The sequence below is a fragment of the Equus asinus genome, chromosome 7 (genome assembly GCF_041296235.1).
Source record: "Equus asinus isolate D_3611 breed Donkey chromosome 7, EquAss-T2T_v2, whole genome shotgun sequence".
Classification (NCBI taxonomy): domain Eukaryota; kingdom Metazoa; phylum Chordata; class Mammalia; order Perissodactyla; family Equidae; genus Equus; species Equus asinus.
In genome coordinates this window covers 85,897,528-86,041,706 of record NC_091796.1, presented here as the reverse complement: position 1 = coordinate 86,041,706, position 144,179 = coordinate 85,897,528, and the positions used below count along the sequence as shown (strand labels likewise).

General features: G+C 48.4%; 1 protein-coding gene across 3 annotated transcripts; it reads right to left on the bottom strand.

The window, feature by feature from the left end:
- Window positions 1–29,164: 29,164 nt before the first annotated feature.
- ADCK1 (aarF domain containing kinase 1) lies at window positions 29,165–141,167 on the bottom strand. Of its 3 annotated transcripts, XM_014846732.3 has the most exons (11): window positions 141,047–141,167; window positions 132,898–133,043; window positions 130,764–130,847; window positions 98,222–98,425; window positions 69,405–69,563; window positions 59,026–59,184; window positions 52,242–52,358; window positions 40,865–41,014; window positions 39,457–39,654; window positions 33,915–34,108; window positions 29,165–32,622 (listed from the first exon to the last, which is right to left on the bottom strand). In XM_014846732.3, exons 2-11 carry the CDS (start codon window positions 133,030–133,032, stop codon window positions 32,451–32,453), a joined length of 1,572 nt encoding a protein of 523 aa, XP_014702218.2. In that variant the 5' UTR covers window positions 133,033–133,043; window positions 141,047–141,167; the 3' UTR covers window positions 29,165–32,450. The 3 variants fall into 3 exon arrangements, with proteins under 3 accessions (XP_014702218.2, XP_070370227.1, XP_070370226.1); XM_070514126.1 differs by lacking the exons at window positions 130,764–130,847; window positions 132,898–133,043; window positions 141,047–141,167 and adding an exon at window positions 123,700–123,819; XM_070514125.1 differs by lacking the exons at window positions 98,222–98,425; window positions 130,764–130,847; window positions 132,898–133,043; window positions 141,047–141,167 and adding an exon at window positions 85,489–85,708.
- Between the last annotated feature and the right edge of the window lie 3,012 nt (window positions 141,168–144,179).

The following is a 144,179-nucleotide window of genomic DNA, read 5'->3' as shown; positions in this document are numbered from 1 at the left end:
TGGTGTCCCAAGCAATGTATTTTTATACCTGGTCTTCAGTGTTTCAGAAGAATGAGCAAACATATAGAAAAAATAATAGTTCATATTTATTGAAGGCTTATTATGTGCCAAGACGTATGCGAAACACTATATTGGTTTTAACACCACAATCCTATGAGATAGAAACTTTTATTGTCAACCCCATTTACTTATGAAGAAACTGAGGCTTAGTGAGGTCAAGTGACTTGCCCAAGGCCATGCAGCTAGTAAGTGTTAGAACTAGAAGTCAAGCCCAGGTGCCCAAGCTCTCAACTGCCTCCCACCACCAAACCAGTCACTCTTTCTTAGAGATCAACCAGGACCTGGACACCAAAAAGGAGGCCAAGTGTACATCAGGCATCAATGTTTCTTCAGAAGATGGTGCCCCAGTGCCAATCAGTCATCAAAGGACAATATGGCCTGATGATACACAGGTAAGGAGAAATGGTGACCACTGCCACATACAACACAGAATCACCCCATCACAGATGACCCCATGCCTGCTCCGAGTCTTGTCCTGGGGCCCAAAGCAAAATTGTAAAGCTATAGAGCACTCAGCCCCACTTCTATGCCCCATCCCTTTTCTAGAAGCCCTACCCCACATCCCTCTCTCTCTCTCTCTCTCTCTCACACACACACACACACACACACACACACAAGGAACTCTACATCACAACTGGCGCCACTCCATCGTTATGTAAAGAAGTGGCTAGGGAGTTTGTGATATGTTATTCTTTAAGAGTATCTACAGTTTTAAAGTGGATGTTGAAGGAGGCAACACCAAAACAAAGGAGTAGTTGGTTCTCTACCTTAGAGTGTCTCAATGAGTTATAAGATCACTGGTTACTATCAACACTAAAATTTGTGAATTAGCTGCTTTTTGGAAAACTAGGGTAAATTCAAGGTCTTCCCTAAAACAACACCAGTCACTTGAATTTGATATGCATTCTTGAGTGGAAGAGAGAGGATGGCATGACAGCTAGTTCACTAGTAACTACGTAACTCACAACCCATTGTGAACACGGCACAATCCAAGAGCATAATTAGGACTGGTGTAGGATTAGTAATTGTGGCATTTAGGAATTATTATAGCACTTTACTTTCTCCCGGTTTTTTCAGACTTTATCAAAACCTGAGTATCCCCAGGGGAGTGTGTTCCCCGGTGTGGGAACGTGATCCATCACAAATGCAACAGCCGGGATGAGATGCTCTAAAGAAACTGCAGGCACAGAAAAGCGCGTTACCAAGACACACAGGGAGCTCTGACAGCTTCATTCAAGAAGGTCTTCATTCAAGGTCTCCAAACCCCCCTCCTCCCTGAACCAGTGTGAGATAACTCTCCCGTCCTATGCTAGGGCCAGGTAGACCACCTGTCTTAGTCAGCTTGGCTGCCATAGAAAATACCATAGACCGCATGGCTTAAACAACAGAAATTTATTTCTCACAGTTCTAGAGGCTGAGAAGTCCAAGATCAAGGTGTCAGCAGATTGGGTCCCTAGTGAGGACTCTCTACCTGGCTTGCAGATGGCCACCTTCTTGCTATGCCCTCACATGGCCTTCCCTTGGTGTGAGCAAGTAGAGAGAGAGTGAGAGAATCTCTCTTCCTCTTCTTATAAGGCCACCAATCCCATCATGAGGGCCCTACCCTCATGACCTAATCTAACCCTAATTACCTCCTAAAGGCTCCATCTCCAAGGACCATCACACTGGGGACTAAGGCTACAATATATGAATTTGGGAGGGACACAGACATTCAGTACATAACACCAGTGGTGGGAACGATCAGTATAAGAGATTGGTCCTCAGGTGGTTGAGACAAAAACTGAATCATTCATTCATTCATTCCTATATTCATCAAACTGATATTTGTTAGTACTCACTATATTCCAGGCATATACTGATAAACTTACTAACGCTAACTACATCCCAATGTGCTGTGTTGGAGTTCCAGTGTTGATTCAATTAAGTCTTGTTCCTACCTTCATAAAGATTACACTCTTCAAGATATGATAACCAGAATCCGTGGAGAAGAGAGTAGCAGATGCCAGCGTAGGTCTCCACAGAGTTCATTCATTCATGCAATAAACATTTAGTGAGTTTGACTGTGTGCCAAGACACCGGGAAAAATCAGACATAGTCCCTGCCTTCAAAGAGCTCACAGCTCAGGACTTAGAGGCAGATTGCAAATACAACGTGGTAAGTTCTACAGAGTTGAGTCATGACATATGTCATCCAAACCAAGACACTGTTGAGAGTGAAGTGACACGATATTGATAATTACACCAGAACACAAGGCATAAACTGAGGCGGTCCTGGGCGAGCCAGGCATAGAGCATGTCTACTTATGGGTGACTTAAGAGGTTTTATTTTAATCTGAAAGGAGTTTAAAAAAAAAAACAAATAATACGTTTTGTTATACAAGTATTAAATGTAAGAATGTTTTCTAATTTTCACTTTAATTTTATATATTTTAAAACAGATTAAAAGTTCACATGATTATTCGAAAGGGACACAGTGAAAGGTTTCCCTCCCACTCCTGTCCTCGGCCACTTAGTTGCCCCCAGAGGCAACCAATGGCATGTAGATAGATAGATAGATAGATAGATAGATAGATAGATAGATAATAGATCATTTACACAAAGAATAACACAATATTCACACTGTTCTGCACTTATTTTTTTCTCTTCACAATATACCTTAGAGATAACTCCATATCAATATGGCAGGCTTCCTCCTAACGTACAATGCTTACTAGTCCCCTGTGTGGATGTACGTAATTTACTTAACCAGTCTCCACTGATAATCATATAGATTGTTTCCCATCTTTTGCTGCAATGAGTGACCCTAACCATACATCATTTTGTGTATGTGCTGGTATATCTCTAGGACAAATTCCTGGAAGTGGAACTGCTGAGTCAAAGGGCATATGAGTTAAGATTCTGTTTGGCTGCTCATAACAGAAAAGCCAAAATAACAGTCACTTAAACAAGATAGAGATTTATTTCTCCCTCAAATAAAAGGAGTCTGGAGGTGGGCCATCCAGAGCTGCCCTGGGCTTCCAAGTGTCATGAGGGATCAAGATTCTTTCTGCTCTGCCATCCTCTGTCTAAAGCTTATACAATTGTGAAGACCTTCTTTCAGTAAAAGAATACAAAATTACAAATACCTATTTAGAATAAGAAAAAAATCATAATATAATGTAAATTTTTAAAGGCTGACATAGTATAAACATCACAACATCCTGGAAAATAATATTAGAATTATTCAACAGCCAACACATCTTTATAATAGGTTGTTTTCCCTACCTTTTTTTGGCTGTATGATCTCTGATCACTTTTCCATAGGACAAAATTTTGTGATATCTTTTGGAGAACAAATAAAAAGATAATTGAATTTTTCCTTCAGCATGGCTTGTTAAAATTTATTTTTATTGTTGATAGTTGATATGCATAAAACATATGAGACATGCTATTTGTAGTACTACTACAGGTTTGCCCTACAAATATGAGAATTCTGATAAAACTCTATGATTCATAATGCCCATCAAAAAAGTATTTGCTGTGTTTATAAGTGTATAAGCTACATTATTGAGCATGTTCCTGATAGGAGAGAGCTTCCATTTTACTAGGCATCAGTGAGTACCAAATCCTCTACTTAGAATTTTATACATCTCAAAAATAAATGGAAGAATATTACACGGACTAGCTTCTGGGTCTGTGCATTTTAACCTTTCTTCTATTCCACTACCAACGTACGTCTGACGCTGGGCACAGGACACGTTCACATCATGATATGTTCACATCGTGATATGACCTCTGTCCCTGCCCCTTGGTCTCATAAAGCGGGGGCAGCTGGCCCAGTGAGCAGGAGGGGTATTCACGGAAGCCATTCCTACAACAGGAAAACTAGCAAAGGACTGCAAGCCACAGAAGCATATCCCTCTAGACACCAACTAAATGCATCCTCAGCTCAACTTCTAAGCTGGATCCCAAAAATTCCCATGGCCATTACAATACCATCTAATACAAGGGAAAGTGTGACACAAGGAAAATCAGAGTAGAAATAGATGGGTAGTTTTAACTATCTGTAGTTGAAATGTCTTACTTTGACCACGTGGACACATTGCTGGGGCCCTCCCAGGGCCTTGGAAGATGGGTGTGCACGTGAGGGGCTCTGAAGCTTAAGCTCCATTACCTGCATGATCAAATGCCCTGGCCAGCAGGGTTCGGGATTCGGCTGGTCAATCACACACACGTGATTTAGAATGTGGAAGGGAGGGAGAAGCCCTTCTTCCTCTGCCAGTGACAGTTGCTGAGGCGGCATTTCCAGCAGACATGAGTTTCTGCAGTGGCCATTAGGCTCCATATTCTTCAGCCCATCACCCACTTTGGGTCTCCAGGCTGTATAGGGCAGCTATGTGGGTCCACTAACAGCTTTCTCCTGGTGTTTGTTTGTTTGTTTCAATACAATTTCAATTCCAATCTCAAACATGCAGGAAACAAAAGAATACAATGAACACCCATGTATCATCCATCTAGTTTCAACCATCATTAATATTTTGCCATTTTTTGCCTCATGACTGAATCATTTCATATTAAATTAAATACAGCATGACACTTCACCCCCAAATATTTCAGCATGTATCTCCAAAGAGGAGGGACATTTTTCCAATTAACAATAATACCAATATTATACCTACCAAAAATAGCAAAAATTCCTTAATATCACCTAAAACTCACTTCATATTCAAATTTCTAAATTGTCCTAAAAACATATTTTATAGCTGTTTCTCTGAAAGCAGGATCCAATAAGTTTCATGCAATGCATTTGTTTATTATGCCTCTTAAATCTTTTCTTATCTAGGACAATCTCCCTTCATGACATTGACTCTGAAGAGATCAGGCCAGCTGTCATGTAGAATGTCCCATATTTTAAATATATCGATTTCCTTATGCTGTCATTCAATTATTCCTAGTATTTCCCGGAAAAGGAGATATATCCAAAGGCTTATTTTTTTTAAGCCAGGTTTACTGAGGTATAATTTGTATATAGAGAACATCAAACTTTTTACTTGACAGTTCTATGCGTTTTGACAAATGCAAGCAGTCATGTAATCTAAAAGATGATTTGATTCCAATTTAACATGATTGGTCAAACTAGTTTAGAGTGACACTGTGAACTTCCTGTTGCACTTCTATCACAGCCACAGGCACATGACGTCTAGTTGTCCCACTATTAATAATACCAATTTTGAACATTGGGTTCATATAGCTTTCTGATCTCTGAATGTGCATTAGTTTTCTTTTGCTGTGCAACAAATTACTACAAACTTGGGGGCTTAAAGCAACATCTACTAATTAGCTCACCGTTCTGTAGGCCTGAAGTCTGGCATGGCGTTGCTAGGTTCTCTGGTCAGGATATCACGAGGCGAAAGTCAAGGTGTCGGCAGCCTACATTCTCATCTGGATCCCGAGATCCTCTTCAACCTCGTTAAAGTTCTTGGCAGAATTCAGTTCTGACTGATCTTGATTGTCAAGGGAGAATAAGACAGATGCTAGTCCGTGGTGACCTGAGAGGAATATGTCTGGAACCCAGAGGGTTCATTCAGATGCCTACTAGTGCCTCCATGTCCATTAGTAAGTGTTAATGGAAGACAACAGTAACCCAGCACAGGCAGGACCACCAAGAGCACATCCTTCAGGAAGGAAGGATTGGGTCATTCCACCAGAGAGAGAACCCTGAACAGCTGAACCCCGGCGGAGGGCAAGGAATGAGGGATAATGCAGAAGAAGGAAGTTTAATAGCCAACAAAGGCTGGTTGCAAAAATGTAGTATATATGCATATATTCTTCCTTGCTTTGTTAGGTATTTTATTCCTCTATCTTTCTTGTATTATTTTATACAAAGAGTGTTAGTGGCGCTAATCTTATAATTTAGTCTTCAGAATATTAAATGGAATTATGACTGAACTAGAAGGGAAAAGAACATCAGCCAGAGATGGATGCAATGACAAATGAGACTTTGGGTCCCTCCCTTTCAGGGAGAGAGTGGCTACCTTCTCATCTGCTTTATTTTATGTAACCATGCTTTTTTAGATGGAAGCATGTTGTTGTTCTTATTGTAGCTGCTGGAAATTTAAATATGGACAAGGGGGATGTATGGATGCTGAGAAGCCCAAGGGCTGGACAGAATTAGGTGCTATATACTGGCACTCAGCACTGCCGTTAGTCCCTTTCTATACTCTCCCACAGGGAGATGATATGAATCATGCGGGCTAGAAGCTTGGGAGCTACATTTCCCAGGCTTCCTTCCCAACTGGGATATGAATACAGTTAGTTTCTGCCAACATGGGATGCAAAAGACTGAAGTGGGTAGAAGCCATTCTTAGTCTGGTTCTGATGGCAGCTGACACCCAGACTTTGGCCACTGTGAGTTTTTCCAGTAGCCAGCTAATCACTGACGTCCGAGCTGCAAGGCAGCTGTGACTTCAGCTGTGATTTCCTAGTCTCTGGGCAGCAGCAACAGCTTTCCAGACCTCTTGATCAAAGCTTGGGGCAGTGTGATCAAAAAAGAAAAAAGAATAGCGGTATAACCCTATAATCCTAACTTTAACTCTTCCCGTCCTGCCAGTGCTTTTTACCATCACCTAAGTCCCCACATTAAATCCCTTTCTGCTTGAAATACCTAAGATGGTTTCTGATTCCCTGAATTTAACTCTGATACACTCTTCCACAGAGTTTGTACCAATTTGCATTCCCATTGGCAAAGTTGGAAAGTGCCTGTTTCCCTCATGCCCCAAGCAACACAGTGTAGTATTAAATTTTTTGTCTTTTGACTAACCTGATAGGTGTAAAAGTATCTTAGTGTCGTTTTAGTTTGCATTTCATCCTTTATCAGTGAGGGCAAACATCTTTTCATATGTTTAGAAGTCATGTGGATTTCTTTTTCTGTGCCTTGTGCCACTAGTTTGCTATGTCACACAGCTGCAACCACAAGGCTTCAACCCCAGGCCCCTAATCAGGCTAGGTCACCAAAGACCTCTACATTGCCGAATCCAATGATCAATCTTTCTTTTATTTATACTATTAGCAACGTTTAACAAAGATGGTCATGCCTCTTCTTTGAGATGCTTGTTGTACTTGGCTTCCAGGATCTAGTTTTCTTCCTAGCTCACCGTTCCTTACGTATGTTCCATCTCATCTCCCCAACTCTACAGCATCGGGCCTCAGGCAATCAGTCCTCAGACCTTCTCTATTGACACTCATTCACACAAGATCTTGTCCAGTCTCATGGCTTTCAAGCATTTCTACACTGAGCGTCCCAAAATGATATCTCCAGGTTCAACCTCTCCCCTACTCAAAATCCCCACTTGGATGTTTAAAAGTCATTTCAAACTAACCATGTCCAAATCAAACTCGACTCCTCCCTTCCAAAAAAATGAAACCTTCTCCTCCCGCATCTTCTCTACCTTGGTTAATAACACAACACCGTCTTTCCAGTTGCCCAGGCCACAACCCGGCAGTCGTCCTTGACTCCTCTCTCTATCTCAACACCCCCTCATCCTATCCTCAGCAACCTATCAGCTCTACTTTAAAACTTCATCAAGGGGCTGGCCCCATGGCTGAGTGGTTAAGTTCACGTGCTCTGCTTCAGCAGCCCAGGGTTTCACTGGTTCAGATCCTGGGCGAGGACATGGCACCACTCATCAGGCTATGTTGAGGCAGCATCCCACATGCCACAACTAGAAGGACCCACAACTAAAAAATATATATATAAACAACTGTATACTGGGGGGATATGGGGGAAAAAAAGCAGAAAAAAAAAATTCATCCAGAACATGATGTCCACAGTCCCATCATGGTCCTGGCTTATTGTAGTGGCCTCCAAATGGTCTCCCTGTGTCCACTCTTGCTCCCTACAATCTCCTCGTAGCATGCCTGCCAGAAAGATTCCATTAAAACATAAGTCATATCAAGTCACTCTAATCAAAACGCTCCATTGGGTTCCCATATTACTCTAAGTAATACCCAGCCCTTACAATAGTCTACAAAGCCCTTCTTGATCTGCCCTCCTGGCCAACACTTCTCCGACCTCATCTCTACTATTTTCCCTTTCACACACTCTACTCCAGCCAGAGAGGCCTCCTTGGGCCTCAAACATACGAAGCACATCCCAGCCTTAGGCTTTTCATTGCTGTTGTCTCTGCCTGGAATGATTTCCTAGATAGCCAAGCTGCTGGCTCCCTCCTCTTCTTGGTGTTCAAATGCCATCCTATCAAGGAGGCATTTCTTACTTAAAATAGTAACTTCTACCTTCCCTCCAGAACTCCCTATGCCCTTTTCCTGCTTTCTTGTCACAGCACTGATCACAGTTTGAGATTCTGTCCACCCCCAACCCCACTAGGATTGTAAGCTCTGTGTGGACAAGGATTTGAGGCAGTTGTAGTCATTGCTAAATCCCAGCACCTAGAACAGAGCTTGGCACATAATAGACACTCATATTGAGTGCACTCATAATAGGCACTCATATAATGCCATGATAGGCACTATATGAATAAATGACTGAATGTAAATTCACGTAAATGGGGTAAGGAGCTGTAAATTTGGGGAGCCATGGGAGTGAATGAAATTACCTTGAAGGGAGGAGGTAAAGCTATAGATGGGAAATATTAAGTCACAAGCCATATTAAGAGTTCAGTGTCTAGCGGCCGGCCCGGTGGCATAGTGATTAAATTTGCGTGCTCTGCTTTGTCGGCCCAGGGTTCGTGGGTTCGGATCCTGGGCACCAACCTGTACACCACTTGTCAAGCCATGCTGTGGTGACATCCCACATAGAAAATGGAGGAAGATGGGTACAGATGCTAGCTCAGGGCCAATCTTCCTCGGCGAAAAAAAAAAAGAGTTCAATGTCTAAAATGGAGATGAAGAGTTTAGTGGGGACAAGATGAAAATGCTGTAGGGCAGATGAGGGTTAACGGTAATAGTCAACACATCAAATACATCAGGCACCTTATATGTATTAATTACTGCAACCCTATAAGCTCAACACTATTACTATTCCTAATTTACAGGCAACTACATGAGTACAGAGGGCTTAAGAACTTGTCCAGGGCTATTTGGCAAAGCTGGGGTCAGAAGCTGGGCTTTCATCTTCATGTTTTCACCCCTGCCCTATAACTGCTTTGACAAGAGCTGGTCAGGCCTGGAGCAAGGTTATAGAGGATCTCATCCCCAATCCCCATCTCTGTGCTCACCGAGATATACAGGCAGAGCATACTTGGAGTGAGGCGAAGTGGCCTTCTGTGGAGGCTGAACCACGTTACCAGAAAGAGCTCTGGGTGGAGGACCAGGAGGCACAGGTTCGCGTCCTGGCTTTGCCACTAACACTCAGGAGCCTCGGACTAGTTACTGCCCACTCTGACCATCCCCTTCCCCATTGTGCAAAGAGGGAGCCAGCTCACAGAATCTCACGACTTTCTCCCGGCTTGGAAATTCCAGTCTACAGTCAAGGCACCAACTCCATTAACGAGGGAGATTAGCACATACCATAGACGCACCTTTCCTGTAACACAGGTCCAAGGCGTTAGGGAAAAATTGGCGAATAATTGGTGCCTGCCAGATAGACTTCTTCGGATGAAATCAAAGGTCTGAGAAAGTTATTAGGAACTAGGGACTTGGAAAAGGGGAGCTACAGAGAGGACTGGGCCACTGAGACGCCCTCCTTGTAGGCTGGCTCTGCACGCCATGGAGGTGTAGTGCGAGCAGTGTTCTTCCCTTGAGTATTACAATGGTGAGCAACAAGGGAGACTCCGCTCCATGTCGAGGGAGAGGCCAGGAGTCAAATTTAATTCCTGAAAACCTGGATTGTAGAAGCCACAATCCTTTAAAAAAGGAGTTTTTATTCCTGCGCATAGAGCTATAAATATGTTAAAGCTTGTGTCGATTTCTACACGCGCCTGCCCACACCCTGTGCTTATGTGTACATGCCTGTATATCCGTTCACACGTGCACATCTAAGAGTACATGTGTGAGTCTAGATACCCACAGGAGTGGCCAGATATATATTTATACATTGGAGCCTGGCTCTTTACAATGGGGGATAATGACACTGAAAATTATTCTAAGTTTTTCAAAGACACAAATGACCACACTGCCTCCTGACTCCTGAATTACATTACCCAGAAAGAACTTAATAACATGTTATTATCGCTTCTGCTCACTGACAGGATTTCGGGGCTGAAAAGACGAACAAGAAGCGTGTTCGTAATCACCAGCACCGTGCCCTCCGCCGAGCTGCGACCACTGCTAATTCCAGGTAAGTGTTGTAGGTGGGGAGAAAGCCTGGGGCTGGTAATGGGACTTGGTGCTTGGTAATTGTCACCAGTTCAGCTGGGCTGTCATCATCTGAGAGGGGGCTACAGGGAGCTCATGGAGCCAACAGAGAACCCCACAGGGTGAAGAGCAGAAGAGAGAGACTGCATTACGAGAAGCAAAATAGAATTTCTAAGTTGAACTGATGTAACGTAGGTGAAATTCCCTGTAAACGGTAAAGTGCTCCACAGACGTGACTGTGAATGGAAAGGGGTATCATTAATGGGTCCTGTTTGGGTTATAAGGGTGCCACGTACAGCTGTACAGATTGCACACTGCTCAACTTCTGAGAATGTCATTAGTCTGTGTGAATGATGCCTCCTGGAGTTGTGCACTGTGGCAGCCCTGTTGGTTGAAGTGGGGCCAGTTTGGCTGAGGAAGCGAAGTATGGGCTGATGTCCACCTCCTGGACAATACTTGAGCTGCAATGATGAACCATCCAGAAAGGTGCTCAACAACTCTAACAGCAACTTGCCCATGCTTTGGGAAATTTGCTTCAGGGTGATTAAAAGGCAATTACAAATAAGATCCTTGAGGACAGGAGCCAAGTCTTGTTCACTTAGTATCCTGAGGCTTACAGTATGTTCGGTATATGATAAATGTTCAGAGAGTGTTTGTTGACTATAAGAATGGATGGATAGTGAATGGATGGATGATGCATGGGGTCAGCTCCCGGGGAGAACTGGTTGTCGTAATCGCAAAGAGCATGTTCAGCTCAGCAGGTGCAGCTGTGCCCTCTTCCCCACGTCTCTCTTCCATGACTCGGGTTATGACGAGCCTGTTGTGAAGGGCCATGGGCATGTCATGAGTTCGGCAAGGGTCTGTTCAGGATTTATGATGTGCCTCACCCGATGCGAGGTGCTGGGGGCCTGTGTGGTGGTCACGATCGCTGCCATCGAGGACCTTACAGTTTAGATGGTTAGTCAGATACAAGTTCATGGAGAAATGAAATAATGCTATCAGCTGGGTATGGTATGTGTTATAGGAGTTCAGGGCAGAAAGTGCAGGATTTCTGCTCTGCCACTTGCTGTGTGCTCCTGAGAAATTTACTAACTGCTCTGAGTCTCTTTCCCAGTTGGTAAGACTGAAGGAATCATGCCTACCATGCAAGGTCCTTAAACAAAAGACTAAAACAGATCATGAATTTAAAGTGCATAGCACAGTGGCTGATACATGGTAGAACTTTCCAGAATGTTGGTTCTTGTATAAGGACTTTTAAGTCACAAGTGACAGAATCCCAGCTGATCCCCACTTAAGCAAAAAAACAGGGGAGGGGATTTATTGGTATATACAACCCCAAAGTGCAGCAGTACTAGGTTTCAGGCCTGGTGGGATCCAGGAGCTCAACAGATATGGGTAGGGCTCTGCCTGTATTTCTATTTCTCATACAAACTTTCGCAAGCATAAGAAGAGCTGCCAGCAGCCAGACCCCAGCTTAGCCCACGCAAGGAAGAGCTCCTCTTTCCCAAAATTGGGAGGAAAGTCTCAGGGAGCACTCTGATTGGTACAGCACAGCTCACACAACCATCCCTTAGCTAATGGCTGTGGCCAGAGGAATGAGTGATCTGACTGGTGAGGCCTGAGTCGTGCTCAGAGGCACCGGGAGGAAATAAGGGTTAGCTCTATCCAAACCACGTGGAATGAGTTTCTGAGTGGAAAAGGACTGCCTGTTTTTTAAGTATACTCAGAGAAATAAAAGACAGAGCTGCATGTTTCTAGGAAAAGAAACAGCAGAGCTCATATTTCTTTGCGGAAGCAAAAAAAAAATACATTTCTACTGGCTTTATATGCAAGCACTGTGTGTATGCGTGTAAATTCTCCCCGCGGCTGGACTCAGAAATGGTGCCCCCCTGCCCCGGAGGCGCGCGGGGACTTCGCGACCCCTGGTGAGCAGGCACAGCGCTAGAAAGGGGGAAGTCTCCGCAAAGGGGAAAGCGGGAAAGCCCGTTCCGGTGGTGTCTCGAGAGGCTGCGGGGAGGAGAAGCTGAGCTTTGGTTTGAGGGCAGACAGTGGCATGAAAGAGGAGGGAGGCAGTGACGAGCCCTGTCTGGCTGACCTCCCGGTCCTTTGCGCCCCAGAGTCCGTTTCTGCGGGGACCAGGGAGAGACCCCAGGATTGGCGTTGTTCGGACGCCTATTCTGGACACGCACTGGGGCGGGGACATCCTGACGCCCAGGGAGGAGTTTGGGGCGGACTCTGAGCCGCTGGCCGTCAGAGCAGCCGGCAGCGTCCCCTGGGCGAAAGCAGCCTGGGCTGCAGGAGGTGACGGCGTGGGGTGGCGGGGAGGCCACCCCAGCATCCGCGCAGCCACCGCCTCCGCCGGCCAGCCGCTCCGAGACGCCGCGAAGTCCTTCCCTGCTGTTCTGTTCCATTTTCTCATCTTGAAATCAAAGAGGGAGAGGGGACTGTTGACTTAACATCCTGTAACTATGGCCTTGAGTAACCAAGCGTTTAATATCAGAGAGCAGGAGACAAAGAAATCAAGTGTGGGCATAAAATTTACCATCGGATCGTCATTTTCAATCGTTTATCATGCATTTGTTTGTCTGGTGCATAATATTGTCCTCAATTCTATTCAGGACACAGGAGCTAAGAGAGCAGGCCTCAGAGTCTGTCTGCACAGGTCATATCCCAGCTTTGTCAACTCGGCCAGCAAGGCGCTCATCCTCTCTGTGCCTCAGTTTCCTCCTCTGTAAAAGGCCGTGGCTGTGAGAATTAGGTAACCTAATGGATGTTAAAGGACTGAGCAGCGCCTGGCAGGTCGAAACTATGATTGTCACTGACTTGACGGTGCTGTAATCTGGGACTGCCCTCACCTGGTCCCCACCTTCTTGGAGTTTATACCAACTCAGATATAGAAACACATTGTGGAGTTTCTATTTGTAAAAATATCTTCTGGGTTGACATAGACACGTGGAAAACACATTCTGTGATAGACTGAATTCTAAGATGGCCCCCAAGATTCTCACCCCCTCACCCCCCACATACAACTCAACATACCTTATATAATCTCCTCCCTTTAAATGTGGCTGAGACTGAGAATATGATGGGATGTCACTCCATGCTTTGGTTACGTTACTCAGCAAAGGTGGAAGGATTTTCCAGCACCATTGGAGTTACCCAAAATGGAGTTTTCCTGGGTGGGCCTGGCTTAATCAGGTGAAAGCCCTTAAAAGAGGGACTGGGTCCTTTCTGGGGTCAGAGAGACACTCTCTTGCTGGCCTAGAAGAAGCAGACAGCCATATCACGAACTGCCTGTGGAGACAGACAGCCTTGGGAGCTGAGGGCCTCAGTCCTACCACCGCAAGGAACTGAATTCTGCCAAGAACCTGAATGAACTTGGGAGAGGATTCTGAGCCTCAGAAAAGAACACAGCCAGGCTGACACCATGTTCAGCCTTGACTGCAGCCTTGTGAGACCCAAGCCGAGGACCCAGCTAAGCTGTGGGACTCCTGACCCACAGGAAGTGTGAGGTGAATGTGTGCCATTTTGAGTCACTAAGTTTGCGGCCATTTGTTACACAGCAATAGAAAACCAAAATACATCCTATGTCTGCTTAAAGCCTTGTTGAATTCTGTTTAAAAATGGAGTGTGCCTGAGTGTGTGTTTGTGTGCGTGTGTGTGTGTGTGTGAGAGAGAGAGAGAGAGAGAGAGAATGATTTAAAACATGGCCCCATTATTTTTGGATTGTAATTGAAAATATGGACTATCATTCATCCAACAAGTATTTACTGAGCACCTACTTACTGTATGCAAGGCAACAGACTAGGAATTTAATCAGGATCAGAAGCCAAAACTGGAAACTTGTTACAGCTACTACCTAAGAGACTTAAAGGGGAAACGTTTAATGTCAAAATCTAAGGTCTCCTTAAACCGTTCTTATCAGAGCTTATGCTTGTCAATGATAGGAGTTTCTCTGAGATAGTGAATGGCTAACAATAATAATAGTAATGATAACAATAATAACAGCTAATGTTATTAAGGGCTTAGTTTGTACCAGGCAATGTGCTAAGCTCTCCCTGTGCCTCTTCCATTCAACCCTCACAACAACACTAAGAGGTAGGCAGTCGATATCTTTATTACTTTTATGTTATAGAGGAAGAGACAGAGGAATAAAAAGGTAAATGACTCGCCCAAGGACTCACAGGTGGTAGAAGGCACAGCCAGAATTTTAATCCAGCTCCGTCTGGCAAATTCCATGCAGATAAATTTCTGGTGAACACCTGCTACCTCGTGGGGTCGTAAATGGTCCCTTTTGCTTCTTAGCCCCTTCATCCCCCACCTCCAGAGGACGCCTCTCCCTTCTGTTTTACTGAGCCAGTGGTGGCTGCCCAGGCCTGCGTCTCCCCAGATTTCCTCCAGAAACAATAGCGAACAAGAAAAATTAAAGCCACGTAAAAACCACACCCTCAGCATAACTGGAAGACAGAGAATGCCTAAACTTCAAAATCCCTGTAAGTACAAAAAGAAAACAAAATTCCCCAGCGAGCGATCGTGCACATTCCTGCCTGACCACCACAAGGCTCTGCTGCTAGCGAGGTCAGCCTGCAGGCGTGTCTTCTCGGGGAGAAAAAGGGCCAAAAGGAAGGGAGAGTTCCCCTTTGGCAGCTGGGTGGTCCTGCCAGCCAAAAGAAAACTAAAAAATCAGAAGTAACCCATTATCGATTCGTTAGCAAATGGAAGATTTGGTGTATTTGCAGCAGATGAAGATTTTTGTGCTCTTCAGGGATGAGCTGCCCACCCCCCTATCCCCTGCTCAACTCCCTCTCCACCACCCCACCATCCAGCAGCAAGCAGGCTTCTCTCTGCTCCTTGCCTGGGAAGAGATGAGACTGCAGAAGGGGCCATGGGGGAGTCCCTCATTGGCTTTTGATTTCAAAAAGCTGGCTCTTTGGATCTTCTTTCAGGAAATGGAATAGACTCAAAACTTAAGCAAAGGATTTGGGAAGAAACATTAGGAGTAAGAGCAAGATTGCCTCCGTCCCCTGTGCCCTCCGCCACTTCCCCCAACCCAGCCGCAACTAAAAAAAAAAATTTTCCAGGCTGGTAGAAGAGGGGACAGTCAGGGGGAAACTACAAAAGCTTAGCCATCATAGGTCCTAGCGAAGGAACCCTACACCCTCCTCCTGGCTCCTATTTTAAGTCTCAGGAGTCCAGAGGGGTGCAAGGTCAGAGTACGCCTGTGACCATTTTCCAGGGAGCATTGCCTCTGGACTGGAGGCAAGACTCCAGAAAAGAAATGGTCACATGACATCTCTAGGTTTACAATCTCAGAGCTTCCTCATGCCCCAGTGTGATTTAGGAACAGCACTTCTGTGACTGCTGCGCACAGCAGTCATGACAGAGCTGCCCTCACTGACGGGGTGAAGCAGGGAGGAAGGAGGGTCATCACCCAGGGAAACACAATGTTAGAAGTTTGCAAGATCCGGAAAGTACGCAGTGGCTCAGACTGATCAGGACCAGCCCAGCCCAGTGGATGCCTGCGTGGCCAGACAACATCAAGGGCAAGATGGCCCCTCTGAATACCTTGGCCCCACGGAAACCCTGAGAAGCCCCTCAGGGGAGAAGGGACTATGATGCAACCACTCCCTCATGGCTGAATGGGCTCGAGTCTGAAGTGGGGAGAGCCAATGGCCCCGCTGACCGCAGCCTCCATGTGAGAGTCAGAACATGGCTCTGGATAACAGTTTAGGGAGCCCAGGCAGGGAGGGGACCAGGCAGGGAGGGGCAGGCGGAGGCTGAGATGCACTTCTAGGGCAAAGCACTTCCGGTTGTGCTGCAGAGTCTGAGCAGGAAGGGAGCTGCAGGGAGGAGAAGGGGTCCCCCAGCTCCGGGATGCCCAGCCTGATGAGCCGCATCAGACCTCCTGCGATGACAGTAGACAGGTCTTCCTCTTTCCTCTTTGAGAAACAGCCCAATTGCCTACACCCCTTTCCTTTTCGATTGCCCAGCAGCTATAGTCCTTGGTGTTGCTGGAAGCTGAGGAGGGCAGTGGACAAGAAGGAAAACAGAGGGTGGTTCCAGAGCGCCCTCCGACTCACACTCCCAAGTGGAGCAGCCTGCCTGCATCCCTGGTAGAGTGGACGTACAACCACCACGGCGCCAGGGCCCTGCTGGTGGCTCCACACAGGGTGCTGACCACGTGGTAGTACCATAACTTTGCATGCCTGCCTTTCCCACTCCAGGCATATCTTTGTTTTCCTTTGTCTCGCCTTCTTTGGTGGGACCCAGTGCTTCTAGGTGGAGAGGAAGTCTTCCATGCATAAATCACTTAACAAACGCCGTGGAACCAACCTCTGGGCCATGTCACCTTTGTTACCACATCTGAACTCACGTGGTGGGCTACTTAATACAATCACTTCCAGCAGAAGTAAAAAAAATGGGCCCTGTTCCACAAAAAGAACACAGAGGATAGAGAGGAAGTAACCTCCCCCACTGCAATTCGGCAGTAATTGTCCCACTCTAGGAGAACTGTGACTGCCCACTCTCCTGAAGCAGCTGTTTAATCACTTTGCTTTGGCTTCTCCCTCAACGAATGACAGCACCTGAACGAAGAGTAATCTAATGGCCTTCGTGCCTTGCTACTCAAAGTATGGTCCCTGGACCAGCAGCATCAGCGTCACCTGGGGTCTTGTTGGAGATGCAGAATCTCAGACCCCACCCAGCCCTGCTGAATCAGAGTCAGCATTCAACAAGAATGCATATTCAGGTTTTGGTAGGAAGGCCTTCGATTACAGAGAGAAAGGGAAGGACGCCAAGAGAGGGTTAGGAGGGAAGACCGGCGAGGTGATTAAGAGTATCTTGGGTAGCAGCTGTTCATTGTACCTATTAATTTCTTAACTAATTATTATTTGACAGTCAAAGAAAGAGAAAACCAGAGAGACCTAGAGTACAACGTGTGACATCTGGTGCCAAAACCAGCCTGCCTGATCCCAGAGTGTGGCCCACATGAGATTTTTAGCGGACATATGTTCCTGGGTGAACTAGAAGGCCAGCGGGACTTACCTGCCTGCTACTTCCCCACCAAAGCCTTGACTACTACCCCTTGTCCCCAAGAGGCCTTTCCTAACCACCCTCACTCTCCTCTCTCCTCCCTCCTCAGGAGAAATTGACATTTCCTACTTTATTCCCAGTACAAAGTAGGCGCTCAATAATTGTGTGCCAAATAATGAAAGTGTTGTGTTAGCAAGCTTGGATCAATTAGGGATGGTAATTGAAGCTGAATGTAATTAATTATATAATTTTGGGCTGTTCAAGTTTAATTCTCCTAAAATTACATCTTGAAAACAGGGCATGAGGAAGGATTACAGATAGAAGGAAAAGAGCTGTGAGTAAAGCTTCCATAGCTAGTAGGCACACACTGAGTTGGATCCCTTGCCAACGATAAAAGATTCACTCAGCTACATAACTTAGGAGGTTCTGATCCTGAATCTCATTTGGACATAGACCCCAAAATCAAGGACTTCCCTATGGTACAGGGGCTCTGCAGCAGTGGCACTCTCAGCAGTGAAGTCTACTCAATTTGTTGACTTTCATTTGCTTTCATTTGCTTCCATTGCTGTATGTTTTCCATTCTTCATGCCATATGAGTGTCGTCTAGACTCTCATAGACTCAGAGGATGTTAGGGCTAAAAAAAGGATCTTTGGGGATATTTAGACCCCTGGGTTTTAGCCCTTTGAGACTTAACACATTTTTTACAACAAATGTTTTGTGTTGCCCCCTTACTGTCCTGAAATGAAATCCATATAAACTACCTGCATAATTTTATATATATAAATTTATATAATTTTATATTATATATATCATTTTATGTTATATATATATAATCTACCTACATCATTTTTAAAAGTCACATTGATACAGGTGGTTTGCACAGGCTCTGCAATGCCAGTGTTTATGTGCTTTTCCACAATGGAACGATAATTTCTAAAGAAACAAACCAACCCTCAACTTTCACGGTAATTGCATTCCTGGAAAATTCAACAGGTATTAAAACCATACAGAAAAATGCTTTCCCTTGACCTGTAAAACAGTTAGGTTGTAGATTTGGTTCATAATAAACAGGATTTTCACCAGAAAAATATCCTGTGGGACACCTGGAAATCACACAGGCCACAGGAAAATTCTTTGAGTGAAGCTGTCCTGCCCATAGGAAGGCAGCTGGCGTCACTGACCCCTTACCCACTCGATGCCCGTAGCCATCCCCCAGTCACTTTAACCAAAATGTCCCCATACATTTCTAGAAAGCACCTGGACATAGTAGCACTACTGACTTAGAGAACCACTGATGGAACCCAATCTCCTTAATTTGCAAGAAATCATAGAGTAGGGGAGGAGGAGATTTGTCCTAGGTGACCAGCTTATCAGCACACGCAGGTCTCTGGACTCCCATCAAGGACCCCTCCCAGCTCCATGCTGCAGCTTCCCCCGCTGAACACGGGGGAGGAGAGTGGCTCTTACTCAGAACTCCTTTGGGTTCCAATGCACAGACTCAGGATGGCTCCCCACGCCCCAGAAGATCAAGCTCCCTGCAAAAGGAAACACGGTCCTACAGTATCCATGAAGTCCTCTAAGCTAGGGAATGACATCTCAAGGCCTTTAACCTGCCCAAATGAGCCCAAGATGTCTCCTCCCCATCAGCAGAAAGCTAGGAATGCTCTGTCATTGTGGAGAAGTTAGCTTACTCATCCTCCTCCCTTCATTTATGAGTCCAGAAACTATTCCAGGTAAAGAAAGGATCCTATTTTGAGAGCAAAAACAGCAACTGGGCATCACATGCCAACACTGCTCCATCAATAGCAGTTGACTGGTGTGCTATGTTAGGGAGGATTCTGGAGTCATATCCCAGCTCAACCCAAAAAGATGCAGTGATGGGTTTGTAGAGTTGCTTTCGTCCACAGTAGAACGTGGCAGCACCATGTCAGGTATTTGCCATATCTGTTTTGGAACCCCAGACAAATCCAATCCACTTTCCTAGGTTAAAAGCTCATTAGTTTTGCCAATGACAGCCTATTTCATTCCAATGGATTCTTTGTTTAAAATTTGAGGCAAATGTCTCCTTCCTGTTGGTTGACACAGTTCAATAGTGAGATAAATTGCTTTGCTACAAGTGTTAGTCCTAGGACCTCATTTCAGAATCTCACCCATTCGCTGAGTACACATGAGCCGAGCACGTGCTATATACCAGTCACTGGCAGCGGGGAGATTTAGCAACCCTGTCGCATCACATATAATAATCATCCTTTTTCAAGGTCCCTAATTTATAAAATAATATGCATCACACAAAACTCAACATTAAAACCCACCACTTTCCATCTGAAATTGATGTACCCTTAGTTAAGGGATCAAGATGACACAGTGCATAAGAATTGATTGCAATTAATGCCTCGAATATTTCTTGCTAGGACAATATTTTATCTTCAGACAAAATGGCTAAATATTGGTTATCTTTAAAGTTAATGAAAGTAGGTAATCTAGAAAAAGACATTTATAAGAATATAAAATAATCATTCAAAAAAGCTGCCTGTTTAATAAGTACTTATTAGAAATACAAAATTAAGTCAAATGCTCTTGCATGCATTGGTTGTAAAAATCTTTAAGATGAAAAAAAGGCAAGAAATATTAGGAAGGTCAAATGGATCTGAAAACATTCCAGAATACTTAATTTGAGGTCAACTGGTCTTTGGGAGAATTGATCCTCAGGCAAACAGGTTTTTGGCAATGTGACTGTGGGCAAGTGGGCTTTAGGTGAACTGAACAAGAGGCAGTATGGTGAGACAAGGTGGGCGGCAGGGAGACCAGTGAGGGACCAGATGTGACCCAGGATGGCGGTGGTAGAAGGGTAGAGGAGAATTGGTGGATATAAGACACACAAGGAGGTAGTGTCCATGGGGGGCTGCTATGAAGGTCAAGGATGGGTAAAGACTGACTCCCAGCTTTTGGACCTGGGTGACTGCTGGTGGTGCCATTCACTGAGACAATGAATGCAAGTCCCTTGGTCAAAATGAAATTTAGGGAGACACTGGCCCAAAAGAGACACATAGAGATGGTCTCATGAAATGTCGCTTCCAGGTGGAGCTGCTGACTGGCATCACTGGTCCCCAGGAGTTGTTTAAATCTGTTTTCCTCCTCCGACACCACAGACTCTCAGATCACCACTGCTCCCACCAGCGGCAGTCTCCCTCCTTACCCAAAGCCAGCTCCTTTTGTCAGAGAGACTACAGGTCCTTAAAGGTAGGTATCATGTCTGATTCATCTTGTCTCTCCACTCCCCTCCCCAATAAATGGGCATTGAAGGAATGTACGCTACGTGTATGAATCGATGCATGTGTAAGTGGCCACATGATGACCGCTGAAAGGCCTACTATGGCCTCCACTGTCCTGGTGTCAAGAGCATGCAAGAGACAAATAAGTGTTCCTTGCCTTCCAAGGACTGCGCAGGGCAGGTAGACAATTGAGTGTGGACGGCGGGAGTGGAGAGAAGGGTCAGGAGAACTGAAGGAGGAGGAGGCAGATCAACGAGGGCAGTGGTCTTGGAAGGCTCCGTACAGAAGGCAGGACTTAGAGCTGTCACGCATGTACAGAGCAGAGGGCTTGGATGTAAGGAAAAGCAGAGAGAGGCACAGCGAAGCGGGAGAGACGGCCATGGAGACGGGTGAGCCTGGTGTCTGTAAAACGTCAAGATCAGCCCGTCTAGGAGTCTCACAACCCAGACAGGGAGAGAGGTGACAACCCTCAGAGGAGCTCTCATCTCACTCAACCAGACATGTGAAATCGAGGAGAGCAGAGGCGAGAGAGAAGCTTCCGCATGCACAGTCCGGTCCCCAAACTTGTCCTTGGTCAAACATGGGTTCTGTGAACTGCCAGCCCAGCTCTCAGGCTCTTGGGGAACTCCTGTGTGAGCCTGTCTCTACCTTAGATGCTCCCAGGGATGTCTCTATCAAACTAAGATGGTGATTAAAGAGCGAGCTCCTGCCAGCTCTCTGGGGGTGACCTGTGTGGACAGCAACTGGCAGAATCGATAAGACAAATTAAGCCTATTTCAGGCAAACAGCCAGTTTCTAAGAACCCCATGGGTCATTAGAAAACAGGCTTGACTGTTACAAAAAGCACATCCAGGGGCCGGCCCAGAGGCATAGTGATTAAGTTGGCGCACTCCACTTCAGTGTCCCAGGGTTCGCCAGTTCGGATCCCAGGCGTGGACCTACACACTGCTTATCAAGCCATGCTGTGTCAGGTGTCCCACATGTAAAACAGAGGAAGATGGGCACAGATGTTAGCTCAGGGCCAATCTTCCTCAGCTAAAAAAGGAGAATTGGTGGCAGATGTTAGCTCAGGACTAATCTTCCTCAAAAAAATAAAAGCATATCCATACAACTGGCATCCAGCCAGATGGCACGTGCCTTTGTGTTGATTTTGACCAGAAAATGGCATATAATGTAGCCAACCCAATCGCCTTTACTCTCCTTGTCTCAACAATAGCAATAACAGTAAGAACTTATTATAATTTAGCCCTGCTTGCTCTCGTTCAGCTCTCTGGAGAGTGTCCAGTCTATACTTGTCTCTTTATTTTCCATCCCTGTAGACATCTCTATCATTCTCCTCTAGATTTCCTCTAGGCCCTGCACATCCTCCAAACATGGGTCCAGGGTCTTAAAGTTAATAGCTGCAATGATAATGACTCTCCTGATTAAAAATCAGATACTCGATTTAAAGTAACTTACACAGAAAACGGGGAGGCAGATTAACTGGCTCATGCTGAAAAATGAAAGATGGATCTGGCCTGCAGGAATGACTGCAGAGTGACTTTGAATCCAGGGGTTCAAAGGATGAGGCAGGCAAGATAGCCACTGGAGCTTAGCAACTAGTGGAAAGGCCATCATTCTCCATAGCTCTAGCTGAAAGTCACAGGAAGGTCCTTGGGTCATGAGCCCATACCAGAACAAGGCTCTGTGACCAGAGAGACGGCCTTCTGTCTACTCCCAAAGCCTGTAGGAGATGCTGAATCTGCACACTTCCAAGAACGGGCATCCCTGCAGGAAAAGGCAATTCTGTTAAAGCTGCAAGGGATGCTGGGTAGATAAACTGTCCACTCGCACACTGTGTATCTGTCAGTTCTTAGCGCTGCCTTTCCCTGTCACCTTCCCTGGCACTATCTACTCACATTCACCACAGCCCTCTGAGTAGAGCAACCCATGGACAACCACCCCGTTTCACAGCAGGGGAAGCGGAGGCTCAGAGGCTAAAGCAACTTGCCCAGGGACAGCAGAACTACAGCAACGGGCCTGACCTCTAGCTGCCTGGCCCAGTGTGAGTGGCACTGGCCCCTGGTCGGAGAACCCGGTCCAGGCCAAAGGTAGGAAAAAGCTCAGAGCCTACTCCGGACACATCCTGCCATCAGATTACTATGGACATAAACTGCTACAAGTCAGAACTCACTTCTCATCAGCTCCTTAAAATGTCCTGAGTGTTTGCGGTTTCTCTGCTCAATCTCCTCACAGTCTTGTCATTTCTCCCTGCATCCTTGGGAAAGAGAGAAGGAAAAAAGGCAGAACCTCTTGTATAGTCCTATTTACTAAGGGGCAAAATGGAGTCTCTGCCAATGTTAACTCCACTACAAGGATTTCCCTAGAAGGGGATGTACCCCAGCATCCTCAATGCCCCAAGGGGCTGGATGTCCGAGGCCCCACTGGCCGGGTGAGCTCTGGCCATACAGGCCCACTCTCTGCAGAGAAATGACTGTTCATGGGTGCCCCTGCCCAGCTGCACGCACTGTAGCAGGCACAGAAGCCACCACTGCAGAAGCCCACCAGCTCCAGGCTGAGGAGGCCACAGGGAGGCAGGGAGGGTGCAACCTCCAGAGGGCAGGGTGGCAGCAGTCCATTCTCAGAGGGAAATAAGAAGTCAGGGGTTGAGAGCCCAAGCTCTAGCTGCAGACCACTTTGGTGCAAAGCCTGGCTCCACCATTTACTCCCTCTCTGCCTCCAGCAAGCAACCTAAGCCCTCTGTGCCTCAGTTTACTCACCCATACAAAGGGGATCATAGTGGCCCCTAGACCTCATAAGGTTGTCACGTGAATTAAGTGAAATTGAGTCCATGCAAAGAAGTTAGCACTTGGTCAGTGCTCAGTAAGTATTAGCTGTTCTTCTTTTTGCTATTGTTTTATCATTTATTGACAGCTAATTCTTCTCCCTAGAACAAAGCCTAGCTCAGCATTTCCAAGGCTACCACAGGATTCAGCGGTGTGGTAGATAGACTAGTGCCCCCCCCCCCCCAAAGATGGCCTCTTCCTACTCCCTGGGACCCGCACAGGTTCCCTTACATGGTGGTCAGAAGATTTGTAGGAGGGATAAGTTCAGGCTCTTGAGATGAGGATTATCCAGGCAGGGCCAAAGTAATCGCAGGCGCTCAGAAGAGGTGGGCAGGAGGGTCAGAGTCAGAGAAGGAGCTGCGACGAAGGAAGCGGAGGTAGAAGTGACAGAACCACGAGCCGAGGAAGGTAGGCAGCCTCTAGAACCTGGACAATGATCCTCCTCTAGGGCTTCCAGAAAGAACGCAGCCTGCCTGATACCTTGACATTTGGACTTCTGACCTAAAATAGCAAATTTGTGTTGTGACCCGACATGGGGCTTCGGGCCATGGGCACAGGGAGCATTTGATTAAAGAGCACTCAGAGACAGCCTCAGCATGCTCTAAAGGCACCCCGTCCGCAGTCATTTCTTCAACACATGTTTATCATATGTCTAGTTTTGCAAATAGCCCATGGCTATACTCACCACTCAGCAGGGGGCTCGGCTGAGACACAGGCTCCTTCCATCTTTCTGGTGAGCTATCCCCAGCCTCTTAGATTTTCATGGGTGATAGAGAGTCTGACTGCATTTTTGATGTTGACCGCAGACGGCTTTAAAGCCCCGCCCCTCCCCTTTCCCTTTTGCCCCTAGTCTGGGCAAGCTTACAAGAAAGCCCAAGGGCTCCCTCCCTTGGTGCTGGCAGAGAAGTTCAAACCATGCAAACCCTGGCCCCCACAGGGGAGCCCTCATCTTTGTCCCTACCCCCTAACAGCAATAAAAACCAGAGCCACCCCACAATGCCTTGTTCGTGTTTCACTTCAGACCAAACCTGAGCCCTTCTCCTCGGGGAATCCTTTTGCTAGTTACTATGTAGGCAATAAACTTTACTTCACAGTCATTGCTGCCAGTGTGTCATTCATTCCAACACCCATAAATGCCTAGGAGGGGGGCTACCCAGGATCCAGAAGGGGATGCTACATGCCCAAATAAAACATCATGTTCTACTTATTGCCTCAAAGTCACAAACAGACTGCTATAGTTCCAGACATCCAAAACCACATGCCAGCACCCCCTGCAAGAAGGAAGAAGGAAAGGCAACACTAACAACCTATACTCTTATCAATTTCCAAAGAAAAACTTGCTAGGGGCCGGCCCGGTGACGCAGCGGTTTAGTGCACACGTTCCACTTTGGCGGCCCGGGGTTCACCAGTTCGGATCCTGGGTGGGGACATAGCACCGCTCAGCAAGCGATGCTGTGGCAGGCGTCCCACATATAAAAAGTAGAGGAAGATGGGCACGGATGTTAGCTTAGGGCCAGTCTTCTTCAGCAAAAAGAGAAGGATTGGCAGCAGATGTTAGCTCAGGGCTGATCTTCCTCAAAAAAAAAAAGAAAAGAAAAGAAGAAAAACTTGCCAGAATCCCTCCATAAGCTTCCCCTTCCCCTTTCATGTCATGTGCCACTTCTAGCTGCAAGGAAGGCTGGGAAAGCAAGACCTCACTTTTTCAGCCTTTCAAGTAGAGGGCAGGCAAGAGCTAAGGGGGTTGGGAAGAGTCTGCCATGGGGGCTAATAATAAAAATAAACACCATTTATTGAACACTTACTGTGGTTTCTCTTCTCCAAGCACTTCTATCAGTACACTGCGTATATTATCTAATTTGATCTTCTCAATGACCCTATGAGCTAGGTACTATTATCCCCACTTGTCAAACTGAGGAATTGAGGCCCAGAGAGATTGCATTACTTGTCCAAGATCACACAGAACCCTGAGGGCAACAGGATTTGAACTCAGGCCAACTCTCAAGGCCAGGCCCTTAAATACTCCCCTGCATGGCCTGCCTCAGCAATGGGGGCAGCCACTGTCCATGGACATTTGTGGACACTCTGATGCACACATGCTTACACTGGGCCCAAAAAGGGGCCAGGGAAGGAGACCCCCACACACACACCAACTACACACAGCCCTGGCAGCTCCAAGAGGACAGGGAACAGCCAGAGCCCTTGACCTTTGTCCCTAATTCACCAGCCTGGAAGGACTTCATGTCCCCACCAGCATCAGCCTCGGAAAGAGGAAAGTCCGTGCTGCTGACACTCCATCCTTCAATCCGCCCTCTCCGTTATTACCCACCTAGAGAAAAGGCCACCCCCCACTCCCATCACTCAGGGCTAGGGGTCACGTTTGAAACGGTCAACCACCAGCCTAAGCGAGACTCTGACTTCACCCCTCCGGGCCCTGAGAAGCGGCTGCCCGGTCAGGCTGGTGCAGAGGGCACCAGGTCCACCACTCAGGGGTGACTGACCAGAGGGCTCCCTGCCAACCCTCCAAGGATGATGTCTGTTTCTAGAGTTTCAGATACAGCTGGAAAACACAATCCCTAGTGCCAGACCCGTCTTGGAGGACGGAGCTTAATGTCCATGCTTCTGAAGTTACATCCATTTGTCATGACATTTGTGTGTACACTTAAAAAGTTAATTTGTGTTAAATGTAAACATTAAAACTACACTACACTACCACCTTTATTACCTTGTGTGGGAATATCTGCATTTTTTAGTTTCCTGGGAGCCTTTTAATTTAGAAACAGCCAGGCCTCCTTAAGCTCAAAGAGGCTATGCCTCATGCCCACATGCAGAAGAGTCCCTCAGCTGCACTTCTTCCGTCTCCACAAGACACTGGGAAGCTGTGTGAGCCTAAAGCAGGGATCCCAACCCTGCCTGGGGAACTTGAAAGGACAAAAACAAGTCAGTCATGTTGACATCAGGTTTCCCCGGATACGATGGGATGAGAGGGGCACTTCACCTCTGTGGTAGACTTCCGCAAACCCATAACCCCCGTCGAATCACAAGAAAACCAAACTGAGAGTTGTTCTCATTAGTGCCATCAAAGTGGTTCTGACCCCTAGTGACCCCATGGACAGCAGAGCGGAACCCTGCCCGGTCTTTCTGCGCCATCCGCTCACCTTCCAGTCTCTAGCAGACAGTGCTCTGCTGCTGTTTATAGGGTTTTCATGGCCAGTTTTTTCAGAAGTGGGTGGTCAGGTCCTTCTTCCTAGTCTGTCTCAGTCTAGAAGCTCCGCTGAAACCTGTCCACTGTGGGTGACCCTGCGGGTATTTGTAATACCGACGGCACAGCTTTCAGCATCAAAGCAACACGCAGCCACCACAGTACGACAACTGACAGACAGATAGTGTGGTTCCCTGACAAGGAAATGAACCTGGACCGCAAGGGTGAGAGCACTGAGTCTGAACCACTAGACCACCAAAAACTGAGAGGCATTCTACAAAACACCTGACCAGTACTCTTCCGAAGTGTCAAGGTCATAAAAAACAAGGGAAGTCTGAGGACCTGTCACAGAGCAGAGGAGACGAAGGAGACAGGACAACTGGGTGCAATGTGGTGTCCTGGATTGGATGCTGGAACACAGAGAGGACAGTGGTGGGGAAACTGGTGAAATCTAAATAGTATTGTACTAACGTTAACTCCTTAGTATTAATAAAGATACCACGGTTATATAAGATGTTAACACAAGGGAAAGCTAGGTGACAGGTATATGCAATTGCAATCTTTGCAATTCTACTGTAAATCTAAGGTTGCTTCAAAATAAAAAGTTCAAAATAAAACAAGAAAATTTTTTTAAATGCCTGGCCCACACTCAAACCAATTAAATCAGAATCATGCCTTTCAAAGTTCTCCTGGTGATCCCAATGTGCACGTAGGGCCCAGAACCACCCAGCAGAGATTTCAACTGTGAGCATATACATCAGAATTCCCCGGAGGGCTTATTAAAACAGATTGCTAGGCCGCACCCAGAGTTTCTGATTCAGCAGGTGTGGAGCTGGGTCCGAGACTTTGCTTTTCTAACAAGCTCCCAGCTTATGCTGAGGCTGCCGGTCCCAGGACCACACCCTCAGAACCACCGATCTAGATCCTTGCAGCTCAAAGTGTGGTCCACAGACCAGCAGCAGCAGCATCCCCTGGGAACTTGTCAGAAATGCAGAGTCTCCGGTCCCACCCAGACCCACTGAATCAGAATCTGTGCTTTAACAAGAGCCCAGGTTATTCGCTTATACATGAAAGTTTGAGAAGCACTGCTCTAGAACAAAGTGCAGGCAGAAGGGACGAGGAAATGGAGCCAACCTGGCAGGGGTCAGGGGCTTGACATCCATCACTTCACCAGCCCAGCCTGCCCTCTCACACATGGGAAAGGGAAAAATAGAAAGAAACATCAGAGGAACTATGCAACTAATAAACGAAAGGCAAAACCAAGCAGAAAGAGCGTTTTCTGCCCCGGGCGTGCTGTTCAGGGGCACAGTGACCTGGCTGGGAGGGGAGCTAGCTGCTGGTGGGGGTTAAGGCAGCCTCCAGAGAAACCAGGCCAGGAGGCACTCACCACAGGAAGATGGACATTGCAGCTACCACCCAAGGTTTCATATTTACTCTGCTGAGGGCTGACCTCATCCTTCCTTTAGAAAAGGAGAGAGTCCAGCCAGTCTGTGCAGCTTCATAATAGGCATTACTTCACGGAAAGGAAGCAGGGAGAAAAGGAGGGAGGAAAGGAGGTGAGAGCAGAGCCTTTTTGAACAAACGGGCTTTTACCAAAATGTTTGCAGACTTAAGGCTGGGCCTCCCACAGTCCCCCTTGGCCAGTTACCAGTAGCAGTGGCAGCAGGTCACTTGACATTCGAGGCCTCTCGTTAGGCAAAAGCCCTCCCAATCCAGCCCGACAAACATCATCGCTCCAACAGCCCAGGCTGCAAGGAACACACCACACTCTGTGGCTTTATCAGTCCTGTCCATTAAGAACTGCCCAGGGGCCAGCCCGGTGGTGCAGCAGTTAAGTGCACATATTCCGCTTCAGTGGCCCTGGGTTCGCCGATTCGGATCCCAGGTGAGGACATGGCACCACTTGTCCAGCCATGCCGTAGTAGGCATCCCACATGTAAAGTAGAGAAAGACGGGCACGGATGTAAGCTCAGGGCCAGCCTTCCTCAGCAAAAACAGGAGATTGGCAGCAGTTAGCTCAGGGTTAATCTTCCTCAAAAAAAAAAAAAAAAGAACTGCCCAATCACCAGTTCCCAGCTGAGACCCCAGCTCCTCATGGCTACACCTTGAGACCACTGAAGCCCCAAGCATCACCCTGAGTGGCTCCATTGAACTCTTCTCACATGTGCTTACACTGAGGGTAATTCTAAACTTCCCAACAAGTCCTGCCCCTGAGGACTTGCTTGGGTGCCTCTTGGAGCCACTTTGGTTTTCTGAGATGTCATTAGATGCTCGCATCTTCAGAGCCCTGCAGCTGCGGCAGGAGAGCACTGGGAAGCCTGTGATGCTGAAAGTGACATCTCTGAGCCTGGGAGTGGGCTCAGAGCTGTGCAGAAATTAACCTGACCATCAAACAAGGCAGCATCCCTCACGGAGGCTGAGCGGCATGTGCAGCTTTTTAAATACACAGATGTCAACATCCCTGAAAATAACAAAGTATTCTGAGATTCTAAATATTTGCTTGTTTATTGAGTTTTGACTATAAGCCAGGACATTTGCTCCTACCATGAGCTGGGCATATATCTGAGAGTCTCCCGACCAAATGGAATGTAGAGTTAGAATTCCTCTCTCCTCCACCTGAGAAGAGGAAGATGAAGGGAGGAAAAATAGCCACGTTCCCCAAATCAAAGAAGCCAACACCTGAAATGACTAAGTATCCTGTGTTAAAAGAGAAAACACTCTTCAAAGTAAGCTGGTGGTGGCTTCCTGACACATTGTCACTGCAGGAGCAAAAGTTGCAGGATTTTATTGGGAAGCACCACACCCAAATGAGTTCACGGCAAGTTCCCCAGGACAAAGAAGGGAGCAGGGCGAAGGTCCCACATGGAAGCTCACGCGAGCTATCTCTGAAGCACAGAACAGACACCAGGAGAGAACCTCCTGCTATGGCTCTAGGCTCCAGGGATAGCTCCACCCAGGCTGAGCAGAAGGCACAGGCCAGGGGTCAGTGGATAAAGATGCAGATCAGGCCGAGTGCACAGGATGAGAAGACACAAGAGTGACTGTTACATAATAATTTGTCTTGGTGCCTGGTTCCTGGGAAAGAACCTCTAATTCTTTGGACTTTCTCAGTGATAGGAGCATCTCTGATATCTATGGTATGCCCCTTGGATCACACCTGAGTTTACACTAGGTGACTCAGGATGGAGGTGATAGCAGCCCCATCTCTCTGGGGAGAGGCGAGGGGCTGGAGATTGAGTTCAAGCATGTGGTCAATGGTTCACTCAACGGTGTCTCTGTCATGAAACCCTGATAAAAACTCTGAACACTGAAGCTCAGTGAACACACTGATACGCCGAGAGGGTGCTGTGTCCTGATTCTGTGGGAGAGGACATGGAAGCTCTGCATCCAAGACCCTCCTGGACCTCACCTTATGTGTCTCTTCATTTGGCTGGTCCTGATTTGTATCCTTTATAATAAAACTGTAATCACAAATATAGTGATTTCCTGGGTTCTGTGAGTCATTCTCACAAATTATTGAACCTGAAGGGGTTAGGGGAACCTCTGAATTTGTAGTCAGTTTCTCAGAATTGCAAGTGTTCTTGGGACCCCCAAACCTGCAGCTTGTGTCTGAAGTGAGGGCAGTCTTACGGGGAACGATGCCCTTAAGCCTGTGGAGTCTGCACTAACTCTGTGTGGTCAGTGTCAGAACTGCATTACAGATCATAGTGGTCCAGGTCTGTCCTGTCTTGGGCCCCGGATAAAATGCTGGACTGTCTGAATTTTCCAGGACTTTTTGTCTCCTTTACCCATCCACTCCTCCACCTCCAGTGAAAATCCAATTTCCTCTGAAATCAGGATGTTTGGGACCCAAATTAAGGCACATATGACAGCCCAAAGAGCAAGTATAATCTATATCTACAGCACTATGGAATAAAAAACAAAGCGTGGACCACTACTTAGCAGCTGTGTGACTTCAGGCAAATTGCTAAACCCCTCTGAGCCTTGGGTCCCATCTCTGTAAGATAAGGCTAATGACCCTCCCCCTCATAGAGCTAATGGGACAATTCAATGATATACCTTACTTACAAAGAGCGTAGCGTGTTCTCTTCCACGTGGAAGGCACTCAATAATCATCAGCCTACTCTCTTCCTATTTTCAAACTGCCCTGTACCAAACTCTCCCAGCCTCTCTGTTCTCCCTGGATATCTGTTCTGGGTGCTGGGCCCACTGGCAACATGCTGATGTTTTAGATCCCAGGCCAGCAGGAAGCCAACCATTAAACCAAAAGCGAAAAGCAAGTAACAATTACCTTGAACAAAAAGGACATTTATATTTACTTCAGTGCCTATAAAAGACACCATAAAATATAATATGCAGCATGCATCCCCGTGATTAACAACAGATCTTGCAAATTATTCTCTCAGGTCCCTGGGTGCATCCAACTGGTCACTAAGAACAATTAATTCTTTCAGGAAATAAAGGGATTGCAATCATCTCTGGTCAGCGGAAAATCTGCTTGTTGTATCATGAATAAAGAGAACAGAAAATGAGACTCAAATTCGAGGTTTTTGTGTCCCACGAATGGGGTGAAGTAAGGTCAGAGAGACTCAAATACAATTACTGTCTGTGAGCATGGGTGCTCAGTGGGAGCGAGGACCAGCCAAATCTGAGGTCTTGGGGACCTGAGACCACAGATCAGGAGTTAGAGCAGGAGTCTGGGGCTCCCAGGAACAGAAGCAGATGACTGAGCTGGGCAAGGGGCAGGCTGGCCGCAGGCAATAAGGTGGGAGAACAGAGTCCAGGCAGGGGACAAGCAGGTTTCAGAGTGACTGAGTCACAGTGACGGGTTTAGACTGTAGTCTTCAGGACTGGGGGCTTTGAATGACGAACCAAAGGGTCAAGTCAGGAAGCAATTAGTAGAACAAGACGGGTGCCCAGGTCACAGAGAATGAGGTGAGAACCCACGGGAACCAAAGTCCATGGTTTCAGCTGAGCCTCTGAGTTCCTGGCCTCGGTCTCCTCAACTCTTCCGACCAAGTGCTCAGTCCCGGAAAGGGACAGAATCTACAAGGAGCAGGAAGTGGCCCCACAGTGGAAGGCTGAAGGATACAGGGGCAAGAAGCCAAGCAGACCACAATGGCATGTGGCGTCCAGGTCAACTCTTACCTAATGGCCACAGAGGATTCACTCACAACCTAGAATAAAAATCCCACTGACCAAGCCCTGCCCTGCAACCTGAAGGGGTTTTATTGAAACTCAGCACACAAAACACCAAAGGGGTCACCACGACTCAACAGAGCCTGCCTCAGGTGCCAAGCACCTTGCGAAGGGGTGATCCCTACAGGGAGTGAAGGGCAAGGAGAGGGAACCTGTTCTCTAGCGAGCTCAGAGACCATGCACCCCTCCAACAAAGTCAAACTTCCTACAAGTTAAATATGCTCTCAGTGGGAATCATGGTCCCTCCTGACAATAGGAACGGTTAACGGAAGTGGGGGGCATCCAACCCAATGGCACATACCAGGAGTGGGAGAGTAGACAGAGGTACCTTCTCCCTGGATAAGCAGAGAAACCTATTGCATGGTACAGCATGTGGGCCCAGAGACAAGGGCTACAGTGGGGGAGAGGAATTCCAGAGGTGGAATATACGGGGCCACGGACAGTGACCGTGGGGCTCCAGGCCACCATGTGGCAGAAACGGCGCAACTGAGACATGACGAAAGAGAGGAGTGAGGAAGACCTCTTGCCCACCATAGGGTCACACTGTAAAGGGGAAGAGGGCAGTAAGTCCACTCAGTGTGGAGCAGGCAACAGCCAGCAAAGCAGGGCCAAGACCCAGCTGGCCAGCCTGAGCCCCTTCACACGCAGAACGAGTTCATGAAGGTTGATCTGCCATAAGCTGAGGGTCTCGCTGAAAGAGATCTGGGTCCTTCTGAAGAACGAACAGGTATTCCTCTTCTTGTGCCTACAGGAGGAAGAAGACAACAAGAGAAAAAGAGGCAAGAAACACTCAGTATCCTTTAGAAAAATGGAAGATGGTGCTTTGCCAACTCGCCAGCTCCCTGTCCCAGTGGACGACTCCTGGTTACGTGATCATACCACCGTCCAATCAGGGACCAGCGGAACGCAACTGTACCAAAGGCGTTTTCCAGATAAGCCAGGTAAGCAAATGCTGTAGTTTCACAGGGTATCAAGGGCCTAGTGGATCCACTGAGTAGAACAATCCAATGTTTCTCTTCTTCCAAAAGTATAGTGAATATATGCCAATCCAGAAGCCCCCAGACTCAAATATAAAAGCTTTCTCAAACTTTCTATGGGTAAGAGTCACCTGGAAACTTGGTCAGGTGGTCCTGGGAGGCTGGTCCTGAGACTCAGCCCAGCTCAAGCCCTTCTGCACCAACAAAAGGCCACTATGAGATTGGTGTTACGGTGATAACCTATTCAGGACTTTGCTTCCCGAACCCTCAGAGGAAGAATAAATCACGTTCCGCCCTTTCCTCATACCGTCTATTTTGCTGTAATCTAATTCCATACTTGATAGTGGGTACATGATATATGTGGTCCACTCTCCTTCACCAGTTTCCCAGAATGACCCATTCCTCGCCTAGGATGGATGGGCTCGGAGTTGACCACAGTCCAGGCCTCCCCTCTTGGGTGAGAGCATGCAGCCACAGCATGGGCCTTCCCATGTATTCACCACCCTCAGGTGGAAAGGCCTAGAACCCTTATTCCTCTGCCACTACCTTCCTGAGGAAGCACCATTCCCTTCCTCATCAACACCCCAAGGGTGATGAGGCATCCAAAAAGATCTGAGATCCCGAGAAAGCCTGCTGGTGACACTTTCCTGGAGTCACAGTCACACTGACAGGGAAAAGGATACTGGCCTTGCTGCCTGGCCAATCCTGGGGAGACGGGTCCCAGGACCAGTTAGAGGTGGGATGTGCATCAGGGCATCCTGAATTCAAGCCCAGGGGACACTCGGATGGGACTGAAACTCTCAGAAAACATTTCAAACTTTACTAAGGGTAAAGCTTGACAGGTAGGGTGGGATCCTAGAATCCATTATTTTAACAAGTACAGGTGGCTCTCTGGAGCATCCAAAAGCATCACTCAGTTCACTAACTCCCTGTAGGGAGACGGGGAGATTGGGAAGCTCAGGCAGGGCCCTGGGGACTGCGGGAGGAAGTGGAGGTAAGTGGGACCTCTGGGACAGGCCAGGGAGCCAGAAGGAGAGGAGAAGCTGGAGCCCACACTCACGCGGCCAGCGCTCTGATGCAGCAACGTGACATGTTGAGGAAGGAGCTGGCGCTGGCACGGGTGCCCAGAGCGGCCTCAATGCCGCGCAGCAGGTCGTTGGTCTTGAAGATGAGCAGCATCTGGCGTGGCACGTGACTGAGGAGCTGGCTGATCTGGGGCAGGTAGTTGGCCGCATTGTTGCGGATCTCTGAGTCCTGAAGCAGCAACAGGGAGACAGAAATGGATGGTGGGTGTGGCAAGTGAGGCCCAGGGTGGCAGGTGTCCAGGCAGCCTGTGCCCTGAGGGGATGCAAGGAAGCTCCAGGAGGGAGCTTCAGGAGGGCTGCCTCGGCACCACTAGGAGCCCTCGCCAAAGGGCAGCTTAGCACAGGGGGCTTTGTAGCCTGAAAAACCTAGATGGGATGTCTCACCCCAACTTCTGGCCAATCACAGGACACAGTACAGGAGAACATCGACAGGGGCTGGGCCGCATTTCTGCCGCCTCTGCCATCCCTGGCTCCCCACAGCCACAGTCACCAGTACCCATTGCCCAAGCCCCCAAGCCAGGAGTGACTGAGGCAGGAAGTCTAGCTCCCCATCACCCATTGGACGAGGCTGGAAGTAACCAGCCTCTCAGCCCACGGGTCCACCCTGGCCTTACTCTCCAAGGCTTCTTCCCAGACCGCCAATTTCATACCAGGCCTGGAAAGAGCCCTGGAAGCTGTTACTGGCTGTCTTGTCCCCCACCCCCTCAGCCAAGCCCAGGCTGGTGCAGTTCATAGGTCTGAGCTCCTGACCCCAACCCAGCTCAGAGTCCTGCCCCAGACCCTGCCCGAGCCCCTGCCCCACCAGACCCACCCAGAGCCCCTGCTGCCCACACAACCACCGCCCATCACTGTCTCAGCCCACCCAGTGCCCAAGGTCCTCATACCCTGGAGCGGGATCCAGGGCTAGCCTTCGCGCCATCCTGGTGTGCAAGTTTGGGGTCTGCCTTCCCACCCTTCCCCATCCCTGAGCTCTGCATGGCTCTGGGCAGATAAGTGCCCCTAGCCAGAGTCCTGAGTATGACACTGAGGCTCCAATTCCTTCTCAGTCTCCAGAGAGACAATGATGATGACAACAACAACAATAGCCCACACATACCGAGCATTCACGGAGTACAATGTTTGCACGGATTAACTCATTTAATCTTCACAACAACCCTATCAGGTGAGTGTACTACCCCTATATGAGAGGGGGAAACTGAGGCACTGAGAAGTTAAATAACCTGCCCAAGGGGCACAGCTACTAAGTGGTGAGTCAGGGTTCAAACGCAGGCAGTCCAGCTCCCAAGCCTGCGCCCTCACCACCAGAGTATACTGCCTCTCACCTCACAGTGGATGGTGTGACCCTGGGTAAGTCCTTCCATCTTTTCCGACCCAGTGTCCTCACCTAAAAACAGGAAGGCTAATGCCCTCTGTGCCCACCACCTAGTGGTACAGGGAGGGTCATCAGAAATAAAGTATGGGGAGGTGCAAGCCGCCAACTGAAGTCACAGTGAGGGGCCCAGCGGTGCTGCCAAAGGCTTCCCCACCAGCCACCTCCTCTCAGCCCTGTCAGGCACACCTGTGCACGGCTGATAACTGCGTCGCTGTGCAACTTGAAAGTCCCTCAGGCAGGAGCTATCAGACTGGAACATCTCAACACGGAGCCAGACACCAAGAGGCTGTCTGGCTCCCTGCTGCCTCCCGCCACAGCTGCAGGTCACCCTGCCCGAGGGTAAAGGCCAGATCAAGGCCCTGCTCACCACAGGGACCCCCCCTCTAGCAAGGTCAGACTGGCCTGTTGACAGCCCCTCTCAGCCCAAATATAAAGCACCTGTGCCCAGCCAGGCTGCCTCACAGGGGCATCTGTGAGAGCGGCACCGCCTTCAAGCTTGGACGTCTCCTGATGGCGGGTGTCTGCAGTATACCCCACTGGGTGGCTACCCAACAGCCATCCCCCCAGTCTCCTTTGTTAAATGGACCCCATGTTGGTTCACTTGAGCCCTTGGGGCTGTGCTCTCCAGGGAGCCGGAGCCTCTCCCGAGCCCCATGGGGGAGTCCCGATGATCTCAGCCAACGTCGGCTCTGAGTTCAACAACTCCGCCGAGCGATCAGTTTCAGCACAGACATGTGACACGATTCTGGCCAACAGGACATGAGGCGGAGTCTGTTGGAGGACTTCTGGGAAAAGTTTTCTTGCTCTTAAGAAACGATACATGAGAAGAAACAGCCCCTTATTCCCACCTCAGGACAGCACGGAATAAAGATGTACGGCTTGGAGCTGCCACAGTCATCTTGAACTCACGAGAGGAACGCCAAGAGAATCACGGAGGGGTCAGCCCAGAGCCCCGAGATCTCGAGCTGCTCAATTAACCAACCTGGACACACCCACCTCCAGGTGTCTTGTAACAGAGAGAACAAATCCCTAATTGTTTAAGCCCCACTTAGTTGGGAAAACATCCCCTCTGATACAATGTTGGAGGTTCCCCTAATTTTTAATAAGACTAGGACTCAGAAAAACTGAGGCCTCACAGCTTGGAGGATGGCCTGGAGTGGCTAAGTTCATTCTCTGTCTGGGTTTTTGTACAAAGTGAGGAAATGGGGTCCATGTCCCCAGAACCTACACAAATGCCTCTCTCTAGTGGATCTGGTCCCAGGGCTGCAGGGACATTATAAAAAGATGGACAAGACAGGACTGATGCCCTCCAGGAACTCAGCAACTAGTTAGAGAGCTCACATAAGCATACAAATAACTACCGTGCAAGGGAGAGTGAGGGGCCCGCACATGAGTGATGCAAGTATTAAGGGATCACTTTTGGCAAAGGCGATGAGGAGACGCTTCCCGGACTCATTTATGGACTGAATTGTGTCCCCTACAAATCCCTGTGTTGAAGTCCTAACCCCAGTGTGACAGTATTTGGAGACAGGGTCGTTAAAGAGGTAATGAAAGATAAGTGCATTCATGGGGTAGGGGGTGCTAATCCAACAGGACTGACGTCCTTAGAAGAAGAGGAAGAGACGCCAGGAGTATGCACACACAGAGGAAAGGCCGCGTGAGGACATGGGGAGTAGGCGGCCATCTGCAAGCAGGAAGAGAGGCTTCACCAGAAACCAACCCTGCTGATACCGTGATCTTGGACTTCCAGCCCCTAGAACTGTGAGAAAATAGGTTTCCGCTGTTTAAGCCACCCACTCGATGGTATTCTACATGGCAACCCAAGCAAACTAATACAGTAGGATTTATGCTGAGTCTTTATGAATGAATAAGAATGCAAATACAAAATCCTAACAATAAAAACGAATAGCATTTACTCAGTCCCTATTGTGTGCCACGTGATCTTCTCCATCTTGTGGCTTTACTACCATCTATACGCTGAGGATCCCCAAATTGATATCTCGAGCCTGGATCTCTTACTTTGAGTTCCAGGCTTAACTGCCCTGACACCTCTACCTGAATGCTCAAGAGAACTACTGACGACCCCCACCCAAAATATGTCCTTCCCACAATCTTCCCTATGTCAGGAAGTGGCACCACGCCCACCCTATAACTCACCCCCAAAAGCTATGATGGAACTTTGACTCCTCTGCACACCCAAGCCAACCGAAAGGCCTCTCAATCTCATATCCAAAATCCGCCTCAGCTCCATCTGCTTCTCTGCAGCTCCATTGCCACGAGCATAGTCTGAGCCTCCATCATCTCTCCACCCGGAGTCCTGCCCCAGCCTCCTAATTGCCCTCCTGCTCATCTTGCCCCATTCCAGAGAGATACTTAAAACAGCAAGGCTGAACACGTCCTTCTCCCACTGAAAGCCTTCGCTTTGTACTGAGAATTAATCGGAACTTCTTCCCATGACTTATGAAGGATGCTTTCCCTGCCCAGCACTCCAAATTCTTCTCATTCCACCATCCACCTCTCCACATTCCAGACTGTACTAAACTCTTTCTGTCCCTGGCCTTAGCACATCGTGTACCCTCTGCCTGGAATGCTTTCTCCAAGCTCTTCCTGTGACTGGTGCCTTTCTTGTCCTTCGGGCCTCAGCTTAAATGTCAACTCCTCAGCGAGATGCTCTCAGAGCATCTAATCTACAGCACCCCCCATTACTCACCACCACGGCACCCTGCTTGTTTCCTCCTGGTACCTACAACCTGCAATTATTCCATCTACCTGCTTGTTCACTTGCTTACTGTCTGTCTCCCTCAACCACAGTGCAAATTACATGGAAGGCCTGTCTGTCTGTTCATCATTGGATCTTCAGCACCTAGCCCAGGGTCCAGCAAAAACAAATGTATGCTCAATGAACAAACTTCAGGAACTATAGGGAGGCACTTCACATGCATTATCAATAAAGCCGAAATTATCACCTCCATTCAATAAAGGAAGGAGATTGTCACTCTTCTTCTGAGACGACAGGCTTTAAACTGTAAGCCTGGAGCAACTGCTGGTCATCTTTGCCCCCAACCTTGCTGGGGAATGACATCAACTTGGAGGAAAGCAGAGCCAAGAGATGGCGAGAGGTGGTCCCTTTGGTGACATCATTTGAGATTCTGGATCCAGTCATTCCTCAAGCCCCCTATCATAAGGCAGCCTACAGGGGAGGACCCCGAAGCTCAAAGAGGTGACAAGAACTATCCAAGGTCATGCCACCAGGAAGACCAGGTGCTGGAACTAGAACCCAGGGCTTTCTGACTGCACAAGCAGGACCACGTCCCTTGTGGTGAGCAGGGACCTCGGCTGAGCCCGAGCCCGTCCCCACGTGGATACAGGTAAGTCTGCATGGGTCTTGCAACCTGACAGACTGGGAAGACAGAAGTCAAGTCCACGAGGGATTGAGAAGCCCGGGAGGGAGCTCACGCGGAGCCAGGAAGAATGAGATACCCCATAAATCCCTGTTGTGGGGGCAGAGGTTAGGATGAGTACGAGGAGGAGGTGTCGCTAGGACCAGTCTCAGCTCAGCCTCCATGGGACTCTTGTCTAGATCCAGTGGAAAAATGAGCTACAAAGAAAGACCAAAAAAGCTATTTCACTAAAAACCCCACAGGACAATGGGACAAGCAGCACTGCTTGAGGACGACATGAGGAATTGAAGCTCTCCCCCAAGCAGGGTGCCCTAGAGGGACCACAAGGGGGGAGACAATGCCCACCAGGAGACGGCGGAAGTGGTGCCAGACTTATTTATGAGACAGTCCCCGGGGACTCCCAGAAGTCCTGGGTGCGAACTTGGAGGAAGCCTGAAATCTTATGGGAGCAGGTTGGAGCAAAAACCACAGAAGTCTGGATTATATGGTTAACATGACCTTTTTATACCCCAGGTTGATAAGGCCAGGAGGGATACAGTGGGATAAGGTTCCCTTTCCCTCCTTCCATCCAGGGACACTGTTTCTCGCTGTTTCTCATCCAGTATAACTCCAGTTCCGCCCACCACACATCTCCACAGCCCACCAGTCTAGAACCTTAGACTCTGGGTTGGAAGGGGTCCAAAGGCCATCTCCGACCCTACCCCTTAAATTCAGGAGAGGGTAGGGCCAGGAGGGGACCATTACCTCAGTGGCAGTCACTGGAGCTTGGCCGATGCCCCTGTTGACGGCGTCCCACGACCGGGCGGTCAGCATGCAGGCGAACAAGGGGTAGAGATCGCCGGCTCCCAGGCGCTGGCTGTATTTCTTCACCCTCTTCATGTCCGTCCAGATCAGCGACTGCCAGAGGTGGCAGTAGTCCAGGCGGAACTCTTCCGTGAGCACCTACAGTGGGGGCAGCCGTGGCAGGACCTGAGCCTCCTCACCCCAGGAGAGACCTAGTCCCTGGCTGGTGTGGCCACTGTGAAGGGGGGAGGATGAAGATGGCAGCTCCTGAACAATGCCTGCTTCTCCCCCAAAGTGCAGCCCCCCGAAGGTCCAAGTTCAAATTTACTATTTGGCCTGCCTTGATCCTGAGTGGCAGAGACTGCCAACCACCCACCAAAACCACATTCCCGCCTCCCTCCTAGTTAGATGTGGCCCTGCCTCAGCTTGGACCGATGGAATGTGGCAGAAGCTCCACTTTCAGGCCCGGCCCATGAAAACTTTCCCATGCATGCTCTCCGAACCCTCACCCCTGCTCCTGGCGGATGGTGGGACCAGCCCCAGGGAGGCTGGGAGGCAGGGCCTCGGTCAGCCCCTGCCTTCAGACTCCTCCACACACCCAGCACTGGTCTGTGAGCAAGCAATTAGACGTCTGTTGTGTCCGGGCCATGGTTCGCTTGGGGGCTGTGTGTGACAGTAGCTAGCCGACCTTCCACTAACAATCCCTGAGCCTTTCAAAAGAGGCCAAGATTGTAGGGTATGGGATCAGGGCCCTGAGGGGAGGAGCAGGAGACCATCCAGGAAAACTCCCTGGGACCGTCTGCCTCATGGAATCAAGCCAGGCCCCGGGTACCAGGATTGGCACTGAACTTCCCAACTTCCAGGCAGGAACTCGTGGCTCACCGGAACAAGCTCTGCACCCCAAGTTCCAGAGGACAGAGTGTGGGGCCATCCAGCCCCTCTCAGTTCCCGGCTCCCTTTGCCGCTACATTTGACATCCTCACCGGGGCTGAGTTACCCCTTCCCCTGAAGTGCCAGCTCACCTCCAGGCGGCTCCCTTCCCGGGATCTGGGCTAGCCTGGGCTTCCCTGGGAAGCAGGGCTTTTTATAGCTGTAAAGCATTTTCACACACCCAGGCACATTCCCATGCCCTCCTCACAGCGCCTGTAAAGGAGGCATCATCAACCCATTTTACTGGGGAGGAAGCTGAGGCTGGACTCGTAGGACTGTGACTTGCACGGAATGCCATCTCCAAGGGTATGGCAGGGCCCTCTCCGACAACCTTGTCTATCTGCCTCCCGTTTCTGTAGTCGATAGAGGAGCTCAGCGGGCTCTGAGCCCAGAAAAGAGCAGGCCCTGGGGCTGGCTGGGTGGGAAAGGCCTCTCCTACCTGGTAGAGCCCGTGGTCCAACAGGATAATCTCTGCCTCTCCCGTGCCCGGGCGCTTCCGCACCAGCACGTTGCCCGGGTGGGGGTCGCAGTGCACGAAGCCATTGACAAAGATCATCTCGCTGTACATCTTGCCCAGGTTGCGCGAGATCTGAAAGAGAAGGGAGGCGGGTGGGAGTTGTGTCGCATTAATACCCGTCTCAGAGACTTCTACTCAGGCCCTTCAACCTGGTCACTCTCAAAAGGAAGGCCAGAGGGACCAAGGGGGCCTGAGCAGTCGTGGTGGAAGTGATGGCTTGAGAGTCTGCGTTCTTGAGTTTAAGGTAGAAGCTAAGCTCCAACCCAGTTCTTAACTTTAGGCGCACATTAGGATCACCTGGAGCTCAGAAATGTTGGGGGTGGTACCCAGGCATCAGTATTTTTCTTTAAAGTTCCCACATGATGTTAATGCATAGCAAGGTAGAAGACCCTCTGCTTCTGGTTTTTCCAATGGCTGTAACTCCCACCTCGCACACCCGCCCCTCCACTCTTGCCCCACTTTTCTCTCCTCTAGTCTCTTACGAGACCCTCTTCATTTTTCCCCCAAAGCCGAATGGAGAGCTGGGACGGGGAGGCAGGGAGCAGTCGCTCCACGTGCCCCTTCCCCAAAGAGCAAGACTAGGGGACTGAGCACTAGGAACAGGTGAGCCCACCGCCCTCTGGGGCTGCTCCCCTCCCCTCCCCCCAGCTCCAGGCCAGTCCCAGGCAAACGGGAGTCACAAGCCCTTCTCCCCTTGCCCTGCAGGCCCCTTTCCCTCCTCCCCTCCCCGCCAGAGCCCAATGTTAATCTGATTTATGATGTCTGCCCAGAAGAAATGACACTGGAGAGGCCGTTTAAATCATCCTGTCACTGCTGCTCTCTCTGCCGAGGCGGTCTTCTTATCTCTACTCCCTTTTTATTAGAGCTAAAAGCCGCTTCCCAGCTAGGGAACAGCTGCTGAAAAGAGCCAGACCTGGGCCCACAGATGGTCTGCTGATGGGTTTCCACAGGACAAAGAGATGTTCAACCCAGAAAGATGACACCCCGGGACACACACTGCCCTTGGCATTCTTCTTAGCCTCAGCTGCATCCCATGGTCACTAACAAACATATCCCAGCCAGAGGAGAGGAGCTGGGGTGGGGAACACAGGGTGGGGTATTAGGATAAAGACTCAACTCCTTTCCTTGGCCTACAAAGTCCTGCACGACCAGGCCCAGCCTCCCTCCCTGGTCTCATCTTGTACCACAATGACATTCCAGCCAAATCTGCTCTCTCTCCTCCAATGATCCCTGTGCCTTCCTACCCCAGGGCCTTTGCACATGATATTCCCTCTGCTAAGAGCATTCCTCCCCTCTCCCCTTCACCTGGTTCACTCACTCCTCTCTTCCTTCCCACCCCAGTTCAGCATCACCTCCCTGGGGGAGCCTTCCCTGACCTCCAAGACCAGATGAGGTTCTCCTGCCATAAACTCTCATAGTACACGGTACTTTCCTTTCATGGCCCTAGTACTCTATCTGTGTCATTATTTGATTAATGGCCATCTAGCCCGCAATCATAGGCTCCCAAGATGGCAGGGACTGGCTCTATTTTATTAAACAGCTTTATTGAGGTGTAATTTACATACCATAAAATGGCTCTATTATGCATTCACTCGCCTGTAACAGGCCAAACGTGTGAACAAAGGACTCTGCCTTCAACATGAGACCTTGTCTCTCCGCGTTCTTCTGAGATGTCATGGTTCCTACCTCTGATGCTCATCCTAGCCCCATTAATCTCCTCTGAATCCCAATTGATTATAATTGGCCCCAAAATGCATCATCAAGAATAACCCTATGTTAGCAACAATAACTGACATCCTTATTAACAGCCCTAAAAGTTGGTATAATTATGATCCCCATTTTGCAGAGGAGGGACTGAAACCTGTCAATATTTAACTTACCTGGAGCTACATGACAATAAAGAGGTAGAGACAGGATTCAAACTATGTGTGACAAGCCCCCCCGCCCCCCCGCCTTCTAGTAACTATGATGTTACACTGGCTCACACCGACTGCGGCACTTCTCAAGTGAACCTGGTGACCTTAAACAAGTTGCTTATACCCACAGTTTCAGCAAAAAGGAAATCGTCATAGTGCCACTCTCAAGGGCCACTGCAGGTAAATGAGAATATCACAGGGCTTGGAGCCTAGTGACCTCTCATAGGTGCCCCTGTTCTTACTGATTCCACTTAATGTTCCTGCGAGGGCGGCAGAGTAGGTTTCATTGTACCTTTTTAAGAGATGAAACCGGGGTTAAAGAGGCATCTAAAGTCCTGAGACTTCTCCGATGTCACACTGTGCCCTGCCATGACACCAGCTCTCAGATCCTGACTGGGTTTTCCCCGGGGGAAGATGAATGTCAGCATTCGGAGCAAGACTTTGCCCTGGGTCAAGTTTTCAGACTCAGGCTGAGACGTCAAGTGTCCCAGAGCCACCATTCTCTGTTTCCTCAGAGAGGGGCCCCAGCCAGAGCTGGTCCTGGGTGGGCCAGGTCCCCATGCTGGGCCACTGAGAACCCCTTTTGTCAGGCTCTTTGGAGCTCCAAGGAGCCACGCTCTGAAAGGCGGTATCTGCCAAACCAATTGCATTTATTAAGTAATAATTCATTTTTATTTGTCAAGGATGCATAAAAGGTCCAATCAGGGCTCCTGATCGGCCCAAGATAAGCTGTGCAGCCAGACTGAGCTGATGGAATTCCAGCCAAAAGCGGAGAAATGACATTTCATTTAGTCTGGGCAAAGCTGTCATAGGGAGATGTATGATCTCCCTTACGCCTTCTGAAATATTGCTAATCGTTCTGGGCTCCCTATTACTACATTGAAAGATGGCCCCCAGGGGTCTGGGGACTCGGGATGGGGGAGCCGATGCCCACGAGGAGTGAGCTGCTGCTGCCAGAGGAGGGGGAAGGACATGGTGGCACTGCCAACTGCAGCTCAGATACCCATGAACGGAGCCACCAGAGCGGCCCCCCATTTCAGCACCACAGCCGGCCGCCCCTCCCTGGGTGTCTTCCCATGTGGGGGCTCTTCCTGATGCTCGTTTTAACCAGATTTAACCAGGATAGGCAGCTGTGCAAGGCAGAGACAGAAGGGGGAACCAGCCTATGCCACTGGCTTCCCACTGGAGCTTCCTGGTACCGCCACTTAGGGAGTGGGTGGCCTGGGGGCCAAGTTACCTCCCTTCTCAGTCTGGGTCCAAGCTCCCTTAGTTGTTAAGTGGGACTAACCCCATCTGCTCTACTTCCTCACAGAGCAACCTCAAGACTCAAGGTCAAAATGTGATCAAAATGCATATGGGAAAGCACTTTATACCTACACCATAAGACACACAAATGTGAGGGTTTTTGTAATGTGGTAGCTTATTATTTTACACTTGGAAAAAAATATACCCATTATCACCGTCAAAGTGTAATTTTCTAAAAGTTAAAAACACTACTCTCATACAGAAATGGAATGAACACGCGTCAAAGATTGTTTAACTCATCAATAAAGGAGCAAGGGAGATGGTAGAGCTGGTTCAAAGAGAATTTTAAAGGACGGGGTATTTATGGGCATTTAAACAGGAACAAGAGACCCAAGATTCCTGGATTAGATACAAAACTGGTTATTGTCCTACAGGGCAATAAGGAAATCATAACCTTTGGGGTTATCTTTCCTACTGCATAGAAATTATTTGCATCTCTACTGGATAAGATCTACAGGCTGACATATGACTTCAGTCTGAGCCCTTAATTAATTGTCAATAGCAAAGTCAAACAAAAGTACATTCCCCTAGATATTAAAAATCCTCGGGTGGGCTGGTTGAACAATACTCAAAAATGACTTTGAAAGGACACACTGCGTATTCTTGGCCTTATTGCGGAATTTTGGGTAATTTTTCTTAACATCTACCAGAGTTGCACTAAATAGTCCTGGGAACCAATCCGCCCAGAGAAAAGAGGCCAGCCCCTCCTACTTAAAGATGCAGCAAGGGTCCCAGGAGAAACCTAAAGGCATCATTGGGCCCACAACCCTCTCTCCCTCCCGTTCCATATTACTTTAGCTATGTCCTGTGATTAAGAACAAACAATTGTAAATAACGCTGCAATGAACATGAAGGCAGATACCTCTTCCAGAGAAATGATTTTATTTCCTTCAGATATATACCCAGAAGGGGAATTGCTGGATCATATGGTAGTTCTATTTTTAATTTGTCGAGGAACCTCCATGCTATTTTCCATAGTGGCTGTACCAGTTTACATTCCCACCCACAGTGCACAAGGGCTCCTTTTCTCCACATCCTCACCAGCACGGTTATCTCTTGTCTTCCTGATGATAGCCAGTCTGCCAGGTGTTGGGTAGGTAATCTCTCATTGTGCGTTTCATTTGCATTTCCCTCATGTTTAGTGATGCTGAACACCTTTTCATGTACCTGTTGGCCATTTGTATGACTTCTTTGGAAAAATGAGTTGAGTTCCTCTCAGGCTGTCCCTTGCCCTGTCAATGGTGGCATCCACATAAAGACAAAGGAGCACCACCCTTTTAGAAAGGTAACAGCTAACACTCTGTGCCAGGCACCATTCCTGCACTTTACATGGACTCCCAGCCATCCTCTGCAGTAGACAGGTGAAGGACGCGAGACACAAGAAGGGGAAGAACCTTGGTCACCTGGCCAGCAGTTGGGGACACCAGCTCCGAACCCAGGTGGCCTGGGTCCAGGGGACAACCTCTCATCGCCAGGCCATCCTGCCTCTCCACTCACAGGGAAGCTCCCCGCTGGAGGCAGGGCCTGCAGCAAAACTCTCTGAAGATCCCCATAGCATCCAAGAAGGCATGCCATGTGGTGAAAAGTCAGTGGGAAACCGAGGACTGTCTGTCTAACCAAAAACTCTCTGTGAACTAAAGCCATAGTATAGCTCTTTTCAGGAAAAAAGTCAGTGATGAGTCCTTTACTCCCGCCATATAAAAAGAATGCGCCACTCATGTAAGTGATTTCAATAATTATTCAATGCCTTTATTCTCTAACCGTAGGGAGGGGGGAAGAAACAAGAATCTATAAAAAGGCTAAGTAAAGAATTAACTTAGTAAGTAATATTGAAATCAAGGAGTTATTTTTGTATTTTTCTCAAATCTTGAATTGGCTGAAAGTACTTTAATTATTCTATAATTGCATGGATTAACTTATTCCCACCCCCAAGGGAAAGTCTACTTATGTTCTTGGGGGCTGTCATGGAAGCAAGGCCAAGAGCTCTGAAAGAAAACAGGGGGTGGGTGTTGCAGGATGTTAGCAATCACATAAGTAGCCCAATATTAAGTATAAATAGGTTAATAATTCAAACTCTCTTTGGTCTTCCCCCACTTTCTGCCCAGGCTTCTTGAGGCAGAACAAGAGGCAGAAAGACTAGACCAGACCACTGCCCAGAGCATTTACCCTCCACCCCACCCCACCCCTGGCATATATAAACCTGAGATTACTTACACTGCCCAGCAAAGGGCCAAATCTATTCACGGGGTGAGTGGGTCAATCTTGGACCAGAAACGCTGAGATGAAATCCCTGAACACGAAGACACAGAGAACCTCTTCAGCCACACATGGTGCCAGGAGAGGTGGCGAGGAAGAAAGAAGAGGTGCTGGGTTAATTACAGGAAACTGGGGGAGTTACTCTAATTTTGGAGCTTCTGGGCAGCTTGGAGAAAGCTTCTCTAGGTTAGGCTTGAACTGGGACATCACCTGAGAGCCAGGGCATGGGGCATCCACAAGGCCAACAGGACTCCGCAGGTCTCCTGGCCAGACAGACTCAGAGGGTCATGGCTACCAGAGGGATGGGGTCCTAGGGCCATGGCCATTGGAAGACATAGCAAAGGGAGGAAGAGCTGTTGACATCTGACATCCCTTGCCTCAGGCAAGAACTGACTCCAAAGAAATATTTCCACATCCTTCCATCTTACCTGGGTCAATATAAAAAATGGGGAAAGGGTTTCTTCCCTACATGTTTCCCCTTCTTCTGACAAATATTTTGCTGCTAGCACCACAGAGAGGGCCAAGGGTTGGAATTCCAACGTTGAGCATGCACTGTGTTGAGATTATACCGTGGGCACTGTGCCAAACACTTCATGTTTCAACCATCAAACAATCCCAGGGCTACTACCCCACTTTACAATAGGAAGTTGGGCTTCCAAAGGTGACAAAGCCAAGGTAGCATGGCTTGTAAGTAGCACAGCCAGCAGCAGAATGCAGGAAGGCTGATCCTAGAGCAACACTGTTCCCCACTCCTGACACCCTAGCTGTTGGGGAAACAAATATCCAGGAACCCATCCTGTGATGGGACCTCTCTAACATCACGAGCTTCTCAAGACTCGGCCTGAGAAGCCATGGAGGGTGGACGGTAAAAGGAGGTTTTCTTTCTAGTGACTTCACTAGCTAGCGTCTGTATGGCTCTCCAGCTTCTCTTCCCTGGTCTTCTGAGCGCCTTCTCCCACCAAGCCAGAGAGCCCCAGTAAGTGGGAGAGGATGCAGAGCAGAAAGTAAACATCCTATTCAACCCAAGGTGGTGTCGGGGGACACGGGAAACTTGGCCTAACTGCAGCATGGCTTTTAGAGAGGCCGAAGGGGAGTCCCCATATGCTCAGCCGATGACCACAGCTTGCCCTCCAGTCTAGACATTCACGGACAACAGAGGTAGGTGGACAGGAGGGGAGCAAAGAAGATTCTCAGACATGCCTCTGTGAATAATCACCTCGTGAATTATAAATGACTTTTTTTTTACAGAACTTCACAGCCTGCAAAGTCTGCACCACGACCCTGCGAAGTGTTGTTATTTCCTGTACAGATGAGGAAACTCAGACTCTGAGTTTAAGTAACATACCCAAGGCACTTGGCCAATATATGGCAGAGCCATACACAACCCCAGAGGTCCCAGCTCTGAAGCCCTCTGCCCCGCCCGGCACAGTGCCAGCCTCGGGGAAGCCTCCCCCAGCCCCACTTCCCACATCTGTGCACACCTCTCTTGTAGCGCTTGCATGCAGCGCAGTACATCGTGGGTGCCCGACAGACATCTGCTGAAAGATGCTTTTGAGACCCTTCCATGGCTCCTACAGCCACACGGAATGGATTTTAAAACGAATGGAAAGAAGCATGGCAAGTGGTTCTTGCCGAATGTGGCCAACTGAACCCAGGCGTTGATTCCACTCCCTCCGCACCCCCACTAAAATCATTCTAATAGAAACAAAAAGACAAAGACCCCACCCCAACAAGGGAGGAGAAGGGCCCACGACAGCCACAGTGACAAAAAGAGATTAGCAAGATTCCATGGCGGGGGGGGGGGGGTGTCCAGGCATAGAGCCACTGAGAAATGACTTAACAGGCTAGACAATAGGGAACCCTAAGCCGGCAGTGGGGGACCTTGACCTCTGAGCCCAAAGAGGCTCAGCCTCTGAGGGCTCCAGCACCTCGGAAAACAGGAGTCGGGGTCTTGAAAAAGGAGGAGCAAAGGAAAGACTTTCAAAGCAAGAGCTGAACCCCCAGATGCCCTCCTGACCCTGACAAGAGACGAGATTTACTCTCTGGGGAGGTAAAAAGGCTCTGAAGGCCACAACACATACCAGGAGGGCCATCTCAAGGACAGAGGACTGAACCAAAGTCCTCATGATGACCCCTGGGAGACCCCAGCCCTCTTTCCTCAGGGGCTCCCAGGCCTCTGGGATGGACAGGCTGGTGTCCCTTGCAAGCCCCCCATCCCTGCACCCACCCCCATTCTTCACAGACAGCCGATGTCTGCCCACCAGGCCTCCAGTCCCCGTCACCACCAACCCCAAACTCCCAACTTTGTCACTTTTCTCTCGGCTAATTTCACACAAATTCAATTGGGCCTCAGCCCAGGCAGGGTCTTAAACACACACTCACTGAAATCCAATTAACCTCCGATAAGGTTCTGCAATCAATAATTGTCCTGTGGCTTCAGGAGGCTCCATCCAGCCCGGGGAGGTGTGCTCCCACGCGACCTTTACTTTTAATGAAATCAGTGACAGTCACTGTCGCCAGCTCTTAAAGTGACTGGCAAATATGATCACCGGGTCAGGCCCTCGGTAATATGCTGCTTCTGGGATCAGAGGCAAACAAACGAGGGCCCCTGCAGGCTGCTGGCTCCCTGAGGCACCTGGGCAGGGCTGCCTCGTGCCTGGATGTGCGCAACAGCAGAGGTGCCCAGGCCGTGCAGCCTTGTGGCAGGTGGTTCCTGACCTTTCATGAATGTCTGAACCACCTGGAGAGTTTGTTAAAATGCAGATTCTTGCAAACCGCCTCCCCCTCCCCCGCCACCCAGCAACCCTTCCCACCCTAGATTCTGATTAGTAAATTTGGGTTGGGGGCCAGGAATTTGCATTGTTAAATAAGCTCCTCCAGTGATTCTGAAATAGATGGTTCAAGTCTTAGCTCCCTGCAAGCTGAGAATCACGGTTCTGTAAAATATCCAAGCAGGGCAGACCCTTAGAGTCCAGCCAGTCCAATGCCTTCAATAAGAAAACTGAGGCCCAGAGAGGGGGAGTGATTAGTCCAAGGTCACACAGCAAGTCATTGGCAGAGCTTGAGCTTGAACCCAGGGCTCTTGCCTTTTACCCTGGTATTTCCCTACCCAAGTCTGTTGGGAATTGGCCACTTAAACTGGTCTTCAAGTCCTCACATGCTAGGCCCAGCTGAGCTGGGATGCTACAGGGTGAGGGGCCCTCTTCAAAGTGGAGTGGGGATGACTCAACAAGTGGTTGGAGGGGTCTGGAGCCATCCCCACCCACCTCAGGAGTGATTCCTACTAGAGCCACTTCCTGCTGAGCCCCACCTTCCAGCTGGGTCGCCAGCTTGTTGCAGCCAAGATGCCACTAACCACCTTGCCCCCGGGATTTGGGGTGAGATCTTAGCTCCTTGTCACTTCTGTCTGTCTCTTGTAGTTCCCTCCCCAGGGAACACTCAGATTCAGGCTGTCCTGAGGAGGGAGAGCCGCTCCAGGGACGGGCCACTGAGGCCCACAGTCCTCGGGAGACTTTAGAACCTCAGAAGTCTGTTAGGAACGTTCAGCAATGTGGTGTCTTTCATACTCCACCCAGGCACACATGTGCACGTGCACACACACTCACCACTAGTCTTCCACGAGGCCTGTGGCTTTGGTGCTGGTTAGTAAGAGGCATAATAGATTAATTTCTGTAAAGGAGGGCCCACCCTTAGTGGCCTAGTGGGTGATCTACTCCCAACATCACCCATGGTTGGTGACAGCACAGGAGAGCACACGGCCCACCGCCCACGGCCCAGCCTCAGGCTCCTGTGGAAGTATTTAATGACATCATCTCAGAATACCAAAGAGCTTCCGGTCATGCAAACCCTAGAAGCCAGGGACCGGGATTAAGGGCTTAAGTAATTAAGACAGTGTGGCATTACTGCAAGGATAGACCAGTGGAAGAAAACAGACCTTCCAGAAAAGACCCACAGCCAACTGATGACAAAGATGTCAGACCCAAAAGATTCTACAGTATGATTCCATTTATATGAAGTTCCATAATAAGCCAAAGTGATCTATGGTGACAGAAGTCAGAATAGCAGTAGCTCTGGTGGGGGTGGGGTATCGACTGGGAGGGGGTGTGAGGAAGCTGCAAGAGTGCTAGAAATGATTTCTTTACCTGGCTGGTGACTACACACTACAGCCATATGAAAACTCACTGGGAGTACCATTAAGACATGGGACCTTACAGAAGTTACCTTCTCTCTCTGAGTCTCTCATTCTTCATCTGCAAAATGGAGACGATAAGACCTCTCTCCTGAGTTTATATCGCAGAAATGGCCTGGCACGGGGAGTTGGGCAGTCGGTTAACCTTAACGGTAAGAGGAGGTAAAGGAGGAAAGGACAGGGCCCAACGATGATGATAATAATGAAAACAACAGCAATAATCATTTGGCTACCATTTTGGAGAGCTAAGCATCCCCAGGCACTGTGCTAAGCACTGTTTGAGCACTAACTCGTGTGGTCCTTACAACCCTCTCGGAAGTAGGTGCTACCATTGTCCCCACTAACAAAGGCCACACAGGCACCCAGAGGCCTGGGCTCCTGATCTGCACACTCTCCTGCCTTCCACCTGGCTCATCTGCTGAGCCAAGGTACGGCTTTCTCCTCTGGGCCATCCCACCACTGGGACCACATACTCATCTTCATGTGTTGTCTGGGAGGCATAGGAAAGAGCATTGACCTCCATTGGGTCTGGTCCCTTCCATTCCTTCTTCCCACCCAGCCAGAGTGGTGGATCACGTCACTGTACTCCTCATCACCCTTCAGTGACTCCCCTGTCCTCCAGGGTCACACCCAAGGCCTTCACCATCTGGCTCCCACCCTAGTTTTCCACACTGACCTAGAAATTTGCCCCTAGCCCTGCCAAACCTCACTACTCCTTTCCCTTTCCTTGCAGCGCCATCTCCACCCCCCAAATCCTCTACCCAACACACACACACACACACACCCCTGGCAAATTCCTCCTCATCCTGCTTGGGAAGCCACCTGTGGCAGAGGTGAACGCTTCTTCCTTGTGGCTCCCTGGGGTCTGGCTCATACCACCTGCTGCCTAAGAGATGGTTACAAGGATGTAGTTGTGTGTCTAACTCCAACGCTTGGCTGTGAACTCCCCAAAGACGGGAATTGGGTCTGGCTCCCCTCTAAATCCCCACACTCAGTACAGAGTAGGGACTATAAAAATGATGAATGTTGTTGCAAAAGTACAACTCCACTCTTACCTGGGGGACCTGTGGCGACCAAGAAGAAGAAAATGGGGTACAGCCCCTAACCACTGGCCCATTCTCCCTGACACCAGTGGGGTGGGAGGTGGGAGACAGAAGCCTCCCCTTTTTTCCTAGGTCTGTGAAGCAGATACAGTTGGCTACTGCTGTCCCCTTTTGGCCTGATCCCTTGAGATGTGGGGAGGAGCCGGGAGAGGAAGGAAGTTGTATCCAGGCCCCACTGGGCAGAAGGATTACGTTCTGTGGATTTTGCACCATTGTCTTCTGCGGCCACTCAGCTCTGTGGGGCTCCCATGGTACAGAAGACAGATGGAAATTGCATGTCCAGGCAGGAGCCGCAGGGAGGGCCTCGCCCATGCCTGCATCACTGCGTGCTTCCACCCCCAGCTTCAGGAAGCAGGGCAGAGGCTGCACTGGATGACCTGGAAGGATGCTTCGTGGTCAGAGACTTTATAATTCTTCAGACAACAGGCCCCATTTCAAGGTGGCGAGACCTCATCTGGACACATCTCCCTGGCCGGGCAGCCCCAATAAGTCCGTGTCCCTCACAGGCAGCCATGCACTCCCGACCTCACCTCATTGACATCGATCTTGTTCCTCTCCATGTAGTCTCTGTCATTGACTTGCCCACCATCCACAAACTCCATCAGAAGGACCCGCTTGGTGGACAGATCCCAGTAGATTCGAGGGACCTGGAATAGGAAAGGACAGGTCAGAAGGGCCCGGGGGGCTGGGAGCTGGGGTGAGGACCACAGAGAGGCACGGTGAGCCAGACATCAGCAGATGCTCCTCCCAGGAACAAGACAGAAGGCCCGAGAGGAAGCTGGGCAGTGACAGTAAGGAGGCAGGAGGCAGGCCAAGAGAGAAAGGCGGGCTGCCCGCCTCCACCAGCTAGGCCCCCGGCCCCTCCTTCAGTGGCCCCTCGGCTTGGGGACCAGAGAACGGCTTCCCCACCCTCCTCAGTGCCTTCAGACACAATGAAGAGCCCAAACTAAAATTGGGACCGAGGGGAAAATGTGTGGAACCCCTCATACCTGAGACAGAGTTGGCATTAAAAGCTATTTTTCTCTCTCATCAGGCTTATTTCAGGCTCCTCATGTGACTCTAAACTCTCTGCCTCACTTTCTACACCTGAGCAATGGGTGTATTGTATGTATGTATGTATGTATGCATGAATGATTGAATGAATGAATTTTTACTGGACACTAAGTTTTTCCATTGGGAAATCATTAGTTTTCTCACGTCCGTTTTCTGCAAGTCTCCTGTGGCAGACAATGCTGAAGCCTAACCCAACACTATCCCCAATCCTCCTCTTCCCCAGACACAGGAAAAACTAAAGACTTTCCCTGCCTGCCTTGCAGTAGGTATGGCCATATGACACAGTTCTGGCTTATGAGACATAAGGGGTCTGCTAAGGGATCTCAGAAGGTTTTTATTTTCTTGATAAACAGGGACGTTTACAGATGGAGCCACTCTTCTTACCCTTCTCTTCCTGCCTTGAAAGTGAATGTGATACCTGGAGCTGCAGCAGCTATCTTGCAACTATGAGGAAAAGTCCAAGAAAATCGCAGAGATGCCAGCCCTGATATTGTCAAACCCTTAAGACAATATCAGCAGGCAACTGCTGTAAGCCCTTGTGCTATGTGAGGAAAACAAATCCCTTTTGTTTAAGACACTCTAAATTAGACTTTCAGTTACCTGCAGTCAAAGGGATTCCTAACTGACGTCGTCTCTAAACCCCTCTGACTCTGAGAACACTCAAGAGCCAAAAAGAGAACAGATTTCCCCAGGAGAAGACAAGAGACTGGACTGCACCAAGGTGAGTGAGGATGGCCACCAGTCCCAGCACAGCCAGGAAGGAGGAGTTATCGCATGGCAGCATGCCACGTTTCCCCAACAACTTAATGGGTTTAGCTCCACTGATGAATAAAGAAATGAGGGCAGCTAATTCCAGAGTTTAAGGAATAAGGACTTCCCTTTATCCCAACCCCCAAAACTCATCTAACAGTAAGACAGTGCCCTCAAGTCAAGGAACCCATTTCCTGTTCCTAGTTCTGCTCATAACTGCTGTGTCTTAACCAAGCCACTCAACTCCTTACGCCTCAGTTCCCTCATTGGAAAGGAGGTGGCTCCTGCCCATCTCAGTGAGGAGCTCTGAGGATAAACAGGGCCACGCCTCCAGGTGAAACACTGGGCTCCTGGAAACAAAGGTTCCAGCGGAAATCAAGGTGCTATTTCGGTTTGCGACTTTCCTGCGGTTTTTGCCATTTGAAAATCTGGGACAATAGAGAAACCTGTGACTCTCTGTTACTTTGAACTTAAAATTCAGTCTTGCTTGGCATTTTTCAAAAAGCATCTTTAAAAATATGAGTGCAAGTCTGCCGCTGTTGTCTGTAGCTTCCAAACGAAAGGGACATGTTTGGGGGTTAAGTTCTTCCCTTGTGTTTGTTTGGAAACCAAAGCGTAGCTGTGGGCCCCTAGGGCGGTGAGACCCTCATCTGGACCAGTCTGGGGCAACGTGGAAAACAGCCATGAAGGAGGCAGAGAGGGAGAGAGAAAACCCAAAAGCTGGAGAGTCTCCGGGCTTGCTCGTCAGCATCGCGGGTGAGCTGAGTTTGCCCCTCCTCCAGCTCTCCCCCCAGTCTCCCTCCACACACAGCCAGCCCAGTGTGACAACAGAATGTGCCTTTGCTCCAACTGCGCAGATCTGAAATGACAGGCATCAAACCAGGGGACAGAGAGTCTGTCACAGGAGCTCAGGGAGGACCACGGCCACGACAAAGAAATGACTGCCAAATGCAAAACTGCTCCCTGCCCGGTTAGGAGAAACTTGGCTTGACAGGGGGACACGAGGTCAAGTGACTCGCCCCTAATCACCATGTGGGCAGGAGGGTCTGGGGGTATAAGCTGAAACGCACCTCACCCCAACACCCACGTTTCACCACCGTTGCTTGCCCTGCTTCTTCCATCAAGGAAGGGAAAGACGGAAGAGAAACATTTCAAAGAGGCCATAAGAAGAACCACCCCACCCCCAAACAAAACTAAACCCTGGGAGGCTCATGGCCAGGGCGCCCACTGACCCCAGAGGCAGGGTCACATCCTGGCCATCAAGACCTCTGAGCCCAGGGTCTACCTTCTTGCCACAGAGCAGGGGCGCCCCCTCCTGTGGGCTCCTCCTGCCCCCTACACTGGGACCAATCCTGACCCCAAGAAGGAGGGCACAGGTTAGGGAAAGTTCCAACCCAAGACTCTGGGCCTCAGCCTCACAGTCCGGCCCTGACCTTGTGCTTCTGCCTTGCGCCTGTGCTTTGGTCAACGCACCTGTGAAGCAAGCCTTGGCTTGTACGGGCCAGTGCCCATCACCCAGGGCCACATGCCTCCCATCACCTGAGCCCAGCGGAGCCGAGCAGAGACCCAGAGTCAGACTGTTGGGCTGGAGTCCTGGCTCTGCCGCCTCCACCTCCTGTGACTATGGGTGAGTTTTATAACTTCTCTGAGTGCCAATTTCCCCACCTGTAAGACGGTGATGACTATTAAAATGGAAACAACACTCCTCACCTCCTATCAGCATGTGTGGAGTCCTGGTGCTCGACACAAGAGCACACATTCAGTGCCTGCTGGACCAACATCAGCTGCCATGTGACAATCATGTCGAGTGTCACAGGTGGCTCGGATACGCAACCAGGGCTGAGAGCTAGTGCTACATGCAGCCCAGCGCAGTTCAGATCTTCCCCACCAATTATTACAGAGGCAGACTAGCACCGTGGTTTAACATGTAGGCTCCGGAGCCAGACGACCTCATCCAGAGCCTGCCTCTGCCCCTTCCTGGGAAGCTGTGACCTTGGGCAAATGCTTCATCCCTCTGGGGTCCCACTTCCCCACTGGTGACAGGCGGCTAATAATGGCCTCTCCTTTGTGGGGCTGTTATAAGAATTAAAGAGTAAATTTAATGCCCTTTAATGCCCTTTAAAAAGTGTCTAACAGCCTAAGCATGCAAAAAATGTTAACTAATATTAATTATTATACATCAGTGGTTCTTCATCTTTGAGGTTCTTAGGAAGCTATGGCACTTCTCCAAAAGCATCCACATCCCTTCAGGTTTGCCCACAATTTCTGGAGGGTCCCAGCCTCCTTACCTCGCACTAAGAAACCCTGGAGTGGCCTTACTCAAGAGATGACCCCCCACCCATCCCCACCTCCACATATAGAGATAAACTCGCATCCTTCCAGTCCCAAACTCTGTGGTTATAAGGCTTCTCGCTCCTACCTTGTCCCAGTTGTCCCCCAGGTCAGTCACAACCTCACTGCTTATCCTGTCCCCTCCCCCCAGCACACACGCTCTCTGATGCCAAGTCCACCAATGCCCTGATCTTGACCGTTCGGCCTGGCTGCACCCTCTCCCTCTCCCAGCCTCCCCAACACCTCATTTGCATGCAGGCCTTGTCTGAGGCTCAGAGATTCATAGCATAGGGCTGAGGTTATTAAACCCACTGGAAGATGCCTCACACTCTGAGAGGTAAACTCTTTGCTGAGGCTTAATTACGCACAGATGTTGTGATGGGGTGCCAGTATGCAAAAGCAATCCATCTCCAGTTTTAAGAGCTGAACTGGGTTCGCCGCGCAAAATTCGCTTTCCATTTGTTATGTGTTTAGGCAAAATTAATTACTCAGGAGCCTTAATTCCACCATTGTCTTAGGAATGGTGTGCGGGTTTTAGAAGCAGCAGGTCAAATCGTTACATTAATTATTTACCCATTTGGCATCCTCGTTTGAAAAATTTGTGTTATTATTATTATTACATGTCTTGGTCTGGCAGATGCTAGTTGGCCCCAGCCAGGGGAGGATTTGCTGTTTCCATGGGAACGGCAGAGGAGATGGTTCTATACGTCTGGCTCACAGTTCTAGCTCTGAGGAGCACCTCTGCCAGGTAAGGGGCAGCAGAACGTCCTTAGACAAGCACCAGAGTTGAAGTCAGAGAATCTGGCTCATAGCCCTAGCTCCTCTACCCTCTGACGCCATCTGCAAAATGGGATGATGACTGTTAGAAGGATTCAATGTCACAGTATCTGCATAGTGCTCAGTGCAGCAGAAGAAACATCCAGTAAATATTGGCTATCCCTTTGCACAATCAATACTTCTTGGAAGTCCCCTCTGAGCTCCAAATCCTGGGTGGAATTAAGTACCTCCTCTCAGGCATCCACAGAAACACACGTGAGTCCCGGTCACAGCATGACCATCCTCTACTGTCACAACACGTGTGTGTGTCGCCCACGAGATGGGAAGTCTTCCTGGGCAGGAGCCAACTATCTCTTACTTACCCAGGCACTCCCCAGCCCCCAGCACAGCAAGAGGCTCCAGGAAAGGTTCAATAAATGTGGAATAAAGGAATGAAGGAAATGGGATACGTAAATGGAAGCATAGTTTAGACTCCACAGCATTATGCTAATTAGTTAATATTATTATTTGCCTGAGAGAGCCAAGTTGTCATTGAATTGGTGGTTTGAGCTGGGGCTGGGGCAGTGTTACCAGATCTAGTCCGCACATGTGGATTTACCCACACAAGAGGGTCTGTATATCCACGTCTACAATGGCTGCCGAGGAAAAGCCAGTCAAGCCCCCTAGGGGCATCTTGACAGACCTGACTCCCAACTCACTCAAAGAGCTAAACTTCACCAATGGCTACCAAAATCAGTGTATCAGGACAACACGCTGATCACCACAGTTGTGGCTTTTTCTCCCATGATTCTCAGGTAGCTAGTGTAGACACACTTCAGTGCCCCCATCCCTGTTAAGGAATCCAGATAGCAGAAGTACAAACACTACCCCTGTTTCTGACTATGTCTTCAGAAGCCACATGAACACTTTAGTCCAGAGCAAGAGACCTGCCCATTCAATGCACTGAGACGCTCTCTCCAAGGATGCTACATGACTGTTTGCTCTGCAACTAGTGCCCGAGCTCTGTGACTCCCGCTCCCGCATTCTCCAGTCCTGAGTGAAGAGAGAAGGGCTGATCTTTTCTGAGAGGTGAAAGCCAAGCTCTCTGTGTAGACTACCAGAGGGGCCCAACCCCTGCACCATGAAGAGGTTCCCCTGGGTAGATGGGTCCAAACCCCGCTAAGGAGAAAATGTGGTGGAAGAACAGCGGTGTTGGCACGCATCTCTCTCACTCCAACCTCCATGTGCCCCACAGGGACCATCAGGACAGTCCTCAAAGGTCAGCTCCAGGGCCAACTCCTCAGCAGAGCCTTCCCTGCCCCCATCCACCATGCAGTGCCTTCTTCTGAATCCTTAGAGTACGGACCAGCAGGTCCCACAAAGCTGTGACTCTACCATTTGATATCGTTTCCCACAGTGAATGTCTTCCATCACACAGGTAGTTCTGCTATAATACTTGAAAACACAAATCTGTTCCAATGTGATTGATATGTCATGGAACAGTTTGATCATAACCCAAATTTTGCATTCGCTTACGTGCATTATCACCTCCAAGATACATCACGTGAAGGCAGAAAACCGCATTCAGCTGAACCACACCACATGGGAATACACAAAACGTACACCCCACACACATCACCATGTGTGTTATGGGTCCCTCCCACCTACAACTCATTACAACTTTCTGTCCAATTTCAGGTGACCCCCTTCCACCACCTCACAATAACTCACAAGTGGCAACCCTTCTGACGCCCACTTCTGCAAGCAGACGGCAAGATCAAGAGCCAAGTGCACTGTGGTCTTGTGTGTTTCTTAGCCATTTAATATGTGTAAGGCTATACTACCATTTTATTAGGTTCCTATCCTCTTTATTTTCCGCGTCACTGGTGCCCTATTGGAGTGTTGTAAGCTTAACCCCATTTTCCCCATAAGCCCTGTGGTTTCTGCTGTGCAATTTTGCACAGTGGGGAGATTTGTAGGAACACATATGTTGTGTTACAGCAGAACTGACTATGTATTAAACGAGCTAATATACTATACATAAAGCGTCAGGAACAGTGTCAGAGGACAGTAGCGTTTATCATCATCATCATCTTCATCCAAGTCATTGTCCCATGCCTCATGGAAGCAGAGACCACGGCTTACAGGCCCCTGGGCAGCGCTCAGTGTCTTGCAATTGTAGGTCACTCAATAAACATCTGTTTGATTGACAGGCCAACAGTCACACTTGGTATTTCTTTGTAACGCTGCCTTCAAGGGCTTCAACATGCATCACCAGGGACAAATCATTCATCCTCAGAAAGAAGACTCGAGATGGAGATGTCCCAACTCATGCCCTGCAAGGGGGACGCTCAGGGCCGGGACCAATCCTCCCCTGTGCTCTTCTGCCAGACCACCATGCCTCCATTGTCCTGCCCCTCCTACCTTTAAGAAGTCAAAGTGCTTGAGCATCTGGGCCACTTTCTCGGCGTTCCTCCCTTCATTGAGGAAATCCAGCTCCAAAGGCAGGTTCTTCTTGGCTTCATCCATCAGCCACATGAACTCGAACTCTGGAAACAGCTGCTTCACGGCCAGGACGAGCACCTGAAATCACCAAGCACCCATCAGTCAGCCCACGGTGCCCATCAAGGGGAGCATGTTCCCTGCCCACCTGCCTTGGTCTGGGCATTGACAACTCCTGGGCCTCCCCTGGAGTAAGGGAGGGTGGGAAACTATTCTGTTGGGTCCAAATCCAAGATGATAAAAGCCCAACAGTGGCCAACAGTAACAACGACCATCTGCTGAACACTTCCCATGTGCCCAGCACCGGACTAAGCCCTTTACTTACATTATTACTCCATTTAGTCTTCACGACGACTCTGGGTGGTACATGGTACCCGTTCTTATCCTACCCATTTCACAGATGAGGAAGTTGAGGCTTTGAGAGATTATACAATTTTCCCGAATTTGCCCAGGAAGGAAGCACTGAGCTGGAATTTCTCTCGGGCCTACCCAGCCCCAAACCCCTTGCTTACAAGCTTGTCACTGAACTGCTGTCTCTGCCGCTCCCACATTTGTTCTTCATGGTCCTGTTTACAAAGAGCTCGGAGGGTGCTGCAACAGTAACTCATTTTGTTTATTTCTTAAGCTGAGTGGTTGATACCTGAGTGTTTATAATATTATTTTGTATGCTTTTCGTATGTCTAAACTATTTCATGATAAAAAAAATTAAATCAGAATGAGAAAACAAGACAAGAGGAGCAAGAGACAGGGATTTGACCACTTGGATGAAAAGCTTGGATTTTTGGCGATTTGGCCCCATTGTGGATTCTCGAGTGATGACATGATGAAAAGGGGGTTTTTATAGGACTTATCTGGCCTTTCAGCTGTCTGCTTAATGATGTGAAATTAAATGTCACTGGCAGAGGACAAGAGCCCAGTGACATCTGCAGAGCGTGCCAAGATCCCTCTGTGGGCAGGGACTCAGTTCTGAGGCCACCCCATCACGGGGGCTCTGAATTTGAGACAGTCACACAAGCTCACAGACAATGGCTCTGTAATGGGTGAGCAAGGGTGATGCCAGGGAAGTGGGAGATGTTCCAGCATTCCAGGAGGGACACAGAGAAGGCAAATCTCCCATAAGCCCTCCAGTCAGTGTTCAAAGTGACTGATCCTCCCAGAAATTCTTGGTATAGATTACAGTCCAAGTTCTCTGAGAACACCCAGCTCATCCCTGGCTATAGCAAACATCAGTGAGCAAGAACTAAAGAATCATGGGCCTACTGGTACCAAAAGACCTTCCCATCTGTTATAACTGAAAGTTTAAATGCCTCCCAAATTCCTGTGCTGAAGCCCTAATCCCCAATATGACACTGTTTGGAGGTGAGGCCTTTGGGAGATAATTAGGTTTAGATGAGGTCACGAAGGTGGGGCCCCTACGATGGGATTAGTGTCCTTATAAGAAGAGAAAGAGAGACAAAGCTCACCCTCCTCCACCATGTGAGGACACCGGGAGAAGGCAGCTGTCTACAAGCCAGGAAGAGAGTCCTCACCAGGAACCAAACCAGTCAGCACCTTGATCTCGGACTTCCAGCCTCCAGAACTGTGAGAAATAAATGTCTACTGTTTAGGCCACCCCATCTGTGGTATTCTGCTCTAGCAGCCCAAGCAGACTGAGACACCCTCCAGTCTATCCAGAAGGACTGACTGAGCCCAGCTATGAGCCTTGTCTTATGCTTCTTTTTGCCCTGGTCTATGACATCATGCCCAACACTGTGTCAGGCACATGTGATATAAAAGAAATAAATCTAAAGCAGGGCCATTAACGACAAGGCATTTACGGCTTTGTTTTTAAACCCCATGTCCTGGGTGATGTACCAGACACTACTGTAAGAGAATCATCACACAGGGTTATTATATTCAATTTCTCTCAAAACCCTTTTTAATTACATTCGGCTGCAGTCTAATTTCTTTTAAGTCTTGTCTAGTCTTTCATGGGCTAGACGTGTGACCTTATGATAATCAATTTAGTTTATGTTTTGTTTCTGTTTGTGTCACACGAAACTAGAAGGGAGAGGTGGCAACAGCGAGGCCCAGACACGTGGGTACTGCAGCCTCCAGGCACCACATCTCAACACCGTGACCTCAGACGGCTCTCAGCTGCCACCAAAGGGGAGGCAGAGCTGGTGCCCAGGACACAGAAGCATCTGCCTGGGCCCACGCTGAGGGCACACCCATCATCTAAGACACCTGATTTCCATTCTCTGGGCCCCGAATTCAGGCAAGAAATCTCTTGGGTGTTTCGCTCCAGCCTAAACCCCAGAGGTTCTCACTGAGGAGAGACAAGGGAAGGAGTCACAATGGGGCTCACTCATTTGTTCAACCAAGATTTACTGATTACCTCCTAGGTAATGACCCCAGGGAGTAGTGGATATACACAGGGAGCTACCCATAGCCGAGTGGGGTCTATACCTAGAGATGAGGCTTCTGGCCAAACAATAAATCCTCATCATTTATTGCATGGTCACTGTTATACGTGAAATTTTTAATTATTATTAATATCCAAAGAGCACTGAAAGGCACTTTAAAGATTTTTCTGTTACTAATCAATTATATAATTAGTCATTACTAGTTCTATTGGTTATTATTAATATCTAATATCATTAATCATAAAAGCAGTCATAGATTTTATTGACTGATATTAATTGCTAATAAGTAATTAGTAAATTCTAATTCATGACCCAAAAAACTTTACAGAACCCATAAAACTGGTTTCTGAAGCATTCTGTGTGTAGTGGGTCACGCATTCCCGTAGTTACTTTAAAATGAGAAAGTCTGTTTGAATGGTGCCCAGTGATTCTTTGGTTTATAGGAGGTCACCAACTTGAAAATTCAATGCCAGCTAAGAAGCCCAGAGAATGCACATACTCCCATCATTTGGTACATCATTCAGGGAGTTTACCAACCCCTTGAACTTCAAAGGGCGTGGGGAGAGGGGCCAGAGTCGTCTGGTCCAAGTCTAAAACAGTTTGGGCTGCTGCCACTTGAGATTTTTCTTGGCTCAGGAAAATAAAAGAAAACTCTGTTTTCGTTCAATTCCCTTCTTAAGAGCCTGCCCTAAGTAGATTCATTTAAGTTTTTCTTTTTTGACAACAGATGCAATTGACTAAAATAAAACAGATGTTGTTATCAATTTGACTTTTTGATTTTTCTCCCAAAATGTATCTTCTCCATAAAATTCTTCCAACAGCCAATGTTTTCACCAGTGCCTAGCACATACTCAACACTCAGCAGATGTTTATTGAATACGCACACGAATGAGTGAGTGAACGAATAAATGAATGAAGAGATGCACATTTCAGAGGGTTTGTCTTCTCCCCAGAGATAATTATATGTTCATCTGCATGTTATCCAAATGGATTAAGTTTTTCTGTTTTTGAGGTTTTGGTGGGAAAAGGGATTACCTCTGAATTTTCGGGAACCACAGTTTTGGACTGCCTGGGAATTTTCTACTTGATTTGGAACTTGATGATTCAATCAAGTCATACTCAACAATTAATACTTCCTTCAAGGTAGAATAATGAAATTATTTTTCTATAGCGTCATTGGAACATAGGAGGAAAAGTCAATTGTGGGCCACACAGAAATATAATGGAAAAATTGAGAGTCACATAAAAGTTTGAAAATTAGTGATGGCTATTTATCATAACCAAAAAAATGGGAATTATCATTATTTAGTACCTATTACATGTCAGGCACTGTGCTACAAGGCACTTCACATACATGCTCTCATTTAATCCTCTTCTTGCCCATTTTACAGAGGAGATGGGTTCCAGGAGGTCATAGCACTTCTCAAGGTCACATAGCTTGTAATTTCAAATGCAGGACTTGGACCCAGGGCTTTTTGCTTCTCCCTCCATGCAGCCTTGCCTCATGCAATACAATACAGGACAATACAACAGGAAGCTTGAGATAAGGCATAAAAAGAGCTTTGTAAACTGTAAAATGCAACTGAAATGCAAGTTACTGTTATCAAGGTATTATATATTATAAAAGAAATAATGTTCTACGGGAAAACAGCACACTAAATAGAACGCCTGCACAGATCCGAACTGGTAAAATGGATGTTCGACAAGGATCGAAAATCAATTCAGAGTGACGTCAACAGCTTGCCATTCATGGGGTTTATCTTTGTTCTGCTAAGTTATTAAAGTGCACACTTTTTAGAAAACAAAATTATAGGGTGGAGAGAAGTTTCCATGGGATAGTCTACATCTCCGGGTATTTTTTTTTTAATATATTTTAAAAAATAAAATCAGCTGTTGGATTCTGTGCCAACACAAACATTACCTAGCCACCCACTGTTCAATCAACACATTCAGAAAGGAAACAGGATGACAGACAGCACGCACTGAAACTGCTGTTCAAAAAAAGTCAAAAACATGGCTGTCTCGGGGCTTTATTTTTAGAGACCCTGGGGATGGGCCGGATGACATCAAACAGCAGATCAGATTCTGGGGCTTAGGCCAGACTCCCACCCCAGTGTTGCAGAGCACCCTGGAGACAGGTGGGACGTGGAGGGCAGGGTACCTGGCCACGAGTTAGACTCTTTAAGGGGGGTGATAGAGCAAGGGGGTGTTCATCATCAACTTCAGAGGCTCGAGAGATAACAGGGGGTGATACAGGGTGGTGCTATTGGGACCTGGGGTCACAGGTCACCTGGGTTCTGCCTCCTCTCAAACAGTGAGAAGGGCAGTGAGATCCGGCCCCCTGAGCTCCCTGCTACTATGGGTAGAAAAGAGCTGCTGCAAAGTCAGGCCACCAGCAGACAGACGGACTCTGCCTTGTCAGTTCACCCCTTCTTGCTGAATCATTGTTCCAATCTCTGGGCCCAATTAGTCTGGCTCTGGACAGCCACTCAAATCAATAAGAGTCGCTGGCCTTGCATCTAGAAGTAGAGTTGCCCCAACTATTAGAGGGACCATATCAGGTGATAATGACAAAGCTGGAAAGCACCCTTGGCTGTGCCTTTCTCTTTTGTGCAAAGTCACAACATCATCAGGTTCATCCAATACCATTTGCTGAGAGCCATTCTCCATTTCTCTGCCACCATTCAACAGTCTATCCCAGAGACTGTCCCCTTCCCCAAGAGGAGTCCCAGCTTCACAGGAGATACAGAACACTAGCGTGGTACGTGCTATTGGGTACCAATCCAAAAGCCATTTCTCTCACCTTCCTGGCTAACAGAACCTCAATGCTGCGCATCCTTCATGTCCTTCAAGGAAGGAAGGCCCTAGCCTGAGAAGGCAAATCATGACTGGTCTAACCCAATCAAAGTGGTCTCGTTTCTCTTGCCAACAGTGATTTCGGCTTTGGGCCTGTGGCCTACTTCTGGCCAATAAGAAATGAAGGGGACTCTACTGGGGGCCTCCTTTTTGATAAAGAATATGAGAGAAGAAACAGGCCTTCTCTGGCATCTGGATGTCATCTACTTATAACAGCAGGAACTGCTGCAGCTGTTTTGGGGCCATGAGGGACATTACCTTAGGACATGCCAGAAAGCTGAGATGGCAGAATGGAAGACAAAAAGAACCCAGGCGTTTAAAAACCTTAACAATAAGTGCTAGATTAGTCAACTTTGGAACAGCCGACCTACTTCCAGATATCTGAAATGTGAGATAATACAGGTTACTATTATTTATACCACTTTTAGTTGAATTTTCTGATACTGCAACCAAAAGCATCCTAACTGATACAACCAGTAGTCCCCACCTCCTCACTCTCAAAAGTCTTACTCCTACATACCTCTATCCGTACAGTCATTAAGTGTTCGGATTTACAAGCTCACCTCTTAAACTGCAAATATTAAAGTTTAAGCCTATTAGTCACTCTCTCCTTAGTATGAATTACTTTAACCAGATTGTCTTCCTCTCAAGACCAGGTTGGGATCAATCACAAGGTTGGGGAGGAGAGAGGGATAACAGTGGGCAGTGAGAGAGAAGCATGAGGGCTCATAATACCTGGAACTGGCATGAAAGAAAGTGCCAGAAGGCTATGCAGAAAAGTATCTTTGTCTCCCCTCTATCTCCAGGTTTCTGATGGATTCGGTAGCCCTAAGTCCTCCTAGAAATCATTCTTCTCCTGCCAAGCATGCCTGAGCACCTTTTTAGGGCTGTCATTCCTAAAATCAAGGCACCATTGGGTCTGGACTTAGAAAAAAATAATACTATTTCACATATAAAATCAAACGAGCTTTCCAGTTGGGCACTTCTTAGTTTTATAGCAGAGAAGAGTGACCATGTGAAACTTCTTCCCACCAGAGACCAAGCCCAGCGAGCAGGCAGTGCCACTCTGTGCTGCCGCTCATGCTGATGATCCGTGGGGCTGGGACCTCGGGCCTCCCTCTAGCGTCTCTCCTGAGGCTGTGAGTGAAGGTCTCGGGGCTGCCTGGCCACCCCAGCACTTCCTCAGCCACTGGTGAGGAGCCACCTTGTACTCTGCACACAGCCACTAGGCTGTACTTCCCAGAAAAAGCATCTGATGCTCATCTCAGGGAGGAAGATGCCAAATCGTTATTACTGTTATTATTGCTACTGACCTCACAGCCACTGTTATTTAGGGAGCAGGAAGCCTCTGAGCAGAGACAAGGTATCAGCTGTCCTCGCAGCCCGAGTGGCTCCTGATGGCACCAGGTGATGGGAAGAGGCAGGTGCCCGCCTGATGCAGGAGTGGCTGCCGGGGCTCAGAACACCCAGGGATCCTCTGAGACTCCCAGTTCTCTCTGTTGAGTGGCTATTCTATAGCCATTGATGGGTGCTCCAGAAAACTCAGGTGCACGGCCACTGCCACTCGGCACCCCTGCTCCCTAGTCCCTTTTCCACTGCACCCAGCCACTGTTCCAAACCTTCACCCCTTCAAGCCTCCAATGCCACCTCCTACCCCCTCATTCTCAGCAGATGGTTCTGCCTCCTACTGCAGAGAAAAAATAGAGGCTATCAGGCTGGTACGACTCAGCTGCCCACTTTCCCTCCGCCTCCCTTCTCTGCCCCACACACTCATCTGCACCCAGACTTACCACCTTCCTCTCGCCTCAAAGCAAAGGCTGACCAAAGGCTAACTTTTCCCCCTACAATCCCGGAGCGCAGTCCCTCCAGTCTCCCCGTGGCCTGCATCTATCAGCTACCTCTCTCTCCTGAATCTCCAACGCCCCCGCTCTGCTGCCACCCTCCCCACCACCTACAGCCTGTCGAGTCCCCGCGGTCCATCCTGCGCTCTGCTCTAACCACTACCCTCCCTCTCCCCGACCATCCATGGTAAACATGAAAAGAGTATTCCACCTGAACTGTCTCTGCTCCCCGGGGCCTCCATTCTCTTTCACCCCACTCTCCCTGCTCTTCCCAAGAAACTTCAGTCGCCATATCCAAAATCCTCTCTTCAGAGCTTTATTGATTTTATATCCCATTGGCAACGTCGAGTAATTCTGGCAGACTATAGTTTCTAAAATGGCTCCAACATCTCCCGTTCTAATACTCTTCTAGAACTGTGCCACCTCCCATCAAGAGGTGGTCTATTCCCCCCCAAACCCCAACTTAAATTAGGGGGCCTTCATGACTCTTGCTCTCACCAATAGAGTGAGAAAGCAGTCATGCCATACGCTTGCCAAGGCCAGGACATAAAACTGTGATGTATTTTCAGCCTTATCCTCTTGGGACACTCGTGCTTGGGACCCGGCCGCCATGCTGTGAGGAAGCCCAAAGGGCCATGGAGAGGATCTAAGGCCCTGGCCCACCATCCTGGTTGAGCTCCCAGCCAACAGCCTGCACCAACGTGCCAGCCATGCGAGTGAGCCATCCTGAAGTGGGTCCTCCAGCTCCAGTCAGGCCACCCCAGCTGGCACCGCATAAATCAGAGATGCATCTCTCTGCCAAGCCCTGCCCTGACTGCAGATTCATGAGCAAAACACATGACTGCCGGTTTAAGCCACTCCATTTTGAGGTAGCTCGTTATGCAGTGCTGGGTAAGTGACAGTGCTCACTTCTTGAAATTTTCTTCATGGGATGTGGCAGCATTGCTCCCCTCCAATCCCTCTGACCACGCCTTCTCAGTTCTTCTCAGGAATGTATCCTCCTGACACACTCCTCTGCTCAAATCAGGATGTTCCTCACAGTTCTTTCCACCCCCTCGTTTTTTTTTTATTCTACATAGTTTTTCTAACTGATGTCAGGGACTCTCCCAGACTCAGCTCCTGTGAGTGTCCTCGCTGAGAAATCCTGAAGCTGTCTGTCCAGCCTGAACTCGACACCAACAGAGAGATGCCATCAAAACTCCTCAGAGCAATATCTTAGCCCACTTGGTGGTTCCATCACCCATTTCACTTGCTCTGAGATCCATCCCAACCCCCTTTCTCTCATAAGAAACTACATTTCCCAGGGTTCTTTGCTAACTGACTTCCAGCTAGTTTTGGTGGAATACTGGGGAACAGGATGAGGTGAAAACCCACTGCCTCAATAGCATCCATGGCTCCAACGCCCAGGTGACAGGCCCCGCATCTGTGATGCGCCTCCCATCGGGCCAGGTCACCAAGGTCCCAGCTTCCACCAGGTGGCCCCAGCTTCTGGGCTCCAGAGAACCACCCCTTCTCTTTGACCCTCCACCCCGAGGGCAGCAGTGGCTTCCTGCTGCTGGGAACTGTCTCGCCATCCCATTTGACTTCTCAACTCCATCCCCTTTGAGCCCCATTTGCTGTTTTAAATTCCCTCTGCATGAAATATCTAGAGCAATTTCTTTTTCCCCACCCGGACCCTGACCGATACACAGGGTGAAAGGTACCCAAACTTAATCATTTATGCCAGAAACCTGTGATTTGTTTTAGAATCCTCCTTCTCATTCATACCAGTATTGGCCCCCACCCCATGTAAAGCTGGTCACAGAATCCTGATGATTCCAGCCCTGGAACCCTCCCCTCTCCTCCAGCCCATTATACTGCCCTGGTTCACATCATTACTTCTCTCTCAGACCCGGGCAGCAGCCTCTCAATTAGTCTCCCCGGCTACAGTCTTTCTGCCTTCCAATACATCCTCCAGACCGCCAGCAGATTTTTATTTCTAATGCACATCTGATCATGACATTCCCCTGATTAAAATTCTTAAATGGTTCCCCACTGTCTACAAGAGAAAGTCAGATCTGCTCAGCTCCATAGTAAATACGTATTTCCCGTGTAGACCATTCTGTGCCTTAGCCTGGACTACAAGGCCCTCCGTGTTCAGGCCTGCCTACCTTCCCAGCCTCATCTGCAACCACTCCCAGCTCATACCATCCGAACCAGTGGAAGTCCTCCACGCACACCCCGGTCCTCTAAGACTCAGGGCCTTCACACAGCCTGGCCTGGCCTTGCCCTGCCCGGCCGTCTCATGGGCTCCTCGGTGAAGCCCCTGCGATGCCCCCATCAGTCCAGGCACAGTGCTCCACGGCACTTTGCAAACACCCCTTTGACAGAACTCACGTGCCCACACTGTGGCTATCTGTGCAGAGACCTATCTGCTCCACTAAATAGGGAGCTCCTGAGGATGAGCATGGAGCTCACTCACTCTTGTGTCCCCAGGGCCCGCCCAGCACATGGTGCAGAAGAGACCCTCAATGTGCGTGTTAAGTTTAGTCAAAGTGGGTTGAAAGAATGAGTCCAGAGCAAGGAAAGGGGAGGAAGGGACATCTGGCAGGGTAAATGGACTGCTGACCTCCCACAGAGGGTGCTGGCTACCCCCCGAGCAGTGGCCAGCTCACCCTTTCTCCCTCTTTCCAGGTACAGAGCACCGTCTCCACCAGAGCTTTCCCAGGGCCATTTCTAAGCGTGTAAGTTTGTTCCTTCAAAACAAACATCAGATAAGTAAACCACCAAGCTGCATAAATATTTCTATGTGCTCTGCTGTCATTTTTACATCCCTTGGTCGACCACATGCTCCCTTTTGTTGTAATTTAACAAATTAAGATGCAACTTTTTCTACCCTAAGGAAAACACATTTGGTTCCTCTCATTTCTACAACGTGCCCCTGAGGCCTCCTCAGCCCCAGCAGCCGCTCAGCAGGTTCTAGGACCACCCACAGATGGTCCCGAAGAACCATCAAGAAGAACTGACCCACCCAGCCACGGGTGCCAGGGTCACAGCGTTGTCATGACGCCTCCTTTGTCATGGTCTCAAGCTCTCCTCGCCTCTGCTGCTCAAAGGGCCACCCTCCACCCACCAGGCTCACACCAGTGTCACTGGGGCTGCCTGGATCCGGGGAAATATAGAGTGAGCAAGAAGGAAGGAGAAAGGGGACGGCTCTCACCTCCATCAGGAGAATGTCCTTCGAGCTCTGAGCCTGCACCTTTGGGTGCTGCACCTTCACGGCCACCGTCCGCCCATCACGCAGCACTGCCTTGTGGACCTGGGCCAGGGAGGCAGCCCCCAGGGGGGTGTCGTCGAAGCTCACAAACAAATCATGGATCTGTCAAGAGTGGAGAGAGGACAGAGCAGTGAAGAGGATTCAGTCCAGTGAGAGGACCCAGGAGGATGGGCCAGAGCAGTGCTGCCCGATGCCCCCACGACAGATTTTTCTGCTCCATCAGTCGTAGGCCAACCCAGCATCTTGCCTGGGCCCTTTGCCGCCATGGAGATTCACGCCAGGCATATGGAGAGAGTGAGACAGAAAACACCTGTGGAGGGTGTGTCCTCATACGTGTGCTTGTGCCCTCAGCACTTCCACTTAAGGCCAAAGAAGTGCTGTCTAGAACGTTCAGAACTGTGCATTATCCACCTATTTAATTATCTACACTACGCCTCTGAGGCTCTCATATATGGATATAATCAAAACTTGACAGAGCCAGCCCTGTGGTCTAGTGGTTAAGTTCGGCATGCTCTGCTTCAGCAGCCCAGGGTTCAGTTCCCTAGTGTGGACATACACCACTCATCAGTGGCCATGCTGTGGCAGTGACCCATATACAAAATAGAGGAAGACTGGCACAGATGTTAGCTCAGGGACAATCTTCCTCAAGCAAAAAGAGGAAGCTTGATAACAGATGTTAACTTAGGGCCAATCTTCCCCAGCAAAAAAAAAAAAAAAGTTAAGAGAAGCTGGGCCCAGGGCAGCCAAAGACATGGATCAGATGGAAGACATTCCAATCCCACCAACCTGGAGAGCTCAAGGAACCCCAGGCTGGGGGCTCCAAACGCAATAGGCACCTTTTGTTCCTGCCCGAGCAGCAGCCTCAACATGGGTCCCTGAGCCCACTCTCAGCCTGGCCACCTGGCAGAGATCCCAGGGCTGCAAGCCCAGCCATGCTTTTGGTCCTCACCTGCAATGCCATGCAAAGGTAGCCTTGGACAGATCCCTGCCCTTTCTGTGCCTCACCTTCTCGCTCTAGGAAAAGGGATGTATAGTGCTTACTCTTCCATCTTCTCTTCCCTTCTTCCTTCCCTCCTTCCCTCCTTGAAAGGTTACACCAATTTTCCTGAAGGAAAAAGTCTTTCTGACTTGAGTGGTCACACCTACATGGTCCAGATGTGAATATTCTACCAGACGGGAAGAAGGCCCCCAAAAGTCTTCTGCAAGATTGTCCAAGGATGAAATTCTCATTCCCCCGCCCCCTATTTCCTGAGTCCCTATATAGCCTCACAATTCTGCAAAGTCCAGACATCCACGTATGCACAAATCTGTAGATGTATAGTCAGATGCCTCCCCGCTTCTCACATCCCCCCAGACCCTCAGTCCGAGGCCTATTCAGTCTGTGCCCCCTGCCTCCCTCTGTCCCCACTTCTGCAGTAGCCACTCTGCCCTGCCCCCCAGCCCCTGTCCTCTCCTTGGACTTCAGAAGTCACCTGACCCACAGCCACCATCCCATCCCCCGGTTTGTTAGGCTGCACCATCGCTTTGCTAATCTCTTCTCATAAATCACTCCCTCCAGCCCTGTCATCATTTTTGTAGCTTTCACTAAACTCCATCCCATTTATCAACATCCTGCGGAGGCCAAAGGTCCAGGCAACATGGGGGGGCCTACACTTCTCTGTCATGGGACATGGGTACAGATTGGCTTCCCTGTCCCCCTCCCTCCTCACTGGGTTTTTACTTGTACCCCTCCCAGTGCCCACTTCTCCCCTTCTTCCCCAACCACACATTTGTCTTTCTTCCCACCTTCGTGAGTTCTAGGCTCCCTAAGGGCCAGATTCTTCCCAGGATATCTACCCCGAATCACCCTGGGTCCCTCTGCACAGAACCCTTTGTCCTGGACCTGGGCTTGGATTAGAACACAAGGACCACCAACCCTATAAACCCCATCAGACCTCAGCTCCAAGTGGGCAGGGATTTCTGTCTGTTTTGTTCGCCGAATTCCCTGTATGTAGAACAGGACTGAAGCTAGTCAGTGCCAAACAAATATTTATTGAAGGATTGAATCCACTATTCTCCCCATCAGAGAATTGAGTCAACTCTCTCTTCCCTTTGAACAGCTGGACCTTCCTGCTCTCACACACTTAATAATCCAAAGACCGCAAATGTAAGAGCACATGTCACGTGTGGGACTTACCTAGGTGGACTCCACTTGTAACTCCAGGATGGGTGTGAGACCCCAGCCTGGCCAATCAGAACCCTGAATACCCCAGGCCACACTGACTGGTTCAGAGATGGACACGGGACCCAACAGGCCCAATCTGACTCAACTGTGTCACTTTTGTTTGAACTGTAGGAGAAGGAATTCTTTCTTTCTACTGAACTTGAAGCTAAAAATTGAACTTGAAGGGTGGAGCTACCAGGGTTCACACAGTAACAACAAAGAAGAAAGCAGAGCCAAGAGACAGAGTCATTCCTGGTCACAATGGTTGAGCCCCTTGATCTAGCCATGCCTGAATGCCCACCCTATTAATTCCTTTTTTTGCTTAAGTGAAGTTTGAGTTGTTTTCTTTCACACACAACTGAAGGGGCTCTGACTAACACACTTGTGTTCTCAGGCCCCAGCTAGGACAGATAAAAGAAACATGGGCATGGTGCCGGCACCCACAAGAGACTCAGTAAGTATGAGTTCCATCCCCTCCCCACCTCTTGCTGAGACAGGGATCCAGGAATAGAAGGGAAGTAGAGCTTCAGCAACAATTCCAGCCTTCACATAACGAGATCAACACCAACTTCCTTTGGAAACCCTCTGGTAGTTCCTGAAGGAGCAGCAAGAAGAATGTCGTCTGGAGCAGAGCTGTGAACCCTCACCTCCCAGTAAGCTAGAATGGCCCAGTGCCCCCCACAAAGGGACTGGGAAGTCAGCTGACCTGACTCCACACCCCAAGCCTCCACCTGGCTCCCTGGGAACATTTGCTCATTCTCTGAGAAGGACAACCCGTCTTCAAGTCAGTGTCATTGCAGGGACGTTGCAGACTCACTGCAACCAAGGAGTGATGTGGCATCGTTAGGGCTGTGTGGTGAGAACAGCTGCCAGGAGTGCTCCAGGGGGAGGTGGAGGAAGGAAAGGACCTGAGGCGACAATATTCCAATCTGCGGGGTAAGAGGAAGCCTGGTCCGCCATATCACCAGGGGATGGGAAGGGGGCTTCCCATGATTCCCTGCTCCCACCAGGGCATGGAGGAGGTCCCGAGATACCACCCAAGCCCAGCTGCCAACTCACACCCTGAACAAGGCCCAGCTGCAAGGATTTGCCCAAATCCCCAATTTGGAAGCAAAGAGAGGCATGGGAAATGAGGACGCACCACTCACTCCGCACAAGGAACCTGTCCAGCAGATACACCCCCACCCCACCCCTGCGGGCCCACCCCCGACCCAGTGCCTCCGCAGCATCCTTTCCATCTCTATGAGGCAGCAAGTCAAACGCCCACACCCTCCTTACACACACATGCACACACACAATAATTGATTGCTAGTGAATGTTCCTAGCTGGATTATAAAAAAGGTAATTAAAGATTAGTGCTGCGGCCTGTAATTAAATATGAATAAAGTATCTCTAAATGGAACCTTGATTCAAAGTGTTCAGTGCAAGTACTTTATGCTGATAGATAGTAAGGAAAAATAGACCCTGTCCCAAAAGCAGAATTACACCCCCCCACGCAGCTGAAACAAATGCCTACCCGCCCCACCCCCAACCCCCCAGTCAGGCCTCATTCCCCAGCCTTTCAGCAGAAAACCATTAGCAGAAACAAACTGGAGCATTTGCAGCAATTAGATTCAAGCAGAGCCCTCCGCCGCCTCCAGTCGCTCACAGAAACCTTCTCCCCTTCGAAGGCTTTCGTTCCTCCGTTCCTCTTTTTTCTCTGGGTCTGGCGGCAAAATCAATTAAGTAAAACAATGGCAATTTAAAATGACTAGTTATGTGCTTTTTAATTACTGTAGGCCCATGATTCAAATCTATCGATGTCCCTGTCTGAAAGGGAAAAATAATCAGGAAAAAAGTTTCTCTAGCTTTGCGTGGTCTGGTTTTCTTAGCGGGGTGTGTACGTGTATAAAGAGGAGGGGGCGTGTTTGCTTTTCATGAGCAGAAAAACACAAGAAGGGCAAGAAGAAATGTGTCTTCCCGGAGGGGCTTGGCAGACCAGGGGCTCAGGGAAGACTTCAGCAGGTCTACGTGGGATGATGGATGCTAACTATACTTATTCTGGTAATCATTTCACAATGCATGGAAGTCAAATCATGATGCTGTACACCTTAAACGTATACAGTGATGTATGTCAATTAGATCTCAATAAAACTGGAGAAAAAAGACTTCGGCAGGCTGGCTTCAGCTGGAATCTGGAGACCACGTGACATTATACCCCAGCACAGGGCAGAGTGAGAGATGCTCCAGGAAGTCAGCCATGAGGATCCCCACAAAGCCAGCCAGGTTACTGGTCAATGTTTCCAAAATGCCACATTGAGCAGCCACTCACTTGCCCTGGCCAGGGTTCTCATTCAGCCCAAAATAAGGTGACAGGAAGTCAGGATCTTCTGGAGAAGCCATGCTATGACTCCTGGGGGAGTTTCACTCGAGTCTCTTAGCCAGCCCCATCAGAGCCTGCAGCCCAGCCAGCCTCAGGCCCCTCGCGGGGAGTGGCTCACCAGTCACAGGATGGGAAATGCCCCAGATTTTCCAAGAAGGCCCAGTTGCAAATATTCCATCCTGTTGTCCTCATGCTCACTCACATCAGACCTATTCTGGGTTCAGAAACTACATCCCCATAAGATAACACTAACAGACCGAACCAACCGTGAACTGGCCAGCTCCAGATGAAGGCAGGAGCCTGCTTCAAAGCAGGCAAGTCCAGCCTTGAGGCCAAGTCCACGCAGTTCCCACTTGGGAGCTGGGAAGACTGCCCAGGGCACCTGGGGCAGGTTACCATGGCATCGACAGCAAACAGCATCTGGCAATGGCTCTCAAGGTCTCAAGATGGCCCACCCCATGCCTGGCTGGGTGCCAGCTGCCATCCACTGCAGGCTGATGGGGAAAGGGACAAAGTCCGTGCTAATAGAGTGGCTGGACTGAAGCTGCCCCACCCCCAGCCTGACGCAGACAAGACAGCGCTAGCCAGCTAGGACCCCACAAAACAGTGATGTCTGCCTTAGGCACAAAACCCACCATCACCTCTTCTATGCCTCTACCTAAAAGCCATCCCCTCCTCTCGACACCTTTTCCCAGGGACCCCTACATCTCAGCCACCCTACCAGCTGATACCGCACTTTGCTGCAATTCCTGCTTCTCCCTCTTAAACATGCCTGGTTTATATCCCACCTCTTCAGGGTCATTCCTGTGCTTTCCACGGTGACACCTGACAGTGACAGCAAATAGGTGGCATGTGTACTCTCGTTCCCCTGGGGTGGTTTTAAAATATGCTCACAAGTTTTAAATATTCCTCCCTTTGAAAAGTGGAACCTATTCCCCACCTCTTGAGTGGGAGCTGGACTTAATGACCCATTCCTAACAAACAGCACACGGAGGAAGTGACAGTGTTTGATTTCCAAGATGTCACCATGATGTCCTCCTTGCTTTCTCTCTTGGATTGCCTGCTCCAGGGGAGGCAAGCTATGATGAAAGGAGGACTCTCAAGCCACCTGTGGAGAGGTCCACGTGGTAGGAACCGAGGCCTCTTGCCAACAGTGAGCCATCTTGGAAGCAGATCCCCCTTCCCATTCAGGCCTTCAGGTGACTGCAGCCCCAGCTGACAGCTTGGCTACAACCTCATGGGAGACTCTGAGCCAGAACCACCCTGTAACCACTCCCAAGTTCCCAACCCATGGACGCTGTAAGAGATCAAATATTCATTGTTTTAAGGCACTGAGTTTTGGAGTAATTTGTTACACGGCAATAGCTAACTGATGTACCCCAAGCACACCCTGTCAGACATCACTAATCAATCACAGCATTCATTCCTGCTGGGCCCAGATAATGCCTCAGAATCTCTCTCAACCTAGTGCTCCAAGAAGTCACTACCAACCGACTAGAGTTAACATATGAAATGAAACCAATCTGCCATTCCTTAGTCTAAGCCAATCAGTCAACAAACATTTACTGTAGGCCCATCACATGACAGAAGCCATGCTAAGCACATGGGCCAACAACACAGACACAGGCTTTAGCCAGGAGGAGACCTTAGTCCAGCAGAATGTCCTAAGGGAGGAAGGCCCAGCCTCTGAAAAACACACTTGCATTTTAGCAGGGCCTGCTGGAGACAGTGCCCCCGCCCAGTGCTGCTTCACCCACTGAAGGGACTTTCTGGCAAGGTAAGAAGAGGAGACCTCCCATATCACCACATGGCCCCTAGGGGTGATGGTCAGGGGACAGGAAGAGACATCCAAGTGTTTCTCCCTCTCCTCTGTCAATACTGCTCAGCCTCAGGGTGGGAGGACCCTCACCTCCAGCTTCCCACTGAGGGCAATTTATTATAATAAAAATAATAACCATAATAGCAGCTCGAGGACGCATAGATCCTATCTTCCGTGGGATCTGTGTTCTTTCTGGGGTTCAGAAAGATCAGACTGTCAGTTCCGCAGAGCCATTCGCTATCATTACTGTCAAGCACAGAAGAAAAAACCAAGGGCCAGTGGCAGAGCTGGAGGCCCTTCTTGACAAGGGTCAACCCCAGAAACCACAAAACGGTGCTTCTGCCTAAATTTCTGCAAGGAGGCTGACGCAAAGCTCAATTCTTACCAATTTGCTGAAGAGCCTCCAGGCACCGGATAATCGTACACCTGGCTCTGCCAAGGGCATCACAGGTCACACCAAGCTTCTTTCCTCCTGCAGGGTGGCGACTAGCAGCTGACAGAAAGAGAAGCGAGAAGCCAGGAGCAGCCACACGCTAGGACGGCCATGGGTGTGCTTCCTGGGAATGCCCACCAGCTGGCCAGGACAGTCGGACCCGAGAGCAATAAGGCATAGTGTTTCTGATGAAGCTCTAGGTCCTACTGCCAGGCTCCAATTCTGGCTCCGTGGTGCACCAGCTTGGGCAGTTACATAACCCCCCGTACCTCAGTTTCCTCATCTGTAAAATAGGAATTTTGGTACCTACTTCACAGAGTTCTTGTATGAAACAACATACATAAAGGGTTGAGAATGGAGCCTATAGAAGACCCCCAATAGTTGTAGCCGGAGTAGTGGGTGCCCCATCTAATGCCTCCATGAAGAGGACGGGGCAGGTGATGATGAAAAGAGCACTGGACAAAGAGTCAGCAATTCTAGGTTCTCGGTTCTGTTCTGTCAGTGAGTAAAAGCCACCATCCTTTTCACCCAAAGACTGTAATGGCCTCCTAACCAGCCCACCCACTCGCATTCCCTTCTCCACCAAGCCAACTTCTGCACACAGCTAAGGGGAGTTTTCCAAATATAAGCTGATCATGTCACTTCTCTCTGCTTAAACCACCACACCAGCTTCCCAGAGTCAAAATCCTTAACATGACCCACAGGGTCTGACCCTGCCTACCTCTCCTGCCCCATCCCCTCCCTCTGCCCCTCAGTTCTCTCTACCTCAACCAGATGGCCTCTTTCAACCACCAGCACACTCCTTCCCTGCCCACTGCAGGGCCTTTGCACATGCCATCCCCTTGGCCTGGAAGGCTCCCCTTCCCACTCCTCATCAAGGGGACTCCTACTCATCCTTCAAATCACAGCTCAACTGTCACCTCCTCAGGGAAGCCTCCCTATGCACGTTCTCAGAGTTCACGCACCCTCCTTAAGATCAACAACATGGCTGAACTTTGGCCTCAATTAATATCCACTTAATCTCTCTCTTCCCTTCTAGACAATAGACTTCTGGTTTTGCTCAGCATTGCATCCCATAATTGGTGCTCAGTAAGTATTTCCTAATGAAAGAATGGAGGTGAGGTTCCCTATCCTCTTCTTGGTGAGGGGACTCTGGGCCCCCAGGCTGTTCCAGGTAGCTAAAACACCTCCCAGAAGTGGTTACAGTTCCTTCAAGTGGCCAAAGGGGCCTCCTTGGTGCTGGACACTTCGAGAGCCATGGATGGAGGGACATTATGGAAATGTTGTGATAATAATGATTAATAAAAAGTAGATAAACACCCCATGTGGCTGGCCAGCCTGGGAAGCCATCCATTAGATCTGTCATTCATTAGAGGTCGGGGAGGGCGCAGTCCGATCAGATCTCCTCAGCTTAAGCAGACCTTCTGCAAATTGTAGGCTGCAGGCGCTGACATTTGATAAATTATTCTTCATAATCCACCGTTGGCTGTCATAAATCTAATCTTTCAATGTTCCCCATCTTAATAACTTCTACAGCCTCACAGGGTGACATGTCTACATCTCTGCCTGGGACAGAGATCTCTGAGGTAGAGGAAACTAGAGATCCTAGATAGTACAGTATGAAGCCAAGGACCCCAGACCAGGACCCGCCTGGGCAGGTACCCCCACCCCTGGGGTGATCAGAGTACAGAGGTGATGAGCCGTCCTTGGAGCTGCAGGATGCCTGGGGGCCAAGGGCTCACACCCCATCACAGGGCCAACAGACAGGTGGTACCAGGAGCTCAGACCCAAGAATTGGGGAGGTTGAGCTCTGCACCCTCCACAGCAAGTCTGCCCACATCAGGACCGACCACCTCGTCCTTGAACTTGAGCATTGGTGTGAGAGATGTCAGGGTATCTTGGCTCTGCAGGGAGTGAATGCTCAACCATGGTACTTCCTTATATTTGCAAATGGTTGTTGCTCTCAAAGTGCTCTTAGGTAAGTCTCAACCTTCTCTGAGGTTAGGAAGAAGGGATATAACTGCCCCCATTTTATAGAGAGGAATATTTCACTAAAGGTCATTCATTTATTCATCCAACAAATGTTTATTGAGTGACTAATATATGCAGGGCACTGTGCTAGTCACTGGGGACTCAGTGGGGAGCAAGTCCAAACTGGGTACAGCCACCACCCTTCAGTCACTACTAGAACCTGAAGTCCAGTGGGGAGACAGGCATTAATCAAGTAATCACAAATACAGTAGCGGTAAACGGCCAGCTCTAATAAGTGTCATGAAGGGAGAGGTAGCTAGTACCATAAAAGCCTGTGTTCAGAGGATTAAATCTGGTCAGGGAGAACTTCCTGGAGGAGGTGACAAAGAATTGATAGCTGAAGGATAAGGAACCAGTTAACTAGTAAACTGGCTGAAGAAAGAAAAGAGGAGCCTTCCAGGCAGAGAGAACAGCTTGTGTGAATGATAAATAAGAGGAATAAGTTATGGCGACAGGAGAGAGCCGGAAAGAAGATGGTCAGCAACTCCCAACCCGGAACCAAGGCTGACTTGGGCTCCCCAGGTCTCCCCCTGGGGAGAGTCCTCACCCACAGCTCATGCCCATGGGGGAGAAAGCCTGGCCACAGTGCCTCATATTCATTTCTGGTGAGGCCCAGCGATTCTACAACCTGATGGGCTCACCCTCACAAGACCCTAAAGGCCTTTTCCAACAACCTTCAGATGTTTCTACACCCAAAAATACAGGCAGGGAAAAAATAAAGCAGCTGCATCCTTTGCTTACGGCAGCACCATTTGCTGTCACAACAGACTCCAGTTTGCTGTCACTTAGCCTCTGGGAAGTGGCACAACGCCACCCAGCAAATGAGCCTAAGCTATGTCCCCATGCCTCAGAGGCCCAAACAAGAGAGTTCAGGTACCAATGCCCGTGTGATCTTTCTAGAACACCTGAGCACATTTCACCCAGTAAGAAGTTTTCCAGATTCACTCTGCACGTGATGGCAGCAGTGCCCAGGGATTTTAAAGGGAGGTAAACCCAGACTTTCTGGACCTATAGAGAAGACAAAGCCTACATTTGGGAGAAACCACACACACTCCTGGCCAACCCCAACAAAGTGGAGCAGTGTTTAAGAACACCGGCTCTGGCGTCAGCTGCCTTATCTGCCAAGGTGCAGCCGGGTGGCCTTGGGCAAACTGCTCAGCTTCACCAACATTCTGCAAAAGGGGCATGATAATAACAACACCCACTTGGTAGGGGAATTCTAAATGTTAAAGGATATTATGCATCTAGAGTGGGGTCGGTGGGGCAATCTATAGCCTGTGGGCCAAATCCAGGCCACTGCCTGTTTTTGTACAGCCCACTTGCTAAGAATGCTTTTTTGTTGTTGTTAATTATTTTATTGAGATCATACTGGCTTATAACATTGTGTAATTTCAGGTGTACATTATTATATATTAGTTTCCGTATAGACTGCATCGTGTTCACCACCAATAGTCTAATTTTTATCCGTCATCATACATATTATGCCCCTTTACCCCTTTAGCCCTTCCGCAAGCCCCTTCCTCTCTGGTAACCACTAATCTGTTCTCCTTATTCCTGTGTTTGTTTATCTTCCACATATGAGTAAAATCATACAGTATTTGTCTTTCTCAATCTGGCTTATTTCGCTTAGCATAATACCCTCAAGGTCCATCTATGTGGTTGCAAATGGCACAATTTTGTCTTTTTTATGGCTGAGTAGTATTCCACTGTGTATATATACCACATCTTCCTTATCCATTCATCCATTGATATGCACCTGGGTTGCTTCCACATCTTGGCTATTGTGAATAATGCTGCAGTGAACATAGGGGTGCATAAGTCTCTTTGAATTGTTGAATTCAAGTTCTTTGGATAAATACCTAGCAGTGGAATAGGTGGATTAGATAGTATTTCTATTTTTAATTTTTTGAGAAATCCCCATACTGTTTTCCATAGTGGCTGCACCAGCTTGCGTTCCCACCAGCACTGTATGAGGGTTCCCTGTTCTCCATATCCTCTCCAACACCTGTTATTTCTTCTCTTGTTAACTATTGCCATTCTGATGGGTGTAAGGGGATATCTCACTATAGTTTTGATTTAACTTCCCTAATAATTAGTGATGTTGAACATCTTTTCATGACAAGAATGCTTTTTTACATTTTTAAGTATTTGAAAAAAAATCAAAAGAATAATATTTTGTGTCATGTGAAAATTATATGAAATTCCATTTCCATGCCCATGAATGATGTTTTATTGGGACCCAGCATGCCCGTTCATTACATATCATCCATGGCTGCTCTCATCTTGCAACGGCAGAGTTAAGCAGTTGCAACAGAGTGTGTGGCCTGCAAAACCTAAAATATTTACTATCTGGCCCTGTGGTAGGCAGAAAAATGGCCCCTCAAAGAAGTCCCTGTCCCAGTCCTCAAAGGTGGGATTCAGTTAGGACTCTTGAGATGCGGAGAGAATCCTGAATTACCACGTGGGCCCAACGTAATCACAACGGTCCTTGTAAAAGGGAGGCAGGAGGTTCAGAGTCAGAGCAGAGATACTACAAAAGAAGCAGAGATGAAAGGATGAGAGAGAGAGATTTAAAGATGCTACTATGCTGGCTTTAAAGATGGAGGAAGAGGCCACAAGCCAAGGAATGCAAGCAGCTTCTAGCAGCCAGAAAAGACAAGGAAAGACATTCTCCCTAGAGCCTCCAGAAGGAACGCAGCCAGGCCAACACCTGAATTTTAGAGCTTCAGACTCGCAGAACAATAAGATAATAAATGTGTATTGTTTCAAGGCACTAAATTTGTAGTAATTTGTTACAGTAGCAATAGGAACCTCATACAGGCCCTTCACAGAAAAAGGTTGCTGACCTGTCATGGAGAGCATTCACGTAACGCTCTCAGAATATGTTGGTTTTTATTCTTTGATCTACTTCCCAGAGTAATGGTGGGGCTGGAAAGCTGGGAAATGAGACAAGGGGCTACAGTGGCAGTGTGAGGAGCACAGGACAAGTGTGAACCCCAAGATGTGGCATCAGGAAGGGCACATCACGGCTTCCGGTTCCACAGTGCCTGATGACGACACCTAGAACCAGTCCTGTTTCCCCTCCTAGGCAAGGGGTCCTCTGCTCCCCTAGCTAAACCTCACACGGAGGCACCAGCCATCAGCTCACACATCAAAGATGGGAAGAGCAATGCGGGCCCGTGAGAGACTTCTCATGACAGTTACAACGACATAGGTGATTTGCAGGAGCAGCTCCAGCAGTTGAAGTAACAGTCTCTCCTTCTATAAACCCAGTTAAAGGGAAACACACACACACACATGCACACACATACACACACACACATGCACACACATATGCATGCACAAATGCACACACACACACAGCCCCAGACCTCTCATTAGATCAGGGTGCTGATGATTTTTTTTAATATCTGGAAACCAGAAGCCCAGTGCTGGGTCCCAGCCTCTCCAGGCTGAACCCCAAGTTGATCAGTCCCACGTGGACCCTCCAGCCCTCTCTGACCACCAACTCTAAGGAGAGAGGGGGCCACTGTGCAAATCCCAGCCCTGTAGAAAACTCCTTCTGCAACCTGCGGGCAGGATGACCTGCTAACACACTCCTGCCCACGGCCCCTCCAGTGCTGTGGTCAGTTCTGAGCTGGTCCCCCTCTGTTCATGCCAGAAGCCTGGGACTCGATCGTTGGTACCTCCCTCCCTCAGCCCCTCCCCATTTAATTCATCCTTGAGGCCTGTTGATTCAGTGTCCAAGATACATCCATCCACAACTTGTCCAAGCTACCACCACCTCTTGCCAGGATGACCACAATAGCCTCGTAACTGGTCTCCCAGCTCCACCCCATGCCCCGAGCAAGCCCTGCAGACTGAACTGCACCGTTCTCTGCATGGAGCCCGTCAGGTGCTACAGCCTCAGATCCCCTGAACATGCCCAGCACATCCCTCCAGCCTCGCCTTTCAGAGTGTCTCTCTGCCCTGCCACCATCACCCCAGTCTGCCCCAGACAGATCCATGCTCTTTCCCACCCAAGGCCTCTGCACTCTCTGTTCTCCCAGTCCTGCCCTCTCTTCCTCTAACCATCCTCTGGCCTCAGCTCAATCACTTCCTCAGAAAGGTCACCGGGGTCCCCCAAACGCAGAGCACCCTACACTTTTCCCTCATGGCATTTATCACAAGTGTCATTCAACTCTTATTTTTCTCATCACTGGTTCAACATCTGCCATTCCCAGCAGGTGGGTCACCCACAGAACCCCTGGGGCCTGTACCACAGAAGCTCAATAAACACCTGCTGAGTCAAGAAATGAATAAACAAATGATTGGTGAGGACCCAGAAGGGAGAAAGCCCAACAGAGGGCTGTGCCATCCAAGCCATCCAGGCCAAGCAGCTGCCCCACCGGCCCAGGCGGTACAGGGCCCCCTGGTCTGGCTCAAGGTTCAGACACCTCCCTGAGGTAATGCCCACCAGACACGACATCCTCAGCCCTGCCTCCACTCGCCAGCTCCAGCTGCTCCACCTGCCCAAAACGCCCTCTCCAGGCCTTTCTGCTCCTTCTCCTTTTTACAGCACTCAAGCCCTGCTCAGGTTCCACCTCCTCCAGGAAGCCCTAATTCACCCCTCTCTGTGACCCCATTTGTGGATTCCAAGAACACCTGAAAGCTGTAGCCCGAACCTCGGATGACTTTCTCTCATTGGTCTTGACCTCTTATTAAGTTATGTCCCCAGTTCACTCTGTACCTAAAACCTAAGCTCCTCAGAGATGCCAGAGGCGTGGGATGAGTCAGTAACTGAAGCAGAGCCACCCACACGCACCTTCCCTGACTCTCTCACCCCATTCATACCACTGGGGAAAGAGTTCTGTCCTCTGAGTAAGGGGACTGGAGGTCTAGTCCCACCTCTGCCAACAACCAGCCATGCGACCTTAGGGAGGTTGCTTCATCTTTTCTGGGTCCTCACCTGTGAAAAGAGGGTGTTGGAGTACACGACCCTTGATGGCCTTCCTAATTCTGGGATCCTCTAATTCTACCTTCCCTCTTCCACTCCCCTAACTGTGCCCCAGCCCCATACCAGCCCCCTATACACACACATGTGCACACATCCACACTCAAATCTGCTTCTCCACCTGGAGTCACCTTACCCTCCCTGGTGACAAACACAGGCACACACACATGCACACAGGTGCACACACACCAGGAATCACTCCAAAGTGGCACAGGCAAGGCCACGGAGGGGCTCTCCTCGAAACAGGGCCCCCCACGGCAGAGATCACCAAGGGAGCCTGGCCTGGGACATGGGCTTGTTCCTGAAGCTTTTATGAATTAAGCAGCAGGCACAGCTGGCCTATCCATAATCAGCATAAAAAATTGATTAGCCCTTTCCAGATTAAACATTATTGTTTCAATGATGAACATAAATCGGCCAGACGTGGAGGGTACTTGCCTCCCTCTGCTGCCAAGGAGCAGCATCAGGTGGACAGCAGCGGGGAGAGGCGACCGGGGCAGCGGAAGGAGGACGCCTCTTACCTGGAGAAGGGCCCAGCGCCAGGAAGGGACGGAGCGCAGATCACGCCTCACCGCTGTCACCGGCCCTGGCCTGCGAGCACAGAGGAACAGCACCTTTTCCACGTGAGATGGAGGAGAGGAGCCTAAAACCTCATGGCAGCTTCTTAGAGCAGCTCCTCAGCCATTGTCTGACTGGCTCCTGAGGCAACACAGGGCCAGCCCAGGGCTGAAGGCAAGATGGCGGACTGGTGCCACATCAGAGGAAAGAGGAAGGTCCTCCCCCTGGTGAAGCAGCCTGTGCAATTGACTCTAGAGTCAGACAACACCCAGGTTCAGCTCCCAGCGGAGCTTCTATCCTGCTGTGGGATCCTGAGTAAGTTACTTAGCATCTCTGAACCTCAGTTTCCACCTCTGGAAAAAAACGGGAAAGGGGATGCCTACCTCGCTGAGCTGCTGTGAGGACTAAAATGAGACCTCATGTTTCAAAACATCTAACACATGCTGGGGAAGGAGAAAATACGTAATAAATATGCAGAGTCTTGTCCTGCTAGGGTTCCCCATCGGCCTGTCCCGCCTCCCACTCTGGAATGCTGGGAGAAGCCATAAACTGTGAGGATGTGAAACTTTGGGAAAAGCACAGGGCTTCTGGCAGAGAGCAACGAAATGCAGGGGTTAGGAGCTTGGGGCCCGGAGTCAGCCCTGGCTTTCGCCCCTGACTCAGCCTCGGACTCTCTGAGTGACCTCAGGCATGTGACCCAACCTCTCTGGCCTTGGTTTGCACCTCTGTAAAATGGGAATAATAGCATTTCCCCTCATAAGGCAGCTGTGAGGATTACAGGACACGATGCCCACAAAGCACCTCCTTCAGATCTTTCCTCCTGCTCCCAATTTTCAGTGTTTGCCTCTGTGCCCGAGGGCTCGGCCATTACTCCTGAAGTTACGATGTTGCTGTATAAACACCCTGCCTCCCGCCTTGGCCCTTGGGTGGGATGATTCTAAGGTGAGAGTTTGGCACTGTGGCAGCTGGTTTGAGAGACACAGTCACCACTGCCTGCTCTTCCCTGAACCACGGCCCCACACCCCTACTGGCAGCACCTGAGCTTCCCACAAAACCCTCACTGGATCCTTGTCTTGGAGTCATCTTCTGGGAACACCCAACTAGAATGAGCACCTCTCACACAGTGGGCACTCAGTCAAGGTTGGCAGTTACGTTCACTGTAAGACAGGGCATGACCTGGGACTCCTCCAAATCATCACCTCTACTCCAGCCATCACCAGTAAACACCACCCTCTGGCTCACGCAGAGACAGGGAAATGGCATCAGGAACCACAGCAATCACACCCATCCTGCCCACGATGCCTACCCTAGCCTGAGCAGCCTGCAAGAGGAGACCCACTCCCTGTCCCTGAGGATGGGAAGGAAGGCCATGAGTTCCGAGTTCCATTCAAGGAGACGAGAAGGACCCTGCAGCCCCTCTGGCAGTCTCAGAGGGCAAGGGGTCAGCTGTCGGGGCAGTTCCTTCAAGAGCAGTGGCTGTGGCATTCATCCGCTGGCTTGTGGCCTCCTGACTCACTGCCCGGCCTGGGGCAGGCACTCTGAGCCCCAGGGGGATGGCGAGGGGAGAAAAACTGGCCCTGCCCCAACTCTGGGAGACAACTGAAAAAGACCCCATAGGGAGAGCTCACCTTTGCCAGATGCGGATGATGGAAAGAGCTCCTGCCTCGGGCCCCTGCTCCATCCTGCACTGCTGGCTGACTCTGCCCGAAATGTCTCTTTTCATCAGTTGTGGGGGCTTGCACACACATGCACACACACTAATAGCTGACGTGACCTAACATTTCTTCTAAGACCAGGGGCCTGCAGCAACTCCCTGAAGCCTGCACACGAAGACACAACGCCTGTGCCCACTCTCCTGCCCTCAGGAAACCAGCCCCTCCTCAGGGCCAGCAGCAGCACAGCGGGAGGGGTGGGGACTTAGGAACAGAGCTCAGAGCCGGTTCCGCTTCTTTTAGCTCTGTGACTACGGCCGTGACTTAACCCCCTCAGGGCCTCTGCTTCCTCAGATGGAAAACTGGGAATGGCAAAATCTAGCCAGCCTGCAGAATTATGGCAAGGGTTAGAAGCAATATCTGTAAAACGCCCAGCCAACGCATGCTACGTAACAAGCACCAAATGAACAGGAACTGCAACATTATTAGCCACCGAGATGATCTACAGTTTGGTCTGCCTTACCCATCTTTATGCCTTCTTCTGTTCCACCCCACCCAACCCTAACCTTGGGGTTTCCATGAGAGGGGTGACATCTTACAGACCCCACCGCCCGCTCCTCTGACCACAGTGATTGGTCTGAGAATGGACATCTGTCTGTTTCCCAGGGCTGCTGGAAGAACTGAGTGGCTTGGAACAGAAATTTACAGCTCTAGGGACCAGAAGTCTGGAATCAAGGTGCTGGCAGGCCTGCAGTCCCTCTGAAGGCTCTGGGGGCCTCCTTCCCTGCCTCTTCTCATTCCTGATGCCTGCCGACCATCTTCGTAGTGCCTTGTTTGTAGCTGCGTCACTCTGATCTCTTGCTTCTATCGTCGCATGGCCTTGTTCTAAGGACACCAGCCATTGGATTTAGGGCCCACCCCAATCCAGTACAAACTCATCTTAAGTTATCTCGTTATCCACAAAAACCTTACTTCATGTTCTCAGGTTCCAGGCAGACCTGAACATGGTGGAGGAGCACGGGGGACACTGTTCAACCCAGTACAACGTCTGACTTAGGTTAAGTCGGTCAGAGTCGTGACCTGGAATTTTATAAAATGAAACCGGTGTCGGGGTGGCCTCCTGGGGGCAAAGCTGGGAAGAGACGAGGCTGAGAGATGCCGATGGCAGCTGGTCATGGAGGGAGCCAACTGTGACTGAGGCTGACCTGCAGGGAGAAGCTGAAAGACAGGAATCCTGGAAGAGGCCCCCAAAAGCCCAATTCTACTCCAGCGCTTCCTAAACTGTGGTTACATGACACAGTACATCCTTTCTGCCTCAGCTCGTTCAACTTGGGGTTCTGATCCTCACAACCACAAAACACCTAAGGCACCCACCTGTTACAGCTTGAACTGTGTCCTCCAAATATTCGTATGTGGAAGTCCTGACCCCCAGTCCTTCAGAATGTGACCTTATTTGGAAGTAGGGTCACTGCAGATATAATTAGTTATGACGAGGTCATACTGGCATAGGGTGGACCCCTAATCCGATATGACTACACCCTTATGAAAAAAAGAAATTTGGATACAGAGACATCAAAACAGGGAGAACGCCAGGTGAGCACAAAGTGAGAGATCAGGTGATGCTTCTAGAAGCCAAGGAATGCCAAGGACTGCCAGCAAACCAGCAGGAGCTCGAGAGATGCTGGAACTGATTCTCCCTCACAGCCCTCTGATGAACCCACCCTGCTGACGCCTGGATCTGGGACTTCCAGCGACCAGAACTGTGAGACAAGAAACTTCTGTTGTATAAAGCCCCCGGTTGGTGGTACTTCGTTACAAGAACCCTAGCAAACGGAGACACCCCCAGGAAGGCTCCCTCCATCCCAGTCTGCTCTCGGGCACTGAACGAGCTGTGTTCAGCACTCGCCACCACACAGCCCAGCTTCGTGTGCCCTCAAATGTTCGCTCCTTAAATCTTACTCATCCTTCGAGGGCCAGCTCAAGACCCACCTCCTCCAAGAACCCTCTTCTGCACTTCCCCTGAACGTCCCTGCATCAGCCCCACAGCTGAGCCTTAATTGTTCTCTAATTACTCCCTCTATGTATTGTTCTGTCTGCCTGGCTTTGGGAGGGAGGGAGGGACGCCGCCTTGACATTTTCTAGATCCCCCACAGCATTGGCACATAGGCAACAACATATCAGCTGCTCAACAAATCTGTATTTTCTGAGTGAGCAAAGAAAGCAAGTGGTGGGCCAGTCTTCCCAAGTCAGGGAATGGGGCCACCATGAGCCAAGGCCATTTCTCCACGGAACAGCCCAGACCCAGCAGCCGAGCAGAGGGTTTAGGTACCATGCTCAGGTTAGACCCCAAAGAGGGGGCGTACCCCAAGCATGGTCTGTGGAAGGTGAACTGGTCAGCACATGGGTATAATCGCCCCAGACCACTGGCAAGTGGGAGGGCTGGCAGAACGATACAAAGGACACCCCAGAATCCTATCACCATGAGGGATAAACCTATGAAAATACAGCTTCCTCAAAATCCACAGGAAACTACAAGGTTCTAGGTGGAGTGGAAGCTACTTGAGGCTCCCTGGGTTTCTTTGACAGCAAGACCAGCCTCATTCTCGAGTGCTGACCCTCTCATTCCAGGCACTAAGCTTCCACCCCTGAACGGAAGGGTCCAGGAGGATGAGTGCTGGGTCGAGAGTCAGGGAAAGCCGGGTTCTAGTCCTGCTTCTACCGCCATGCAGCTGTGCCACTCCTGGCGAGCTACTTCCCTATCTGAGCCTCAGTTTCCTCACCTAGAAACACAGGGGTTGGACAAGATGATTTCTAAACCCTTACAACACATCAGTCAGTGATTCTCTTGGATAGCTTTGTCTAAAGCACTTGCCACTGAACAGCAACAGCTGAACAAGAAGAGCCAGTGCTTGTCAAGCCCCAGGAAGATGCAGGCACCAGGCCAGGTGCCGGATATAGTCTGAGGGTCCTGGACTTATGCTTCATTTCACCCTCACAACTCTGCCCATGACAACCATGGCTAACGGTTCCTGGGATTTACTGAACGCCAGGCTCTGCACTTTAGATGGGTTATATCATTCAGTCCGCATCAGGGCCCTATTAATGCGATGGCTTGTTATCATCCCTGCTTACAGACGAGGAAGCTAAGGCTCAGAAAGAACCAATGACACAGTTAGGATATGGTGGCATTTGGGCTTCATGCAAGGCTCTCTGACTCCAAAGGCTGTTTTATTACTCTTTATACCACACTGCCTCAGAAGTGATCCTTTTGCTACTTCTAGAAGCCAGACCCTACCCTTGCCCTCAGCCTGCAGTTTATATAGCCCCAGACACACTGTCGCGCAGCCCTCCACAGGCTCCTATGGGAATGTCCCAGCGGACAATGGAAATAAGATGGAGGCAGGGGCAGAGCGGGCCACCTGAGGACTCCAGGCCCCATAACACCAGGCCACGATGTCCTGTGTCAAACAGAGTATCTCGGCGCAAGTGACAATCCATCACTGAGCCCCTTTTATGTGCCAGGCACTGGGCAGTGCACTGAGGGAACCCCAAGGTGAGTGGGAGGAGACCTGCCATCCCGAGAACATAAACCCAGCACTGAGTTGACCAGATGACCAGGCTGAAGCAAGAGGACCACCTACAGGTCAAAACCAAGTGCTCCACATTCACAGCAGGGGGTCAGTCCAACCTGGCCAGGGAGGTCAGTGATGGCTTGCAGGGGACAGGAGCATTCAAAGTAATTCTGTGATTCCACTCAACCACATTTGCTAACACCTACTACCTGCAAAGCACACATTAGGCCCCGTGAGGGATTCAAGATGGGGAAGCAACCAACCTTAACATAACAAATAGCTGCGTAAGAGCTGAAACAGGGGACAGGAAGTACGGGGGGGGGGGGGGGGGGGAATGCAAGAGAGCCATTAATCCTGATCGGGGGTGCAAGAGGAGCTGGAGGGATACAATTCCACCAGAACTGTACCTCAGTTTCCCATCCGTAAAAAAAGTAGTAACAGTACCCACCTCTGAGGGTTTTAATGAGAAGTGAGTTGATCCATGGGAAGCCTTTAAATCAAGGCCTGACACCTGGCAAGCATTCAGAGTGAGCATGTGAATGTGTCTGGTTGTCGTTGTTGTTGTTGTTAGACCTGGAGCTTAAACGATGAGAAAGAGCCCCAGAAGTAAAGAAAGGAAATGAGAGAGCATCGTGAAGGGAGGACAGGCCTGGGGTGCAACCACAGGTTAATGGAGTGAACCCCTGTGCTGCCAGGACAGCGCTGTGGAAGAGTGGAGAAGGCGATGAGGCTGCACTGAAATCGAGCAGCTGCTCCTGAGGAGCTCTCCGGGGGTCTCCATTCCCCAGGCCTGAGAGGGACGCGGCCCAAGCTATGGAAGACTCATCTGGAAGCTACAGAATAATGGGACTGAAGGGGCCTCAGAGGCTGGAGCAGGAGCCCCCAAGGAGCAGGCCTCGCAGGCCGGGAGAGGGGCGCAGGCCAGGCCAGGTGGGCCGGGGAAGAAGAGCCAGCACCACGGCCAGCACCACCGCTGCCGCCCAGTCTGTCCCCCAGTGACTAATGGCACACCATCCATCCCAGCTGATGTTAATGCTTCCCGCCATCCATCTCCCGCTCGTTAAATTACCATTTTATGGCCCAAATCTCTCATAATTGATAAAAATCTCCTTTTGATGTTCGGCATTATTGGGAGGAAAATGTTTTTTTATTCTTCATTATGTTTTTAATATAAATGTATTTTTTATTGAGAGCTGCTGGGAAGGCTGGATGAGGCCATGTCAGGAGGGGGAGTCATTGCTCTCCCTTGCTCCCCAGTCTTCCGTGCACACGGCTTCATGGTCACCAGCTCCTTCGGTTCCCTCCCCAGAACACTCACACAGTAGCCTTCTCGGGGACTGTCTGAGAGACAAAGAAACCAGACGCCAGCACAAACCACGGTGGTACTCAGGACCAAGAGAAGCAAATCTAAAGACAAGGGAAGCCCTCAAGGTGGTCCTCGGCTCCACACCGGTGGAGCAGCCTGGGGGGTGGTAGAGGGGAAGCCGTCAGACCTCAGCCAGGCCCCTGCCAGTGTGCGAGAACAGGGACAAGAGCTCCAGAGGGCAGGGGCTGGCACAGTACCCGGTGCAGAGGAGTGTCAATAAATATTTAAGAGTTAATAAGAGAAGGACAGGAGAAGCTGGATCAGCCCTGGAGAGAAGGCAGTAAGGGATGCAAGAGCATGGAGGCATGTGACACCAGGGGAGGGAAAGCTTTCTGCCAGCCGGGGACCTCCAGGTAGAGCTGGCCCTGGGGGCCGGAGCAGCTCCTCTGCCCTAACACTTCCCCAGCCCAGGGTGTGTCTGTCCTGCATACGCCCTGCATCCAGCTCCTCCAGGACAAGGTAAGCTGAGTCCGGCTACCATCCTGCAAGTGAGGAGGGCTGGGTGGACACAGCCACCAACTCGTGACCCTGGGCACCTGGCTCCACCTCCACCCCCTCATCCACAGAGTCAGCCCTGGGGACCAAGAGCACAAAGCAGGCGCTGCTGATGGTCCTCAGGGCACTGCAGCAGTAAACATGCCCAGCTGAGCTACCAGCAGCCCCCCAAGATGGGGGTCATGGAGGGAGGGGCGCTCAAGAAGCCCAGGGGACAGGCTCCCAAGGCAGCGTGTGGGAGAGTCTAACGGTGGGAAGGAAGGGGCCGGCCACTAGATGGAATGCGGGGTACTGGTCAGGGAGGGGAAGAGAAAGGAGGATTCTTCCAGCAAAATAGCCTCTGGGACAGAGAACTGTACCAGGTATCAGAAAACCTGGTGGAAGACCCAACTCGACTATTTCGAGTCTCTCAGAACCTTAGTTCCTCGCAATATAAAACATCTGGCAAACACAGAAATAAGCGCTAATGTTTACTGGCCACTTGCTCTGTGCCAGGCATGCTCTACATGCTCCACATTCGTGAATTCGTTTAACACACGCAGCAAGCCAATGCAGCTGGTACTGTTACTGTCCCAGTTTTACAGATGAGGAAACTGAGGGACAGAGAAGGTAAGTCACATGCCCAAGGTCACAAAGCTAATAAACCACAGGCAGTTTGGCTCTGGCCCACCTCAGAGGCTTGATATGATGCTCAAGTGTCATGTCAAAGTAGGACTGAGGGTACAAATGTGCAGACCCCACCACGGGCCATGTGGGGAACCATGAGGGTTAATTTTATGTATCAACTTGGCGAGGTCACAGTGCCCAGATATTTTGTCAAACATTATTCTATGTTTCTGTAAGGATGCTTTGGGATGAGATTTACATTTAAATCAGCAGACTTTGAATAAAGCAGATTGCCCTCCATAACATGGGTGGGCCTCACCAATCAGTTGAAGGCCTGAATGGAACAAGACTGACCTCCTCATCAAAAGGGAATTCTGCCAGCGGACGGCCTTCAGATCTGAACTGCAAGATCAGCTCTTCCTGGGTCTCTGGCCTGATGGCCTACCCTGAAGCTTTTGGATGTCTCAGCCTCCATAATCACACAAACCAATTCCTTAAAATCAATCAATCCATCTTTATTTATTTTATATATATACACACATCCTATTGGTTCTACTTCTCTGGAGAACCCTAAAATAATTAAATCCAGCCCTAGTAGAGCTGCCACCACCTGGAAGAAGGGATACCCTGAGAGGGTACCTTTTCCTAGTTCTCACAAAGTTCTCCACATGCCAGCAGAGGTCCTATGTGCAGCCATACAGAAATGATAAGGGTCATCCCAGAGTCGGCTGTCACTATCCATGCCCACCGCCCCCTCCCCAGGGCCCCAAGGCCTCCACAAAAGCTCCCCCTCCAGTCTCTGCACTGCATCTACTCGGTGCTCCCATCACCAGGAAGCCCTCGCACAGGCCAGGTCTCCTGTCTCTCCTCCACCTGCTGCTTCTGCTCCTGCTGGTCCTTGCGCTTAGAGTGCCTTCTCTCTGCCACCCCAGCCGAGCTGGATACACGACTGATGTGCTTGGCAGAAGAGCTTCTTTACCTCTTTTCTGAACTCTTGCTTACACCTTGAGGGAACCGAGACAAAAACGTCGCCCTCCACCTGTACCTGTAGGTTCATATGAAACAATGGATGCGCATTCTCCCACCTGATACATAATGGTTCTCTTCCGCATTCTCACAGCCACTCCAGTCAGATGGTCCATGAAGAACACTGAGCACCTGTGACACACAGCACCCATCCCCGGGGACTATGGGAAGTTACAAAATAAGGTCAAGTCTAGAGCCTCACCCCACTGTGGGAGCTGAGGGGTAAAAGACTGAAGAAACATGTTTCAGAGTACACAAGCCAAACCCCAACACCCCAACACCAGTATGTGCATTGTCCCTAACAAAGGTGTTTCTGTGCTCTATTCCAACAGACCTCACTTCCTTCAGTGTTTCTCAGAATTTCAGGGCTAGAAAGGACCTATCTGATACAACTATATTCCATAACAAGAAACAAAGCTGGATCATTTCTTGAAATAAATTGTAATAAGATCTGACTTGTCTGTATGTGTTGGGGCGGGGGGTGAGATGTGTGTGTGTCCATGACCAAAGACAACTCTGCTGGTGCAGCTGACATCTCCATCATCTCTTCCTAAGTCCCACTGTAACTCCTATCCCCAAGCTCTCCACGCATCTCAAAACTCCCTCCTCCACCTTCCCCCACCTGTAAAAGAGGACTTCATCTCCCACATTCCTATAAACGGAACTCTTAGGTGAGTTCTTTCAACTGCCCCCTCCACCACCAACCCCACCCCATTCCATTCTTCCTTGCTCAGGTCCCTCTCCAGTTGTCCTCTCCCTCAGGCTCACGTTATGGAAAGAACATCCAAGGCCCTTCATAATGTGACCTCAGCCCCAACTTTGCCACCTCAGCTCCACTATTCACTGACCTGAACCCCATATTCTAATCAACAAGACTGTTCACCATGTACTCTCCATACTTTTGTGCTTTCCAGGGCCTGCACCTTTGCCACACCCATCTCATTCATCAGTTACATCCTCCCCTCCAACCTCCGCCCCCTCCAGCCTCACGCATCTTTGAAAGCCTGGGTCAGATGTCAGCTGCTTCACAAAGCCTCCATGCACCCAAATGTAACCTCTCTCCCCCTCTCTCTCCATTTTCTCTCTTGCAAACCCCAAGACATTTACGTGGCCAGGTATTATGGTGATAAGGGGACCTCCCAATGACCCCAGACTACAGGGGCCAGAATGAGGTCTTGACCATTGTTGGCTGCACCCACAACTTCCAGCACTGTGCCTTTTTTCACTAAATACCAGCTGCTTGGACAAGCAAAAGAGAGAAGGAATGGAAGCATGAAGGAAAAGGTGTTAAACCACAGAACTGCAGGCCGTTGGAGCCTGCAGGGGGCCTCTGAGGACTCCTAAGCTAGATGAGGAAGCTGTAAGGATGGGCAGGTGGTCAGTGGGAAGAACCCTGCCAGCTCCTCCAGCACGGAGCCAAGAGCTCCTGGGGACCAGGGTAGTCAGTAGCCTCATGGCTGAGGCCTGTGTCTGCCCCAGTAAGGGTCCAGAAGTGTCAGCCCGGGCTCCTCCCACAGCATGGACCATGCCCAGGTGTAGACAGGACCTGAGTCTCATCCACCTGTGAGGCTCTCCTCTGCCGGAAGGGAAGGGACGAAGATCTTCAACACCCCTCCCTGACTCTCAGGCTCAAGCGCCATCTGCTGGCCAAGGTCAGCACTGCACCTGGACCCACAGCCCCAAGGGCAGTCAGGAGACCAAAGCTGAGACCATCCCTAACCCACTCCAGACACTGGTCACATTCGGGGCAGCAGAAATGACCCTATCTCCTAGAGCTCAGGCTTCTAATTGCTTCTCAGAATCTGTCCTTCAGGACTTAAGCCTAACATTCAAAATAAAAGGGAAAAGTACGTTTCTTTCTGGTAATACTAGCTGAGAAAACTTCAAGACACAGACACATAGAAAAGTGATTACCTAAAGAATTTCTTCGCAACAGAAGCTCTATTCCATGGGGGACAAAGCACAGGCCTTGGAATCAGAAGGTGTGAGGTCTCGTCCTCTCGCTCCCATGCCCCTCCCTCAGCTATGTGGCCCCCCCAACCCCCAGGCCACATACACCCTGCCTAAGCCAACTCCTACGCCAGGATGGTGCCCCTTCCCTTGCCCTCACCTCCACACTGATGGCACTGGCTGCTGCCCAGGGATCTGGACTAACCCAGAATCAAATGTAAGTCATGGGATCCAGAGGATCTACAACCTCACTCTCAGCCCCACCTCTGTGCTGGGGACGCCCCTCAGGGCCAGCCCTAGACATGGGACCAGGATTGGTCTGAGGACACTAGTGACCTTCCAAGGCTTCTACTGATGGGCAGGGTCCCCAAGAGGCCTAGATGGAACCAACCAGCAGGGGCTGGAGCACACCAGCCTCGAGCTCCTCCCCAGCCACCGCTCCGCTCTCTTCAGTTTGAGACTGAGGGCAGCTGTGCAGACTTGGAGCTCCGGGTAGCTTCACAGCCCGCCCAAGGACTTGGACCTGGAAAGAAGATGGGGATGCGTGACAGACTCAGCTTCCTTTAACCACACTCCTGAAACCAGGAATGAAACAGAACTTTCCACTGAGGGTCTCAGGGCAGGTTGGAGAACAGGACTAGCGGGCCTGCTCAAACATCTTCCTGGGAGAAGGGTTGCTCCCTGAGAAGCATCATGGGAGGGGCTGGAGGAGGAGGGAAGTGCAAAGTGAGTGACTGTGCCCCGCCCTCCCACCCCCACACCCACCTACCCTGCTTCCCACACAGCCCCGTTCCCCTCCCTCCACCCACAGCCTGAGAAAGCGTGTCACAGGGAACAAACGCCATCTTCGCGGGAGGGAGGAGGAGGAGGAAGAAAGGGGGAAGGGAGACTTTGATCCTGTGCCTGCGGGGGCCTTGGTAAGAAACTAGAGCTTTCTGAGCCTCTCAGCTGTGAGGGACGCCCCCTCAGAACTGTGACCTTGACATTAGCCTCCCTTTCTCAGAGGGCTCGGGACAACCCGAGGGGCAGGAGCGACAGGCCACCATGCTCAGGGCTACTTGGCCAGGGGTGCCTAGAGACGAGGCCTTGAAGACGCAGACAAGATCTTCCAACCTCAAACATGCTTTGGCCAGCTGAGTGGGCCCACCATGACTGCTGACACCCTGAACTTCCCATCTTGCTTCACTGGCTTGGAGGAAGCCACCGAGCGGCTCTTGCCTCCCCCTCCAGCTCTCCTCAAACAAATCGGCCTCCAAGGGTTAATCTGCTGCCTTCCCTCCCCTGCATCCACCCCCGCTGAGCTGCCACATGCCAGCAATGATGCACTTCACACTGTTATTACAGTGATTTATTTAGTTTTAATTTGGGGGTGAATTTCGTGCTGTAGGAAGCAGGAGGCCAATAGTCTTGGCAAGAGGCAAAGCCACACATGTGCCAATCCTGTCCCCTCTGCCTGGGGTCTGTGCATCCTAACCCTGCTCCTCCCACCCAGCCTGTGGTCTGCTCCTGACTCCAGCCTGAAATCAGGTTTACCCTTCACTCAATCTCCCCCACTTTGAAAATGCTCCTCAGTGGGAAGAGAGTCCACTTAGGTGTCTATGCTCACCTTCTATGTGATTCAGGACCCTCAGAGAGTCACTTAATAAGGCCCCCTCCAGGCCAGGCTACCACTGAGGAGAGGGACATCTTTGGCTGGATGCTGGGCACCTGACACCGGCTCTGCACTAAGGGACCAACGGCCAGGGCCAGCTCCTTGCAGATCAGCAAAAACAGAACAACTGATCTTTATGAAACCTCTGCCCCTACTCTCTGCCCTGCCCTGAGTAGCCCAAGGAAGCTGCCACTTGTTCATCCATTGGTTCATTAAACAAACACTGGCACCCAGTGTATACCAGCTACCGTGCTGGTGCTGTAGCTATAGGGTAAAAGGACCATCACAGTCTTCATTCCCAAAGACTTTATTACTTGCAGTGGAACCACCTAGACACAACTAACCAAGACACAAGATGCACAAGCGGCGGGAGCAAAGCTGTGCAGAGGATCAGAGTAGACTTCACAGAAGAGCTGGGATTTGGCCAGGACACCTCGCTCCCAGCACAGTTCCTGGCCTTTGCTGGATGGATGGGTAGATGGACAAATGGCCTAGAAACACAAAGAATTACTTAACAGGGAGAGAATGGAGTAAAGATGCTCCAGACAGACAGAGGAGCACGGCATAGGCACTGAGGGCTAAGGGGACACAGTGAACCTGCGATAAGCAGTGCAGTGTGACCAGGGCACAGGGAAGTAATCACAATAACAGTAGTAGCTAAGATTTGTTGAGCACTTGCTCCAGGTCAGGTATTGCCCTAAGAGCTTTATTATATTCATTATCTCTTCTAATCTTCACAACTCTGCCCCATTTTACAGATACAGAAAGTGAGGATCCAAGAGGATAAATAATGTGTGCAAGGTCCAAGCTCCTGGCTCCAGAGCCCAAATTCTGATGCCACTCTGCCCCACCAGGTTATGGACATGAAACAGACAGGCAGGTGGAAGGCGGATGGAGGGGCACCTGGAAAGCCCTGCTAAGGATTTCATTTCAGGGCAATTAGGAGGCATCAAAGGTTCTAAACTAATCTCAGGAAAGGCATCAGCTGATCAAGGCTTGACTTTAAGATTATTTTGCTCAGAAAAAGTCTAGAAGACCCAAAGGATTCTCTCTCAAAGAGGAGAATTTCAAATACAGTAATAGGTGAGTGGGGAGAGGAAGTTTGTTTAGTAGAGATCTCTGAGGTCTCCTCAAATTACAGCACACAACTTCTAGGGCTGGGCCTGACCCCGCAGCTCAGCAACCCGCCGACGGCTGCTCAATCCCCTCGCTATCCCCAGAAGCAAGATGACCAGAAGAGGCCAGAGAGGGTCCACACCACTGGGCCCAGTGTGGGTTCCACACGTCCTCCAGACACTGACACGAGTCCAAAGGAGTGTGACCAGGGCTGTGTACAGAAGGGCCCATAGCCCCTTTCTCTGTTGCTCCGGGGGCAAAATGAAGACTGGAAAAGTAAGGTTTGAGGAGGCAGGGCTTAGCCCTCAGGAGGAAACACTTTTACAATTAGATACAACTGACCAAACAAGGGACCATGTTGGGCAGCAGATGACAGAACAAGCTTCCTGTAACTAGAGGTAATCAAGCAGTGTCTGGATGACTGCCTGCCAGAGACGTTCCAGAAAAGCCAATGCACTGAATGGTTTGGGCAGCTTACTAATGGCATCATAGAGCAGTGCGCTGGAATCACTTACAGAAGAGCTCTCGGACATTTTACCTTACCAGCTAAGCCTCCATCCCTCACGTACAAAATGGGGTTAATGATAGAACCTACCTCATGTCTGCACGAGGATTAAGTGAGAGACTGCACAGAACACAGCACAGCCGTCGGCACGCAGTAAACCCTCAATAGTTGATAGATACTATTAGGTTGAACCATACAAATCCTATTAGGTTGCATGTCAAAAACAGTTGAGTATCAACTATTTCATGTGGTTCACTGAGGGCCACTGACGTTCCTTCCCACCTCTGATTTCAGCACGGAACATTGCCGTGAAGTGTGGTTCTGCGCCAGCGGTGGATCCCAGCACCCGGCAGCCAGAGCTCTGCCTGGGCTTTTTCAAAGCACATGGCCTGGGGCCCCTCCCGCCTGGCAGAGGCAGGTACCTCTTTGCCCAGGTCCTCGCGGATGACCTGGCGGACATCCTGCATGCTGCTCTGCGGGGCCTGGCTGTGAAGCACCTTCAGCGTGCTGGTGTACTCCTCGGGCAGCAGGTAGTCCAGGGCCCCCAGGTGCTGGCCCACCTTGATGAAGGTGCCCCGGTTGGCACAGCAGAGCTCACAGAGACGCCTGGCAGAACGGAGGTGCACCTGCAGGGAGAGAGGCCGGGGCCCGAAAGGTGTGAGTGCACACTGTCCACTGAACCTTGTTCCCTTTTCCCATCCCCTCTGCTTGAAAACCCTGATTTACTCCCCTGCGTACACACACACACACACACACACACACACACACCCCTTCATTCACCTTCTCCCTCAATGTTCTCCTTCAGTCTCGGTACCCAGAGCAGTCAATTCCAACCTCACACTGAGGCCGGCCTTCTCACACGGCACAAAGCTTCTGATCTCCTTTCCATCAAAACTTACCTGATCCGGGTCCCATTCTCTCAGAAAAGAGCATTCATTCAAAGCTTTTAACCAAATCTAACCTACTCATGATTCATTCAAGTGTACGTTGAGTTAATGTATTTGCCACTCAACTCTCAGACTGTTTGCTTGGAGGTCTACAATTTATAAAACATGGTCATACATATTATTTCTTTTCATCCTTACAGCAGCTCAGGGAGGCAGGTATCGGCATCATTAAAGATAAGAAACTCAGATGTTTTGCTTATAAAGAAATAGCTAATCAATGTCAAGGGAAAGTCTAGAAAATACTCCAAACAGAGGGCTCTTTTAACTCAGCAAACTTTAGCAGGAGTCTCCTATTAACTGGGTGGTATCAGGCACATGGGGTAGGCAGCTGGGCAGGCTGCCTAAGACAGGGCAGCCTTAACTTGCAGCCCAATGCCTGTCTGTCCTTCCAGAGCTGGGAGATATCACCCCAGGCATCACCCCAGCTCAGCTGAGGATCTTGGAACTACCGAGCAACAACATCTCAGGCAGGATGGGGCCATGGACACACACACAAGACAAGGGAGCCCAGTGCCCTGTGGAAACCTGGTACCCTCTTTGACCCGTGGAGTCAACCGAGAGAAGGTGAACATCTCTAGCGGACTCACCCTCTCGTAAGTGCTGTGAAAGATGCTGACGTAATTACGCACATATTGGAGGCAATCATGTGAAGAGTTAAATAACAGTTGGGAACAAAGATGGAGGAAACGTTCAAAGATCCCACATAATTAGTTGCCAAGTGAACCATACAGAAACTGTTACTTTAGAAATTAAGAGAACACTATAGCCCTGAGCACCCTTGTCCCAGCAGCCAGGGAGCCCATCTGCCCCCTCCCACCACAGCAGAGAGGACGCCCAGATTCCAGACACCAGCAGGCTATCCTTAGGCCCTCGAGGCCCTGCCCACTTCCGGCTCTGCTGGATACCTCTGCATCCCACCCCAACACACTCTTGGGGAACCCTATGTACACATGACTCCATCCCCCTAGGCAGAGCCCTCCAGCCTTGATGTGAATACCTGGTCCAAGCTGGGCCGAGAAGAGTCTTTTTTGCCTGAAAGGAGGGTATAGGGAGAAGAAAGTTAATTCTAAGAATTAAGAGAGAGAGCAAGCCCCTAGATGAATCAAAGGATGTTGGGGGAAGGAGTGGATCTTCTTTCTTAAGAATTTGGAACTGGGGATGGAGCTGGCCAGTATCAGATGGTGGAAGGTCAGTGCTGTGGCTGGCCAAGGCCACACTCAAGCCCTAGTTCTGAGGATGTGAGAAAGAAGGCAAACATGGTCAAACATGGTACCAGGCATTTCCTCATGGTACCAGGGTCCAGGCTGCTATGAACAAACGACTTTTTGCAGCACAAATAATTGTCCCTCAATTCCAACTCAGCTGAGAGATCACAGTCACCAGAATAAGAGGCAGCCAGAAAGGCATCCACAATCCTTTAGCCCTAAGGTACGGTGGGACCAGAGCCCAAATCAAGCCAGATGCTCCCAGTGCAGGCTGCCCTGGCACCCAGCAGCCTGCTCCCCCAAGAAGACTCAATCAACCCCACATCAAAGCTGTTCTGGGGTCAATGCCAAATGGAAGTGAGGACTAGAAGACAGAGTGAAGACACACCCCACTTCTCCTCCCCTCCCAGCAAAGACATCAACCACCAGGTATTTATGTGGGACTTACTGAGTCTATCACACGGGGAGAAGCGAAAGAGCCACTCGTGCACAGAGAATGACACACAGCAGCAGGATCACACTGAGTCCTGCAGGATCTTACAGATGGAAGAAACAAGAGGGCTGGATAGAGAGGCTTGACTCCCGGGAGGGGCAGCAGGGTGTGGGCCACTCGTGAATTTATGGCCTCTCACATACAAATGCACCCTTCTTTGCCCTGCTTTGTGATGTGGCAGCTGGACCCTGTGTTACTTCTTCTTTGTCAGATGGCTTGCTAATAGGCTTTGTCAACAGGCGGCTCTGGAGGGACACTGTGAGGCCACAGCAGGAGCAAGAAGTCTCCCTTACTGGTGCCCATGTGCCGTTTTCAGCTCAGCAGCCAGCGGGTCAGTGGCTTGCAGTCAGTGGCCCTCACAGACCAGTGGACACTCACTGAATTTCTTCACTACCTGGTAAGCCCCACCAGGACAGCCCTGACTCTCAGCCTTGTGGGTGGGAGGCCCTCAGCTGAGCCCTTAGTTCTGTCCTTGTTCACTACCCCTCAGCCCTGGAGAGAGAGTTGCTATATGCATGTATTACTTCTGTACCCTCAGAATCTTCTTTTACTCCTTGTAGGAGTTAACTACCTTTTACTAGTTAATAGGTCTTTATATTAAAGTTTCCCCCATCAAATTACTGGTATGACTGGCCCCTGGCTGATACACAGGATTAGCCCCTGAAATTAAATCTGAAAAGATTGGGATTAAAAGGGAGGACATTTCAGGTCGAGAGAACAACATAACAACATGCACGTGTACACGTGTGTTGCTGAAAACCTGCCCCACCATTTCCTTTGGTCTGGATTCACATCTGCATTTGTCTCTGTCGCTGGCAGCCCTCAAAAAGGAGCAGCCTCACCCTGCCAAGCCCTCTCACTAGGGATCAGAGCTCTGCTGGCCCTCACCTGTGGCTTGAGCCAGTCCCAAGTAGGGTGTCTCTAGGCACAAAGTGCTGGTCTCCTTCAGGATACTGTCTGGGCAATGCAAGGAGCCTTCTCCAGTCACACAAGCCGAGTAAGGCAGGTCTACCTCCCACTCACTGGTTCCTTGGCACATCAGCCAGCGGGGACAGACACCATGTGTGTCTGTATGCTCTGTGTACCTCAGGGCAAGCCGCGCATGAGCCAGAAATGTAGATTGATGACGACTACGGGTCATACTCTCACCAAACCATTCTCCGTGAAACTGAGTCAGCATCTACTGTAAATGGCACCCACATTTCAACTAAAGAAGCCCCAAGGTCACCTTCAACCAGCTTCCAAATAAATGCACACACACACTCTCTCTCTCTTTCTCTCTGTCATATGGAGGTGAGAGACATTGCCACTCACCAAAAAATTTAAATGTTCCTTTGAGGCCAAAAGATACAAATGCTGAATAACAGAGCAGGCACTCTGATCTCCGGGATCCCCTTCCAGCTCCAGCTCTGACAGCTCCACTTGGGATCAGAAGGCAGGTCCCACTCAAAATTTCAAGAAACTGCTGGCTTAGTGCGAACTCCCTCTTCTGGCATCACTTAATTTGGTGCCGTAAGGAGCTAAGCCTGCTGGCAGCAAGGAACCTATACAGGAATCTCACAATTCTCTCCTACCCCTGTTCAGGCAAGTGTGCTCAATGAAAAGGCAAAGCTTCCAGAATCTCCTGACCCTTTGCATTCTCTTGAATCTACTCCTCCATACTACACACATCTTTGAGCACCTACATAGTCATAAGCAGCAGAAGGGATACACAGGTAAGTGAGAGTCAGTCACAACAGTGCTGTCCAGTAGAACTTCCTGCAGTGATGGAAATGTTCTGCACTGTCCAATACGTGGCCACTGGCTACATGGCTACACGTAGCTACTGAGCACTTGAAATGTGGCGAATGTGGCTGAGGAACTGAATTATTCATTTTATTTCATTTCAAATAATTTACATTTAAATCACCCCTTATAGCTAGTGGCTACCATATGGGACAGCTCAGGTTTATAAGTTAGTAACAACCATAATAAATTAATTCTAAGTACTATTCCTGGCCTACAGTGAACACTCAAATATGGTGGCGGGAGTAGTTATTGTTTTTAAATCTGTCCAATATCTCTGTAAAATAGATCTTCCTATGGGGCTTTTAAGATGAAGAAATAATCTCAAAGAGGTTCCGTGACATTCCTAAGGTCCCGGAGCCAGTAAACAGTGAAACTTTGGTGTTCAACCATGTACTAGGAAGCAGGCATCAACTGAATTGCTCTATGTCCAAGGCATTGTGGGGATGCAAGGAAGTACAGCCACGGTCCTCACGGGCAAGGAGCTCACAGTATAGACCTATAGGTGGACATGCATCCATGAAACGAGAAGCTCAAGTAGCAGGCAACAAAGGTAGGTGCCCTGTCACTCCCAGCTATGACATGTGCTGGAGAGGTCACGCCCACTAGCCTGGACCCCAGGGTGGCCATGGAAGTTGAATCAAGTATATACAGTTGAAAAGGCCAATGCAAGCTGTAGTTGGTCTTGAATATAATAAGAAGGGATCATATAACATAATGGTTAATAGCACTGGCTTTGAAATCAAAAAGACCTGGGTTCAAATCCTACTTTGCCACTTCCTTGTCCTATAACCTTGGGCAAGTGAATTAACTTTGGAGCCTCAGTTTCTTCATCAGTAAAAGGAGGATAAAAATAACTGTCACTGTAATGATTAAACAAAGCAATGCGTAAAAAAGAGCTTAGCACACGGCCCAGCATATAATCAGTGCTCAATAAATGATGGTAAGAGACAGAGAGGGGAAAAAAATTAATCTTCCTAGAAAAATGAAATTTAGGAAAAAAAAATAAAACACTCCAGACCCAGACACTCCCTGTACTTTGTTCAGTCCAAGAAGTCTGGACCACAATCGAACAGAAACAATAGCTAATTTCATGCCCTTGCCATCTAAATTGCAAAGCATCCGTGCATAAGAAATGCAAATAGCTATAGAGCATTATTCTAAATGCACCAACTTTAGGTTCTCTTCCTACTTTTGCTACCACCTCAACACTGACCACCCATTTGCTCACTAGACTCGAGTCCTGTCTTTACCCGGCACCTGGTTTCACTGGCTGGGTAGATATGTCCCTGCAGCATGTCCTCACTGCAGAGCCCCCACACTCCCACTTCCATCCCCGCCAAAATGTGGCAGAAACAGCTGGCGCAGTCTCCCTGCCCCTCCTCCAACTTCGTTTTCACTCCCAGCTCAATAACTTGCCTTATGATTATCTCATTACCAATAACCTTGCTGTAATGAGTTTTAATCTGCCTCATATTAATTAAGAGCATTGTCATTAGCCAGCTTGGTTTGGGGTTTGGGAGAGGGACAGTGAATAGCTAATAAGAACAACTCAGTGCTGATTAATTATTGATTGGGAGGGATGGAGCAAAAGCCCAAGGAGGGCAATTCTTTACTCTTGTCTAACCCCCAAGAGCAGTGGCCTCGGCCCCCAAACTTGGCAGAAAGGTGCCAAAGTCAGACAGAATCAATGGGGCTCCCCATCAGAACTGGGCAATATCTCCAGTGGAGTTTAGGGGTGTGTGTAGGACAGAAGGAAAGAGGCAGTTAGACAGACACACATACATACCCCACACAACTCAGGAAAAAAGAGACAGTGAAAGAGGTGACAGACCCCAAAAGAGAGAAAGACCTTTGATTAATTCTTCTAGTCAAAAGCTCAAAACTCAAAGGAAATGCACTGAAATGTTAACAGTGGTATCTCTGGGCTGTGAGATTACAAGAGTATTTTTTCTTCTTTAGAGGTTTTTCTGTATTTTTCAAATTTATTAAAACTAAAATATGTCCATAATGAGGGAGAATTTTATTTTTTAAATCATCCTTCTTCAAGATCTTCTGGGAATAGAAAAGTGCATCTGACTTTTTTTTTCAGCTTTCATTGTACAAGACTCTGCCATGCAGGCTGAACCAGCTTTGGTGCAGAGAGAGGAGTCCAGCATCTCTTCCCCAATTTGGCAGGGTGCTGTGATCCATGTGTGTGTTCTTCATCGTGAGAATGGAATTGTAACCCTTCCCTCATCCCCAAGAAATGAGACCAGCACTGTCTCCAGGGTCTCTTTTCCAGATGTCACCCTTTGCTTTGTCGTTTAGGCAACAAAGTAAAATTCATCATGTCTTGGGGAAAAAAACAAGTTGCACTTTATAAAAGTTCTGAAGGAGTTTGACAACAAATTTAATCCCAATCCTTAGGAGTGTTCTCTGTCTCTCCTCTGACCACGCGTGGGGTAGATCCTGGTCAAGAGCAGAGTCTGTGTCCCAACGTCACCACTCAGAAGCTGGTGACCTTGGCAAAGATACGTAACCTCTGTGTACTTCAGTCTTCTCATCTATAAAAGGAAGATAATAACAGTACCTACCTCAGGGGGCTGCTGTGAAGGTTAAAAGAGGTGAGGTAATGCATGTTCTCCACTTAGACAGAGCTGGCATTTCTGTGCTTGTTGCAAGGGCACCTAGGATTTGGTTTAATCAGGTATGGAAAGACACATAGACACAGAAATGACTGTCATAAAGGAAGAAGTTTTTACTCACAGTTCCCTGACGCAGGAGGCTTGGCATGCCATGCAGGGCCACACGGAGAAGCACCAGGGTTGGCCACGAGACACAGGGAGCAAGGGGAAAATGTGGGTGAGAGCTTTTATTGTGGATTCCATGGGAAAGAATGGGTGAGGCAGGGTAAGCAGGCTTAAGATTGGCTATTTTGAATAATTTTAGTGGGCTTTGGGGCATAGGGGCTGTCCCTAGTTGTTTGGTTCATGGCTCTGGGGTGATAAGGGCAGACAGATAGTGGTCCAGAGTCTAAGAGCCGACAGAGGAGGTGGTTAGTGGGTGTAGGCCCTAGATTGGTTGGTTTGCATATGCAAGGCATGCTCCCAGGAGAGTTGTTTGCTATCTCCAGGAATTAGTTAACCCTAAGAGGGGCAGTTCTTCCAGTGTCAGCACGGCCCCACCATGTCAAAGGATCAGAAAGTACAAGAAAAAGAAACATGATTAATACAATACTCTAGCTATACTCCCTTGGGGATCTCACCCAGTATCACGGTTGTAAATACCATCTACATACTAATAAGACACAAATGCACATCCCCTGCCTAACTCTCTCCCCTGACTCCAGACTCACATATCCAACTGCCTCTCTGATATCACTCCAATGTCCAATGAGCTCCTCAAATTTATCATGACTTTCCCACCACTCCCACCACCACCAAACCTGCTCCTCCCACAGTCTTCCTCATTATAGGACACTGAAACTCTAAACTTCAGGCTGCTGAGCCATCAGTCTTCTGTCATCCTGACATCTCTTCCAAAACAAGGACTAAAATTACCTTTCTGTCTGAAATAAAAAACTGGCTTTTAAGGCACTGGATATCAGGCAATGAAGGACGGTGATTCCTGAGAGATGGGAAACAAGGTGAACCCTACGATTGCCCCAGTTTGCTGCACTGAGAGTTTCCAGGCCACCATGCAGGGAGGGGGGATCGGGGCAGTGCCCAGAGGACTCCCTGAATTGAGGAGAAGGAGCTAAGAGTCCAGGAAGACCAAAGCAGCTGGAGTTCACAGGACAGAGAACTGGAGAGGCGAGAGCTATACAAAGAAAGAACACCAAAGATCTGAGGAGGGTCCATCTCACATTTTCAGCTGAGTACCAGTCAAACACATGCACATGAGAAAACTACCTGAGTCCAGAGAAAAAAAAAAAAAAAAAGACTAGGGTTCACAGTACCCAGAGCTCACACAGGGCCTATTTCCACCAGCCAAACTAGAAAATCTCATAATTCATGGGGCATTTGTTATAATACCCAGAAGGGGCTTGCCTCAGAAATAGGGAATATCCCAAACTAAACACTGCTCCATTACCATCTAACAAATATTAAAAGAAAAACTTGAAAGAAACTCAAACTGTTTCCAAGTAACTTAACTGTGTCCCAGAAGAAAGCTCAATAATATTTATAGGAATACAAAAATATCTAGCACCCGAAAAGATAAAACTGCAATATCTGGCACCTAGTTAAAAACTTATCAAGCGTGCAAAGAAGCAGGAAAATACAACAGGTAAAAAGAAGAAAAACTAATCAATCAAAACCAATATAGTACTAAAACCTATAGTAGAATTAGTAGAGAAGAACATAAAATCAGTTATTATACTTGTATTTTGTATGTTCAAAAAGTTAAGCAGAGACGCAGGCAATAAAAAGAGAGAGAGTGAGCAAGATCCACACAAAAGTTCCAGAGATGAAAACCATACATGTGATATGAAAAATACACTGGATGGGATTAACAGTCGATTCAACACTGTAGAAGAAAAGATTAGTGAACTTGAAGACCTAGCAATAGAAACTATTCAAAATGAAACACACAGAGAAAAAATAATTTTTAAAAATGAAAAGAGCATCAGTGAGCTGTGGGACAAATCCAAGCAACCCAGTAAATATGTAGGTGGAGTCCCCAAAGGAGAGGAGATGGGAGGAATGGAGAAAACAATATTTCAAGAAATAATAGCTGAAAATTTTTCAAATTTGATTTCTTTAAAAAAAGAAAACTATAAACCAACAAATGCAAGACTCTCAACAAGCCCCAAGCACAAGAAACATGAAGAAAACTACATAATGAAATTGTCCAAAATCAGTGATAAAGAGAAAACCTTAAAAGCATCCAGAGAAAAACGATACACTATGGACAGAGGAACAGAGATAAGAATGACAGATTTCTAACTGACAATAATACAAGCAGAAGTTAATGGAGCAAAACCTTTGACAGCACTGAAAGCAAACCCAGAATTCTATTCCCAGCAAAAACATCATCAAAAACAAAAGTAAAACAAAAAGTCCTTCAAATATATAAAAGCTGACAGAATTAATCTCTCTGTACTATAAGAAATGTTAAAGGACAGCCTTCAGGCAGAAGGAAAATGACACCAGGTGGAAATACTGATCTACATAAATATAAAAACACAAATAGGTTAAATGTAAAAGGATACAAAAAGATATACCAACACTAATCAAAATAAAGCTAGAATTGCTATGTTTATATCAGACAAAACTGATTTTAGAGAAAAGAATATGACCCAGGATAAAGATCATTTCATAAAGATAAAGAAGTCAATCTCTCAAGAGGACATAACAATCCTAAAGATTTGCACCCAACAACAGAGCTTCAAAATACAGGAAGTAAAAACTAACAGAACTGCAATGAGAAATAGACAAATCCACAATAACAGACAGAAATTTCAATACCTGTCTCTCAATAAGTGATAGAACAAATACATAGAAAATGAGTCAGGATATAGAAGACCCAAACACCACTATCAACCAACTTGACCTAATTGGCATTTATCGAATACTCTGCCCAACAAAAGCAGAATATACATTCTTTCCAAGTGCAAAAGGAACATTTACCAAGGGAGACCATATTCTGGGTCATAAAACAAGTCTCAATAAATTTAAAAGGATCAAAGAACACAAAATATGTTCTCTGACCATAAGGGAACTGAATTAAAATCAATAACAAAAAAACTCTTGAAAATCCCCAAATATTTGAAAACTAAATAACGCAGTTTAAATAACCTACAGGTCAAAGAAGAAGTCAAAAAGGAAATCAGAAAGTATTTTAAATTGAGTTTAAATGAAAATGCAACATATAAAAATTTGTGAGATAGCATAAAGCAGTACTTAGGGGAAAATGTATAGTATTATACACCTATATTAGAAAAAGAAGAAAGGTCTCAGATCAATGACCTCAGCTTCTACCTTAAGAAACTAGAAAAAGAAGAGCAAATAAAACTCAAAGTAAGCAGGAAAAAAGGAAATAATACAGATAAGAACAGAAATCAATGAAGTAGAAAACAGAAAAAAGAGAGGGAGAGAAATCAATGAAACCAAGAATTGATTCTACGAGAAGATCAAAATTGATAAGCCTCTGACCAAGCTGATCATGAAAAAAAAGAGAAGACATAAATTAACACTTTCAGGAATGAGAGAAGTTACATCACTACAACTATTAAAAGGACAACAAGGTACTATTAACCACAACTTTATGCCAATAAATTTGACAGCTTAGATGAAATGGACAATTCCATGAAAGACACAAACTGTCAAAGTTCACGCAAGACATACATAATGTGAAAAGCCCTCTATGTATTAAAGGAATTGAATATGTAGTTAAAAACCTTCCCACAAGAAAAACTCCGGGCCCAGATGGTGAATTCTACTAAACTTTTTTTTTTTTTTTAAGATTTTATTTTTTTCCTTTTTCTCCCCAAAGCCCCCAGTACATAGTTGTATATTCTTCGTTGTGGGTCCGTCTAGCTGTGGCATGTGGGACGCTGCCTCAGCGTGGTTTGATGAGCAGTGCCATGTCCGTGCCCAGGATTCAAACCAACGAAACACTGGGCCGCCTGCAGCGGAGCGGGCGAACTTAACCACTCGACCACGGGGCCAGCCCCTCTACTAAACTTTTCAGAAAGAAATATACCAATTCCACATAAACTCTTCCAGAAAGTTGAAGACAAAATACTTCCTAACTCGTCCTAAAAGACCAGCATTACCCTGATAACAAAACCAGACAGAAAATACATGAAAAAAAACACAATAGACCAATATTCATCGTGAACATAGATGCAAAAATCCTAAAAAAAAAAAAATTAGTAAATCAAATCCAACAATTTATAAAAAGGCTCCATTCTTCTCATTACACCCTGTCAAGTGGTATAAAATTTTGATTTGTCTCCTACTGGTGGTCAATTTTGATCACTTCATTAAGATGGTTATCCACCTGGCTTCCTCACTTAAAGTTACTTGTTTTCACTTTGTAGTTAAGTATTTTGTGGGAAGGTACTTCCAAATTTTGTCAATAACCAGTTCTTTATCAAACTTTGAATTTATTCATTTATTTATATGAGTTTGGACTCAAAGATTTCTACTTTTTGTAATGGATCATAATCCGTTACTATAATTTACTTGTTCATTTTAACAGCCTCATTGAGGTATTTTGACAAACAATAAACTACGCATATTTAAAATGTAGAATCTGATACTTTTTGACATATTTATACACCTATGAAACCATTACCATCATCAAGATAGTAAACATATCCATCATCCCAAAAGTTCTGTGTTCCTTGTTAATTCCAGCCCCATCTCTCCACGTACTTCCCACCTCCAGACAACCATTGACCTGCTTTCTGTCAGTAGAAACTAGAATTTTCTAGAGATTTATATACATGGAATCATACAGCCCATATTCTTTTTTGGTCTGGCTTTTCACTCAACATAATTTTTATGAGATCCATCTGTGTTGTTGCAAGTATATTATTCTTTTTTATTATATATATATATTTTTTACAATATTCTTTATTATTACAGTTTATTCTTTTTTCTTACTGAGTAATATTCCATTACATGCATATACCACAATTCATTCATTCATTCATCTGTTGATGTACATTTGGGTTGTTTCCAGTTTTTGAGTACAAATAAAGCTGTTATAAACATGCATGTCCAAGCCTTTGTATGGACAAATGCTTTCATTTCTCATGAGTAAATACTTAGGAATGTAATGGTCAAATTGTATAGCAGCTATGTTGAACTTTCTAAGAAATTAAACTGTTTTCTAAAGTGGTTGTACCATTTTACATTCCCACCAACAGCGTATGAGAGTTCCTCCACATCCGCCCAGTGCTTGGTATAAGTCTTTTTCGTTTTAGTCAATCTAAGATGTATAACAGTATTTCATTATGGTTTAAATTTGCATTGCCCTAAGACTAATGATGTTGAGCACCTTTTCATGTGCTTACTTACCATCTCTATATATTCTTTGGTGAAATGTCCATTCAAATCTTTTGTCAATTTTTACTGGTTTGTTTTCATATTATTGAGTTACAGGAGTTCTTTACATATTCTATATACAAGTACTTTACCAGATATTTGATTCACAAATATTTTCTCCCAGTCTGTGGCTTATCTTTCCTCTTTCTTAACAACATCTTTCAAAAAGAAGGAGCTTTTGATTTTGATGAAGTAAAATTTACCACTTTTTCTTTTATGGGTCATGCTTTTGGTGTTATATCTAAGAAATCTTTACCTAACCCAAATCATAACTACTTTCTCTCCTGTTTTCTCCCAGAAGTTTTATAGTCTTAGGCTTTACACTTGGGTGTGGGATCCACGTGGAATCAATTTTTATATATCGTGTGAGGCATGGATCAAAGTTCAATTTTGCATATACCTAATTGTTCTAGCACTGTTTGTTGAAAAGATAAACCTTTCCACACTGACTTGCCTTCACACCACTGTTAAAAATTAATTGTCCATATATGTCGGGATCTATTTCTGGACTCTCTAATCTGTTCCATCGATCACTTTGTCTATCTTTACATTAATACCACACTGTCTGGATTACTATAGTTCTATAATAATTCTTGAAATCAGGTACTATTAGTCCTCCAAGTTGCTGTTCCTTTTCAGTATTATTTTCCAGGGCCTCTGCATTTCCACATGAATTTTCAAATCACCTTGTCAATCTATATAAAAAAGCCTGCTGGGATTTTGATTGGGATTGCCATGAACCCATAGGTTTATTTGGGGGGAACAGACATCTTAACAATATTGAGTCTTCCAGCCCATGAACATGATGTCTCTCTCCATTTCTTAGGTCTTTAATTTCTCTCAGCCATGTTTTGATTCATACACATAACTTTAGAAATTTCTCTTAGGGAAATAATCCAAGACATGGGAAAAAATCCTATGTATAAAGATGTTCAGCACAGAGTTGATTATAATAGAAAATAATATATGTAGATGCATCCTAAAAGTAGAGAAAGGAAATAGTTAAGTAAATTATAGAACGGTCACACAATGGAGTATTAAATAGCCATTTTAAGTGAAGACTATGTAACAGCATGGAAAAATGCTAAGAATAATGAGAAAAATAGTTCATTATATTGACAGAACACTATGGACATAATAGTAAGGCATTAGAAGAAAGTATAGCAAAATCATAATGAGTTTGAATTGGTGAAATTAAAATTTTTTCCTGAATCTCTAAATTTTTTATAATACAGTTACTGCTTTAATAAATTGTTTTTGATTTTTAATTGAGATACAATTCACATACCATAAAATTCACCATTTTAAAGTGTACAATTCAGTAGTTTTTACTCTAGTCGCATCACTATCTAATTCTAGAACATGCAAATTATGGAGTGTTTTTTGTTTGTTTTTTAAGGATTGGCACCTGAGCTAACAAATGTTGCCAATCTTTTTTTTTTTTTCTGCTTTATCTCCCCAAATCCCCCCATACATAGTTGTATATCTTAGTTGTGGGTCCTTCTAGTTGTAGGATGTGGGACGCTGCCTCAACGTGGCCTGACGAGCAGTGCCATGTCTGCGCCCAGGATCAGAACCCTGGGCCGCTGCAGCGGAGCACACAAACTTAACCATTCGGCCACAGGGCCGGCCCCCAAATTATGTTTTATTTTTCAAAATCAATTCAATTATTTTAGTCACACTTTACATATAATCCACCTGGAGTCTTTGAAATAAAAGACTCCTGTCTTCATTCAATTTATCAGTACTCACTAATAGATGATAAAGATTGCGACTGCCCAAGTATGTATGACTTCGCTATCGTCTTATGTTTTACTAACACTCAAGCTCAGTTAATAATCTCATATTAAAATGAGGATGAAACTTAAGTTTCCAAATGACTTGTCAGCACAATGCAAGTACAAATAGGTCCCTGATTTATAATTTTCACATTCTCTTCTCCATAATCATTAGTTTCTATTTGAATTGTTGATTGACTGGACCAGCATACGATATAAGCTGCTGAGAAACAAAACCTTGTTCATCACACACTCTGTAACCATGGTCCTCATAGCAAATGCATGGTCCTTTATAGTACACGAAACCTTTCACATACATTATCTCACCTGATCCAGGTAAGAGTTGAAGGGGTACTATCATTCTCCTCATTGCACAGATGCAAGAATTGAGGCTTAAAACATTTAGGGGTCTTGCCAGGGTTACTCAGCCAGTAAGCAGTAGATCCAGGCTTTGAGTCATTGTCTTCTGATTCCAAAATCCATCTCTTTCTACCTGACTCTGCTGCCTCTCCAACTACACTGTTAAACATGCCTCATGAATTAGAAGGAAACAAGCCAGGTGGCCGTGCCTGCTATGGGCCCTCAGTGTCGCCTTCTCCACGTGCTCACAACTCCCCACTCCTGCCCCCAGCTGAGCCCCAGCTATTTCCCACAGCTGGGCCACACGGCCGCCATGGCGCCTGGCCACATATGGGCTCCCAGGAGTTGTTCCAGTAAGCCAGCTAATGATACCAAGATTAGGAACAAATGCATGAACACATGGGCCTGGAAAGCACCAGTCACCCAAACAAACTGACATCGGGGAGCCATTGGGAGAAGGAAGCGAGAGAGGCCCAGGAGGCTTAAGGTTTCTCACTGCAGACATTGGACAAAGCCATGGGACTATGCAGCCCAAGGAGGCAGGTCCAGGAAAGGGCAGGACACTGGCCACGGTGGGAAAAGAGGAACAGCCGTCAATGATAACCCTCCAAAAGTCCCCACTGCCCTCGGTATCAAATTCAAACTCCAAACCGGGCCTACCAGGCCCGCCATGATGCAGCCCCGGTGCCCTCTGGCCTCGTCTCTTACCCTCCCACCTCACTCTCTATCCCCCAACCACAGAGACCAGTCCTGTGCCATCCCCTGCCCCAAGCCTTTGCATAGGTGGCTCCAAAATCTCGCCACTCCTCTCTCCTTCTCACCTGTCAAAATCTTCTGCAGCCTGGACCCAGGCCTCCCTCCCCTCACCTCTTCCTAGTCCCAGTCTGGCCCATCTCCTCTCCTCCCTCCACTCCCCCTCACAAAGGATGCTTCTGCCTCCCACCATCCCAGAAGCAACAGCGGAGCCAGAAGTTCCATCCCCAGCATGGCTCTCAATCCTCCTCTTGTCTGAGCCTCCCCTGGAAAAATCTGGGCTCCTGCCCATGCTGCAGCTCCGCGACTCTGAACATCTGCTCTGCTCTGGGCTCAGACAATGAAAAGCAGGGAAGCAACCCCAGACACAGCCAGGTTGCAACCAAACTAGGCCATGACCCTGGGTGAGAGGCCCAGAGCAACAGAGCTTCCAAATGTTGGGGACAATGGCATGACCGCCCTCCAGTGAGGATGGCCTCCTTCCCACAGCCCCCTCTCCTCCCTTTCTCTGGAACAGATGGACAGACCCCAAGAAGGCCTCTATTTGAGGATCTGGAACAGAGGCTGTTCCCCCACAACCAGTCAGAACTGGAATCACGAATGATTCACTCAACAAGAGCCTCACACCCATCGCCACACGGCACCCGGAGAGCCCTCCCCACCACCGCTGCTCCCTTTTCCTACGCTCTCCAAGGGGGGCGACGGGGCACTGCTTCCACAAGGAAATGAGCATGCCACCAAGAGGCGAAGCCGAATAGTGCAGGGGGCAGACCACTTATCCAGCAGGAGTCAACTCAAAGTCCATCACCCAGGCCAGACACCCGGGACTGTCAAGGACTCCTCCTGGCTGTCAAGTCCCCCTCAAGGTCACCCAAAGGGAACCACTGTTGACGGCCTACATGACTAGACTAAGACATGGAGAGGACCACAGAACAGCTTTCAGGTCTGGGCTCTGACGGTACCCTGCTTTCTAAGCCCACAGGAGACGCAGGTGTGAGGGGAGGGGGCTGGCACCAGCTGGACATCAATGTCAAGTCTGCAGACTAGGTCGGGGTAGGGGTCTCAGTGCCTGAGGGGAGCAGGGATGGTCTGGCGGGAGATGCTACAGCATTGTTCCAGTCAGAGGAGAGACCAGGCAAAACGTACACGGAGGCCCATTTGGCAGCTGGTCCTTGGAGAACCACACCAGGCCTCCAGGGTCCCATGCCCCAAACCAGAACAAACTTGCATGGAGTGTGAAGTACAGCAGCCAAAGCTGCCCCGGAATGGCAGGCAGTGACAGATCCAGCCACGTCTCACACGTGGTTATTAGCACTACAGGACTTTTCATCACCAGATTACAAATTCCAGGAGCCCTTCAAACCCAGAAGATCCCAGAGCATTCAACAGGGAAGGAAAAGAAGCAGACGCCTGCGGGGTAACACAGAGGGACACTGCAGAGGGGGTGACCCGGGAGGGCTTCATGTCCAGACCCAGCAAGAATCTAGAAGGACAAGGCAATAAAAAGTAACATTTTAATTAAGTTACCGACATTTATTAAGTACTCACTATCTGTTAGGCTCTACTGTAAACACTTTTTATGTGTATTATCTCATTTAATTCCATTATACTCTATACAGCTGGCACAATCATTATCCTCTATTTTACAGATGAAGAAGCTATGGCTCAAAAGGGTTGACCTGACCAAGGGCACACAGCTAACTAGTGGCAGAGCAATCTGACTCCAAGACCACAGCACTCTTTAACCACAGTGAAATGCTTCTTAGAATACCTGGGGGGCCGGCGGGTGGCACAGTAGTTAAGTGCGCACATTCCGCTTCGGTGACCCGAAGTTCACCGGTTCAGATCCCGGGTGCAGACATGGCATTGCTTGGCAAGCCATGCTGTAGCAGGCGTCCCACATATAAAGTGGAGGAAGATAGGCACAGATGTTAGCTCAGGGCCAGTCTTCCTTAGCAAAAAGAGGAGGATTGGCAGCAGTTAGCTCAAGGCTAATCTTCCTCAAAAAAAAAAAGTAAGAAAGAAAGAAAAAAGAATACCTGGACGCTTCAGAAGAAAAGGTTTTGAACCAGGACTCAAGAGACCTGGATCCTGAGCCAACTGTGCCCCTACTACTGCTCCTACTTCTGTAATCCTGAACAAATCGTCCCAGCTTTCAGGACCTCAACTGGCCCATTTATAAAATGAGAGATTGCACAGAATCAGGAATAGCAGGTGTGGCATACGCACCTCCCCTATATTATCACACCCAGGGCACACATCAGACATCACTAATCAACCACAACGTGCACTCACTGAGCCCCAGTGAAGACCCACTTATTCTTCACCCTGCACTCAGACAACCACTGCTTATCGACTGGAGTTTGCAAATGAAATGCATTTGCTTTCCCAGAGCTAGATGGTTTCCCAGGTGTCTTCTGAGCCTAACAATCTACAGCTGTGTGACTGGGGTTCTAAAGACAAAATTCTAATTCTAGCCCCTCTCCAACTAGGTTGGTGTCATTATGCATCAATCTTACTTCTGTGAAATGGACATTATGTCCCACGTGGTCAGCTCCACTCTCCCCCCTGCCGCGATGAAGGACACGCCAAGCCAATGCCCAATCTGAGTTACACAGACTCGAGCTGCTCTCAGCGTGGTCCTGCCAGGCCCCCTCTCCTCTGTGTCTCTCAGGGAGCCCAATAAAGGGGAGAGCTAAGGCCAGAGCCACTGCCATGGTAGGAGGAAGGGGTACACGTTCCTTTGCATTACGCACTGTGTTTCCAGAAAGTTCCAGTTAAAACGCAAATACGCCCTAGAGGTGGTAACATAGGAAATTATCTGTCATCGTCACCTCGCAGGAGTTTCCTTACCTGTCTGTTTTTCCAGCCGCAGCAACTGAGAGCAGAGTTCTATGGAACAGGCTAGGTTCCAAATATAGGTTCTGTTTCAGAGAAGGCCATCATAAAAGAAAGTTGTAGGAGGGGGCAGAAGGGGAGGGCAGCTGCCAGTGGCTGAGAAAGCTGAATGAATAAAACATGCTACGCAGCTGCCAAGGATACTTGCATTTTAATAGGGAACAGAGTTTAGGCCAAAGGAATTAATCTCTAATGGTGGAATTACAACCATCGGCAATGATTTAGGGAGGTATTAAGCAAAAAAAGTTGTTGCCGCATTCCTGAAATCCCAGCAAATGAGCTGATGTGAGTATCTGAGCCCTCAGAAAACAGCGAATATGCTGCAAATTTAAGGGATTAATAATATTATTACTGGCAACTTGTGACTCTGCCTGCCCGTAAGCAAGCCTGCCACTACACAGACAAACCCAGATGCCCACAGGAGCCCAGGACACGCACTCTTTGGTCTGGAAAGCATCCATTTGGGAACCTCGTTGCCAGAAAAACTGAAGAGAACCCTTCCCTCCATCTGGCCCTTAATCACACACACTGAGAAGATGCATAATTAATTTGTTCTCAACAGTCGCTCTGTGGCTAGAAGAGCGAGGGCATTTCTGGAATGACAATTACACGCAAGAAAAATGAGTATTAGGCCACAAGCAGAATAACGTATCCAGCCAGCCTGCTCCCCGTCCCCTCCCCTTCATCCCCGTTCAGGCCATGGGTGTGGGACAGCAGTCTTTTCATTTCCTCCCAGCCTTGAGATCCTGGGGGCTGGTGGGAAGGAATAGCAAACAAGATCCTGAAAGACAGAGGGAAAACCCCAGACAGAGGGAACAGGGACAAAGTTGAAGTGCAACATGAAGATAAACAGGCAGGGGACTCGGGGACAGAGAAACACACAGGAATCAGATGAAGTTAAAAGACTCGTTCACTTCATTCAGTGGGACAATGACGTGAATACTTAGAACAACGTCAGCTGTTAGAGATGCACGCCGACACCACAGAGGAAATGTCATGATTTCTATATCTTAAAAGTCTTCAGCAAAAAAATAAACACATGAAAGAATTACGGCAACATAGTTTAGATCTAGGTGCCAGGTACAGGGGTTCATCATATTATTCTCTCTACTTTTTTTATTCCATTGGAAATTTTTTATTTCATTTAAAAAATTAGAGATTTTTTTTTTAAAGATTTAAAGGCATATCCCAGTCTGCTGTTCCTAACCCTTCGCTGTGGCCTAGGAGGCCCCGTGTTCTTAACCTGAGCCAGCCTCTCCTGTCGCATCTTGTACCACACGCCCTGTCATTCACTCTAGTCCGTCGTGCTGGCCTCCTTTCAGATCCTTGAACAAACCCAGCTGGTTCCCATCTCAGGGCTTTTAGGCTCGCAGTTTCCTCTTCCCAGGGCCAGCTTCATGGGCATGTGAGCAGTACGGTCACACTGGGCCCCACACTTGTGGTTTAACGTGGAAGACGGAATAATGGCCCCCCCCCACTCACAACAAAGATGCCCACGAGCTAATTCCTGGAACCCCTGAACATGTTACCTTACATGGCAAAGGAGAATTAAGACTGCAGAAGAAACTAGGCGTGCTGACCAGCTCACCCTGAGACAGATTATCTCAGATTATCCAGGTGGGCCCAGTGTCATCACAACGGTCCTTTTAAGTGGAAGAGGGAGGCACAGGAAGAGAACCGAAGAAATGGCCCCATGAGAAGGACTTGGCCAGATGCTGCTGGCTTTGAAGATGGAGAAAGAGGGTCATGAGCCAAGGAACGCAGGGGGCCTCCAGAAGCAGGAAAAGACAAGGCAATGGATTCTCCCCTGCAGCCTCCGGAAGGAATGCGGCCCCGCTGACACACTCATTTTAGTCCAGGGAGAACCATTTCAGACTTCTGACCTCCACAACTGGGAGAGAATAAACTCGTATTGTTTTAAGCCACTAAGTCTGTGGTAGGTTGCTACAGCAGCGATAGGAAACTAATACAGTAGCTGTCTTGAAATTCTTAATTTTATCTTTGAATTTATGTTTTGCAAGAGGAGGCTGATGGGACAACGGAGCATGTGCTGGGGGACTCAGCTCACGCACAGTCCCACCTCCCCTCTGGGTTCCCAGCCACCCGCTCCTCACCGGCATCCCCTACCCTGGCTCCACCCGGCCTCCTCACCTCCACCCGACAATCAAGGCTGCTCTCCACCCAGGGTGGCAACCAGGTCGCGTTGGTCGGGGAGGCCTGCATTCCACCATTGCCCTTCGTCCCTGCTGGGGCCCTGGGTGCAGGCACAGGAAGGGTTGGGGTCATACACATGTCCTGCAACACCCATCCCCATCCCAGACTAGCATCACCACGACAAGTTCAACAGGTGACAACACAGGGACCTCTCCCCGACCCGCAACCCAGAGCCTGAGCACTTCCCAGCACGGAGGCTGCAATCTCTTGAGAGCAGCCCATCCACTTCACGTCAGGATGCAGGGCCACGGGAAGGGGAGACAGACATCCCCGCCCCGAGCCAGAGCCCTGCATTTTCCTTTGCACTGGGCCCTGTAAATTACGTAGCCTGCCCCGCCTCCTCCCCTAGCAATGTCCTCCCAGCTCTTCACTTGCTGGTTCCTTCATCACTTTTCAGTTTCAACTGAAAAATCCCATGTCTGAGAGCCCGTCGGTCACTTTCTACCCCATGACCACGTTTTACCTCTTTTAGGGCACTTGGCAAGGGCTGACATTACCTTGTTTACTTAGCTCACTGATTCACGCAAAAGTATTTACTGAAGCCGTTGTGCGCCAGGCACTGTTCTAAGTGCTGAGGATACAGCAGCAAGCAAAACAGACCGAGTCCCTGCCCTCCTGGAGCAGACGTTCTTGAAAGTTCCATCCACTGGTAACTATCTCTCATCTCCTCGAGAACAGACCATTGTACACCCAGCACCTTGCACAGTGTCTGGCACATAGTAGGTGCTCAAAAAATATTTGCCACACAACTGACTGTATGAATAGTGAGTGGCTTAGGTATTAGGTACTCTGTGCTGTGACCCAGCACATCCCTCTCCATCCTATAGAGTGTGGGGCATGAAGATCGGTCCCATAAGCAAGAAATCGAAGGGAAGGAGACAGACCGGGGGTGGGGGAGGGGGCAGCGCCCCAGTTCCCGAACCACGTTGCCTTAAATTAGCCTCACATATGTCCCGCTATTATCAGTCAACAGTTTATTTGTATATTTAAGGGAAGTTATTCTGCTAATTGGACATATGTCTCGCAGTTCTACGAGGAGAAGTCGATTAAAAAGTCTTGCTGTAACAAGCGAGAGCTTTGAGGGTAGTTTTATTCAGGGACAGAGAGGGAGCTGAGTGGATTTTAATTTGGTAGAAAATAGCTGCTGGGGGCCACGACAGGGAGAAGCAGGAAATCCAGAGCAGGCTCTTAGATTATTAGCGTTGTTAACAAGCGTCTCCATCACCCTCACAGCTACAGAGCGCCTTCCATCAACTTTATTAGTTCTCTGAGGGCCTTCCCTCCACCCCTGCTCCTCCAGCGACTCCCACTTTGGAGACGTGTCCACTGAGGCAAGAGAAGTGCATCTCGCCCAAAGCCAGAACGCGTTTGGTCTCATGGGCCCTGCGGCCTAACCTCCTGAGCACATTAGGGGTGGAATTTCAGAGTCTGAGATGAACAGCCCAAAGGGTTTCAGGAGCAATGGCAGGCGGCTGAGGGGATGGGAGAGGGGTGGAGGAAGACACTGGTTTGCCAAGGCTTGACACAGGCTCAAACTCCCCAATATAACAAGGACATCCAGACCTCGACTGCTGGCCTAGAGGAACCCGGGAAGCTTGTCTGGTCCAGAGGAGAGAGCTGGGAAGTCGAGTGGTTCCAGGCACAGGCTTGGGAACCACACTATTTGGGATTTAAATCCAAGACCCTGTAGTAGGTTGAATGGTGGGCATCCCAAAAGATACGCCCATGTCTGAACCCCCAGAACCAGTGACTATGAACTTATTTGGAAAAAAGTGCCTTTGCAGATGTAATTAAGAGTCTTGAGATGAGATCATCCTGGATTGCCCAGGGAGACCCTAAGTCCAATGACAAGCGTCCTTATAAGAAAGAAAAGAGAAGATGGAGGCAGAGATCGGAGTGATGCAGCCACACAGAATGCCTGGAGCCGCCAGAAGCTAGAAGCAGAAAGAAGAATTCTTCTCTAGAGCCTCCAGAAGGAGCATGGCCCAGCCAGCACCTTGATTTCGGACTTCTGGCCTCCAGAACCATAAGAGAATAAATTTCGGTTGTTGTTAGCCATCCAACTTGTGGTAATTTGTTACGGCAATCACAGGAAACTTAAACATCTGCCTACTAGCTGTGGACCTTAGACAAGTCAGTTAATCTGTCTGTGCCTCAGTTTCTTCATCTGTAAAGTGGGGATGATAACAATAGTATCTACCTCACAGGATCATTGTAAAGTTAAAGGAGATAATAGAGCGCTCTTAGCACAGAACCTCTCCCATAGCGTTCCGTCAGTGTAAACACTTGTTTTTAACATCAGAAGTCCCCCTGGTGGGGCCGGGCCCATGGCCGAGTGGTTAAGTACACACACTCCACTTTGGCGGCCCAGGGTCTCACCAGTTCGAATCCTGGGCATGGACATGGCACTGCTCAGCAAGCCATGTTGAGGTGGCATCCCACACAGCACAACCAGAAGGACCTACAACTAGAAAACACAACTATGTACCAGGGGGATTTGGGGAGAAAAAGCAAAAAAAAAAGTCCACCTGGGGAACTCATTAAAAATACAGTTTTCCAGGCCTCTCCCCAGAATCACTGGAAACAAATCTTTGGGAGAAAAGGGTCTAGGAATCTGCATTTATAAGGCTCCCCAGGTGACTCTGCTCATCTGACACGCTGGAAACCACCAGTGAGCTGTCACGTTCCCACCTCCATGCCAGACACAAAATCTCTCCTGTTTCTGGAAAGCCACCCTTTCAGATACAGATTTCACAACTGTCTGTGGTAACCCACTCCAGGATTAAAGTCCCTTGGCTGTGAGGAAGTCCTAGCTTATAGCTACCCTGAATCATTCATCATGCAGCTTCATCTCACTTCCCTTCACTACCCTCAAGAGAGGTAGAAACAGCCTGGATGTGAGGGAGTCACCGAGTCCAGGGCAGGAATGAAACTGGGGGCAGTCTTCAGTGGGAAAAGCAACCAGCAATGAGAAGCACAGCCATGGTTAGTCTGCGATGGAGTCTGAAATGGGCAAGGACAGGCTGAAGCTGGGGTCTCTCCAGCTCCTGCCCCATTAGGTGCAAGTTAATGCACTACCTGCACACAATACTATCTCTGGGGAGTAGGGCGCTCTGCCCTCCACACATCCCACAAGAACCAGGGGGCAGGGCAGTTGGAGAACAGCTCTGGAGCAGCAGAAAGCCAGCCCTGTGTGTCCAGGCAGCCCATGTAGGCAAGCGAGCCACAGACATGCGCAAATGAGGAATTAGCTAATGGTGATCATCGCACTGATCAGGATGGAGAGATGCCCAGCACACAGCAATGGCCTCCCATCACCAGAAACCCAGGGGCTCGTTTTGTTTCATTTCAGCTGCGGCCTTTGGAAAAGGATCACCGCTTCTGAGCAACAGCAGCAAATACCATCCCATCAGGCAGCTTCAAGCCCGAAGCAGCCCCAGGAGATAAACAGAGTGAGCTAGGAGGAGAGCTGGAAAGAGAGTGGCCAAACCCAGCAGGGGAAAGACAGAGGCAATGGTGGCTGCAAGCCAGAGTTTGGCTCAGCATCTGCCACAGATGGTGCAGCCTGTGCTTCTCAAAGTGTGACAGTACCAGTGATGGTGTGCAGAAAAGTCGTACAGGAGGCAATCTTGGGTGGTACCCACGACACTTTTTATTTGTATGTGCATTAGCTCTCCCAAAAAAGAAATAGCTAGCCTATCAAACCTGTAATTTCAGATATGTTTGCTTAGGATAAAACCAAGTAAAGGAAAAAAGAGTCAATAGAATGAAAAATATCATACAAATACATGAAGAGTTGGTGACAAAGAAGTGCATGGGAATGATAAACAATGAATTTGAGATAGTGCCTGCTTCTGGTTATGCAAGAGGAAGGCTGGAATTAGGGAAGAAATCCCAGGGGCTACACCTGTAGGTGAGGTATCATTTCTGAAATGTGGCAATGGGTACAAGGGTCATTGCTAAATTATTTTTTATACCTTTTCTTAGGTCTTATATATTTCACATGTTCTTAAACAGACAAGGGGTATGCAGACATAGCCAGATGGGATCCTGTTATTGGCCCTGGTCCACAGGTCACTGACAAGTCTACAGCAATCAAGAGGGTAACTTGGCTTTGCATGGCCTGCCTGGGCACTACAGAGAAGCCAGCACACAGGGAGCCCACTCTCCAGGGACCAGCTCAAGTCATGCCACATTTTCCCCCAGGGTCCCCAATGATGGGACTGGACCCCACGAAGTCTCTCCCCAGACCACACCAAGGCCCAAGGGCCCACTCATATGGAACTCTTCCCAAATCAGAAAGGCCTTTGGGTCAGGGCCACTGCAGAAAGTTGTGGAAGCTTGCAATGCGGTACTCAGAAAAGTTTGGGTACAAAGAAAGCTAAAAAGGAGGCGCTGGTTCAATCACAGGCTCTGACTCCCTATTCCACAGGCCTGGTCCTTAGATGACCCAACCAGAGCAAATTAAATGCAGCTCATGCTCCTGCAGAAATTATCACAAACTCTGAGAAAGCCAGTCACCAAGACAGCAGGATTCAATTTTCCTCCTCCTCTATGCAGAACATTCTCAGGCAAATATTCCATGGTGACAAGCAAAAGCAGCAAAAGGGGGTCTGAGGGACAGAGTGCACGAAAACTCACTGAAAAGCTTCCACACCAGATTGACAGATACTGCACGTGCAAAGGAACTGGGGCACAATTCAACACCACTACTCCAGAGGACACTCTGCCTGGGCATGTACCCCTCGCCCTCACCCCACGTCCCAGTCTGGGTTAGGGGACCCTCTCGTGCAGGGCTGCTGTCTCCTGCTCCTCTTAGCTGGGAGTTAGTTGCTGTCAGGGGCCAGAGCTGGAATGATGACAAATCGATCCTTCTGCAACTGGTGATTTCACGCCTGCTTCCCCCGCTGGACTGTGAGCAACTGGAAGACAGAGGGCAAGTCTTATTTCCCTTTATATCCTCTGAGCCTGTGCCTCACGAGGACCTGGCGCATAGCAAGCTCAGTCAATGTTGGTCAGAATAAGAGATGGATGTAAGAATAGTGATGTCATGCCCCAGTTTGGCCAGGACAGTCCCAGGTTTCAGAGAATATTCCTAAAGAGCCAGACACTGCTACAGTTCCCCTTGCACAGCAACAAGATCTTTAAAATGCTTATTGAATTCTCATACCGTCACTAAGCTGGTACCATGGTTACCCTCCAAACTGGCAGCTATTCAATAGCTTAAGAGTTGAAACCCTTTCCCAAAGCAAAGAGCTAGCACCTACTGATTCCTTTGGAGGGTCTACACTCCCCTCCACTGGGGAATGGAGATTCCAATTATTGGTTGAATTAATATTTGTTAATTAACTGAATAAATGAGTGAAAGAATTCCAGAGAGGAGACTCTGTTGCCCTTCTTCCTCCTCCCCAGTGTTGCCCAAACCCACCTAGGCAGCGCGAGAGCCTCACACAGCAGGGATGGGCCAGTGAGAGAAGCAAGCCCAGCAGGAGGAGCTAGTTGGCATCTTGGGTTCCACTTTCCATCCAACTTGGTGCTTTCCCCCAAGCTAGAAGTGGATCAACAGAGACAACCGATTATAAAATGCAAAGAACATGAGATTGGCAAGATCCAGATGACCAAGACCAAGTCCATGATCTGCCACAAACCGGCGGGGGACCCTGAAGAAATCACATCACGCCTCTGGACCCCCAGTTCCACATCTGAACATTAGAGACTTGAGCTTGCTGATGCCAAAGATGTCTTTCTCAAGTTCAACGGAATAATTATAAATAGAGTCATCACCCTACCTTAGCCCCTTCCTCTACTCCTCTGACCAATATTCACTGGTCAGAAATGGAGTCCCTCTTCCCCGAAAACACCCTACCATATGCCATGGTTCTAAAGGGTGACAGCATATGACCCCTCCCTCTAAATGCAGATTTCAGTAATGCTGAAAGTGTTATCCCATACCCAAGCCCCTGAACAAGGTCAGGTGTAAAGGTTTGCAGAATTTAATGGGCACAAAAGGTTCTTACAGCAAACTTACAGCTACTTCCGCTTGGGAAGGTAAACACTGCAGGCGAATCTCCTATCGCTAAGTTTCAAGCGAGCACCTGGAGGGGTGCCCATCAGAGATGTCATGCTCCTGACCTCTCCCTCACTTCCTGCGGGAAGAGGAATCTCCAATGGGATTGGCGGGCTTGAAGAAGAAACAGAGCACACTCAGCTCATCCTCTACCCTCTCCTCCCCTGGAGCATTGGTACTCGGCTCCTCCCTACCCTAAGAGGCAGACCCCATCTGAGAGGCTTGTCCAGCCACATCTGTGCCTAGGTAGGTAAGTCTATCAAATTCAAGGGTGAAGTACAACAAGCCCGTTTGCTCACAGACCCAAGCCACATGCTCCAGCCCAGCATTTATCAGAAATAAAGCTGACATTTTGATCTTTACCTGGCAGAGTCCTGCATCACCTTGGTTCTGCTTCTCAGGCAAGGAGGAAAAGAGCATTAATCGCTACCTCCTCAAGCCCAAATATTAAGTACTATAGTAACTAATATGACACTCACATACTGTCGACCTGATGCATCTGATCCCACGGGAGCCCTGTGACCTACCCAGTAACAGGAAAGTGAACTCAGCCAAAAAGCTGCCCAGTCACAGCAGCAATCAAGGTCCCCTCCCTATATTAGCACTTTGATTAAGGAAGGAAAAGGCGTATGTAATCTAACTCACTCTCTCTCTCACTCACACTTCTTCTCATGGTCTGACACAAAGCTGAGGCTCAAAAAACATTCAGGGGCCAGCCCGGTGGTGTAGTGGTTAAGTTCATGTGCTCCACTTTGGCAGCCTGGGGTTCACCAGTTCAGATCCTGGGCACAGACCTAAATGCCGCTCATCAAGCCATGCTGTGGCAGCGTCCCACATACAAAACAGAGGAAGACTGACACAGGTATTAGCTCAGGGACAATGCTCCTCAAGCAAAAAGAGGAAGATTGGCAATGGATGTTAGCTCAGGGTTAATCTTCCTCACCAAAAAAATCAGTAACTGATAACTTTATGCATTCTCATTCATTGAAGGCTTAATAAAAGTTTACTATAGAACTTTCCATGGCTCCCTACTGTCTATGGTATAAAACTTGGCCTTCAGTCACTCTGTAACCTAGCTCTAATTCTGTTTGCCTTTATGCCCCATCACTCACCCATACCTTAGTCTCCAGCAACACTGAACTAATCTCTGGTTCTTATAGATAATCCCCAAAATTTTACCATCTACCTCAGCCAAAATCAGCTTGTCCCCAAAGCTACATGTTCCAATCTTACCTACCTTTCCAAACTCAGCTCAAATGACCCTCAATTCATTTAGTCTTACCCATTTTAGGTCACTCTCTCTGTTCCTCCTATGCCTCGGGGGTCTAAACTACGTTGGGGTATACTAGGGTTGAACAAATAAATAAACATATTGTAGATAATAAGAGACAGATTTCTCACTGCCAGAGAAATATGTTCATGTAAGGAAAAGGAGAAAACTAAAATGAACTCTGCAATGTTAGATTGGAATTGGAGACATTGGTCTGAACTCATGGTTTTTTAATAGATAGAAGTGTGTATGCATGAGTAAATGTACACAAAGATATTTCCTAGGTCTGTCTCCTGGGGGGACCTGGAAACAATGGCACCCCAGTAGCAGTATGCATCTCTAGCATCCACAGATTGGTTTCTAAATATTACTGTCCCATAGTAGGACCAGGACTCCTTGGAGAAGTGGCTGATTCCAGGGCTGGGGCAAGGACAACACAAGATGAGCCTGGGGCATCTTGTGGTATCAGAAAGTTAAGACAGTGCTCAAAAAACGATGGTCGCGTATCAAAAGAACATAGGAGCCAACCTGAAGGGGCTCTCAATGGGCAAAGTTGGAACAATTTGAGCAATAAAAATAATGATTATTTTGGATTGTAACCCATAGAATAAAATAAACACCCACAAGTTCACACGGATAAAAATAATTAAACCACTGAGGGAGACGGGACAGCTCTTTGTAACAGAAGAATTCCAATTAATAAATGTAGAAATAAGGAATACGGAAAATCATTAACTTGTTCATTAAAACGATTAGGAGCCATCGAGGCAAACTGTGCTTCTGGATCTCCTGTCTGGCTGGATTAAATAATCCAATGTTTCATTTGGTAAAGCTTCTCGTCTCTGTTCTTACAAACTCTTCTGGGGCAAAGCCCACTGCCACCACTTGACAAACAGGGAAGCAGAGGTCCTTGGTGAGGGACCAGCAGCCAAAGGATCTGGCTCCAGGTGCTAAATGGCTGGAATTCTAGCCAGCACCAACCCAACCTCTCCTCACTCTCTCTAGGCTTTGGAATTTCTGAATTTCACTTCTACCCATAAGTTACTGGTCCCTCTGTGAACTATCAAAACACTAATTATGCTTTAAGATCCAGCAGGCTTCTCCAAGAGTCTCCAGGGTATCAGGACTCATTTGGTTGCAGGTAACAGAAAACTGAACTCAAACTATCTCAAGCAAAAAGATAACTTCCTGGCACACATAAGTAAAAAGTCCAGTAGTCGGCTCAGCTTGACCTAGGGATTCAAATGATACATCTCTCCACAACACTAGCTCCATTCACAGACGAGCTTTCCTCTCATGGTGGCAAGATGGCTGCCAGCAGCTCTAAGCCAACATCCTATACTGTCAGTGAACCCAGCAGAAAGGACAGAGTTATTATTCCTTTAAAAGTCCTGGACCACATGCTTACTGGCCAGCACTGGCTCAGATGCCCATCCCTGAATCAATCTCTAGGGCCAGAGGAATGGACTCCACTGATGGCCTAAGTCACACAGAGCTGAGGATGGAGTGAGCCCCACTCACACCTCATGGTGAGGACCTGAGATATGGGTGGTTCCCCAAAGAAAAGTTCGGACGTTGCTCCCCAAAACAAGAATGGCTCCTGAGCTGCAAAATTAACATATGTCCACTACTTCCCAACCCCTTGGTCAGAATCAACTCAGTCCAGCCTCCCCAGCCCACTGCCTGGATGTCTGTACCAGCCACAACTTCTTTCTGCTTTATGAACAGACAAGTTCACACCTGTCGTCTCTGTTTATAAGCACCCTGAGCACCAGGAGTCTGATTCTCCAAAGCATCTCAGGTGCCTAGCAAAGTGCCACTGGACCCCTAGAAAACACTCCTTCACGTTAGCTCCCACCCACTCCTGAGGAGCTGAGTCACCAAGAGCCCAGCCAGCTGCGCACCAACCTTGAAAGTGCTCCTCTAAGTCACTGCCTGCCGAGCTCATCTCCCAGCTCTGGCATACTCTGGGACCTGGAGACACTGGCTTGACAAGTGAGATAATTATGTCTTACCCTTCACTCACTCCTTTATCAGTCACGCGGATGAGAACGGATAAGCATTCCGATGGAGGAAAACACTCCTACGGTATTTACTCGTGCTCTTTAGTGCCAGCCGGCTCCCACTTCCCAAGCATGATCCAGGGAGCAGCCTTCACCCTGTTATCGGGTGCCAGCCACCTCGTGCTGCCCTCTTCTCAAATGCCAGGCTGCACTTTCCTTACTGCATCCCCCAAAGCTGTCGACTTTTCCAGGAGCCGCTGCACCACCGCCTTTCAGCTGACTTACATACGAAGGGCAATTGTCTCCAAAACGCCCATCTCCCTGCCTCCTCTGCAGGGGCCTTGCCCCCCTGCCCTGGCCTGGGCCTCTCTGCAGAATGTCACTGTGGTGAGTTCCAAAGCCCACAGCACTAGTTAGATGGAGAAAGGGGGCAGGGAAAAGTTTTTGTTGTTGTTAATGCCATCCGATCAATTCCAACTCCTAGCGACCTTGTGGACAGCAGAGCGGAACCCTGCCCGGTCTTTCTGCACCATCCTCTCACCTTCTGGCACTCTATCAGACGATGCTCTGCTGTTACTCATAGGGTTTTCAGGGCCAATTTTTCAGCAGTGGGTGGCCATGTCCTTCTTCCCAGTCTATCTAGTATAGAAGCTCTGCTGAAACCTGTCCACCATGGGTGACCCTGATGCTACTTGAAAGACCAGTGGCATAGCTTTCAGCATCACAACAACACACAGCCGCCACAGTATGACAAGGGAAAAGCAGGGGGGCATTAAGTCTCATAGGCAGAGGCTTTGAGATCTTCCAATAAATACTAACATTTCATTCATTCATTCACTCAACAAGCCTTTATTCAGGACCTACTGTGTCCTGGGCACTGCTGTAGGTGCTGCAGACATGGAAATATACAACACAGACCAAGTCTCTGTCCTCATGGAGCACACCTTCTAGCAGACATCTGACTTATTTTTGATCCCTGCCTTACATTTACATTTCACAAGGCACTAACTCAGATATTAGCTATATCATCCTCAGTAGGTGGTATCACCGTCTCTAGTCTACAGATAAGGAAAACGGCAGCTCCAAAAGATTAAATGACCTTCCCAAAATCAAGGCACAAATTCAGGTCTTCTAACTACAAACCCTGCACTCATTCTGGGGCCTCTCCCAAGGCAAGGAGCTAGCAGGGCGCAGCCTGGCACTGAAACAGACATTAAATCAGCTCAGTCCTAGGCATCATCGCTAAAGGTAGAAAATATGACAAAGAAGACCCAATTCGTGATCTAAAGGAATCTATAGTCTAGAGAGAGAAAGACATGTAACCAACTATCATCAGGGGCAGAACAGAGAAGATGGAGTGATTAAATTCAAACAGGAAGATACCTCTGGAAGGATACATGGGACATAAGGATTGCCTCCAGGCAGGGAAAGGGGGTACCTGAGGAACAGGGACAGAAGGATCATTTTGTACAATCAAATGTTATCTATTTTGAATTGTATACCACGCAAATCTATTTCCCATTAAATGACACTTTGAGGATGCAATCAGCCAAATCCTGAATGTGGAAAACTCTACAGGATAAATGATCCGGTTTCTTCAACAAGCAAACAGCTAAAAGAAAACCAAAAAAAAGGAGGGCAGGGAGGGGAAACATTAGAGATTTTAAAAGATTTAGGAAATGTCAACCAAACATAACACATGCACCTTGTTTGGATCCAGAGTTGAACAAACTAACTTTAAAAAGACATTTTGGGGGCCAGCCCGGTGGTGCAGTGGTTAAGTGCGCACGTTCCGCTTTGGCAGCCCAGGATTCGCCGGTTCGAATCCAAGGTGCAGACATGGCACCGCAAGGCAAGCCATGCTGTGGTAGGCATCCCACATATAAAGTAGAGGAAGATGGGCTCGGATGTTAGCTCAGGGCCAGTCTTCCTCAGCAAAAAGAGGAGGATTGGCAGATGTTAGCTCAGGGCTAGTCTTCCTCAAAAAAAAAAGACATTTTGGGGACAACAAGGGAAATTTGAATATGGACTAGTTATTAGAGGTTATTAAGGAATTATTTTTAATTTTGTTAGGTTGGATCGTGGTATCATAGTTCAGTTTTTGCTAACGTCCTTATCTATGAGAGATACATACTAAAGTATTTATAGATGAAATAAGACAATGCCTGAGATCTGCTTTTAAATATTTCAGCAAAAAATAGTGAATAAATAAATGAATAAAAAATAAATGAATAAACAGATAAACAAAGGAGAGAGTAGATGAAACAAGATTGGCAAAACGTCATCATTTCTGAAGCTGGATGATAGTTACACAGGGGTTCATGATACTATTCTCTCTACTCTTTTTAATGGTTGAAATGTCTATAATGAAAAGTTTAAATAAAAATTTAAAAATTAATTATTCCATCTACCTAGAAGATGGAGAAGGAAGGTGTCACAGAAGGGAAATGTTGGAGCTGAGTCCAGAAGGATGACTAGAAATTTTCTAAGAGGCAAAGGGCATTCCAGGCTGAGCAAAGACACACAGATCTATCACAAGCTTCTCTCTAGAAGACCCAAAGGTATCTACATTTGACCCCAAACTCAACTTACATCCACAAAAATGTCCTCTTGCCTGATCCCCCAATTCTCTGGGACATCGAAACATAGCATCAAGATCAACTGCCCTGTTCCAAGTGAGGATAGAACGTGTGGGGTCAACAGCTCCACTCGGAGGCCTACAAGAGGCCCTCATGCAGCCTTCAGAGGACAGGACAGCAATGAACCTCTTTCAGTCGGGTTTTGCCTGACAAAGCAGTTTGGGAGCCAGCTGACTTATCTCAGGGACAGAGCCTACATCCTTCCTGAGTCATCCCAGACACTCGTGCTCCCCAGAAACACACACTAGCCTCCCCAGCAGCCCCTTGTAGATTCATAACCTCAGTACCACAGGATCCAGCTTGATGTCGGCTTGGCAGCCCAGCTGATCAGCACTAAAACACCCCTAAGTGAAGGAGGAGATGGTCCCCTTCCTTCTGTCCAAGCCCCCAGCCTCAATCCCCACATTGCCCCCTGCCCACCTCCAGCTGTACACAGGGAGCTTGCTGGCTTTGCAGCCACTTAGGACTTATCCAGTCCTGGCCCGGCTCAGATGGGTCCCACAGGTCCCTTACCTTGGATCGAAGCTGCAAGTACTCCTCTGAGCCATAGGGGACACTCCTCAGGGAGGTGAGATAGTCATAACTGATGACAGCTGTCTGTTAACCAAGGAAGACAAACGCTTAGCACCCAGACATCAAATATTATTCCTCTGCCTACGCCCTGCAGCTGCAGGCCCCTGACACAGGTGAGTACGGCTTGGGGAGTGGACAGTCCCACTCCTAAGGTGAGCTGCCCCCAGATCTTAGCCAGGCTGGCATCTTCCTGGCATTCAGGGCTCTGCACAAAAGCCTCCTCTGCAGAGATCCCCAATCTAAAGTTGATCCCCCCCACCAAGAACACTGAATTATTATCATAACAAACCACCGTCCAAAATTACCTGCCCATTTGTTTCCTTGTATATGGACTGTCTCTACTTTGCTAGAAGGTCAGCTCTATAAGCACAGGGGCTTGTCCCTCCTGTTCATCATCGTACCCTCTGCACCTTTTACAGTGCCAGGCACATACGTAAATGCTCAGTAAATACTCATTGAATGGATGCTGTTGGATAAACTTATCCTACTTCTCTGTATCACAAATAAACATCTTTTCATATTTATGTTTGCTCTGATAGCACTAAGTTTTCATTCTGGGTCCCTCAGCCAAAACTCCAGAAGAGGGCCCCTCATCCTTAGTGAATCAGAAAATTACAGGCTGTCAGACATCTCAGGCATGGAGGAGCTTGGGGGTTACCCAGCCTAAACCTTCATTTTTAGAATTGAGCAGCTGAGGCCCCTAGAAGTCAAGGGGCTTAGAAGGTTGATGTGGAGAGGAGTCCATTCTTTTGCCTGCACCCCTCAAAGCTTCATTCCATTTGACATGTACTTGTTGAACACAACCACCAGCAAGCCCATCACTGAGCCGTACACAAAGGCTGATCAAGACCAGAGCCCTTGACCTTTAAAGAAAGCACAGCCTAGTGGATGGTTTGTAAAGCACTGGTTAATACCTTCCTCCTCCCTTGCCAACTATTCAAATCTCTAAGGTTCTCAAACTCTGCATCCCGTAGGGCACTCATCCTGACTCCCAAGCCACAGGGCTCGCTCCTGTGTCTGAGGTCCCGTAGCAGTGGTCACCTGAGTCACTCATTTTGACCCATACACGGCTTTAGGGTTTTTTTGACTCATTCACGTGTACACTTCTCAACTGAAAGCTCCTTCAAAGCTGAGTCTACATGGAAGAATTTGTTTCTACCCCTAAAAGCAGATAAGACAATGCTGGGCAAGGCACTCGGTAAACACCCGGGAATCATTTCATATTCCATGGCCTGTTACCTATTTGTCTGTCTTGATGCTATGACTCAGCTGACCACAGGGGACAGGCATCACATCAATGGCCTCCCTCTGAGCCAGGCCAGGGAGAAGACTTGACAATGCTGACTACTAAGGAAATAGTTAGACAACCACTCAAACAGGCTGTGCATCAGAGAATATCTACATCCAGGGGAGGAAAGGACGAGCTCATCCTGCAGCACACCAAGGAGGAAAGAAAGCATGCAGCATGGGGCAATCTACCCACCAACGTGGCAACTATATGGGCATGTCTGGGGGAGCCTCCTTTCACAGAGTTAAGAGGACATGATCACACCAGAAGGTTGTTCCTGAGCCACTGGAGAAAACTTCCAATGGTCACGAGTCAACTCAGACTCCCAGTTTGGGGATTAGAGGGGATGCCCAAAGTTTTCCGAGACCTAAAGGCTCTGAGTATGAGCCCTGTTTCAGGAACTATTCACCGACTGGGGAGAGACCAAGTTTTCTGGTAGAAAAGTCCTGCAATGTCCTCCCTCCACGTGCATTTGCTGAGGAGCACAGTCTCCTGAATCTGTCATGAAAATAAGATACGGAACCTAAAATGTAAGGCTTCAGAACAGAGACCCCAAGCAATCCTGCTCCATTTAACTTCAGGATGGCAGAGGTTGTGCATACAGAAATAGAGGTGCATGAGGGTGCACACCCATGCCTGTGCAACTCTGGAGAGGGAGCTTTGCACATGCAAGGGTACACATGGACCTTCACACATGTGTGCCCAGCGTGTCCATCTGCCACGTGTATGAACACCTGCAAGTAATATTGTAGTTCCTTTGCCATCCCTAAAATGAGAAAAACCTACCGTAGCGACTGCTCTGCCCACCCTGACAGCGCCAAAGTCATTTGGGTCCAAGTACTTGTTGCTGTAGAGGTAGAAGCCAGAGGCGGCAAGAGCCATGCTGGTCCATGAAGCAAGCCTGAGAGCCCTTCTGGCCATGTCCCCGGACCCTGCGGAAGGAAAGCAGGGAAAGAAGAACAGTTGAGTTTCATACTTAGTCAGACGAGGATCCAAACCCAGGCTCTGCCACTTAAGAGACTGTATGACCTTGGGTCATCTCTTTAATCGCCTTGTGCCTCAGTTTCCTCATCTGTAACAGAGGATGATACCTACCTCAAAAATTATTGGGATAACATGAGATCAAGTATATAAAACACTGAGCATAGTACCTGGCACAAGTCAACTCTCAAAGCCCTTCTTCCTTCAACAGTGCTGGGCACTGCTCAAGGCACTGGGGAGAGTGAACAAGACAAAGTTCTTGCTCATGTGGTGCTTACACTCTAGAGCGGGTGACAGATCATAAGCACTTGGACATATAATATATTAGAATGGCAGCTGCTATTAAGTGCCGAGAAGAAAATCAAAAAGGGAAAGAGGAAGGATGAGGAATATGCGACGAAGGATGCTACTTCAGATTAGAAAAGCAGGAGAATGCAAACCATCTTTACTTGAAACTATTATGATACCACCACGATGCAGACACAGGCGTCCTTAGGCCTCTCTGCCCAGGTCAGAAGTGGTCAGGCCACAGCAAAAATGGCAGCTGGTCAGAAGCAGCCAGGGAAGCCCTCCATATCTGGCTGGTTTTCAAAATATTTATTTCGGTTAGAGTAGACTGCCCTTGTCTAGGCAGAGCTCCTTGAGAGAGTGACAAAGACTCTGACTTCTTTGTCCACTCACAGTCCTGCAGGGGGCTTTAAGGTTAGGAATTCAGTGTTCACCTGCTGATCTGATCTGTTTAGCCAAACTCATGCCCCTGGTCAGTGGGATCAAGTGGGATCCTGGCTCCCTGATACCTAAAGGCATTCCCCACCCTCCACCAGGTGGCTGCTCATTCATTCTTTCGGGCCTTTGCACCTAATGGACTGCTTCCCCTTCAATTCCTGGGGATTCTGTATTCGACGAAAATCCTTGGCTACAGCTGCAGCTGCCAGGGGAGAAGTCCCACCCAGGAGAAGTGTACCACCAGGCCACCCACAGGTGCAAACCCTGCACAGACAGGGCAGGAAAATTCAGGTCATCACTCCGTTGGCTTGTGCTCTAGGACTCAGTTTGTGGCCAACACCTCCCTTTTCTGTGCCTCTGTTTCCCCTTTGTATGGAAACTATTGCTACAAACAGCCTTGTCTTCATTTTCTTTAAAGTCTATTTTGACTCATGCTGCATAATATAGCCACGGATTTTTCTAAGTATCCACAGATAGATTGTTCCGTTATTTTACTTTCAACTTACATTTTATACTGTTTCTCTAAACAGCATATAGTTGTTTTTTTTCTGTTTGCCTTTAATATAATAACGTATGTACTTGAATTTAATTTTGCCATCCTCCATGCTTTCTATGTTTCCTACCTGTTCTGTTTCTTTTTCTCTCCTTTCCTGACTCTTTCTGGACTTAACACTTTCTATAATTCGTGTTTTTCTCTTTGTGGTCTTCTTTTCCTAATCCAGCATTTCTAAAGTATGGTCAGAGGAACACCTGCAAAAAATATCAGCCTGGGTGCCATTTCAAAAATGCAGTTTTCTGAAGTCCACCCCCTGACCCACCGAATCACCAACTCTGGGGGTGAGCTCAGGAATCCGCATTCTAATAAGATACTGGGTGATTTTTATGCAAGCTGAACTTTGACAACTACTCTTCTAAATATTTTCTTTTTAATAAGGAGAGGCTTCATGTGTTCAAATTCATCAGTGAAATCATGCCCAAAAAACAAGCCTTCTAAGTTTATCCTACCCACCCCCAACCCCAGGTGACTGCATTCATCCCACAAGGGTGACTGCAAACAATTATTTTTAAATAAATAATTTAAGAAACTCATTTCTTTCCCTAAACACAAATGCTCTGGCCCAACTCCTGGGATTAGCTCCTAACTCTGCCAGAAAGGGGTTTGTAAATAAAAAGAATAAATTAAAACCTTGCTTTGTAGCATGCTGTTTACCGTCTTTATATCTTCTTTATTTTATGAAAACCTTCCTTTCACTATCCCTCATTCCTTTCCAACAAGAGAGCACGGTGGTTGAGAACGTGCATTCCAGAGTCCAACGGGCCTGGGTTTGAGTCCCGACACAGTCACTTACACACTGGGCAAGCAGGCTAGCTGCTGACTCTCTCTGAATCTCGTGACTGTGACCTCTCCTATAAAACGGGGATGACGACAGCAGTGCCTACTTGGTGGGGTGGTAAGGAATGAGGAAATCATGCAACATGTTTAGCAAGGTGCCACCTACACAGTAAGAACACAATAGCAACTACTATTATCACCAACACTGTTGTTGTTTTTATTATGATTATTTCTTCACCCAATGCCAGGTTTTGGTAAAGGATCTTATTAGTCCCCTGCCTGTCAGCTCCCAGAGGACTTCTGCATGCCCCACTTCTAAAATCCTGGCAGGCCCCCTAACTCCACCTTTCACCTTGCTCTCTCCACCCTCGACCTTTAGTATTTTCTATCGAGAGGGGTGGCATGCTCAGTTCACCCTCTACCTTGTTTCTGCCAAGACATAGGTTCCCGATCAGACCCAGAAGCAGGCCTTAAATGAGGCTGAGCGCCCTCAGCTCATTCCACACCTTCCTTCTTCAAGATCATCAGTGCAAGAAGGTCCACGAGGGGGGATCCAGGGACCTTCCTGTGGGGCCTGCAGAGAAGCCATGTTAAGAAGGTAGTACGGAGCGACTGGTGGTTAAGAACTCAGCCTCTGGAGACAGGAAGAATCCTGGCTCTATTGCTCACCAGCTGCGTAACCTTGAGCAAGTCACAACCTCTTGGAGCCTCTGGGTAATATCAACAAAAGGGAGCGCCTGATAGTACCTACCTCATAGGGTCGTTGTGAGAACTAAATGAAATGCTGCTTTAACATAGTGCCTAACCTGCTCACCAAACAAGACTTCTTTATTGTTATTTTAAACATCATTTCTTCTCCTCTGAAAAGTTGAAGAGCTTATGGAAAAGAACTCCTAGCACCCAGAGGATCAGGATTTAGCATAAACTTATACAATTAATAAAGGAGGGGAGGGAGGCCATCATACCTTGCCTGAACGACTCAACCATTCCCCATTCCAAACACTTTTCCACATCCCATCCAACCCTCACTCTGCCACTGGAGCTAACATCATCCTAACCCACAAGAGCACTCATATCACTCCTACCTCCCCCCCACCCATCAAAAAGCCCAAATTCTCCACCAAGGCATTCAAGGCCCACCACATTCTCATCTCAACCCACCTGTCTAACCTCATCTCCAAAAAGATTCCTCCCCACTAAACCTATTATTATTTCTCTATGAAGCCGATCACTCAGAATGTGTTGCTCTTTCCTCTTTGGTCTTATTATGCACTGCCTTTATCTCTAATGATCTGGTCCTACATTTGCCTCTTCCACTAAAGGCAAAGGGTCGAGTTTGCTAATAAATAAATGAGTAAATAAGTCTGCTAATAAATAGATGATTGAATCAATGCATGATTGAATTTTCCCCAGTCTATTCTCAACATGGAAACTTAAGTCCAACTACGCAGCCCTCAGCTCTAAACTCTCCAGGCTCCCACCTCACTCAGATGAAGAGCCAAGGCTTTGGCATGGCCTATGGGGCTCTACCTGATCTGACTCCCAATTCCCTCCAGGCTCTCAGGCCTTTCCACTTTCTCCAGTGGCACTGGCCTCCTTGCTATTCCTCAAACATGCCAGGCACGGCCCAGCCTCTAGCTTTTGCACTTGCTGTTCTCCCTACTTATAACACGGGTCAGCAAACTATTTCTGTAAAGGGCCATACAGTAGATATTTTTGGCTTCAAAGGCCAAACGTCTCTGTCGCAACAACTCAACTGTATTGTTGCGCAAAGCAAATAGCAGCCACAGACAAGATATAAAGTCTTCGGTGTGGCCTGGCCTGTCTGGCCCTCAAGCCATAGTTTACCCAACCCTGGCTTAGCACACAGTAGGTGCTCCAAAAGTATTTATGGAATGAATGAATCAATGAATGGATAAACTGTACCCCATGAGGCCTGTGCAGAGCCAGTAACAGCACAGGTCTCCAGGGGAGAATCACATACCCAGGGCTGACAATTCAACAGCCATCCTGCCCAGTCACCCCCAGCACCACCTCCCAGCCCTTGCCTCCTCTAAACCCTATCCTCCTGGTGCACCATCACTAGTCTTGAGACCACCTCTGAGTGGGGAAGCAGCAGCGAAGCGGACATAACTCCCAAGACCCAGTTTTCATGCACATGTCCTCAGTAATAAAAGAGGTGGAAATTGAAAAACACCAAATAGTTGATATAGGAGCCAAACTGTGTCTAAATAGACTGGAGGCCGGAGTTTTCCATAAGGTGTCACCGAGTCTTTAACATGCAAATGAGTTGCTTCCCTCCAGGTATTTTAAAAGACCCTGCCAGCCGTGAAATATGTCTGTCGATGAAAAACACCTTTCGTTATTAAATCCTTTGCTAATGAATCACCTGCCCTGTTCTGTTTACTTGTCTTTTTGACTTTCACCTGAGTTACCTCTCATAAGAGCACATTTGGGGGGGGGGGGGGAGGTAGTGTCTGAGGCCACCAAGATCCTAAAACCTAATAATTAGGTAATAATATTAGCAATAACTAACCTTTACAAAGCCCTTTGCACTCATCATCTCATTAGATGGTCCACACAACCCAGAGAAGTAAACAAATATTATTACCATCCCCAGGTATAAAAGAGGAACCAAGGATCAGAGAGGGTGAGTGGTTTGCCCCAGGTGACCAGATAATAAATGGCAGAATAAGAGCTTGGACCCTTCTCTTTATGGTACACGTTCTCCTTGACAGGGACTCAAAGACCTCCGATCACCAACATTCTTACCTCCATTTACAAGTAACCAGATCAATCACTGTGGGCAGGGACCAGATTTCTGACCCTTTCCCCACTCCACCTCAAAGAGTGCCAGGCATGTGGAAGATGCTGCTTGGAGTCCTGGAAATCAACAGCGTGTCACAAGATCAACCAGTGCACCTCACCAGAAACAACCGATTCCAGTCTGTGAAACATTCAGGAGAGCTGTGCTATTGTCAGGTCAATTGAAATCCATCTCCCTGGACCTCAGGAAACACCCCAGCAGGTCATGAAACAAGGCAACAGGAGAGTCTGGAAAGTTCTACAAATGTGAAGTTGATGGTAAAACAAAAGTTCCATCCCCTGGATACAACTAAATGGGGAACCAAGCACGTACCCTTCACAGGGGATTTCGCCTTCTCAGTTACCACCCATTGGCAGCCTCCTCCCCATGCCACATTCCAGGACAATAAGCCTAGAAGCAGCTCTCCCAGCTAGGCACACAGATGAGAATGGCCACAGAGGAAAGTGTGAGGGATCAAAATTGGCCACCCCAAAATGTGTCTCTTTGCCTTGATAGAACAAAAGACTGAAAGAAACTTTGACCTTCCTCCTAACTGCCTAAAAGAATTTAAGATAGAAGGTCTGTCCCCAGGACAGGCCATCACCATAGATAACTCTGGGTATCCGTAGACTGTGACAGTCCTCACTAAGCCCATTCTTATCAAAGTTCTGTTCACCAAACATTTGTTTTTCCATCTCCATGTGAATTGCCTTCCTCCCCTTTGAAGTCCCAAACCACTACCACAACATCCTCCTTTGTCTTTAGCTGAAGATGATATTTGAGCTGGCAGCTCGGCCATTCTGAGAAGTTACCCAGTTTTCCTGGGTTTCTCCCACGTACACACATTACAAAGCTTTGTTTGATTTTCTCCTGTTATTCTGTCTCATGTCAATTTAATTTGTAGCCCAGCCAAAAGGACCTAGAGTGGGTAGAGGAATTTTCTTCCTCCCCTACAAAAGGAACTTAGGGCTCTAATTCCACTAATCTCATAAAGTGACCACAGCCTCCTCCCATTTCCTAGAGAGACTATTAGACAAATGAGCATTATTTCGTCTGGTCTGCTCCCAAGCCTGGAAAAGATCCAATAATGCCCTTGGAGACAGTGATCAGGTGTTCAAGGAAACCCGGCTACTGATGCGGATAAAAAGCAAACACAGTGAATGATACCATCATGTCTCAAGTCTGGAAAGATGCTGAGTCAATACCTAGGGACCACCCAGTTGGCCTGAGCAGTCTTAGGGCCTGCCCTGCCCTACAGAGAACCATGTAGTCCAAATGTAATCACACTCCTTTTCCTAGTATTTGATGCACAGAAGGTGCTTGAATCAATATTGATTAAATAAAAGAAGGTGACTGATGCCAAGATCCCAAAGTAGACAGGGAACATAAATCTCACTCAGGCAAGGAAGAGAAATTCTCCACGCAGCGTCCTGGGAAAGGGGGACGCGGGGAGAACATGGAAAGTCAAGTGCAAAGAGCGAGCCACAGTAAGAGAAGAAAAGTAAGTGAGCTTCCAGTAGGAGAGGTACAGTGCCAAGTGTGGAAACATCTCATGTAACTGGCACAGCGACATTCTGAGGTGCATACTCTTAGAGCTTCATTCTACAGATAAGGAAGTCGAGTTTCAGAAAAGGTAAGAAACTTGGCCAGGAAGCTAGTAAGTGATGGAGCCAGAACTTGAATACAAGTGTGTCTGCTCCAACCAAGAGAGCACAGAGCGGGCGAGAAGAGGCTTGCTGGGCCCTGAGGTGGGTCACTAGAGTCCCTCTGACATGGAAATCTAAACCCAGGAGGTTTATTCAGTGAGCTGGGGGGGAGGGAAGCAGGAGGGAATGGATGTCTGAACCAAGCACTGTTCTTATCTTACAGGCCCTTTGTCTGACAAGAAAATAAGTGTGTATCAGAAGGGAATAAAAAGTAAACTCTCCCAGCAGAGGTCAAATATTACATCTGTGAGGACTGAGGGCTGTTGAGAAATGGCCAAGCAAATAGTGACACAATAAGACAGAATATGATGTAATCCAGGAAAAGTGACACAAGTGCAGATGACATGAAAATCTGTATATAAAGTAATGTGGGGGGAATTAACAGTGTACAAAGTAAGATGCACATGTTTACAATAACACCAAAAGTTAAAATGGCAAACAAGGACAGAAAGGCCCATAAGCAGGAGTAAAGAGTTGGTGCTTTAATTCACAGGATTTTTTCCTATAAAACAGTAGTTCTCAAAAGTATGGCCCCAGACCAGTAGCATCCTCACCTCCTGGGAACATGCTAGGAATGCAAATTCTTGCTGCGCACCACAGACCTACTGAGTCAGGCACTTTGGTGATGGGGTCCAGCATTGTGTATTGTAACAAGCCCTCCAGATGATTCTGATGCACGCTAAAGTTTGAGAACTACCGCAGTAAGAGAATGCTTAAAGAAAATGTATGAAGACACAAAGTCTAATTCACTTTCAAATATTTCTTGAGTGCCCACTAAGCGCCAAGCATCATGGAGGTGATCAATAAATACTTGTTGAATTGCATGACCTCCTAGTTAATGGAAAGTAAATGCTACTGAACCTGGGGAGAGCGGTGTACTAGGTGTCTTCTAAAGGCTGCTCCCCATACACGGGCTGTCATCAGCACTAAGGGCCCTACAAGGCGCTGGAGTTAAGGGCCGCTCTGGGGCACGCCGCACGTCCAGGCGGAGGGCCGGGATATCTGTGTCGCCCCCTGCTCTTGCCCAGACCATGCTCCAGCCCCAGCCGCCTGCGTCTGGAGCCCACAGACCACCTAGGGGGTGAGGACATCTGGGTGAACCCTCCTCCAGCTCCCCGCCACCGAAGTAGCCAGTCCACGCTTCCGCCCACAAGCCAGGCTGGAGAGTCACCGCAGGGAGGCGGGGCACTGCCAGTCACCCGAACCACGTGACTGCGCGCTGGGCCCCCCGTGACAAGGTCACTGGCGGGGGGGTTCTCTCCTAGCGGCCCGAACAGAGACGGGCGCCCAGAGTGTCTACACTGGCTCCCCTGCGCTCCACAAGCCGTGCGGCCCTGGGTGCCCGGGCTCTGCGCCGGCCTCCGAGGGGCTGCCCCTACTCACCCCGAGGGAAGCAGAGCCGCGGCGCCGGGCTTCCTGCCGCAGCCGGGCGGCCTGGGTTCGCAGGGAACCTGGCTCTCCTCCACCCTCTGATTGCGCTCAGTTGAGCCGAGGCGCCGCGCGGCCTGCCGGGACTTGTAGTCCTTCCTGGTTCCCTAAGCCGAGACGACTCGGGCCAAAGAACCACCGCGGTCCCCCTGGGCAGCTCCACTGGCAGGAGACAGAGGGATCACAGACGCTTTACCTGTCAGATGGCCCGGGCTGCGGACACAGAATCCTCCTGAAAACTTGTTTTCAAAAGGCTTTCCAAGAGGTCATAGATTTGGCTTTCAGTGGAGGATGGAGTTGCGGGTTTGTGTATTTTAAATAAGGTATTAGGACAAGTAGACAAGGAAGAAATTTACTGACAGTTGCTGAATGGTAAGAACGTGCTGATTAATCTTAGTTATCTTTGGCCCCGTTTCACTCATGCATTGACCTCTGTTTATCGACTGTTTGTTTATATCATATTCTTCGGAGACATTCATCAGACGTTCATTCATTCTACAAACATCTCTTGACTCTTGACCTACTTCCCGGGGAAGAGACATGGAGTGGGGGATTCATCTACAATTCAATACAATTCCAATCAAATTTCCAACAGGATTTTTTCTGGACCTTCACGTGCTAATCTAAAATTTATATGCAAAAACGAAAGACAAAGCAGAGCCAAAACACTCTTGAAGAAGAGTAACATGTTTCAAGGACTTGCCCTTCCATATATCGACATTTATTATAAAGCTATAAAAATTAAGACCATGTGGTATTAGTATAGGGATAGGCAGAAGGGGAAAATGAAACAGCCTAGAAAGCCCAGAAACAGATCCAGGTGTTAGTGCAATCTTGATATATGACAGAGCTGGCACTATAGACCAATCAGGAAAGACAGATTATTCAGTAGATGAGTTAGAACAACTAGTTATCTGTTGGAACCCTAAGCACTCCACACACAAAAACTAATTCCAGGTAGATTAGAGATATTAAAAGGAAAAAGCAAAATCAGAACTTTCGAAAAAAATAAAGGAAAGCATCCCAGGAACTCAGGGTAGGGTTTATTAAATGACATAAGCACGAACAAAACTTTGATAAATTTGGACTACATTAAATTTAAGAGCATCTCATCCAAAGGCATAAAGAAAGAGAAAAGACAAGCCACAAACTGGGAGTAGACCATTGTAGGATAGCGAGAGCAGTAGTATAGAGTTGCATAATGCATCCCCCACCATCTCAAGTTTGCAACGTATAAGTGTTAAGATAAGAAAATGCATAATTTCCAAGTGATGTGAGAAGTGTTAGGTTAGAGGTATGAACAAAGAGGTATAGGAACCCAAAGAAGGGAGCACTCGTTTTGCCCGGGAGATTTTGAAATGCTCGGTAAACCAAGAACTGACTCGTAGGCTGGCAATTAAAGGTGGAATAGGGGCTCCTCAGGAGAATGGTGTTGGGGAGCAGCCTGGGCACAGGAAAAGTAAAATAAGAAAGCATAAAGATGCGATGGAATACAGTAAAACATATAAAGATATTTAAGTTAAAAATGGAAAATGTAGCACGAGAGAGAGTAAATATATTAAAAACTTAATATGGTTACTCTAATTGAACCTCAAGTTTGACTATGAAATTGTTACTAGCAGGCTGGCAGTTAACCCTGGGGAATGGGAATGGGGGTGGTGGGGCTAAAGTACTTTCAGTTTACATTCTATGCCCTTTTGTAATACTTGAATTTTTTAATAATGAATGCTTGTGTAACTTTTATAATTTAAAAAAAAATTTTTTTTGAGGAAGATTAGCCCTGAGCTAACTGCTGCCAATCCTCCTCTTTTTGCTGAGGAAGACTGGCCCTGAGCTAACATCCATGCCCATCTTCCTCTACTTTATATGTGGGACGCCTACCACAGCATGACCTGACAAGCGGTGCCATGTCTGCACCCGGGATCTGAACTGGTGAACCCCGGGCCACCAAAGTGGAACATGCGAACTTAGCCACTGCACCACGGGGCTGGCCCCACTAAAATATAATTATTTTAAAATTTTTTGAATTTTAATTTAGCAAGACTTCCAATTCAATATGGTATGTTGAGTATACTCACTTAAATCTACTCCTTCCTGAAATCCCACAAAAATGACAGGAAAGGAATCAAAAAGGCATAAAACCCAAAACAAGCAAGTAAATGGCAGATAGGTGAAATCAAAAAATAAATGTGGGAAGCTCCAAAGCAGACAGGGAAATGAGGTCAGCCCCAGAAATTCTGATGTTAGAGTCTAGTCTGGGGTCTGGATCGCCATAATTCTTAGAAAGCTCCCCCGGTGATTTTCATGGGCAGCTTCGAGGCAAGGCTGTCAAGGAGGCAGCTGGTGTAGTGAAAAGTGGGTGGATTGAGAGCAGCGGTTCTCAGCCGCGTTAGAATCACCTGGAGAGCTTTAACAATCCTCCCCAGCTGCACCCTGGACTTCTTCAATCCATTTTCTGGGGCGGGACCCAGATGTAAGTATTTTTCTAGAGCTCCCCAGAGGATTTCAACGCACAGCCAAGGTTAAACACCACTTGAACTCTGTGACTTAAAGCAAGTTTTCCAGGCCAGCCCCCGTGGCCTAGTGGTTAAGTTCAGCACACTCTAATTCAGCAGCCTGAGTTCAGTTCCTGGGTGTGGACTTACACCATCTGTCTGTCAGTGGCCCTGCTATGGCAGCAGCCCATATACAAAAAGAGGAAGATTGGCAACAGATGTTAGCTTCAAGGGAAATCTTTCTCAGCCAAAAAAAAACGCAAGTTTTCTAATTTGGCAAAGATTTAATTTTCTTCTTGGTAAGATGGTAGGTTCCTTCTTGATGGAAGGTATTAACTATTATCTGTCCTACATTCCTCAGAGGACCTTGTGAGGATCGAGTGAGATGGTGCGTGTGCTTTGGAAACTGAATATTGCTGTACAGATGTGTCCCATCACACTGAGAAGAAAATCCAAACTCTTTACCCAACCCCCCCAGCTTCCCATGGCCTGTTCCCACTCTTTCTGTCTCCAGCCTAATTTCCCACCCCTCTCTCACTCCACTCCAGCCATACCAGCTTCCTTTCTGTTCTTCAACCTGCCAAGCTGGCCAC

What these genes read in the sequence shown, in the direction of transcription:
- ADCK1 (XM_014846732.3), bottom strand. Translation starts at nt 133,032, where the DNA reads ATGGCCAGAAGGGCTCTCAGGCTTGCTTCATGGACCAGCATGGCTCTT. An exon ending in ACAAGATCGATGTCAATGAG is followed by an intron (nt 41,015 to 52,241) that starts GTGAGGTCGGGA and finishes CTTCTCTTTCAG; the next exon opens with ATCTCGCGCAACCTGGGCAA. An exon ending in CTCCAGTGACTGCCACTGAG is followed by an intron (nt 34,109 to 39,456) that starts GTAATGGTCCCC and finishes TTGCTGCTTCAG; the next exon opens with GACTCAGAGATCCGCAACAA.